The sequence below is a fragment of the Trichoderma breve genome, chromosome 6, assembly GCF_028502605.1.
Source record: "Trichoderma breve strain T069 chromosome 6, whole genome shotgun sequence".
In the NCBI taxonomy this organism is placed as follows: domain Eukaryota; kingdom Fungi; phylum Ascomycota; class Sordariomycetes; order Hypocreales; family Hypocreaceae; genus Trichoderma; species Trichoderma breve.
In genome coordinates this window covers 3,480,062-3,615,234 of record NC_079237.1, presented here as the reverse complement: position 1 = coordinate 3,615,234, position 135,173 = coordinate 3,480,062, and the positions used below count along the sequence as shown (strand labels likewise).

The 135,173-nt window shown below is 50.1% G+C and overlaps 40 protein-coding genes across 40 annotated transcripts; 19 read left to right on the top strand and 21 right to left on the bottom strand.

Annotated features, from left to right (window-relative positions):
• Positions 1-1,733: 1,733 nt before the first annotated feature.
• On the top strand, positions 1,734-4,112 carry T069G_10010 (melibiase domain-containing protein; the record flags this gene model as incomplete). Its single annotated transcript, XM_056177220.1, has 3 exons — positions 1,734-1,818; positions 1,896-2,505; positions 2,570-4,112. The coding sequence occupies 3 exons, from the start codon at positions 1,734-1,736 to the stop codon at positions 4,110-4,112; spliced, it is 2,238 nt and encodes a 745-aa protein (XP_056025698.1).
• Positions 4,113-6,553: 2,441 nt separating this feature from the next.
• Positions 6,554-9,089, top strand: T069G_10009 (f-box-like domain-containing protein; the record flags this gene model as incomplete). Its single annotated transcript, XM_056177219.1, has 4 exons — positions 6,554-7,276; positions 7,410-8,132; positions 8,187-8,298; positions 8,362-9,089. The coding sequence occupies 4 exons, from the start codon at positions 6,554-6,556 to the stop codon at positions 9,087-9,089; spliced, it is 2,286 nt and encodes a 761-aa protein (XP_056025697.1).
• A 1,150-nt stretch (positions 9,090-10,239) lies between these two features.
• On the bottom strand, positions 10,240-11,896 carry T069G_10008 (ammonium transporter family domain-containing protein; the record flags this gene model as incomplete). The annotated part of the gene is made up of 4 exons (XM_056177218.1): positions 10,240-10,600; positions 10,659-11,336; positions 11,400-11,716; positions 11,807-11,896. 4 exons carry the CDS (start codon positions 11,894-11,896, stop codon positions 10,240-10,242), a joined length of 1,446 nt encoding a protein of 481 aa, XP_056025696.1.
• Positions 11,897-14,366: 2,470 nt separating this feature from the next.
• On the bottom strand, positions 14,367-15,203 carry T069G_10007 (peptidyl-tRNA hydrolase domain-containing protein; the record flags this gene model as incomplete). Its single annotated transcript, XM_056177217.1, has 1 exon — positions 14,367-15,203. The coding sequence occupies one exon, from the start codon at positions 15,201-15,203 to the stop codon at positions 14,367-14,369; it is 837 nt and encodes a 278-aa protein (XP_056025695.1).
• Positions 15,204-15,395: 192 nt separating this feature from the next.
• Positions 15,396-16,416, top strand: T069G_10006 (BAR domain-containing protein; the record flags this gene model as incomplete). The annotated part of the gene is made up of 5 exons (XM_056177216.1): positions 15,396-15,408; positions 15,467-15,517; positions 15,574-15,619; positions 15,680-15,753; positions 15,815-16,416. 5 exons carry the CDS (start codon positions 15,396-15,398, stop codon positions 16,414-16,416), a joined length of 786 nt encoding a protein of 261 aa, XP_056025694.1.
• A 433-nt stretch (positions 16,417-16,849) lies between these two features.
• On the bottom strand, positions 16,850-17,506 carry T069G_10005 (dcp1-like decapping family domain-containing protein; the record flags this gene model as incomplete). Its single annotated transcript, XM_056177215.1, has 1 exon — positions 16,850-17,506. The coding sequence occupies one exon, from the start codon at positions 17,504-17,506 to the stop codon at positions 16,850-16,852; it is 657 nt and encodes a 218-aa protein (XP_056025693.1).
• An 833-nt stretch (positions 17,507-18,339) lies between these two features.
• On the top strand, positions 18,340-21,261 carry T069G_10004 (uncharacterized protein; the record flags this gene model as incomplete). The annotated part of the gene is made up of 1 exon (XM_056177214.1): positions 18,340-21,261. The coding sequence occupies one exon, from the start codon at positions 18,340-18,342 to the stop codon at positions 21,259-21,261; it is 2,922 nt and encodes a 973-aa protein (XP_056025692.1).
• A 1,459-nt stretch (positions 21,262-22,720) lies between these two features.
• On the top strand, positions 22,721-23,778 carry T069G_10003 (uncharacterized protein; the record flags this gene model as incomplete). Its single annotated transcript, XM_056177213.1, has 2 exons — positions 22,721-23,239; positions 23,302-23,778. 2 exons carry the CDS (start codon positions 22,721-22,723, stop codon positions 23,776-23,778), a joined length of 996 nt encoding a protein of 331 aa, XP_056025691.1.
• A 1,734-nt stretch (positions 23,779-25,512) lies between these two features.
• On the bottom strand, positions 25,513-29,139 carry T069G_10002 (uncharacterized protein; the record flags this gene model as incomplete). Its single annotated transcript, XM_056177212.1, has 7 exons — positions 25,513-25,676; positions 25,737-25,980; positions 26,041-26,357; positions 26,457-26,535; positions 26,603-27,121; positions 27,199-28,647; positions 29,092-29,139. The coding sequence occupies 7 exons, from the start codon at positions 29,137-29,139 to the stop codon at positions 25,513-25,515; spliced, it is 2,820 nt and encodes a 939-aa protein (XP_056025690.1).
• A 3,971-nt stretch (positions 29,140-33,110) lies between these two features.
• Positions 33,111-34,539, top strand: T069G_10001 (taurine catabolism dioxygenase tauD, tfdA family domain-containing protein; the record flags this gene model as incomplete). Its single annotated transcript, XM_056177211.1, has 5 exons — positions 33,111-33,315; positions 33,383-33,613; positions 33,673-33,746; positions 33,801-33,970; positions 34,044-34,539. The coding sequence occupies 5 exons, from the start codon at positions 33,111-33,113 to the stop codon at positions 34,537-34,539; spliced, it is 1,176 nt and encodes a 391-aa protein (XP_056025689.1).
• Positions 34,540-38,042: 3,503 nt separating this feature from the next.
• T069G_10000 (uncharacterized protein) lies at positions 38,043-38,924 on the bottom strand (the record flags this gene model as incomplete). Its single annotated transcript, XM_056177210.1, has 2 exons — positions 38,043-38,712; positions 38,845-38,924. 2 exons carry the CDS (start codon positions 38,922-38,924, stop codon positions 38,043-38,045), a joined length of 750 nt encoding a protein of 249 aa, XP_056025688.1.
• An 8,567-nt stretch (positions 38,925-47,491) lies between these two features.
• On the top strand, positions 47,492-49,632 carry T069G_09999 (fungal zn(2)-Cys(6) binuclear cluster domain-containing protein; the record flags this gene model as incomplete). The annotated part of the gene is made up of 3 exons (XM_056177209.1): positions 47,492-48,273; positions 48,333-49,130; positions 49,173-49,632. The coding sequence occupies 3 exons, from the start codon at positions 47,492-47,494 to the stop codon at positions 49,630-49,632; spliced, it is 2,040 nt and encodes a 679-aa protein (XP_056025687.1).
• A 1,376-nt stretch (positions 49,633-51,008) lies between these two features.
• T069G_09998 (glycosyl hydrolase family 47 domain-containing protein) lies at positions 51,009-52,781 on the bottom strand (the record flags this gene model as incomplete). The annotated part of the gene is made up of 1 exon (XM_056177208.1): positions 51,009-52,781. One exon carries the CDS (start codon positions 52,779-52,781, stop codon positions 51,009-51,011), a length of 1,773 nt encoding a protein of 590 aa, XP_056025686.1.
• Positions 52,782-54,495: 1,714 nt separating this feature from the next.
• Positions 54,496-55,518, top strand: T069G_09997 (uncharacterized protein; the record flags this gene model as incomplete). The annotated part of the gene is made up of 2 exons (XM_056177207.1): positions 54,496-54,916; positions 55,004-55,518. 2 exons carry the CDS (start codon positions 54,496-54,498, stop codon positions 55,516-55,518), a joined length of 936 nt encoding a protein of 311 aa, XP_056025685.1.
• Positions 55,519-58,881: 3,363 nt separating this feature from the next.
• Positions 58,882-60,729, top strand: T069G_09996 (uncharacterized protein; the record flags this gene model as incomplete). The annotated part of the gene is made up of 1 exon (XM_056177206.1): positions 58,882-60,729. One exon carries the CDS (start codon positions 58,882-58,884, stop codon positions 60,727-60,729), a length of 1,848 nt encoding a protein of 615 aa, XP_056025684.1.
• A 479-nt stretch (positions 60,730-61,208) lies between these two features.
• On the bottom strand, positions 61,209-62,669 carry T069G_09995 (beta-lactamase domain-containing protein; the record flags this gene model as incomplete). Its single annotated transcript, XM_056177205.1, has 1 exon — positions 61,209-62,669. The coding sequence occupies one exon, from the start codon at positions 62,667-62,669 to the stop codon at positions 61,209-61,211; it is 1,461 nt and encodes a 486-aa protein (XP_056025683.1).
• Positions 62,670-63,646: 977 nt separating this feature from the next.
• On the bottom strand, positions 63,647-64,132 carry T069G_09994 (uncharacterized protein; the record flags this gene model as incomplete). Its single annotated transcript, XM_056177204.1, has 1 exon — positions 63,647-64,132. One exon carries the CDS (start codon positions 64,130-64,132, stop codon positions 63,647-63,649), a length of 486 nt encoding a protein of 161 aa, XP_056025682.1.
• Positions 64,133-65,330: 1,198 nt separating this feature from the next.
• Positions 65,331-65,921, top strand: T069G_09993 (uncharacterized protein; the record flags this gene model as incomplete). Its single annotated transcript, XM_056177203.1, has 1 exon — positions 65,331-65,921. The coding sequence occupies one exon, from the start codon at positions 65,331-65,333 to the stop codon at positions 65,919-65,921; it is 591 nt and encodes a 196-aa protein (XP_056025681.1).
• A 141-nt stretch (positions 65,922-66,062) lies between these two features.
• T069G_09992 (glycosyl hydrolases family 2 domain-containing protein) lies at positions 66,063-69,138 on the bottom strand (the record flags this gene model as incomplete). The annotated part of the gene is made up of 6 exons (XM_056177202.1): positions 66,063-66,885; positions 66,931-68,371; positions 68,427-68,656; positions 68,722-68,802; positions 68,869-68,875; positions 68,937-69,138. 6 exons carry the CDS (start codon positions 69,136-69,138, stop codon positions 66,063-66,065), a joined length of 2,784 nt encoding a protein of 927 aa, XP_056025680.1.
• Positions 69,139-70,520: 1,382 nt separating this feature from the next.
• On the bottom strand, positions 70,521-71,237 carry T069G_09991 (uncharacterized protein; the record flags this gene model as incomplete). Its single annotated transcript, XM_056177201.1, has 1 exon — positions 70,521-71,237. One exon carries the CDS (start codon positions 71,235-71,237, stop codon positions 70,521-70,523), a length of 717 nt encoding a protein of 238 aa, XP_056025679.1.
• A 401-nt stretch (positions 71,238-71,638) lies between these two features.
• Positions 71,639-72,388, bottom strand: T069G_09990 (SMI1 / KNR4 family (SUKH-1) domain-containing protein; the record flags this gene model as incomplete). The annotated part of the gene is made up of 2 exons (XM_056177200.1): positions 71,639-71,732; positions 71,805-72,388. The coding sequence occupies 2 exons, from the start codon at positions 72,386-72,388 to the stop codon at positions 71,639-71,641; spliced, it is 678 nt and encodes a 225-aa protein (XP_056025678.1).
• Positions 72,389-72,946: 558 nt separating this feature from the next.
• T069G_09989 (pectate lyase superfamily protein domain-containing protein) lies at positions 72,947-75,291 on the bottom strand (the record flags this gene model as incomplete). The annotated part of the gene is made up of 2 exons (XM_056177199.1): positions 72,947-73,116; positions 73,182-75,291. The coding sequence occupies 2 exons, from the start codon at positions 75,289-75,291 to the stop codon at positions 72,947-72,949; spliced, it is 2,280 nt and encodes a 759-aa protein (XP_056025677.1).
• A 2,851-nt stretch (positions 75,292-78,142) lies between these two features.
• Positions 78,143-80,354, bottom strand: T069G_09988 (uncharacterized protein; the record flags this gene model as incomplete). The annotated part of the gene is made up of 3 exons (XM_056177198.1): positions 78,143-79,795; positions 79,867-80,210; positions 80,300-80,354. The coding sequence occupies 3 exons, from the start codon at positions 80,352-80,354 to the stop codon at positions 78,143-78,145; spliced, it is 2,052 nt and encodes a 683-aa protein (XP_056025676.1).
• Positions 80,355-81,156: 802 nt separating this feature from the next.
• On the bottom strand, positions 81,157-81,994 carry T069G_09987 (uncharacterized protein; the record flags this gene model as incomplete). The annotated part of the gene is made up of 2 exons (XM_056177197.1): positions 81,157-81,655; positions 81,936-81,994. 2 exons carry the CDS (start codon positions 81,992-81,994, stop codon positions 81,157-81,159), a joined length of 558 nt encoding a protein of 185 aa, XP_056025675.1.
• Positions 81,995-82,655: 661 nt separating this feature from the next.
• Positions 82,656-83,140, top strand: T069G_09986 (ethD domain-containing protein; the record flags this gene model as incomplete). The annotated part of the gene is made up of 2 exons (XM_056177196.1): positions 82,656-82,799; positions 82,856-83,140. 2 exons carry the CDS (start codon positions 82,656-82,658, stop codon positions 83,138-83,140), a joined length of 429 nt encoding a protein of 142 aa, XP_056025674.1.
• Positions 83,141-83,307: 167 nt separating this feature from the next.
• On the bottom strand, positions 83,308-84,983 carry T069G_09985 (major facilitator superfamily domain-containing protein; the record flags this gene model as incomplete). Its single annotated transcript, XM_056177195.1, has 2 exons — positions 83,308-84,639; positions 84,726-84,983. The coding sequence occupies 2 exons, from the start codon at positions 84,981-84,983 to the stop codon at positions 83,308-83,310; spliced, it is 1,590 nt and encodes a 529-aa protein (XP_056025673.1).
• Positions 84,984-85,669: 686 nt separating this feature from the next.
• Positions 85,670-86,752, top strand: T069G_09984 (adenosine/AMP deaminase domain-containing protein; the record flags this gene model as incomplete). The annotated part of the gene is made up of 1 exon (XM_056177194.1): positions 85,670-86,752. The coding sequence occupies one exon, from the start codon at positions 85,670-85,672 to the stop codon at positions 86,750-86,752; it is 1,083 nt and encodes a 360-aa protein (XP_056025672.1).
• A 1,478-nt stretch (positions 86,753-88,230) lies between these two features.
• T069G_09983 (uncharacterized protein) lies at positions 88,231-89,217 on the top strand (the record flags this gene model as incomplete). The annotated part of the gene is made up of 1 exon (XM_056177193.1): positions 88,231-89,217. The coding sequence occupies one exon, from the start codon at positions 88,231-88,233 to the stop codon at positions 89,215-89,217; it is 987 nt and encodes a 328-aa protein (XP_056025671.1).
• A 741-nt stretch (positions 89,218-89,958) lies between these two features.
• On the bottom strand, positions 89,959-90,771 carry T069G_09982 (glycosyl hydrolase catalytic core domain-containing protein; the record flags this gene model as incomplete). The annotated part of the gene is made up of 1 exon (XM_056177192.1): positions 89,959-90,771. One exon carries the CDS (start codon positions 90,769-90,771, stop codon positions 89,959-89,961), a length of 813 nt encoding a protein of 270 aa, XP_056025670.1.
• Positions 90,772-92,121: 1,350 nt separating this feature from the next.
• Positions 92,122-93,559, top strand: T069G_09981 (cellulase (glycosyl hydrolase family 5) domain-containing protein; the record flags this gene model as incomplete). The annotated part of the gene is made up of 4 exons (XM_056177191.1): positions 92,122-92,194; positions 92,250-92,701; positions 92,767-93,036; positions 93,128-93,559. 4 exons carry the CDS (start codon positions 92,122-92,124, stop codon positions 93,557-93,559), a joined length of 1,227 nt encoding a protein of 408 aa, XP_056025669.1.
• Positions 93,560-94,638: 1,079 nt separating this feature from the next.
• T069G_09980 (fungal specific transcription factor domain-containing protein) lies at positions 94,639-96,549 on the bottom strand (the record flags this gene model as incomplete). Its single annotated transcript, XM_056177190.1, has 4 exons — positions 94,639-95,547; positions 95,602-95,733; positions 95,789-96,382; positions 96,490-96,549. 4 exons carry the CDS (start codon positions 96,547-96,549, stop codon positions 94,639-94,641), a joined length of 1,695 nt encoding a protein of 564 aa, XP_056025668.1.
• Positions 96,550-99,527: 2,978 nt separating this feature from the next.
• Positions 99,528-101,632, top strand: T069G_09979 (splicing factor 1 helix-hairpin domain-containing protein; the record flags this gene model as incomplete). The annotated part of the gene is made up of 6 exons (XM_056177189.1): positions 99,528-99,874; positions 99,947-100,164; positions 100,374-100,597; positions 100,661-100,975; positions 101,033-101,441; positions 101,502-101,632. 6 exons carry the CDS (start codon positions 99,528-99,530, stop codon positions 101,630-101,632), a joined length of 1,644 nt encoding a protein of 547 aa, XP_056025667.1.
• A 4,893-nt stretch (positions 101,633-106,525) lies between these two features.
• Positions 106,526-108,772, top strand: T069G_09978 (lysophospholipase catalytic domain-containing protein; the record flags this gene model as incomplete). The annotated part of the gene is made up of 3 exons (XM_056177188.1): positions 106,526-106,589; positions 106,829-107,380; positions 107,445-108,772. The coding sequence occupies 3 exons, from the start codon at positions 106,526-106,528 to the stop codon at positions 108,770-108,772; spliced, it is 1,944 nt and encodes a 647-aa protein (XP_056025666.1).
• A 445-nt stretch (positions 108,773-109,217) lies between these two features.
• Positions 109,218-110,384, bottom strand: T069G_09977 (oxidoreductase family, NAD-binding rossmann fold domain-containing protein; the record flags this gene model as incomplete). Its single annotated transcript, XM_056177187.1, has 2 exons — positions 109,218-110,268; positions 110,344-110,384. 2 exons carry the CDS (start codon positions 110,382-110,384, stop codon positions 109,218-109,220), a joined length of 1,092 nt encoding a protein of 363 aa, XP_056025665.1.
• Positions 110,385-111,157: 773 nt separating this feature from the next.
• On the bottom strand, positions 111,158-111,992 carry T069G_09976 (uncharacterized protein; the record flags this gene model as incomplete). The annotated part of the gene is made up of 3 exons (XM_056177186.1): positions 111,158-111,243; positions 111,298-111,687; positions 111,752-111,992. The coding sequence occupies 3 exons, from the start codon at positions 111,990-111,992 to the stop codon at positions 111,158-111,160; spliced, it is 717 nt and encodes a 238-aa protein (XP_056025664.1).
• Positions 111,993-113,538: 1,546 nt separating this feature from the next.
• Positions 113,539-117,561, top strand: T069G_09975 (ankyrin repeats (3 copies) domain-containing protein; the record flags this gene model as incomplete). The annotated part of the gene is made up of 4 exons (XM_056177185.1): positions 113,539-115,401; positions 115,465-115,618; positions 115,664-116,470; positions 116,561-117,561. 4 exons carry the CDS (start codon positions 113,539-113,541, stop codon positions 117,559-117,561), a joined length of 3,825 nt encoding a protein of 1,274 aa, XP_056025663.1.
• Positions 117,562-118,803: 1,242 nt separating this feature from the next.
• T069G_09974 (GMC oxidoreductase domain-containing protein) lies at positions 118,804-120,601 on the top strand (the record flags this gene model as incomplete). The annotated part of the gene is made up of 2 exons (XM_056177184.1): positions 118,804-119,180; positions 119,263-120,601. The coding sequence occupies 2 exons, from the start codon at positions 118,804-118,806 to the stop codon at positions 120,599-120,601; spliced, it is 1,716 nt and encodes a 571-aa protein (XP_056025662.1).
• A 136-nt stretch (positions 120,602-120,737) lies between these two features.
• On the bottom strand, positions 120,738-121,363 carry T069G_09973 (uncharacterized protein; the record flags this gene model as incomplete). Its single annotated transcript, XM_056177183.1, has 2 exons — positions 120,738-121,060; positions 121,156-121,363. The coding sequence occupies 2 exons, from the start codon at positions 121,361-121,363 to the stop codon at positions 120,738-120,740; spliced, it is 531 nt and encodes a 176-aa protein (XP_056025661.1).
• A 607-nt stretch (positions 121,364-121,970) lies between these two features.
• T069G_09972 (cytochrome p450 domain-containing protein) lies at positions 121,971-124,081 on the bottom strand (the record flags this gene model as incomplete). Its single annotated transcript, XM_056177182.1, has 7 exons — positions 121,971-122,517; positions 122,595-122,624; positions 122,696-122,835; positions 122,902-123,098; positions 123,157-123,291; positions 123,368-123,559; positions 123,628-124,081. 7 exons carry the CDS (start codon positions 124,079-124,081, stop codon positions 121,971-121,973), a joined length of 1,695 nt encoding a protein of 564 aa, XP_056025660.1.
• Positions 124,082-132,577: 8,496 nt separating this feature from the next.
• Positions 132,578-133,227, top strand: T069G_09971 (CFEM domain-containing protein; the record flags this gene model as incomplete). Its single annotated transcript, XM_056177181.1, has 2 exons — positions 132,578-132,797; positions 132,860-133,227. The coding sequence occupies 2 exons, from the start codon at positions 132,578-132,580 to the stop codon at positions 133,225-133,227; spliced, it is 588 nt and encodes a 195-aa protein (XP_056025659.1).
• Positions 133,228-135,173: the final 1,946 nt, after the last annotated feature.

The window sequence follows — 135,173 nt, the reverse complement described above, 5'->3', positions numbered from 1 at the left end:
GGACACTAATGGAAACTGGCGGAATATTTCTTGTGTAAATTATAAAGGCTTTTGGTCTTATTTATGATCATTCTTTATCTCGTGTTACTAATGTGTCTGGATGATGGTAGAAGCGGAGAAAGTTTTGCTTGCATTCCAAGCCACTTATACTCCATATATACATTTGATGGTTCAAGCCTACACACGTTTTGATATGTCAATAAAGGCTGCCGTTTCCTTTTATCATCTATGAAAATAATAATTCGTGACATCATGCGGCTGACGCTTCCGACCACCTCATATTCCGTCGTCCTGATAATCTCCACATGCATGGAATTATGGGAGGATTTGTAGGCCTCCCAATTTATGGATGCGCTGATTGCCATATTGTGCAATAAAGATGTCTAGTAACCAATGGAAGTATTCAGCTGATCATTCGAGTAGATCATTTCTGCAAACAGCGTAGACCATGACCGCGAACCTCCCCATCTTGCGTTGCATTGCATCTTGTTTGCATGATTGTCAAGGTACGCAGTTGAAGCGATAGGTAGATTAATCATACGAGTCATACAAGGCAGATCATTATCAGATTGACTTTGTAGAAGTTAAAATACTCTTGTATAGAGCTCAAGTTCTATATCATTGTGAACCCAATGACTTGTGTCTGTCAATTCCACGATCATAGCTACATATATATACACGACGACAAGTCTAAATTGGCGTCTATCAAATTTGCTGGCATCCAATGTAGACCGTCGCAGAATTCAGAGAGGAAAAAAAAAAATGTAATTTCGGGCAGAAATTTCACGCCGACATCATTTCCTTTGAATTCTTCTTATTATGATGAGTGTATGGATGTTTTAACAGCTTTTGACCTCTCTAGCGACGTGCACAGAGCATCGCCGCTATCTGCTTGTAACCCCCGCAACCGCAACTGCACCTCACCAACCTCGAACCTTCAACACACCACAACTCCATTCTCGCAACCCTTGCCCAATTCCAATTCCATAAACAGAATTCAAAAAATCAACTGATCTTCACCACACCTTCCCGTCGGGTATTTATTCGGATTTCCCCATACAATCCTCCACCTTTGCCAATGCCAAAAACTGTCGATCGTCACCCAGATAGAGTCACATCGGCCCTCATTTTATGGGGAAGCACAACTGCAGTCCTGGAGCTCCGGCCAACGGCAGTCCCCGCATCTGCTCGGCCGCTCCAATGACCTCATATTCAATGGATGGGGCCAAGGGGCCTTGCGGGCTCCGGAGAAGCTGGGGACAATTAGATTGGTGCGCAAAAGGGAAGCCGGAGGCCCGTTTGGTTGGCGTGTGGAGAGACAAGCATGAAAGTAGGCATTTGAAGAAGCTTGGATGAGGGTCGAATTGCATGTGGTGGAACCGAGTTGCCGGCACTCCGCTGGTGTGAATGGCCCGAGTCTTAGTCCATGTATGTATGTATGAAGTATGACGAGGCACCAACATGAGGAGAAAGAGCGGGAGACACGAAAGCAGATCCATCGTGCCATTGACTGCGGAAGGAGTGTTGCTGATCAGTAACCGGGGGACTGGGCCGGATCTCTCTCAGTTCGACGGGGTGTCACGACAACGGGGGGACGAGTAGGTATAAATAAGATGGCCGTGCCTGACTCTCTTACTCTCCCCCCTTGAGTTGAGGATCCAAGGCGGTGACCTTGTTCCAGCACAGTGACAGTTTGGCCCTGAGCTCTGGGATTGGTTGGACTGGACTTGACGATGCTTGGCTCTCATTCTCCAAGCCGGCTGGCGGCCGTTCTCGCAGTGACTGCGGGATTGGTGGCATCAGTTGGCGCAGCAAGTCGTGAGTATATCTGTTCCTCGGTCTCTTTGACTTGACCCGATCAATGCCAGTCACTAACATGGATGGATAACATGTAGCCATTTCCGTCTCTGGTAAATCGTTTGCTCTCAACGGAGACAACGTCTCGTACCGCTTCCACGTCGACGAGGACTCCAACGACCTCATCGGCGACCATTTCGGCGGCCCAGCCACCGAGGACGGCGTCTTCCCTCCCATCATCGGCCCCATCCAGGGCTGGGTCGACCTCATCGGCCGGCAGCGCCGCGAGTTCCCCGACCTGGGCCGCGGCGACTTTCGCACTCCCGCGGTGCACATCAAGCAGGCGGCGGGCTACACGGTCAGCGAGTTCAAGTACCTGTCGCATAACGTTGTCAAGGGCAAGCCCGCGCTGCACGGCCTGCCCTCGACTTTTGGCGATGCTGGGGATGTGTCGACGCTGGTTGTGCACATGTACGATAACTACAGCTCCGTGGCGGCGGACTTGACATACTCCATCTTTCCCAAGTACGATGCCATTGTGCGCAGTGTCAATATTACCAACAAGGGCAAGGGGAACATTACTATTGAGAAGCTTGCCAGTTTGAGTGTCGACCTGCCGTACGAAGAGCTGGACATGCTGGAGCTGAAGGGAGACTGGGCTCGCGAGGGGATGCGAGTGCGTCGTAACGTCAACTACGGTACTCAGGGGTAAGACTCATATCTACTTGACGGTATACCTGATTTTACTGACATGATGCCTGCTCGTGTATAGCTTTGGGAGCACGACTGGCTACTCCTCCCATCTGCACAACCCATTCTTTTCGCTCATTACGCCCTCGACGACCGAGTCACAGGGCGAGGCTTGGGGCTTCTCTCTCGTTTACACTGGCTCATTCTCTGTCGAAGTTGAAAAGGCTTCTCAGGGTCTTACGCGTGCTGCTCTTGGTGTCAACCCCTACCAGCTATCTTGGCCACTTGCACCAGGCGAGACATTTTCCACCCCCGAAGCCGTTGCCGTATTTTCGAACACGGGTGTTGGTGGAATGTCAAGAAAGTTTCACAGTCTCTACCGCAAGCATCTCATCAAGAGCAAGTTTGCGACGCAGATGCACCCCGTCCTGCTCAACAGCTGGGAGGGCCTCGGGTTCGATTACAACGACACCACGATTCTGCACCTGGCTCAGGAGTCTGCTGATCTGGGCGTCAAGCTGTTTGTCCTCGACGACGGCTGGTTTGGCGTCAAGTACCCTCGCATAACTGACAATGCTGGTCTCGGAGACTGGGAGGCGAATCCTAAGAGGTTCCCCCAGGGGTTGCCAGACTTTATCGCCAACGTGACGAAGCTCAAGGTTGCTAATTCCTCCGATCATTTGCAGTTTGGCCTGTGGTTTGAGCCAGAAATGGTCAACCCCAACTCGAGTCTGTATCACGAGCATCCCGACTGGGCGATCCACGCCGGGTCGTACCCTCGCACCTTGACGAGAAACCAGCTGGTGCTCAACGTGGCTCTCCCCGAAGTGCAGGACTTTATCATCGAATCGCTGTCCAACATTCTCGGCAACGCCAGCATCTCCTACGTCAAGTGGGACAACAACCGCGGCATCCACGAGGCGCCTTACCCCGGGCTCGACTACGCTTACATGCTCGGCCTGTACCGCGTCTTTGATACGCTGTCGACGCGGTTCCCCAACGTGCGGTGGGAGGGATGCGCATCTGGAGGAGGCCGATTCGACCCTGGTGTGCTGCAGTATTTCCCACACATCTGGACGTCTGACGACACGGATGCCGTCGAGCGCATCTCTATCCAGTTTGGCACCTCGCTGGTGTATCCGCCATCAGCCATGGGCGCCCACGTCTCTGCTGTGCCCAACGGCCAGACTTCACGCACAACGTCCATCACCTTCCGCGCCCATGTTGCCATGATGGGAGGGTCGTTTGGCTTCGAGCTCAACCCGGCTAAGATGCCGGACGACGACAAGGCGCAGATCCCAGACATTATTGCGCTGGCAGAGAAAGTGAATCCCATTGTGGTCAAGGGCGACATGTGGCGACTGAGCCTGCCGGAGGAGTCCAACTGGCCGGCTGCATTGTTCATCTCGGAGGACGGCAGCCAGGCGGTCTTGTTTTACTTCCAGATCAAGGCCAATATCAATAACGCGTGGCCGGTGCTGCGGCTGCAGGGCTTGGATGCGGGAGCCAAGTACAAGATTGATGGGAATCAGACGTTTTCGGGGGCGACGTTGATGAATATTGGGTTGCAGTATCAGTTTAATGGGGACTTTGACAGCAAGGTGGTGTTTTTGGAGAAGCAATGAAAGTGAAGCTGTCTGGGACTTGAGACTCTAGTAGTATTATTATTTTACATTGTTCCTAGTATTAGCCCTTGCAACAGCAATAACTGCAGCAATAGCATCAATTAATAAAACCGAATAAATACGATTATGCATGCATTATCCCAGCAAGTGATGTTTTTGGAACAGCAGGGCTGAGGTGAGTTTGAAGTTGAAGCTCAAGTCTGCGTCTGTATACAACAAACCTTAATGTCTGGCACTCATGACTCTTGTTAATTCTCATTGTTCCTAGTATTAGTACTTGCAACAGCAATAACTGCGGTAATAGCATCAAGTAATAAAACAAAGTAAAATATCACGGCGCATGTATTGTCTAGATGGGGATCAATTCCACGCGGTGACTGATGGCGGCATTTGAGCTGTTACTGCTTTCAGCACCGAGTGAGTACGAGTACATGTACACGCTTTCGATAAGGCCTCGATGTAAGGGGTTGCATCTTGCGCTTGGGCAGCGACTGGGTCATGACTGAGGTGAATTATAAAGCATGTGACGACGAGGTACAGGTACCTCTACTTGCCAGAGGTGCCAACTGTGCTGTCATTCTAGTCTAAGACCGCAAGCATAATTATTGCCTACAGCCACGTCCCCGTTGACAAAAAAGAAGCCCGAATACAAAGGCAAATAAAGGGCAGAATAACAGCTCTCACTTCTCACAAATGCTCATGCATCATCATCACCGATTGAGCAAAAGCAGATCATGTGCAATGGGCCAATGTGCATCTTGTCCTAAGGGCCGATGGATCAGCTGCAGCTTGCAATGGCTGTCACAAATCGGGCATCACGTGCGGTGCGCGGCAGCGGGCGAACCGGTGACTTAGGATTTGTCGCTGCGTGCAGCTGGGCGGCAAGGTAGCGGGTACTTTGTATGAACATTTCCTTGGTTGTTGGAAGCGCGGGGACGGCCGCTAATAAGGGAGTGGAGGAGCGGGTGATTTGATTCGATTTGATGCGACTGTGCTTTGTAAAAGGTAGCGGTACTTAATGTGACTTTTGCTTTAAAACCTGCAGTGGGAGCAAAAGTCGCCGGGCCAGTTGTTTTCTTGCTATTGCTTTTTTTTTTTTTTCCTTTTTTCTTTTTCGGGGATTCGTATTTTAAATAAGCCCTACTGCTATACTTTGCGGGCTGAAACGAGGAAAGGAGGGGGAGAGGAAAAGTTGGCAGTGGAAGTTGGAAGCGTGAAGTGTGAAGTGAGGGGGAGCTGTGACTGTGACGGTGACATGAAGCGTGGAATTGATCGAAGTCTTGCAGCTGTGACATTAGTAGTAGTGCAGTACAGTACTTGGGCGCCTCCAATGTCTCGCTGTTCAAGTATTGACGCCCGTTGATTTGCAGCTACCTGTACTCATTAAGCTGTGCTGGTGTCTTAGTGAATGAAATGACCGTCTGACTTGCTTGCTGCATGATCGACTCATCACTGGGCAGTATTACAGGCACAAGCCCGTCATTATTACAGGTACAGGTACAGGTACGGCGCACGCTTACCGTCACTTCAATCAGTGAAAGTTTGTAAGGTTAACATGGACCCAACACGCCTTTGACAGCAAGCATAATCACCTGTAGCTCGTTTACGCAGCGCTAGCACAGCGCCTCTGGCTGCTAGCGGCATCAACTTACAGCGTCCAAAGCGCCCTTTAGCCCCCGATCTCAGGTGCCTCAAAGCCCCCACGCGGACCGTCCTGGCCTCCGCCTTGGGTTTCTGCCGCCTTCTCTGCTGACCAGGCCATCGCCAGCCTCAACCCGCAGACCAACCATCCATCTTGCAGCAACACACGCACTGCAGCCCCTTTCATTTCGGGCCCTTGCCGTCCGTCTGCTGCTCTTCTTCTTCCTTCTTCTGTCCTGCTTCTAGCCTCTGCCTCTGCTTTGTTTGTAGCAGCTCTTTTCATCACCACCCGCCATCGCCAGCCTCTCCCCCGCGACTCGTTTCAGCCCTGAGCTGAATACTGAATACCACAAACCGACGTCATCCAACTCCCACCGCTGAGCCTTTTCGGAACGCCCGCTGAGACATACAGACGCAGTCAGTATCCCTGGTCGTGTCTCTGGTGCCAGACCAAATACAGCCCGCAAGGCCTGAAAGCCTGGGCTCGACGGGACGGGACAGCCTCTCTGTCTCTCTTCTCCTTCTTCCCCCCCTTTAGAAGGCGTCCCTCTTTTCACCATCCGCTCACTTCTTCTTGGGCTCTCATCACGGCTGCCCTTTTCCTTCCGTTCTCGATTTCATTTTGTTCTTTTTCTTCCCATCACGGTCACGATCAAGAACCTCCCGAGCCGACGCCCGATCGATAGCACCGAGAAATCCAGCAACACCGTCATCACCACGACCACGACAAGCTCTCCCTTGCAGCTGTCCTTGAGCCCGACACGTAGCGGCCGTCTGCCCGCCCAGCCCAAAACATCACCATGGCTACAATAACGTCTGGTGCTGGAAGCTCTGGGCGAGAGGACTCTCGGTCCTCTTCATCCACAAACTCGCCCGCCCCAGCCGACAACGAAGAGTCCGACTTCTTCCTCGGTGCCAACGACTCCCAGTCCTCGCTCGGCGTCCCCAACTTCCAAGACATGCAAGTCGACGACTCGTGCTGGCCGCCCGTCAACCGGCTGCCCAACGAAATCCTCATCGGCGTCTTCTCCAAGCTGAGCTCCACCTCGGACCTGTACCACTGCATGCTCGTGTCCAAGCGATGGGCTAGAAACGCTGTTGACTTGCTGTGGCATCGGCCCGCATGCTCCAACTGGAAGAACCACCACAGCATTTGTCAGACGCTCGGTCTGGAGCATCCGTATTTCCACTACCGCGACTTCATCAAGCGCCTCAACCTCGCCGCTCTGGCCGACAAGGTCAACGATGGCAGCGTCATGCCCCTCTCCGTTTGCACCAGGGTCGAGCGCCTGACGTTGACCAACTGTCGAGGTCTGACTGACACTGGTCTCATTGCCCTCGTCGAGAACAGCTCGTCACTGCTGGCCCTCGACATTTCCAACGACAAGCACATTACCGAGCGCTCCATTAACGCCATTGCAACCCACTGCAAGCGTCTGCAGGGCCTCAACATCTCGGGCTGCGAGAACATCTCTAACGAAAGCATGCTTACCCTGGCCCAAAGCTGCAGATATATCAAGAGAGTGAGTGTTTTTTACTTTCTTCTTTGGCATGTATTGTGGACTTGACACAACTTTATATCTTAATCCCCGCCACCCGTCTCCATTCAATCCACTCTCTTTGACAAGCTGGCTAACTGTCACTCTTCTCTTTAAGCTTAAATTGAACGAATGTGTTCAGCTGCGTGACAACGCGGTGCTTGCCTTTGCGGAGCACTGCCCAAACATCCTGGAAATCGATCTTCACCAGTGCGTCCAGATTGGAAATGGCCCCATCACATCTCTCCTGTCCAAGGGAAACAGTCTCCGCGAGCTCAGATTGGCCAACTGCGAGCTGATTGACGACGACGCCTTCCTCTCCCTGCCGCCGACCCAAGTCTATGAGCACCTGCGGATCCTCGACTTGACGTCCTGCAGCCGCCTCACCGACGCCGCCGTTGGCAAGATTATCGACGCTGCCCCTCGCCTGCGAAACCTGCTTCTCTCCAAGTGCCGCAACATCACGGATGCTGCCATCCACTCCATTGCCAAGCTCGGCAAGAACCTCCACTATGTCCACCTCGGCCACTGTAGCCAGATTACCGATGAGGGCGTCATTCGCCTGGTGCGAAGCTGCAACCGTATCCGTTACATTGATTTGGGATGCTGCACGCTCCTCACTGATGCGTCCGTCAGATGCCTCGCCGGGCTGCCCAAGCTCAAGCGCATTGGCTTGGTCAAGTGTAGCAGCATTACAGACGAATCCGTCTTTGCGCTTGCTGAGGCGGCATATCGTCCGCGGGTCAGGAGAGACGCCAACGGAATGTTTTTGGGCGGCGAGTATTTCGCCCCAAGCTTGGAGCGAGTCCACCTCAGCTACTGCGTCAACCTGACTCTCAAGGTATGGTTTTCTTCCTCGGAGGGAGTACAGACAAGCGACTAACATGAAGTATAGAGCATCATGAGACTACTCAACTCGTGCCCCCGTCTTACCCATCTCAGCTTGACTGGAGTGGCGGCATTCCAACGAGACGAATTCCAGCCCTTTTGCAGAGCAGCACCGGCTGGTTAGTCTCGTCCTTCTTTTCTCTACCTCGTTTCCATTGACCAATGATCACATACTGACATAGCAACAGAGTTTACGCAACATCAGCGGGACGTCTTCTGTGTCTTTTCCGGAAACATGGTGTCCAAGTTCCGCGAGTACCTGAACACTGCACCGCAATTTGAAGACCTTCGAGACAGCTTCTATCAACGACATGCTGGCCGCATGATGAGAGCAGGGCAGCGCGCCCGAGCCGGCGGAATACCCCCAATCCAAACCACCGAAGGCGAGGGTTTTGACGATGACATGGCCTACGAAGATAATGACTTTGAGGGATTGGACGCAAGTGAAATGGTTGTAGACGTGCAGGCTCAGAATCTGCCTTTCCACCTGCAGCCTCAGCAAGCCCCTGGTGATGCCAATCAGGTGCCTCCCGTACCTCCTCCGATCGAGCCACCTACTATCAACTCGTCGTCCAACTTTCTCACCAACATGCTTACCCAGCAATACGGGCCGGCTGCAGCAGCAGAGCTCTTTGACGAGACCACAGGCACTATCAGAACTAGGTCGTTTCCCAACTTTGTCGTTCCCTTGAGCTCCGCCAACATGGTGGTTCCTAATGCTCAGAGTTTCCATGCCAGTATCGCGGGCCTATCGCAGCCCTCTGTCTCTCGACAGGGCAATTCAGCAACGGCAGGGCCCTCTACAGGTGCCAGCACGGTGACTATGCATCAGCCAACGAGCACGACGCCGGACCAGCAGGCGCAACAACAACAGCCGCCGCCGCCGCAGCCGCAAGGCGACGCCAACTGAAGATTTTGAATTATTGTCTGTACAGGCTTGCAGTATGCAATGTCTTGAAAGTCATTGGTTAACAGGCACATTCGATAGACGAGAAGATGGAATGGTGTGAAAAAGGGAGCCTCCGATAATGAGGGCAATACCATCACTCCGTCCTCCCAGGAATGAAAGCATATCTATTCACGGCACCCTTGTTTTCGCGATGCATGGGAATAGTGTTCTATATTTATAGCGCAGCCACGGAGTTTACATGTTTGGCGTGCACGGCAATGGTTACGTGGTACAAAACTGGTCATGATTCGGATTCTTTTATTATCAAGCTACGAGACGCTTCTAGATGAGCATGGTCTTAATAAACGAGTACGGATGACTTCTGTCAGCGGGGTTGAGGCAGCGGCATTGCATAACCAGCAAGCTGCATCACTTTGACAGGCACCTATTCGTTCTAAGACAGGGGGAAACAAACGGGTGGATTCTTTTTTTATTATAAGGGTTATTGTTATATGGGATGGTTGACACTGATACTGAACTCGGCTCTGCCGTATGAGAAGGGGAGAGAGACTGTGCGATTAAGTTTCGGCGGCATGAAACAAAAAAAGCTGTGAAGAGTGTCAGGAATGAGAAACGCTGTTCTATCATTGTTTAACTCGCTTCCTATTTTTTGTCTTTTGTGTCTTTTGGTTCGGGGGGAATTATTAGGGAACACTGTGTATGCCATGGTATGAAACTGTGAATACGAGTACAGGTTCGTTGGGCTAGGGACGATGGAAGGGTTTTTTATTAGACGGGCTTTGGGTTTGATATAGTTGGGTTGCATTAATTGATTTGAAGTCTTATTTTCGTGTTTGTGATGATCTTTGTCGTATATTTTTTGATGATTAGATGAATGCTAATATGAAACTACATATGTTGTATTGACTCGTAGATTTTGAAGCTCAACTTTCATTGTCGTGAGAAGAGATGTCGAAATATGAATATGAATACGTGAATATATGTATGTATATAGTATTGCATCAGACTAATACTAGAATGCTCTAACAAATGGTATCAATAAACATGCATCCCCCCCATCCCAGCAAAGCAAAAACATTATGTACTCCCTAAAATACTATTAATACCGCTTTTCCACAACAAAATTCACCTCAAGTCATCTCTTTTTATTTCAAACAGTCTCAACAGGCGTCTTCTCAGCAGAATGCTTCTCCGCCGTGGAACTGCTGCTGCTCATAACCGCCGGGGTAGACAGCGCCACACCATCAGTAACATGCCTCGTCAGCTCAACGTAGTCGTACGCAAACTCGCCGAGCTGGCAGTCGTCCACGCCGACCTCCTCGTCCTCGGCGCTGACGCGGAGGGACAGGCCCGGGATGAGGTTCATGAGGAAGAGGATGATGCAGGAGAGGGTAAAGGACCAGCCGAAGGCGGCGCAGATGCCGGCGAGCTGGTTGCCGAGCTGGACCCAGTGGTGCTGGATCCAGCCGATGGGGGGGTAGGAGCCGCCGTCGAGGGAGGCGATGGAGGAGCTGTGGAAAACAATGTTAGAGAGGTGATGATGGTTAGGATGATATGGTGATGACTTACGTTCCAAAGATACCCGTCATGATGTTGCCGGCCATACCGCCGATGCCGTGGACGGCAAAGATGTCGAGAGCATCGTCAACGCCAATGAGGAACTTGAGCTTGGTGGCAAAGTTGCAGCAAATGGCACCGACAACGCCGATGATGAAGCCTCCCCAAGGAGTGACGAAACCAGAAGCGGGCGTAATCGCAACAAGGCCGGCAATGGCGCCGGAGCAGAAGCCAATAGTGCTCCATTTCTTCTCCAGACGATAGTCGAGCAGGATCCAAGTGACACCACCGACGGAGGCAGCCAAGTTGGTGACGAAGCAGGCCATGACGGCGCGAATGTTCATGCCCAGGGCGGAACCACCGTTGAAGCCGAACCAGCCGACCCAGAGGAAAACAGTGCCGACGACGACGTTTGTGACGCTGTGGGGGCGGTAGGGCAGGCCGTTGTTCTTGTTGTAGCCGGTGCGCTTGCCGAGCATGATGCTGTAGGCGAGGGCGCAGGTGCCCGAGGCGATGTGGACGGGACCGCCTCCGGCGAAGTCGTACGAGGGGAGCTTGAAGAGCCAGCCGTTGCTGTTCCAGGTCCAGTAGGCGATGGGATCGTAGACGACGGTGGACCAGATGAACATGAAGACAATGGCGGGGAGCATGCGGCCACGGTCGGCGACGGCACCGATGGCGAGGGCGGGACTGTGAATCATGTTAGTTGGGGGATGAAAAACCGAGTGAGTGAGAATGAGATGAGAGACTCACGTAATGGCAGCAAACATGCCCTGGTAGAGACAGAAGAGGATATCAGGAAGGTTAGCTGAGCCGTTGGGCTGAGCCAGCGTCTTCATCAGACCAAACTGCGTCAGGTCGCCGAGGAAGGCATTTCCGGTTCGCGAAAAAGTGAGCGAGTAGCCCCAGAAGAACCACTGGAAGCTGATGACGCCGACTGAGACCATGGACAGGAGGATGAGCTGGAGGGCCGACTTGCGGCGCGCGAGACCACTGTAGAAGAAACCCACGCCGGGAATCATAAGCAGGACGAGGGCGGAGCTGACGAGGATCCAGGCCATTTGACCGGGCTGTTTACATGGCAGAATGTGTTAGTTGAGCTGGTTCGTTTTGTTTGCTTTGCCTCCCCCTATTCTATCAACAGAGAGTAATAGACGTACGTCGTAGAAGATGTTGAGGTCGCTGACGCCGGTCGAGTGACCGTCGTCTGCTTTCCCTGTGGTGCCATTGTAGGCAACGACCGACGACATGATGAATGATTCTTTTCCCGATTCTTTCGTATGTTCCCAAAAGGTCGTCTAATATCGCCTCGTTCCTTGGTGTCTTTGTTGTGTAGCTAAGGCTACTCCTCGAATTCGACGATAAACCACAAAGGTATATCGAGTAAAAACCACCAGACCGGCGAGAGAGGGGAGAGAGAGAATGGATCGGCAGGGAACAGGATGCGAGGGTGAGATTGGGAGGATGGGGATGATATATATCACTTCCCCCGAATGGGTATTACAGGCCAATGCCGATCAAAGTCAAAGCACTCAATCCCATCAGTTCCGCATAAACTTCCTGGACCCCCCCGACTTATCCCGCATAGTCTTTTCAGCTCGGATGAACTAAAGTTATAAACCACATCACTGGATGAATCGTATGAATGGGGCATGTGAGAAACAGACTCATCCCACGCCCGTAGCATAAAGTGCTGCCACTCGCTAGCCTCCATGAGGCCCAATAGTCAATAGTCTCGCATACCCAGGACAGGTACGATGTGAAATCGGGCTGCAGGTGCACCGCCTAGCACGCCTCTCAGATGAGCTTATCGCCCTCGAAATGGATGGCAACTTCATTGGTGCGGACACCAATACTGTAAGTGGCCAGGGATGAAGCCACAGAGATAAGTGATGCGCCTCCCACAGGCTCTCCAGGACGTCGGTGCCATGTTGGGTCGATGCTTATCTGGGAGGCTTATCTCGTGCATATCAAGAGCATGGCCGGGCTGAGCAACCAAGGGAATAAAGGAAAGCTAGCCGATGACAGGAGCCATTATTCATTTGCTTGTCTGTAATCAATGCTTCGGACATGGAGCAACATGAGGTGATTGTTTCTGTGAAGAGCAGCCCTTGAGTCGTCTTCGTCTTGTTGAACCGCTTCTCATATACGGTGTATGAGTGAGTCCTCGGAAAGGCGTTGTCTCTTGTCGTTATCTCTCTCTCTCGGACATCCCCCCTTCTCGGGCCGTCGCACCAGCCTCAATACGGCACCTGTGGATGCCTTTCGCCCTTGAGAGCGTCTTCCGTGGTATTGGAAATGCGCCACCTGCAGTGCCATGTTGCATCGTTCTCCCTGCCTCATTCAGCTCTGGGGCGATTCCGTCAAAGAACGTCGCCCCACCCGTATATCCATTTTGCGCCAGATCGTACTCCGTATTAAAGGGAGGCATCGCGCGTGTCTGGATATGCACTGGATCTGGGGCACACACCAACAAGCAGCGACGACCCTGCCTGCACGACTGCCCGATAGCAAAAGCGTCTGGCTTGTGTCTGTATCTGCATGGGGCGGACAATCTCATGGCCCTTACGCGAAGCCATTTGTGCTTATCCGCCGAGGCCTTACACACCACATGGCTCTTATCAGTGGCATCTGTCTCCAAGCCTCTCATCCTTGGGGCGACGGAACCTATTCCCTGTCTGGTGTAGACGCTCCCCTTGGCTCCCTTAGACGCATGGCACCCCGGGCGAGATAATGCCCAAACAGCCACAGTCCGGTGCCGCTGATTGGGCCGTCATTCCTTATCTCTGGAATGCCGCGCTTGTGGGGGGCTGGCCTTAGCGTCGTGAGGTTGTGCCTGATGGCTGTCCAGCTTGTGATGCCAAGGATGCCTCCTCCACGTCTTCCCCCGGATATCTCCAGCTCGCTCCCCGTACGTCCCGGGTAAGGCGAACGTGGTCTGAGACATCGATCATGAAAAGTCGATGTATACTTTCGTATGGTGTCAGCCACGGTGGATGAATAAGAGCTTGCAAAGACACGATTCGAGTAAATCTCACTTTCACATGCATATCAGATATCCACAGTATAAACAGAGTTTCGGGGTCCCGACCAAGCAATGCATTCAAACGAGTCCGATGCCGGTGGTTCACAGCAGTGCTTGGTGTAAGACACATGGCAAATTAACAAAGATTTGGAATAATAGGAGACCGTGTTGGTCTTGAGTCGAGCCTCCGATCGGACACATTCTTGCAACACTGGCTTGTGAGTTCATTCATCACACGGCTCTAACCGCTTCCCAGTTGTTGATGTAAGATGATATCTCAAGAGGTGACATGTCTGATTAAAACATGACCTCCGCTATTTTGCCTTTCTAGAATGCAGTGCAGCATGGTGAGGCTCTCGGGGAGATTTGGCTTTCTCCCGCACTTGCTGGAATCACACAGCGACAAGACAAGTCAAAGGGCAGAGCACTGTCTCTGGATTTGCTCCTAATCCCTGTCAAGATCCCGATTTGGTGGTGTATCTAGCTTGATGAATCGTTCCTCTACTGTAAGATGACATCGAATCCAAGTCGATATCAAGTGGCGGTCCGGTTCCTTGCGGACACGCTCATCCTCTAATTGCAACGGCCTGCTTCCAGATGATGCCCAATGATGTCGCTTAGAGATATGATTTGCCCATCGAAAAGACGTGAATCAAGCAGGGAGATGATGAAGAACAAGAAGAGCAAAACGCTAATCATGGCTCTGTGGTTCCTCCCGAACCGCCCTGGACGTCAATTCTCCACTGATTCTCCAGTTCCATGAGACACTTTGCGACATCCCAAGGCGTTTCTTCCTCTAACGTCGTTCGGTGCTCACGAGAGATTTTATTGAGCACATAACGGCTCACCGTAGCTGCATCTCGTTCCTCAGGACGCCCGATGCCGACGGCAACGCGGGCAAAGAGTGATTCCGGATACTTTTTCTGCGATAACGAGCCTCTCACGCTCTTGACGCCGTTGTGCCCACGCGGACTGCGGTCCCACGGCAGAAGCTTGACCACCCCAAAGTCCTTTTCCAGCTCATCGTGAACAACCACTAGCCCGAGTGATTCGGCACCGTATTTCCGGACGGTTTCCTGCCATGCATTCGCCACAAAGCCTCCAGAGGTGTTCATATACGTCGGAGACTGCACGAGAATGTACTTTGGGCCCTGAGATACCAAGCAAGACTGCCTGCCCAGCGTCACCTCGCGAAAGGCCGGCAGGTGAAGCGTCTTTGCGAGGCCATTGAGGACAAAGTGGCCGGCCGAATGTAGACTCTCGTATTTTGGCAGTGGATTCCCGAGGCTGACGATGAGGAATCGAGGGTTGAATTTTAACATGCTTTCCGCATCGAGCAGAAACTCAAAGAATCCCCGCCGATTCCGCTCCCGCTTGCAAATCATGAACCGGATTTGGACCTGGATGGAACAAGTAAAGAAAAGTTGATGGCTCTCACGTGAGACGCAGTGCACAGAGTAGCGGAAGATGGATTTTCCAGGTGTGGCTGAGCTGTCCATCGCTGACGTCGATGAGCCGATTGGGCGGAGCATCGTGGCTGGGCCCCAGCTCAGTCGTCACTTTGTCCAGCTCTTAAGCCTCTCAAACTCCTTACTCCGTCATCCCGTCGCAATCAATCGAACAAGCACCAGAACAAACCGGCAAAGAAATACCCTGCAGTCCTCGATACTTGCGATAGAGCAGAAGTATATCAGTCTTATTAACCAGCGAACAAGACAGTCAACATGTCGTGGGCGGGTACGGAGCTTGCGGATGCCCCGCTGAGAGAGAGGGAGAGGGGCTGACGGGCTTCTAGGATTCAAGAAGAATGTGAACCGCGCGACGACGCAGGTGATGATGAAGACGGGTGAGCAGCGCTGATAGCCATTCATTTGGGACAGTATTCTGATCTTGTGGTTGTAGGGCATGTGGAAAAGACAAACGATCGCGATTACGAGGTCGAAGAGAGGTTAGATATAGGGGAATCAAGCTGCTGGGCGAGGGATGGCACGTGCTGACCCAACTGCAGACGGTTCAAGACGATGGAAACAGCTGCACTGCGGCTGCAGAAAGAATCAAAGGGCTACCTGGACTCTTTGAGAGGTAGGTAGACGCCCGGCCGAACGTTCCGAGCGCCCGACTAACATGCCCGACCAAAACCCAGCCATGACAGCTTCACAGATGAGAATCGCCGAGACGATAGATGCGTTTTACGGCGACTCCGGTGCGAAGGATGGCGTTAGCAGGAGCTACAAGCAGGCCGTCGAAGACCTCGACGCCGAAACCATCAAAGCCCTCGACGGCCCTTACCGAATGACGGTGCTCGACCCCATTGCCCGGTTCTGCGCCTACTTCCCCGACGTCAACGAATGTATCAAGAAGCGCTCGCACAAGCTTCTCGACTACGACGCTCTGCGAGCCAAGGTGAAGAAGCTGGTCGAGAAGCCAGACAAGGATGCCACTAAGCTGCCGCGGACGGAGAAGGAGCTGGAAATGTCAAAGGCCGTGTACGAGCAGTTGAATGAGCAGCTCACCACCGAGTTGCCGCAGCTGATTGACCTGCGTGTGCCCTACCTGGATCCCAGCTTTGAAGCCCTGGTCAAGATTCAGCTGCGGTTCTGCGCAGAAGCCTACTCGCGTATGGCGCAAGTACAGCAATACCTGGATGCGGATACTCGAGATTTGTACGCAGAGGGTCATCTTGATGCAAGAGTGGAGCAGGTGCTGCAGGAGATTCGGGAGCTGAGTATTAGCGGAACGGTGTAATTGGACATGGGCCACAGTGTTTTAAAACAAGGATCAAAGAAGAGGCGACTAGGGAGCGAGGAGTTGCGAATTACAAAGCTAATCGGCGTATGGATTGTTTGTTTATTGTATCTAGATATTGGTTGCTCAGGACGAGTCTATGGATAGACTGGCACTTTGAACGCCGGAAGTGTGCCTGTGGTAGGGCAGTATGTTCCGGGTAATGAGATAACAATTCCTTTCTCACTATGGCTGAAGAAGGGATCTGGGCAAAATGGTTCTGACGACATCTTTTAGTCGCAGTCTCTTTGAACGAATGGGCCTTTTGTAGCCAGATCCCGCCAATCTCCCTCCCTCGTAGCGAATTCGATATTTGGATGTAACCCAGTCTCCTCTTCGTAATGATGCTCAAGTTCATGTCCAGTTAAAGCTCAACTCCGTGTAATTGCCTCGCTCAGCTTCCAGTAGCCTCCTTCTGTCTCCCAAACAGCTCGTTAAGCGTTAGCGGCCGTCCTATTGCCTGCATCGCTGGCCCAGCTTCTGGTCCCTCGTTTGACACCGTCCCAGCGGCTCGCGCAATCTTCCAGCTCTCCTCAATAATAGCCCCATTCGTTGCCCTTGTATTTTCTTCGTCATTGTGAATCCACACTCCAAGCACCTTCTCGTCCGCTTCCCAGTCGCCTTCAACTTTCAGAATCACCAGCTCCCCCATAAGTTCCACATGACCAACCCGCGCCAGATCGACAACCACGTTATCCAAGCCACGGCGGCTCAGCACAAAGACGCACGCTCTCGGCCGGTGGTCGGCGTCCTCGGGCAGCGGCGTCTGCGCACAGACGAACATGGTGCCCTCGATGCCGGACTTTTCCCAGCTCTGGGCGGCGGCGTCGAAGGTGTAGACGACGGCGTTTGCGGCGATGCTGAGGATCCTGCTGATGGAGGGGAGGTAGCGCTGCAGGACGGAGAGGTTGAGCTCGGTGTTTGTTCGTGGCGGGGGAGCCTCGTAGGCGGAGGTCATGACTGCGGCGTCGGATTCGTAGTCGGAGATGGCGGGGATGCGGTTTGAAGGATGGCGGTTGTGCCGCGACTTACGCGGCGTTGGACGACTCATGGTTGGGAGGGTGATTTGGGAGAGTGAGGATGGAGGAGTGGGAGGGGGCTGCTATGTATGCAGTGGTTGGCAGAGAGGAAGCAATAACAACAATGAGGCCGATGTATTTAATCAAGGACGGAGAGTGTGGTATGATGAAGTTGAGGCTGTCCTGAGGCAAGCAACAAGGTGAGAAGGAGGATCTGGTATAAGGTGAGAACGGCGACTGCTGTAGATATATGTAGAAGATGTGTTAGTGGTGAGTATGATGGCGGTGAGGATGCGTAGAGTCGTTGTTTGCAATCTGTGGATGCAGATGACAGTCCAAGGTTGGATATCCAAGTCGGAGCTGAGAGCTATTACAGTAGCCCGAGAGCTAGGCCTAAGAGGGGCAGATAGCAGCTGTAGTGCTCAATAGCGCAAGAGCTTATCGATAGGGACCTGAGCAGCCTATTCCCGGCATTGACGCGAGCTCTAATGAATGGCCTGAGTACGAGTACGGGGAAGCTCGTCGTTCTCCATCTCTACCTTACCCTGTCAACTACAAACTGCTACACTTCTTTGTCCATTCAACAAAGCTCTTCTACCATTATTGATGCTGATACTCCTTCATAGTCTCTGATTCATATCACGTCCATCAATTGCTGCAGTTTTACCGAGTACTGCGCATAGGTACCTTTAACCATTCATATATGCGGCCGCCTTACGCCTATCTGCGTCGCAATCGCAACCGCAACTGCAATCGCCGCATCATGATCTAGCAGCCAGGCAGCGGCAAGAAGATCCACGACCTTGAGAGGTAGCGACGTCGCATTCAACGATCTTCTTCTTCGTCGTCGCTGTCATACTACACAATGGCCGAGTCCATCAGAGAGCCGACCAGCCAGTCCATCGCCTCGGACCCCGTTGAAGTCGGTGTTCCCCAGTCTCTCGCCAGGGCTGTCCTGTCTCGCCGCTCCGAATACCTTCGTCCGAGCCAGATCCGAGTCAAAGTGGGCACTTGGAATGTAGCGGCATGCACCGGCACCGACAAGGATCTTGCTAGCTGGTTCACTGAAGATGCTGAAGTTGGCAATGGCCTCTCGGCCCTCGACATCTCCGGTGCTGCACCAACCTCCGAGCCAAGACGAGTAGGGGACAACGTCGGATTTGATCTCTATGTGCTGGGATTGCAAGAAGTGGTGGATCTCAACCAGACAAGAGAGTACATGAATCGGATCTACGCCGATAATGGGCCCATGGAGAAGTGGACGGCAGCGCTAGAGGCAGCAATACCCCAAGGATATCAGCTTGTTGTGTCTGAGCAGATGACGGGTCTGTTGCTCTTGATTTACGCCTCTCCCACGATCGCCCCTTCAATAAGCAATGTTTCTACGCAGCAGGTCGGAACAGGACTGCTCGGATACTTTGGAAACAAAGGCGCCGTGGCCACTCGCCTTGTACTGGGCGAAACTACAAAGCTCCTCTTCGTCAATTGCCATCTCGCTAGTGGCGCAGACTCGGCTTCTCTCAACAGACGGTGCTGGGATGTTGGGCAGATTGTGTCGAAAACCCAGTTCGATCCAATCGTGATTTCAGGCGTGTCTGATGATGATGGCGACAGGATTGGAGATGAGGACTTCGCATTTTGGTTTGGAGACATGAACTTCCGCCTCGATGGCCTACCGGGAGATGACATTCGAAGGCTCCTCACATTACATGCCCGAGGAGAGTACGATTTGAGCAACGATAAGCCTCCCCCTATCGAGGGCGGCGATGGCATCATAGTCATGAGGTCATCAGAAAGCGACGACGAGACGACTACAATGTCGTCAATGCATTCAAGAGACCATAGCTTTGACCAAAGCTTTGACTCGGAAAGCTCCCTGCCAGATCTGCCAGATCCAGACGATTTCCCTGAGGACCCCAGCCAGGATCCGGCTTCTCTACAGGCAACCATCGACTCGCTTCTACCGCATGACCAACTGAGGCGAGTGATTAAGCAACATAAACTGTTCCACGACGGCTGGAGAGAAGGTTCTATTTCATTCCTACCAACTTTCAAGTACGATGTCGGTACTTTTGGCTTATTTGATACGAGCGAGAAGCAGAGGGCGCCTAGCTGGTGCGATCGGGTCCTCTACAGGACACGCAAGGACAAGGAGGCGTACGAGAAGATAGTAGAGGAGTTGAAAGAGGCCAAACAAAAGGACGACGAGATGAGGGCGAGAGGGATCGAGGAAGATGACGATGTTCTCTTTAGCTATGATCCCGACACCGATGGAGAGGAACAGCCGCCAAAGGCAGCATCCAGTGAGGCATACGATGAATATGAAGAGTATGATATAAACGACACTGGAGCGGAAGCAGACGATGGCGATCAAGATCAAATCTCTCTCGAACTCTACACCTCGCATCAGCGGATCACGTCTTCGGATCATAAGCCAGTCACATCTATATTTACTCTACGTTATGACGCCGTTGATCCAGAAAAGAAGGCTAAAATCCACTCGGAAATTGCTTTCGAGCTGGATCGAGCCGAAAATGAGGGCAGGCCTGGCGTTACTCTTATCGTAGAAGGCGGCCACGGCCATACGGATGGTGTCGTTGATTTTGGCTATGTCGGCTTCTTTGAGACGCACTCGTGCTCGATAACCATTGCCAACACTAGTAGTGCAGCTGCTAGCTTTGAGTTCCTTCACGAGACACAGACGAGCGAAGATGATATGGGCTCTTCACAATGGTTAACGACGTCTTTCCACCGGCCTGATGAGGATGGCAGTAAGAGCAAGCTTGGGTCATCAGTGACGCTCGAACCGGGCGAGACGATACTGGCTATAGTCGAGGCGCGCGTCTGCGAGATTCCACATGTTCGCGCGCTCAACGATGCCAGTTGCAAGTTGGATGGGGTTTTGGTACTACGTGTCGAGGGTGGCAAGGACCATTTTGTTCCCGTACACGGGACCTGGCTCCCCAGCTGTTTCGGCCGGTCGATTGACGAGCTGATTCGAGTACCGGAATACGGAATCCGAAAATTTGTCAAGGAAAAGGGCATTCAAGGGACCATTACCTACGACTGGGATGTGCATTGCTCCGCACCACGAGAACTCTTTAAGCTTACAGAGGCCATTCAGACCGCAGCTGAGCGATGTATAGCCGACGAGGCGATGCTGGAGGACTTGACTGTGCCGCGAGATCCCGGCTGGCCATTGGATGCGTCGACATGGACTGTGGAAGCCGCAAAACTAGACGAACTAAAGGCAGCCCTCATCTCCGCACTGGACACGAATTCGCCCCTGGCGGATGCTCTACCAGTGGAACTCTTGTCAACGCAAAAGTTGGAGGTTTACTCATCCATCTTGCTGTTGTTCCTCGAATCCCTCATGGACGGGCTCATTCCACCGCATCTCTGGGCTAAGCTCTCAATCGAATTGCCCAACCTGACTACATTGCCGGTAGCATCGTGGCCGGATGTGAAGAACCACATCCTCGACTTGCTCTCAATGTCTCCGAGTCATAACATTGCATTCGTCTTTTTGACGGCTACACTCTCCCGCGTGGTCGGCGAGCTCAACCCCGCAACTCAGCCGTCGCCGGCACTCGGTGCATTGACTCGGCGGCTAAGTTTCCGCCCTGGAGAGACGGAGGCCGCTAGGAAGAGGAGGGTGAGGGAGAGGAGATATGCGGAGATTGTGAGCCCGCTGCTGTTCCGGACGAGTGATGACAAGGATAAGACGAAAAAGGACCGGGAGCGGGTCGTCTTGGAAATGTTTTTGAAGAAGGATGATCGGAGCTAGATGCTCGTCCGGGAGGCAAGGCGGGTCAGGCCGGGGTGGAGGAAGATGCGATGGCGTTGAGTTGCTTGACTGTGAGGGCAGGGGAGGGGGGTTAGAACATATATAAAGTTATTTCGAGGGTGTTTGGTGCTGTGATGCTGATTCATGCTATGGATACCATGCTGGAAGTACATATATAGAATGAGTTTATGAGTAGTTGTTCTTGTTACTGTGGGCTTTTCTTCTTGTTGTTACTGTGTGGGCTTTTCTTGTTCTCTCGAGACGCAGCGGCTTTGATATACTTTCTGTTCGTGTGTCATTATAGGGCTGTGGTGCCCTTACGTTCTTCTTTTCTCGAGCGGCTGTGTCATACTTTCTGTTCGTGTATCATGATAGGGCTGTGATGCCCTTACGGAGCTGTGATGCCTTTATGGAGCTCCGAGACTGTGAATATGGGGGTGTACTTGAGAGATATGGGGCGTGTACTTAAGAGAAAGCTTTGGACAGAGTTTAGGAGAGTGCTTGCATTTCTGTGACTCGCGTTTCATCGAGATGGTGAATGTACTGAGGCTGTTTTTCAGGAGACATCCTAAGGTTGTTACTGAACAATGCTTGTCACTATATGTTTCTGCTACTTACTATTCACTTCACATATTATCTCCCACAATATCGTTGAATGCCTTTATCCCATATAATGTCTGGCAAGGAGAGGAGGGCACGTGCCGTAGATTCCTCACCGGACGGTATCGACTACAAACGGGGCGCCCTTGTGGGTTTGCATAGACTCCAGATTCTCCAAATTTACTTTTCAACTTTATTTTTGCATCTATCGTCTTCTTTTCCCTTATCCTGCACATGACCACAGGGCAAGACAGCATTTGGGAATGGCACAGTGCAGAGAAATGCTGAGAGGCTGGGGAGGCGGTCTGGGGATTGGTTCGTCTGGCAGGCACTGCTCTGAGGGGAGGCGGATTCTTGACTTTACATGCCATCTTTAACCTTTTCTCTTTTTTTGTCTCTCTCTTTTGGTTTGCCTTGGCATCTGCCATCTCTCTCCCTTCTCTCCCTTCTCTCCCTCTCTTCCTCTCTAATTATCTTTCTCTCTTGAAGCGACTTCCGAGGAAACCTCATCATCAGAGGCACCAGCGCTATCTCTTGGGCTATTGTTTTTTTCCCTCCGATTCTAGACGCCCTTTTACTTACTTTCGCTCCAGGTACGCTTGCTCAGGAAGCATGGTTTGCTGATAGATCTGGCAGGTGGACACCTGGATGGTTTCTCTAGACTTGGTACCATCCACAAAGTCTTTTCGTCGCTGTCAGGTGTCAGTCCTACAGACTTAAAGTCCACTACTCCAGAGAGCGGAATTGGACGATTGATTTGCCATTGCATCTCGTCCTCGAAGTTATATGCTTGCCTATAGCGAGCCAGCGTTCCGTTCCTTGTCGAATATTGGTTATTTACGACAAGAGAGCGTATAAGATGGAAGAGCACCGGATACACGATGAGCCCATGGAAGAGGCACCACTGCAAGAGTCAGTGGTAGAGGAGACATCCAATTGGGATATGTCGGAGGAACCGCAGACGCCATTGCAGCAACTGCCCGTAGAAGGGCTGACGCCAGACGAGCAGTTGGAAGCGGAGATGCTGGCGTTCTTTATGTCAGAACAACCGACGCCAGAAACACCAATGGAAGTCGACTCAACCACCGAAGCGCCAACCCCAGAGACATCGACCATAGAGTTAATGCCTGGTATAGAGACGGAGAGACCGCTCTCTAGACGACCCCCCCGTTGGCTACAATCCACAGCCACCCAGAGCAGGCTTCACCGAGCTCTCCACGCGCACCGATTGGAAAGCGAAATTGCAGACTATTCGCTGAATCGCGAGGAGATTCAGGAGTATGGGCGACTCGAGATTCGGAGACTCCTGACGGGCATGGGACCCCCTCCACCAATGGATAGAGCAGCTCAGATAGAGCAGCATTTCAATGGCGACGCGGTAAGATGGTGTCAACATGATATATATCTATTGTGAATTACTCGACTAACACGTGAGAGCAGCCCGACTCTGCCAAGGTGAATGCCTTGCTTGTGCCGCAGAACCGTCTTCAAGTGGTCCGCTGGAATGAAGCCATCAGAATGAGAGACTTTTACGAGCATGCGTCACTCGAAGAATTGATTCAAGTTACGCTGCCAACAGAGTATGAGACGTGGAAAATGGAAAAGGAGTATGCGGATCTCAAGGAGGCCTTGGAAGTTGTACGCCAGACCCACGGCGAGGATGAGCGTGAAAGGGAACACCGTCAAAGGATGTGGGTTTGTAATCGGCCTAGCAATGGTAGCCGGATAAATCTCTACCGTTCTCGTGGCTATGGAACCAGCTTTAGAGAAGTCATTTCCGCCGACGAGGAGTGGCCTGAGGAGGGCTGGGCCAGTGCTGGATTTGTGCAGCCGGATGCGGACTTTGTCACGAGATTCGAGGTGAAGATGAGGATGCGGCCAGTTCTGGTGCGTGAGAATAGGCGTAGACCACGTTAGTGACTATGGTTGGCGTCTATGAGGAGCACAGTTGGGCGAGGACACTGGAGTCTTGATGGGGAGAGTCTTGAGAAGGGGAGATGGTGCGTTGGTCGAATTGGGATTGCAGTTTGGGTCTTTACTTCTTCTCATTTTCTTTTGATTAATTTGCTCCCTTTGGGACAATATGCGGGTTTCGGGGGCTTGCTTTGTATGTTGGGTGGGTTTGAACAATCTTGGTCTTTCTTTACAATCTCGATCCCCATTTGGGACTTTTCTTGCCTTCCTTTCTAGACAACCCTTTACGTCTTTACACCTTAGTGTCAGTGATCAAGGGATTAGCTAGACAAGACAGCGGGTAGTATAAGTCGAGAGCGCAATTGGAAAGTTCTTTAGTAAACCTTGAGCTTTGTACAGGCCTGATGTGTTCATTCGTATCATGAGCAACTCATCATGACTAACACCGCGCACTTGACACTTAAACGTGCAGCACATCTCCACCAAACTCGCACAACCATACGCAAGACCTAATGAGCGAGATACTGTCTCATTAAATAGCCTCTGCTACTGTTACGGTAGCTCTTGAGTGAAAATGCCGCTCGGCGTCACATCCCGTCCATCTTCCAACTACGCACCACCAAGCTTTTTATCGTCTTACATCGTCTACAAGCCATTCATTCCAAAGCACAATCCTCGATACGATATACCCTATACACCCCATTTCGTATGAAATAGCGATGGTATTTTCCATTTCCCATCCAACAGGCTAAGTAAAGGTCCAGTTCTTTATTCCCCTCAGTAGTCTCAACAACTAATGCACGTTCAGAAGCACTCGGACGGGACGAGCCGCCTGTCAAAAATTACTAACTAAACCAACTAACTAACGCAGGCGGCAAAAGGTGGGAACACCAAACAAAACCCCATACCAGCCTATACTTAAAAGAACTAGCCCATCATTAACACGATGAAAAAGGAAAAGACGCCGTTGAACCAACCTGTCACAAAAAAAAAAGGGGTAGAAGCGTTTATACTAGCATTTAGTGAGTTGTTGTTGGGACGCCCCCCCTGGACCAACAACATAAAACTACCTTCCCTTACTATGATCAACAGAGCTTAACCTGTACTGTATTCTCGTGGGTTTTTAATTACACCATTGCAGTTTGGGGTTGGTGGCGTTTATGCGCCGGCAAAACGCCTAAGCTCTCTCGCAACCCCGTCTGTTTGTCTGATGTACCGATACTTGGGCTACCTCTGTTGACATCTGGCAAAAGTACTGCATTGTCATTGTAACTGCTTGTTGGATTCGCTTGTGCTGACTTGCATGCAGGGATTGGCTGGCAGCAACAGGGTGTGGGTTGAGATGTGACAGATGTTGCCGACATGCCTCTGTTGGTGACCGAGCCTTTCTTTGCCAGTTCACTTTATACTTGTTCTTGCATGTGCTTGTTCAATGCTTTTCAAAGGCAAATGAATGTTTGCCAACTGGCCCCAATTGACCTTGTTCAATCTTAGCCCACAGAATATCCAACCCATATACCCAGAATAAATCCCACAGCTAATCGTGACGTGGACAATAAAAAATCAAGTATTAGTAGTCCAGTCAAAGAAGCAACCCAAATGAGCGATGATCCGTAAATATCCCTCCCGAATCTAATCCCTGAAAGCCCCGTAAAATAACCAATCATGGAACCTATGATGCAATGCAGCGAATCCTTTGCATGCACCACTCGTGCTGGCTCTCGTCATCGTGCTTCATTACCTGGCCAGCGGATCAACGGATTCTGCCCGGTATGTAGCATGAGGCTGCCAATTTTCCTCAAATAGCTGCGAAACCCAATAGAAGGGGTGATCCCAGTCGTAAAAGACCTGACGGCCCTCATACGGCCTCCCTCCAACATTGCTTGGAGCAGGTTGTTTTACTGAGTCCAATTGCGTCAGTATCTTCCACTCTAGTAGTTTGAAAAGGTATCGGCGCTCACTTTGGCCATTATCCGCTTTGTAATGTCTCCAAATATCCAGCTGTTGCTGCACTGCGGGATCGGTAAGCGCTTTCATCATAAGGTTATATTCTGCCGCTTCAATGTGGGCCAAATGAGTATTGAACCTATCAGCCGCTTCGTTGGGCTTGGGCCACGACTTGGCATTATAATAGTGCCAATGCTGAAGAAGATTGTTGCAGCTGTCATGTAGGCTCTCTACAAATTGCGGGATTGAATAACGAAGCTGCAAGAGTTAGAAAAGATAGATAAGGGGCTGGTGAGGAATATGTTGTAAATCACTTACACTTTGGCCGTGATTATTCCGCGCGTGACGGTAGCGGTCTGCGCTTGTCGAACTCGCCTCTCGCAAAAGGACAAACAGGCAGACATAAACCAAAAAGAAATATTCTGGCTGGTTCCGCGACATGAGAGACTCGAGCTCGGTGAGGACAAACTTTCCGTATTTGGTGAGAATTCGGGTGTAGTTGATACTGTCAAACTGCGCAAGGATCATGCGTGGTACTGAAACCCTCTTAAATAGCGGGTACGTTTCGTCCCTTATTTCGGGCTTCATTCCCAACAATTCCTTGCCCTGGATCCACGAAGACCCAGTCGAGTGGCCTACGCCGCTTGTTAGTTACGTTGATGAGGTGGCGACGGAAGAAAAGCATCCAGCAAGAGGAAAGGGGAGAATAAAAGGACGAAGTTTTCTTCACTTACGCATGGCAAACCAAAGGATGAACAAATTGCCCAAGAGATTGAGTTCTCTCTCCTCCTTGCCAGGAAGTGACGGTTTTCTCTGCCTCACTCTATTAGCATTCTTATACCCACCTTGAGTATCAAGGCGTAGATGGAAAGTCACATACTCGGAGAAGTTGGAAACGACGAATTGCATAAGCGTACGTCGACTCGAGAATGTCTCCAGGCCCGTCACTCCCACCTGCCTTCTCATTGAACATGACTTCCACTGCGTTCCTTTTAATGTACTCTTCAAAATACGATGCCGTTTTCTGAATGTTAGCCAGGCAATAGTGCGCCAAATCCTTCTTCTTTCGCACCCCCTGCTCACCATCCATCCAGAATCTCGCAGTCACGTCCCCAGACTGCGGCCTGAATTGGACTACTTCAATCTTGACCTCCTCTTTGCATATGCCCAGAGTAAAAAGAACGGTGCGGACGTCCCTGGGGTTGACTCGGTCACCCACGTCCTTCATCTCTGTGCCTTTCCAGCGTTTAGTAAGCTCGAGCCCTCCAGCACGGAACAGGACTGCATCTGTAATCTTTCCGCGATAGCACGGCATTCGGTGGATGGTCTTTTTCGACGTCTTTGAAAAGGTCTTGCATCCTACACAGTCTCCCGATGGGTCTGTCTCGTCAACTTGACACTGTCGCATGGTAGAGTTTATCAGTCATTGGAACACGTTGTAAAAGCATTGTTTTGGGCAACCAAGTTGGAACTCACCCGCATCTTTTGCATCCGGCATCGCGTACACGCCTTAATCTTTCTCGTCTCTGCAGTTTGCTTTCGATGAGTAGGGCTCAGTTGACCTCGCTTCGGTTTTGAAATCGAAGACGATGCAGCATCCTCCTCTTTCATAGATATAGATGGCGCCAGCTCCTGCGGTCTCTCACCTGTTCCCAGCGAGTCATCTTGTTCTTCGCTGTCATCATGCACATCGCATTGGATATCCATGGTATCAGAAATTCCAGAAGCATCAGAGTTGCCGTCACCAAATTCGCCAGTTTCATGAGTCTCGCCAGTGATGTAATCCATTGGGTTTTGCCATTCAGCGGCTTCGGTCATGTGCGTGTGATGCTCATACGAGACGTCGTCTTGGACGTGAACAACTTCGCTTGCCTCAGCTTCAGGCCCAGGATACATGGTGCTGTCCATTGTTCCTACAATGGAGTATTGACGACTAGGCTGCTGTAACGGGTAAGCCTGTTGATGATTCTCGGGCAATTGGGGTCTTTCAACCACTGATTGCACAGGCGTCAAAAGAGGAGGCCCAAGTTGTCTGGTATCCGCTGAGATGTGCGACGTATTATATTGCGGGCCTTGGTAAGGATATACTTGTGGCGCCTGGATGGGAAGTTGCCCAGTTGCTGGATGTGGTACGCACTGTTGATAATGATGGGGAGGAGGAGGAGGAGCAGGAGGGTATGGTTGATGATACTGGATATATTGGACCACAAAAGAATGATTCGGAAAGGCTGGCGGAAATGATTGCCCAGTTGGATAGTGCGCTGCGAGGTTGGTACCGATATCTTGGCTTAACTGGCCCGGTTGCTGCGGTGAGACTGGGTGCCCCCGATACACTGCGCCATTGGCTTGAGTCGATTGCAGTGGCACAGACTGGGGAGGCAAACTCAATGGTACTTGACGATTCTGAGACTGGCCGAGGGCATCGCCATGCTGGCCTTGAACAGGCCAATGGTTTTGCTGGAAATGTGGGTTAGAAGTCGCAGACGTGGTGGAGTAGTGACTGAATGCCGTAGGTTCAGTGGTATAAGCGATCGACATGGCATCGCTGTCCTGGCGAGAAATAGTCCCGGCATAGCAATCTTTGGCGACGGAAGAGTGGCCTGACAGACTGCTGGTATGCAGCTGAGAATCTGGATAGGCCTGGGGTTGAGGTTGCGGGATGGCTACGGGCTCGCCATGTACCAGTACTCGCCCGGGGCTTGATAGGCCCGCCACCACTCCAGGTTGTTGTGTTTTGGTGGCTGCACAAGCAGAGCCTGTTGATGATGGCGCATATTCCGCATCCGTGCGAGATGGACCTGCCAACCGAATGCCTCCTTTGGGCTCATTGAGTTTGGCTCGGCCTCGGGGCCGGGCAGCTGAGGTCGTACTATTGGAGGCCGTGTCGCCGTCGTCTGCCCACTTTCGCTTTGCTCTGGATGGGGCCTGTGAGGAAACCGGTCAAAAATCAACTTCTAATCTGGCTTGTCCCTCTGTGTCCGATATGGCATTGTCCGGTTGAGCACCCAACCCCGGCGCGGCAGGAAGAAGGGGGGCCGGGCATCTGCGGCGGTAATAAGATGAGACGAGGCGTCGCTCATCCTATTCGCCGCGTACAGACAGGACAGACAGGATAGATGTACGCAGCGGTCGGTACGAGTCAAACCTTGGGTATGATACATACAGCCGGGGGTGTTGGTAGGGTGTGTGCGAGGGCATTGAGAAGACGAAAAGGGCGAAGGGGACTCCGAGACAGCAGCAGCAGCAACGCACGCAACGACTCAGCAACTCAATGGATTGGCAACCCACCAGCCGGCCCCATAAGATACGCTCGCATCGTGTGCCACCCGTGGCCCGTAGGACCGGAGAGGGGGATAAGACGTCACTTACCCGTGCGGAAATGTCAGGAGAGCGTAAGCTCACAACGGCCGTCTCCATGGCTGCGGGCAGCGTACCGTACTCGTACATGCAACGCTGGGCTTGCACATGTAACGCAGGAGGGTGTGTTGCACACGTCAAGGCTCGAGGACCAGCCAAAGACAGACACAGACACGCTGGACGTGTTTCCACTGGATCAATGGATCAAAGGCCCCCAGGAGCGTCTCCGAGGGGGCAGAAGCGAAAGAGCGGGCACGGGGGTGAGAGTGACGAAGGAGCCTGCAAGTACAGACAGGCAGACTGGACTCAAGGCACAAGGGAAGAGGAACCAGTCCAGTCTGGTCCAGTCCAGTCCAATCCAGCCCTCTCAGGTCGAGCCCAAACAAGAGGAGCAGAAAGGTGGGAAGCCGGGATGACCAGCCGCAGGGGGCCCGCCGTACTTGTACAAGAGAGTACGATGATGAGCGTCGATGGCGGCGACGGCCGGGAGCCCAGAGTATCGGGACGCAGGCGGCGGCATCAGAGACGCCAGAGACGCTGTTGCAGCGATAGTCTGGTTCCTAGTACTATTATGAGTACTGTACATACAAATGGCGCCTCTCGCTGCCGTCCGTGTTCGCTAGTCGGCCGAGCTGAAGCGTCTGGAGCAGCGCTGCCTGTTCGAGGAGCGGCCAGATGCCAGGCTTGCCAGGATTGCGAAGCTGTTGAGCCCGCTGTGCCCACAAACCGCCGGTCCGCTGCCGATCCAAAAAGGCCTCAGACGCAAGGGGGCCCGACTGAGGCTGCAAGCCCGGCTGCGGTTGCAGTTCCTTTCGGGCTGTTGGCTGGGGAATTTCCCCATTCTAGGCTTTGGCGGACGTTTGACAAGGGCTGGACAAGGTTGTGCACAAACAAGGTCGTGACATGCACGCAGGCACTTGGGCGGGCAGCATATCGGAACGAATGCCGGCCCGGCCCAGAGCGGCATCGAGGGCAGGAGCCCATATCAGAATCACAATCCGAAATCAGAATCCGGAATAGCTTCACCTGTTTGTTGTCTTTCTCTCTCTTTCTCTCTGTACTCGTATCTCTTTAATTTCTTTTCTGGGACGAGTGCAGTGCAGTGGGAGCACAGCATCATCATCGTGATTGGATCTGATCTAATAAAAACACCATGTTGTGTGCCCCTCCCGTCCCCTCCTCTCGCTACTCGCTTCTCGCCTACTTACAGACACACTGACGAACGCGGCTTTGTTTCTCTCTCTCTGTCCATCCAGCCATCCATCCTCATCCTCCTCGCGCGCCCTTTTACAGGCTCTCGTCCTCACCGAAAGCCTTGGAAATGCAGCAACACACTCACCAAAAGCAACAAGCCTCGGCCCCCATGCGTCTCTTTTTCAAAGCCATCAGAACTCGAATGTGATGAAAGTGATAGAGCCCGCCTAGGCCGCACCCCGGCTAGCTGTTCCAGACGGTCTTGATGGAGCCCATCATGTGGAAAACACCTTGGCCTGGTCGCTCGTTTTCCAATGGTGGCTGCAAGCTCAACTCTGTTATCCACTTACTCTCCCGTCACGTCCCCCAGATCCAATCACAGCCTGCAGCGTTCCCGCCCGAAACCAGAGCCTTGCTGATGCTCGACTTGACAGGCCTCACCGGTTGACGTTCAGAGCCCCGTCCCTGTCACCACATGCAGCTGTGAGTGGCTGGGGCGGGCAGGGGGGGAGGGAACCAAGATACACACAACTGAGTACTCGTATCACTTGTACTTTGCGCTACGCCCGCTACGAGTTGGGGTACTGGAAGCTGAAAGCTAGAACGACATGTCGGATATTATTTTTCAACTCTCCCTTTCAGCTCCCTTCCCCTGTACTGTACCTGTACCGCCATGTATGCCACTCGCGGCTGTCATCTATGATACCCCGATGAAAGCATGACATGCTGCTGCTAGTAAGGCAACTATCTCTACCAACATGCTTCATTGCACGTGCTGCAAATGCCGTCCCGTAGCTCTGTTCAGCAACATGACTAGAACAACAGCGAGAGAAAAAAGAGAACAAAGCCAAAGGGATGTTCTCCCTTTTTCTTTCGCCTGAGATGTATATTTTCATCTCTTACAGCTATGTTGTGAATCACAGCAACATATGCGAGTTGTTGGGTTCTGAACAAATCAGCCCATTTGTCCCATTGAAAAACTGTCTGCTCTCGCACCCTTTGACACTGCAAATTTCACATGGGCCTTCATATATGTGTGTAATCCACGTCAACAGCGCATCTACAGAGTGCTCCTGCCTGTATTGCCTTGGGGAGAAGGGATGGTGATGGGGCGAGATATATATTTTTGTGGGCTGTGTATGGATATCCGCCGTGTGCGTGACAAGGATATCAGCAAACGGCTCATTGACATACAGGGGACAGGGACTCCCAGTTCAAGTCTAGAATTGCGGCACTTCACCAGACCAAGATGAACTTTCGAATCCCAACTTGCTCAATACGACGACCAGACCAAGATACAAAGAGCCACGGCACCACAGGGAGGGAGTGGTGGTGTCCAGCAGCACCGCTGGGATCCCCGTTATTTGCTCATACCGAGTGCTGCTATTATGGGAAGTGTGGTGTCGCCTCATGTGTGATCATCTGGCTCCGCATCACAACAGTGACGCTTTCAGTACGGCCCCCCATCTCCCACCACATCCACACTCTCAGTACTTGTACCATCAAACTCACCAGCACCAGTGCTACTAGCTCGACTGCGCGCGTGGATGGATAGTCCGGGATGTGAACAAGTCCTTCTCATCCCCATCACTGGCCAGGCGCCGGACGGGGTTGATCGGACAGCTCCACTGCTCAAACCGATTCAGTATGGCTCGATTCTTTGTTTGCTCTTGCATTCTCCCCCCGTTCATTAGCCCAAGTCATTGAGGGCAGTGAGGGCAGTAAGGGCTGAGGCTAAGCGAGTCACGCTCAAAGACTTTTTTTTTTTTTACTTCTTTGCATTGTCACGGTAGCTTACGTCTTATATTAGTGCCGGCAGCCTGGAATTCGATCACAGACCGGAGGAAACTTAGTTCCTTTTTGATATGGGGCTCGGATGGTTCTCTCTCCTCCCTCCTCTGCCAAACTAAACTCCCCTTGAACAGCCGCCCGGCCAAAGGTAAAAAAAAAAACAAGGCATCGTCTGCTAGTGAAGCAAACTCAGATTGTTTTGGTTTACCTTACCCAATCAAATCGCTCTCTTTTCGCCTATCCTCTGGTCTGTTGCGGAGTATCCTTGGTCCGTCGTCATGCCCAAAGCAAAGGAACTATGGCCATATGTGCTGTATAATATCCGTTGAGCCTTTACCCACTCTGGGCTGGTCGGACGTCCAGAGGCGTGTCGTAATTGGGTTGCTATCGCGGGAACTTGGTGTGGTTTGAGAGGCTCTCTCCCACCTCAAACGCAGTGCGACGACCCAGCGGCTCCTCTTTCTGCTTCTCTCAAACGAACCGCCAATAGCCCCCTCTAGACCTATTACCGCTGCCTACCACCGTCCATGGGCCGCTGCAGACGTGTCCCGAAGGGCATTCTTGCAGTTCCAAAGTACCCCCTTTGGCCGAACAGTGCGACTACGGGTCTCCGTCACCAGATTTTCACCACCAGCTCAGCAAGCAGAATGCACTTGCTTCGTGCAGCCCCCTTAGGCACTCTGTGTCTACATGGTTGATTCCTATACGCTCTCTTCAAGTCTGATAAGCGACGTGCGTCGTGTCGTGCGCGAACAGATCATCCGCCATGGCGCACAAACGACGAGATTCATTACGGAGACTGGTGGCCCACAGCACACCTCCACTTTCTCGGAAACATCAAAGCATCGCATTGTCCTGGCGCCGATACGCTGTCCGACGTCTCTCTGCATCTGGTGGCGAACCTCGAGCTCACTGTCTGGCCCGTTTTCAACCTCGTACCACTCTCGTACCTTTTCCATTATCTTTTTTTTGCATATAAGACAGCCCAGAGCCACGGGGGCCGAGGTTGGATTTGCAAAAGCATGCAGCATCCTCAACAAGAAATCATGATTCCGCCAAGCACGACTGGTCCCATAAATATCCTTGACGCAGCCACTGCTATACCCAAGGACATGATGGCAAAACTTCCAACAGCTATCAATGACCCCTTGGCCTGGTCAGGGGCTGACTTCGAGGATGAGGAAACGTACACCTGGCAGCTTCGCAGAGAGGATGTCGAAGAAGTCGATGCAGCCCTCCAAAGTTTCAAGTGTAAGAGACTCTATTGAATATACTCGTGTTGAGAGTAATATACGAAGCCAGCTGACTTGGACTACAGCTCTCGGCCTCGATGGAGACCAGGTTGACCGTGACAACTTTCCCCTCCCGAATCTTGCGGCACGGCTTTCTCAATCCGCCAGAGTTATTCATGAGCAACGCGGTTTCTTCGTTCTCAGGGGTCTTGAAGAGTCAAGATACTCAGTTGAAGACAGCACCACGATCTACCTAGGCATATCCAGCTATATCGCTGACAAGAGGGGATTGCAAGACCGTAAGGGGAACGTTCTCTGTAAGATACGTCTTTCCACTGGACTTGACCCAACATCACCTCTAACCTATATCAAAAAGCTCATATCACCAATTCAAAACTTTGGAAAGTCCCTGTGGAGATGCGCCATGGCATTCATTCGAATCAAGCTTTGGTAAATATCAATTTGTCGTCGTCCATGCCTATTGATTGATACTAATTCAAACAGCCCTATCACAACGATATGGGGTGCGATATCCTAGCGCTCCAAGTTCGGCACAGCGCGGAAAAGGGGGGATACACGTATCTCAGTTCCGTCAGCACTGCATTTAATGAGCTGCTTGCTGAAGACCCATCCGCTGCAAAGACTCTCTTAACTGCAGATTGGCCTGTGCAAATGTAAGAGCACTGCTGTTTTTACCCCCTACTATTTGACATTGGGCGTTGGCTGAAAACTGGTGTTACCTTGCAGCTCGGGGCGTGGAGCAAAATGCTACTTAGCGCCCGCCCTCGCAATTCACGATGGCAGGTTGATGGCTAGCATAGATCCGAATCGATTTGGGCCTCATCCATCCAGTGGACCAACCAATATCCCAGCTCTGACTGCCTCCCAGCAGTCTGCTCTGGAAAGAATATCAAAGGCCGCGTACCGCACGGAGCTCCGACTTCACTTAAAGACGGGAGACTTGCTATTTTTCAACAATTGGGCATTGCTCCATCGACGCGATTCGTACACAGACAGCGATGATACGTCCCGCCACATGGTTAGGCTTTGGCTTCGAAACTCGAAGCTAGGCTGGGCGGTCCCCGATTCTATGTTGCCACCTTGGTATGCTGCTTACGGGGACAATGGCGTCCGGACCAAGCTCTATCCTTTGATTCCCATGCCGGACTACAAAGTGCCGAAATATTCGGCAGGCTCGGCAGCATTCATGATTGAGGATAGCGATGCCTCTGATGACGAATGACACTTCATTGCGCGAAGCCCGTGAATTACATGGAGGACCTTGATACGTTTTTAGGGGGGTGGGGACGAGATGGGACTATCTCAACTGCTTCTTCTTCACTAGTTGAATTTCATATACTTGATTCACTTGCTACATTTTCAGCAACCATTTCCCCCACACGAAGCCTACAATTGAACGTGTCTCTCCTGACTCAACCACATGTTGACCATCTTTCCCCAGGTGGTCAAGTGAGCTAGACACTGAGGAATGTCGCGCCACAAAGTGAAACAATGTCTCACGGCCAGGTGGAAAGGGGTCCCTCCCTGGGCCCACACAGCGGCGCTCTACGCTTTGCTTGATTTCGCGCCGTTGCTTGTATCTAGTTACTATCCACAACTGCCGCCAGCGAGGCTTTAGCCTGGAATTGCGGCGGTTAAGACGAGCAACTCTTTCGAATAGGGAGCTCTCCCGGGCACGTTGTCCCCATTCTTCCGGTGATTCAAAACATGTTGGTAATCCAACCCAACCCAACCAGTTCAGCCCCCTCTTTGATTCTTTCATTCCTGCATTTCGCGCATCATAGACTCAGCCCAGATTTCGAGGCCGCACAATAAGCCATGTAGCTTCCCTAAACAGAATTTCTTGCAGGAAGGATTTGCAGATTTAGATGAAAGTGGTACGCCTCTTGTCAAATATCACATGCTGGATGCCTCCTCATCACAGGGAGGGAAAAAAAACCTGGACTCTGGCGGGTGACGTGGTTTCTGCTGCCCGCTTTTGCCATGGCAATCTCACCTGGCAGATGGCCCAGTCGAATCACTTTGCTGCGGAAAAGCAGAGTCCTTGATTTTTATTGGGCTCGACGAGGGCTTGGAATCGTATATGACTGGTAGTTGGCCGGAGCGGCAGTCAGCAGACGATTGCCACGTTGTTGTCCATGTCATGGACCTCGTGGGCCACCACTTGAGCCCGAAGTGCCCGCTTTGCTACATTTACATATTTCAGGGGGGAGGGGGAGGGAGCCCAAGGTCAATGTAATGTATAGGCACGAGTCAAACGAATTGCTCCGTTCCCGTGGGAGGGAGGAAAGGAAATTGCATAGACGAGTTTTGCTTTTTGCCAACGAGATCTCGAGAAACAGATTGATGTCGGGGGCATGTATGTATGACAGCAGCCCGCATGACCCTTCGTATGTAGTTGTCTCGGGCCTTTTGCAAAGGAATTGTGAGCCGATATCTGCATCCTGGAAGGGGTCGTAGATCGTCTTTTCCCATGGCGTAGGCGCTGATATATGCCACTTGGCAATATCCACTGTCCCACGAATCGGATTTGCCCTTGAGGCACATTAGAGTACATGGATATATATGAATAGTTCTTACCTCACAGGACGTTTTGTCTGTCGTCCTGCTGTGCGGTGGATGCAATGTAATGCTACGTTGTAAAGCAGACGGAATGACGCACAAAATGCGACTCCCACATCGTTTTGTTTGGTTCGCTCCCAACAAAATACGCGATTGCCGACGATGAAGCCGGGAGAATATTGCGTAGTTTGCGTCTATCTGCGCTTCTCTTGGCGATTCTGGATGGACAGAGTGCGAATGCAATCTGCATGTATGTGGTTGTGGGGGGAGACCGTTTCTCGAGACCATACTCTACGCCTCGATAGGTGGCTGTTGATGCCTACAAGTAGTAAAAAGGTCAGGATCCTCTTAAACTTGCGAGCGCCCGTACGGTGATGTGACGGGCTGGCGCTTCCAAGGTGACTAGGGGGGCTTAGAGGGAGGGACCCGGAGTTCCCCGAATCCACCACAGATTTAATTTCCTGCATGAAAGCTCTAGTTCCGGCACCTCATCCTTGAACCGTCTTTACAATTTTACGGATATCTAAAGAGGGGTTAGAGATACTAGAGGCGAGCGCGGAGTTTCGGGGGAGAATGGCCTGCCAGGGATGGTGATGTCGAACGTTGAAGCACGGCTCCTGGGGCGGTTGTAGCGTAAAGTTTGTGGGATTCGAAGCCATTGGCTGGTTAAGATGTTGCTCTTTTGACTCTTTGCGAGTGCTATGTAATGCTCCGTCATTTAATTCAACATACGGAAACCAAAGCCGAGCTGGAGAGACTCCCTGGGGTCATGGACAGGGTGATGGGAGCGAATCAGTTGCCTGGACTTTGCGCCGACCCATGTAGAACAGATGTACTCGCAATACCTGCAGAAGCTACTTGGTGGTCCATCAAGGTCGGGAATCATCCCAATGAGAACTGCTTGACGAGGACGGACATGCATTGCCACCTCGGCTTGCATCCGCCGCATGCAACGCAAAGAGGAGAGGAGATATACTGGGGCTATTCGTGCCCAAGATGGGGTGGATATCGACCTCCATTTCGTGTGCCTTTTCTCATGGCATGGTGTACAATTCTACGTACCTGTGCCATGGTGAACACCCCCATGCTCTGCGGGGAGATGATATCAACACGTGTGTATGTATATGGGGGCAAGAGATTGGCATAGCATAGGGGTCCATGTCCATGTCCACGCCACCTCAGACACGTTTGAACGACTCCACCGGCAAGATAGAGGAGAGACAGAAGCAGCAGCCCGCTTTTAACAGGCAATTGAGATGCTCCATACCGGTGATTCGGTTGTAATATACAGTTGTAAAACACAGTACGCACGATATACACGGTACCGAGGCCTGTTAGCTCACAAAGTAAGAAACAAGTTATACATTAATAATTCCCTAGACGAATAGCAAAAAAAGCAAAACACGGTCGCAAAAAAGATAGATGCTTCATCCCCGTCACTGACTGATATCCGGTGCAAGCTTGAACCCTTGCTTTCACGCACCATCCTCACATCACCCCAATCTTTCCAACCCCCCTTTCCGACGACTGCATTGTAACCTCACCCTTTTCCCAAACTTACCCCCAGTAAGAAAAGTCCGCAAACACGCCCCCCTTCTCTCGACTACAGGCGTAGAAAAAGAAAACGAGAAACAGCATCACAAGTTTAGCACATACAACCACGAGCTTTAGCACCCTACGAGTACATCAGAGCCGTTCGAACGGATCTCGACGCCCGATCCCCCTCCCCAGTTTCTTGCATGGCAAGGGCCGTGCCGGAGAATATTTGCCCTAGTTCCTCTTGTTTTCTCCAGAGCGGGACCTAGTTAACGATGGGAGGAAACTTCGTTTCTGTCGAGAGTCGAGATGGGAGGGGGGAGGCCGGGGAGTGTTCATTGGCTTTGCGATTTACCCGAGGCCACCACCTTTTTTGAACAAGCGAGAGAAAGAGAAAAAGAACTTCTGTCGACCCGGGAACAGGAGATAAGCTTGAAGTGAGGGGTGTGGGGGAGGGGGAGTAGGCAGACAAACCCCCTACTCTACTCTTCGCGTAAAATTTCTCTTTCCTTTTGATGCTATTGGAACGAACAGACGGACGAACGAGCGAACGAGCGAACGAGTGAAGGATCAATATCTTTTGACGGAGATGTGAGGGGGTTTGGTTGGAGGTAAGAGAGAAGAAGTTCACGCTAGGATGGCGAACAACGCGACTACGGCACCCATGGCGCGAGTGTCTGCTTTTCCGAGAGGAGGTGGTGCTGCTGCTCCTGTTACCACAGGTGGAGTTTCGGTCCCCTCGTCTGTTGCTGTTGTTGTTGATGATGCTGATGACGAAGTTGTTGATGTCGAGGCTGGGCTTGCGCGGCCTTCGGTTGAGATTGACGGCGGAGGATAGGCGGATACCTCGGGCGACCATGTTATTGTCGTCATGGCTCGAACGGACGACGAAGACGAAGACGAGCATTCATATCCGTATCCTGAAGGATTGCTAGACGCGGCTACACACGGAGCTGAGGTAGATGGATCCGACTCCGTCTCAGTTACGGTTCCTCCCTCGTCCGAGTTTTCGACGTCTGTTAGAGTCGAATAATACGTTTCGAGGATTACACTGGTGATTGTCGTCGATCGAGAGAGAACCCATGTGGTGGTTCTGATAGTTACAATGGCGGAATACTGGGGACGAGGCGTCGTCGAAGGCTCGATAGTGCTGGATGGCAGATACCACGTCTCTTCGAATGAATACGGGTCTGGGGAGGAGTATTCGTCTGGAGAGGCAGTGGGAGTCTCGTAGTCTGCGTCGTAGGAGAGGACGGCAGAACCTCGCCATGGTGGTGTTGGAGGAGTTAAGCTTGATCTAGAGTGATGGTTGAACGGTTAGCCGTGATGAGAGAGTGCCTTCTCTACTTTGCCTCCGTATCTTTGATGCTGTAGAGGATAGTCCCGTTGCAGCTTTTGGGTACTGGATATTCCGTCGTATGAGTTATACCTTTCCACCACCTCGTCGCTGAGGGCGTTGGCGAAGCACATCAGGGCAAGCCCGATAAGGATTCTTGTAATCGTCTCCATCTTACACATTGCCGTAGACTAGTATTCGCTTGTGAAAATATGAGTGAAGAATAATTGAAATAGTACGAGGGTACACGCATAGGCTTTGGCGCTATAGACCATCAGATCCGAGTTCAATCGCATGCTGGCATGCTCAGCTTCAAGTAGTCCAGAAGGCGTCACAGTATCACTGCCGCAAACGCAATTTGTTTTTCTTTTTGACTTTTCTGCCTTTCCTTTCGCTCTGCTTGCGTATTCGCGGGGCTCGGCTGTGCTCATGTCACGGCACAGTTTGTGTGATGCTGTTTATACATGGGTTTTCACACAAGGGTTGGCAGTTGTTTTTGCTTTTGCCAATGATTGTGGCAGTTTATGAGCATGCGTATTATTGGGCAAGACAGGTTGCGCAGATTGATGTGATTTGGGTTGTGATGAAGGGATATTTTGGTCGTGTGAGGTGTTGTTTGCGACGTGGAATGGCGTGATGCTGTGATGCTGTGATGATGTTTTGGTTTGTGATGGGATGGCTATGCGCAATGTTTCTGACGGATAAAGTGATGAGATGCTATCAGTATATGATATTGGTATTTAACTCAAGTTCTTTTGGTTCTTATAGCAATGTATCATAAATATTACTTTCTTCTCTTCTTCTGTTGCAATGCATAGTATTCTGAGTTCTGGGAGCATAGTCCCTACTCTCGGGCATATAAGCTCTCATTACCGTTCCATAGCTCCTCACCATGATAATCACTCTTGATTTACATATTTAACTAGCTACACATGTAAACCACAAGTGAACATGGCCAAAGATCTACGATTGTCAGTGAAGCTTGCGAAAGTTTTCAAGTATCACCACATCTCAAGATCAAAGTGATTTGCTTGAGTCAGCAATATATAACTAGCCTAAACACATTTTTCATTGTCTCTGCTATGCATATGAAAATGGCAGTGAGTCATTGGATTATCACAGATTGAGATATGATCATGGTACTGTGAGTTTGTGATGCTGAGAATGTGTGACGAAACATGATTCCTATCTCTTATTCACAAGAAGTCGCCATGTGAGCCTCTACTATCCTGAATTGCTAGCATATGATGTGACACAAATATTCCACATCAAAGTTAACCAGTTAACACACGAGTCATCTTGACGGATGTGAAGCACGAAGAGTGTCTCTTATGAACATCCACACGCGACTGTCACATCAAGAGCATCTCTTCGCCAGCCCCCGAATTGAGTCAGCCTCATACCCATCTTTTGCAGTCCAAACCTTCAAATACCACCTACATCTCAGCTAGGCTTCTATATGTCTCAAAGTCATTCCATATGGGGACTCCAACGCGAAATATCACTGCATTTCAGACACTCGCGTTTTCCCCATCATCGGCACCACTGGAATATTGCGTCCCTCATAAGCGAAATCAAGCATCATCTCAACAAGTAACGCTCAAAAAAAGTATCCTAACAAAAGTTCCCACACGAAATGCCCGTTTTGATGAAAAGAAGCTTTCTGCTGTGCTACCACTCCTGAGCTGGACTCCCCTCATCTCACATTCTTGTCTATATTTTGCCAACATCCCCGGTAAGCTACGACTGTGTTCCCTTGGATAGCGACACGGAATGTTTGCAGGAGAGACAAATAGTTGGTTCAACAGATATCTCGGTTGTTTCCTCCTATCAACGGCATTCTTCGGTTGAGCAAACCGGAATAGGCTTGTGGAACATCCGTCCGAGCAAGACGGACTTTGCCTCAGAGCTGAGATATTCGTTCTGCTGTGGTAGGTTACACGGATAAATCGAGCAGCTGCTGCCAATCGATTCTAAAAAAGGACTTGTTTCTGGGTTTTGATTCAAGAGGTGGGAATAGCGTCTCGTTGAGCCAGTTGTCACAGCGCACTGATGCAAGAGTATCGGCTATAGCTAAAATCTGTGAGGACAACACGTGAATGCTGGATAGTAGAGTAGCCAGGGAATCACTTACAGTCAGTCAATTACACTATGGTGATGCTAAGGAAGATAAAACATACGAAATGTGTTTCACACACGTAAATAGAATACTTTCTGAGAACACTTTCTATATCGAAAGCTGCCGAGTTGTTAATGGCCTTACTGCTATATGAACCATTTACCAAGGTAATTAACGGATTCTGAACATCAAATGAATAGATCGACTATAGAAAAGGCTAAGTATTATATAGATACTAGGATTTCCAAGATAGAATCAGTCTTGGATTGGAGTGTTTGAGAAGCCCTACCCTAGAAAGCTATGTGGGAAAATGGTCATGAGGAAACACTTCTGCATTAACTACGAGTTACACGATGAATAGGTTATACTACACATAGCTTGAATTCTGTGCGAATGTTACTTTGTTCGTGTAGACGCACTGGAATCTGCAGATTGTGAATATCCAGATGTGCAGCTTCACCTTCAATTAAATACTGTCGGCGACACATTCACAGCTGGCAAGAAGACCGTGTTTTTCCACGATCTCCAACATGGTAGAAAGACTTAAGAAAAGAGAAAAGGAAGAAGAAAAAGACAGCGTGATCCTTAATGTCATTATCACGGGGAGCCATGGAGTCCATCTCCAAGTTCCGGCGCGGACTCGACCCACTTACCCCGGACGTTGGTCCGAGACTATCGGGGAGGGGATCCGTTCCGAGAATGAAGGCGTTCCTGCGTGTTGCTAGAGCCAACAAGAAGAAAAACATATGCACGCATTGACCAGGCTGGAGGAGACCGGCGCTGGAATCGATTGCAAAAGGGGTTACCAGATACCTACGGGCGTGTCGTACATATTACACGTATCTCGGTATTTCCTTTGGAATAAGATCTCCCTTTTCCCTTCGGCTCTGTTTTTTCTCACTTTTTTAAGGCGGTAAACGGGAGATCTGATGCATGGATACTATGGATCATGTCCTCTACGTGTCTGTTGCGCAGTGGATCGTCGTGTCTGGCCTAGTCTCGGACCCGAGATTTCCTAGACATGACGCCCATCCTAGACTTTGAGAAATATCGAATTCTAGAGGCCAAGACCGGGTTATCCGGGCGAAGAAAAAAAATATATATTAATAGGAAATTGAAGCTGGCTTACGAGTACGAGCAAGTGTAGCAGCGTGGCTTCAGCTTGACGACGAGATAGATAGAAAGAGGGCGATGCCGGCATCTGAAACGTTGCCATGCAAAGGCCGGTCCCTGCCGCCCATCTCGTGATGCTATTTGCAGGCCCCCAGAAGGGGATCAGCGAGATGGCCCTGTCCAGCGATGCGCCGCCAGTAAGCACTTGTCGCTGGTCAAAACAGGCAAGCCGGGGGACTAAATCTGCTCTCCTAAATCGAGTAAAAAAGATGAGCAGAGGAGGTAAGAGTAATACTCCGTGGAAGCTAGCGTAGGTCAGACGGGAGAGCGTCGTGCGAATGCCGATGCGGGAAGCCGTGTAGGCTTCGTAGGTGCCGGAGGGAATTGTTGCGGTTTTTGGTATGGCATGACTGCATGAATCTGAGAATGTCTTGTCTAGGAAAAAAGGGATGGACGAGCAACTTCTGTTTTGGGGGCTACGGGTACAGTCATGTTTGATAGCAATGGTAGTGGTTGTTAGCACTAGAGAATCTGATACTAGTATGGGCATATGGGCATTCGGAATAGAGTACAGGAGAAGTTGTTGTTTGATACCGCTGGCAAGGGACATCATTCGTGGACGTTGCCAAGATCTGAGATGAGATTCCTTCAAATACATAAGCGAGATAAAGCCTTCAGCCGTTGTAGCCTGCCTGGACCTGGACCTGGACCTGTAAGTGCGTGCATGGGATTGAAGATTTAACCTCGTCGATAATCAACAGCAGCGGCCGCAGATGAAAGATGAAGATGAAGATGAAGCAGTAGGCGGGTGTTGCCGTGCCAGTGAACGGGATGCCACTTAGATCTCGAGCCCCCCCTGAGATGATTACCACGCTGCCATGTGCTGCTGCTGCTGCTGCTGCTACCTGGCCGTCGTCGTACGAGCGCCACAGTACAGTGCAAGACGAGGAATAGGAATAGGAACAAGAATAGGATCACTGGATCAGGGCTGCTTGGGTGGCATGAAGCACAAAGTGGCCCGAGTCCTCTGTTAGCGCAGGGAGAGCGAGCTGCTAGTGAGGCGTTAGTGCTTGTAAGTTGTGCGACGGGACTGAAGAATCCATTGAAGTCGGTGAAGCAGCATGACGCAGTTGTGAGCACAGACCAGGAGACAGACTGATGGTGTGTTCTGTTGGGCGTCGGAATCAGGCGAGACATGAGGCTTGAAAGCTAGGTGGTGACGCTGTTTTGAGACATCGAGAACCGGGGCAGAGTCAATTGCATCACGTGATGATGTACTGTTCAGTTGGCACGCAAATAGAAATAAACAAAAAAGAAAAAGATAAAGGACGAGGAATGCTTACAGATACTACATACAAAACATCAAAAGAGGGAAAAAAGGCTGACGGAGAGTGAGAATCCTGAGGCGAGTAGTATTACGCATTACGCATTACGCATCATTACGCATTACAGTGTGTCGAGGTGGTATCGCTACGACCTGTGCTTGCTGTGCTACCCGCCGTCTGCATCTATCTGCATCTGTAAATTGAATCCATGCACTGAAAGATGAAGAAAAAAAAATTGAAAAATAAAAAAACGCTCCTGCATTGGATCGCCATTGCATATGACAAAAGTAGGCGAAGTCGAAGCTCAGCGGCTTCCTGGTTGGTGCAACAAAGTGCGTGCGGCCCCCCTTTCTGTGCAGCGCCCCTTTATGCAACGTTGTCTCTGGCTCTCAGCCTTGCAGAAGAAGGAATGGCCTCTTCGGTCCGATAGACGACTTCTCCGCATCTGTACCGGTACCGCTAGCAGGGCGCAAAAAATAGAGAGTAGAGCTTGAGAGAGCACAGCAGAGAAGCTTTGTTGAGCTGAGAAGAGGAAGAGAGGCAGAGTTGAGAAATGAAAAGTGAGTGTTGATCATCTTGCTGCCGGGTGTGGGTGGGCAACGCAGAGCAAAGACCAGCCTCAAACACGATACTGTACGATCTTGGACCCGGATCCAAGGCCGGATAGTCGTGATTTTCCCTTTCCCTTTCCTCCCCGGAGGGCATGGAAGCAAATTCGAAGCCTGCTAGTCAATCGATCGGGGTGGGCTTGTCACCTGGTGGCATTGCCGAGGTTAGTGTTGCAGTGAGTCTCTTCATCCCCATGGGCTTGTCCGGTTCTGGACACAGTGGCCGGGTCCGGGGCTGGGCTGGACAATTGTGAAGCATGGCCCGAGATTAAACGGATCGCGGCTGTCAATATGAAAATCAAATCTCATCGTCACAGAAAGCAAAAGCTGAGCGATCGGGTCAAAGCCACGATGCCGTGGATGCCGAGCCCTTTCTTTACTGTACAGCCGCACAGATTGTAGATATCCGCTGCGTTCAAAGTATTACACGAAACCAGCGGCAACCCTTTTTTTTTCGCCCCGGTGTGCTCATGTCTGGAGCCGGTGCCCGCTTATTAGTTCGGGTCAGGGCTAGAAGAACTGAAAGACGAAGGACGAAGGCAGAGAGACAGACCAAGCAGAAAGCGAGCCGAGAGCGAGACACAGCGCCGGGGCTGGCAAAAAGAAAAGCGGGCTGCTTGCTGATGGGCGGGACGATGAAGAATCAAACGAGCCCGGATTTTTTTTTTCACCTCAATTCTGGGGGCCAGCTTGGCTAGCGCTGCAGGTGATTGGCGGAACCTGGACACCCTCTGCACGCTGGTCAAATCCGGGGTACGAGCAGGAGAAGCGGGTTGCGTGATGCTGTGATGGCGCTTTCGGCTCGTATGTTTGAATCGTCCGTCGTGGTTTTACTAGTTTCGTCTGGGTTTGGGGCGCTTCTTTGTCTTGCAAGTTGTTTGGCGTGAGTGACATGCTGCACTTTAGGCGGGCAATATGGCATTACTTGAGTCTGGGCCATTGATTGATCAATTCATGTTGCTTGTTCCTGTGCCTGTGTCTGCGACTGGGGGGAGAATGTGGCACTGTGTGTATATGTGTGGTGCCTTGGACTGTGTTTGTGCTGCCCATATACAGTATGAATATTGCCAAGTAGAAACTGTACTGTGCCTATTTCTGTACATAGTTTAGTAGCCATAGACAGACAGACAGACAGATGGACATGACTTGCTTCGTGTTCGTGTCGTGTCGTGTCGTTGGCGTGTCATGTCTCGCTCAGCTTTTTGTACTTATTGGCTATTTCCCACGGATGAATGTGTTGAGCGCTGGCTGGCATGCTCCATGTACCGCTACCATTACTCGACGGTTAAAAAGGGAGCTGACTGCATTCCTCGATACTACTGCGAGTTCTAATACTGCTACTAGCCATGGATAATAAAGTAGGTGACATGCCTCCCCGAGACTTGACCGGAGCAGCTGTACCGGAACGTCGGCTGTCGCTCCCCTTGCGAACAAGAGTCTGGCCATGTGCGCGCGATGGACATGGACTGACCAGCATGAGAGTTGATGGAATCTCAAGTTGAGCACCAGATTTCGACATGGGAAGCACGAGAGCAGACAGGTACAGGTACAGGTACACAGTGTCTCGAGATGTGTGTTGAACGTGCAAGACTTCCAATTGTTCGGCAACTTCCACACCTCGCCACAGACGTAAATGTGCTCATTCTAGCTTTGTTCATTGTCTCAAGCCAGCGCTTCCATTCGTAGCGCCTCGTCCGTGCTGGCAAAAGGTTAATCCAATACAATCCAGGCACGTCACGTTCTGGTACTCGTAACGGTACGGGTACGGGAACTGACTTGAGCTGAATGTCTCGTGATGCCCTCACCCTGCCTGCTGTCTGCCAGGGCAAAAGCGAAGGGCCTGCAGACTGGAGGTACCTGTACCCGTGCCCCGTGCTAGTGCTCGCGGAGACGCGGCATTGACTGGCCTGTACTCCGTACATGTACTCGTACTTGGCGCCGTCGTCGCACAGTTGCCTGGGGGGGAAGAAGAAGCTCCCCTCAGCGCACTCTTACGGCCCTGCTAAGCAATTGCGGCCTCTGCACTGTAAATCCTGTCCTGAGGCTTCCATGTCAGACACGCACGCACGGCTCTCGAAGCGGCAGGCCGCAGCAAAAACAGACAGTGAGTGGTAGTACCAGCATCACCGTAAGATGGTGAGCAGCGCTACTTGAGAGAACATGTACCGGTACTTGTCGTGCGACCTGCCCTTTCGTATCAATGCCGCTGGATTTCCCGCGCGGCGTGGCCGAGGGCTTTCGCTTTGCATTGCATCTCCTTCTCTCTTCTGGTGCGTTTTGCTTTAGCCTTTCCACGTTGTGTTAGCCCCGGCGCCGTTAAGAGGCGTGCGTGGAATTCAAAGTCTGCACTGTGTCAACACCGCGGATTTGGCTGGCGATGCCCTGTACGGCTCCGGCTCCACCGCTGCGCCGCACTAGCAGCCAAGCCTGGCTTCTGGCAAATTTCTGCCACCAACTTGCGCACTCCTCCCCGATGCCTGCTGAAGAAAGGCGCTGCCCCCCAGCAGCCAAGCACAGTGTGAGATGGGCACGCGCTGACGAGGCCAAGGGCTGCGAAGCCCACTGAAAACCCACTGGGAAAAAACGAAAAAGTCGCCACTGCACAGTGCCAACCCAACCGCCGACGCTAGCAAGACGCCCTCATCTCGTCTCGCTCGTTTCTACTTGTTCCTCCGCCTAAACTAACAAGTGGCCACACACACACACCACATTCACCCCCAGAACCCGCCAGTCCGTCTTAGGCTTTTGCTCCCCATCGTTTCTGCTGGTCTGGCGCCTCAGCCCTGGCTCCCAGCTAAGCCCAGCCCAGCCCAAGCCCAATTTCTGTGGCAGACCAGGATTACATGGGCCTTTCCCTGCCCTTCCCTGCGGTGTTCCCTGGCTGTGGACTCTCGCCCTCTGCTCATTCCAGCCAGGTTGTTTTTACGTACTTCGGGTCCGCCTCCCCCCATATTCTCGCTCTCTGCTGACTATCCAGGCCCATTTCTTTTCCTCCTCGTCTTCAAACCTCGTCTCGTTACCTGTTCCTGCGAGCAAACGATCATCACAACTCCAGATTCTCGCCTCCATCGCCGTATCCACGGCCTCACTCGTCGCCTGCCGTCCGTCTGTCGCTCTCGTGAGCCAGCCAAAAACCTTCTCCCCCCCGACTCCCTGGCATCGGCACCCCAGACTCCGCCTAATAAGCGACTCTCCCCGCGTTTTTTTTCTGGCCCGCATTCGAAAGGGCCGAATAACCTACATACGCCTACCATACTACTGTATACTCGATTTCTTGCGCCTGCACTATCCTGTCCTCAGCCAAAGCCAGACCAAGGACACACCAAAAGCCACCCCAACCGCGCACCAGTTGAATCTGTCTCTTGTCTATTCCCCCGCAAAACAAGGGAGCATTCAATCTAGTTGACAGCTCACCGAACAACCCGGGGCCCCAAACCTGCGGCAAATAAGTCTGAGCGCTCCCCAGATTGCGCCATCCGCTCACATCGTTCCTGTGTTCCTGTTCCCGCTCTTTGTTCTTGTTCACGGAATCGCCTCGCCTCGTCCTGGCGTCGCCTCTTCGTCTGTCGCCCACCATGACTCAGGCCGTCAAGAGAGCCTGCGACGCCTGTCACCGGCGAAAGGTCAAGTGCGACGGCATCAACCCGTGCCGAAACTGCTCTTCGGCCCAGCTGTCCTGTACCTACAATGCCATCCCTCAGAAGAAGGGCCCCAAGGGCTCTCGCGCAAAGGTCATTAGCGAGTTGAGAGAGACACAACGCCAGACCAGCCTAGCCGCCAAGATCCACGGTCGCATCAACGGCGGACCAAACGCTCCTCCGGCTTCGAACCTCGCTCCCACTCCCGGTATGCTGACCAGCGAACTCGTCAAGGAATGCTCCCAGTTCTTCTTCGACCACATGAACGCACAGGCCCCCATCCTGGACCGGAGGCAAGTCGAGCAGCAGATCCTCTACATGGAGCAGAACCGCGATGCCTACTGCCTCATGGCCTCCATGTGTGCCTTTGTCATGCTGCAGCCCGGCATGACGATTCCTTCTTCAGATCCTTACAACCTCGACGTGATCCCCGGCGCCAACATTGTCTCGTGTCAGCTTCTTTTGGAGGAGACGTTGAGGGTCCGCAAGGGCTACGAGTACCTCGAGCAGATCACCATCAACTCCCTGGCCACCAACTTCTTCCTCTTTGGATGCTACTATGGCCAGGAAATGCACGAAAAGGCCTGGTACTACCTCCGCGAGGCAACCACAATGATTCAGATGGTTGGCATGAACAAGGAGGAATACTACATGCAGCTCGACGTTGCCGAGGCTGCTCGTATGCGAAGAATCTACTGGCTGTTCTTTGTCATTGAGAGGTGTGTATCATCCACCGTCATTTTCGGACTTGCTTTTTATACTGACAACCTGGAAACAGAGCGTATGCTATCCAGCGCCAGCGCCCCCTTACTCTCCAGGCCACCATCAATCTCCCGACTCTCGGAGATGATCCCACTGACCCCCTCGCCCACCAGCTCAACGGCTTCATTCTCCTGGTGAACCTCTTCCGACCATTCGACGACGCCTTTACCAGCATGTGGAACAAGGCGCGGAGCCATCTCCCATCTCAGTCCATTGTCAGCCTGCAGAAGCTACTAAATGACACGGTCCAGCGCGCTCTCTGCCAGGACCCTTCGTGGAATGATGTTCACACGAACCAGCAGTGGCTAAAGAACATGGTCTGGCAGCTAAGCAACGGCGTCGTTGCTGGTGGCGAGGACTCCATCTCCTACCAGTTCCCTGGCACCATGTCTAGGGAGCTGCTCTTGAAGATGGCCTCGCACTTCCCCGGCCAGGGCATGGAGCTCCTGACCTCTGGGCTTCTCGAGAAACTCATCGAGTGTGCTTACTCAATGACAGAGTACCTGGCTATGCAGCCTGCTTCCCGAGACCCCTTTGCCCAAGGGCCTCATGAGCACCTTGCTCAGATCATCAACATTGTCAGCGCCTCAAGAAACGGCGACTACCGCTTCCTGCCACTCCTCATGAGCAAAGTCAGCGAGGTTCTTCCTCGTCTGGTTAACCCCATGCTCCAGAATGTCCCCGAGACGATTGCCATGGCCCAAGTTGACATCTTTGACGGATTTGGCAATGCCGGCATGGCTCAGCCTGCGCAGATCCAAATGATGGAGACCGACTACGACCGCAAGTTTTCTGTTGAAGAGTACGAAAAGAAGTACGTCATGGAGATGAATGGAGGCACTCCTGATTCCCATAGCAACTCGAACCAAGGCCAGACCCCGCCTGTACCGCGCCAGGCTTCGGAGATGCCCAGCTCCTTCGTTGGCTCTCCTCCAATGATGTCTCCTACTATGGAGTATCCTCACAACATCAACGGCTACGCTGTTACGCCAATGTCCGAGATGGTGATGAGTCCAATTGGAAACCACCCTCCTCCACCCCAACAGCATCAACATCAAGCCCAACACCAGCACCATCAGCATCAACATATCAATCAGCCACCGCCTAATCATATGCATGACCCGATGGGCCAGTCACACATGGGCATGGCAGCTCAGAACATGCAGCCGCTGCAGCCGGCGCATCACATGGGCAATATGATGGATATGCGGCAGCCGGGACAGCGACAGAACAGCTTCGCAATGCAAGGCCAGCCTCAGCATTTCCATAATATGAATGCGATGACGGGCGAGATAAATTTCAACACTTTGCGGTAGCATCCGACGATGACATGAACACACCACACCAGCATCATTGGACACCTTAAAACTCATCGCTACCCCCTTTGATCTTCGGCTTAGATCTGCCCCTTGTATTAATCCGTGTTCTTACACCTTACTTTCTCTTGGATCTTTTGGATTTCCTTTTTTGACAACTTTTATTCCCTTTGTCCCGAAGACTTGACTCCTGAGAAACGGATCAACATACGATGATGATTACTGAACAAAAATTTACTGGGTTTCATGTTTCTTTGCGCATGGTTTTTAGCGCAGACACGTACAAGTTTGGGGTCGGAAACAATGGCGTTTTACTATTTGCCTGTTTATTTATCATTTTTTTTTTGTTTTTGTCTGGGTGGCATGATTGGACATGGCTGGGAGTCTTGTCACTTTATTTTCTACGCTTTCGCTAGTATTATTTTTTGGGGGAAACATTGGCACTTTGGAGGCCTTTTATTTCGTCTTGCAGATATTTTTTAACTGAATGCTACTGCGGGTTGCAGAGCTCTCTACTTTATACTATGGGTAGATGAAATGAGAAATTACGGATTTTAAAATCTTTTGTTCTTTCGGTCTTGGTGTGAGTGATTTGTTTTGTGTATCTATTACATTAATGCTTCTGATGAGTCGCAGTGAGTACTCTGTACATCCAATGTCGTAACTATTCTGTTGGTATGTGCTTGTGAAGGGGCTTGCAGATCCCAACGTTGGCTTTGATGAGAAAATCTTGAACTATGCGCCTCAATGTCGATCTGTCAAATCTTGATAGATCAACTCCACACGATACGAGAAAGAGTAAAACTCTATTTGCAAAAAAAAATCAAATCAAGATATTCTTTAGTCAACCTTTGAGACCTAACTCGTGACGGGGAGGGGGTGGCGTTGAAATGGGCGTAGAGATATATGTAAAGCTTTTGCGTGTATTCAACCAACACAGCAGCTTTTTTGTATGTAAGGTATTCAACCAACACAACTACCTTGTTGTCCTAAAGGCAAAACTATGACAAGGATTTCCCTTTCTCCTGAATTTGTATGAACTCTGTTATGTGTTCGCCAGTTTCTTGAATACAGATGTTCAGTTTTTTTTTTTTTATGTATTCAACCAACACAGTTAACTACCTTGCTGTCCTAACGGCAAAACTGTGATAAGGCCTTCCCTTCTCTTGTATAGCTCTGTTATGTGCCACCCTATTTTCCCCCATATCCGAAAAAAAAAAAAAAAAACCTTTTCAAGTCAAACGATACCCAAAAGATGCCCTAGCTTTCAAGCCATATAGATACCTCCCTACATATGTATGCTCCAAGTACATGTATGAGAAGAAACAAGCATTCAGTAATACAAAAAGTAAAAAGTTCAGTTCAACTCAGTTGCTTCACCGTATAAGCCTCTTAAACGGATGCGCCTCTGTATTAAACACGTATTCATCCAAGTTAATCGTATTCGGCTCACTAAACACGAGGTAGAAGTACTTGAGCGTCTCGCCCAGCCAAAACGACTCCATCGAATCCGACCGGTCAGGCAGCTGGTCACTAGGAAGTGTAACATCCCAGACGGCGGAGTTTGCGAGCGCGGTGCTCGTCGTGGAGTTGACTGCGGTGAACATGTCCCACGCGGACTCGACGAGGTCGGGGCGGCCCGTGGCGCGGTAGAGCACGAAGACGCTCTCGATGGCCTCCGGGCGGAGGATGTAGCGGCGGTCGGGGATGGAGGTGAAGCCCGGAGGGAGGCGGTCTCGCTTGATGATGTCGTCGGCGGTGGAGGAGCCCGGGTCGCTGGCGCGGCGGAGGACTTCCTTCTTCCAGGCGGCCTCGTCCCACTGACAGGAGGCGGAGGCGGAGGGGCAGGGCAGCATGTGGAATGTTTCGGGCATGATGCCGTGCGGGAGGGCCTTGTATGTCCAGATGCAGCCGTCGACGAGCTTGGTGGCTGCGGATACGTCCTGGGGGCGGTTGAACATTTTGCCTCCGAGGGCCATCAGGCCGCCGAGGAAGCACACCAGGTGCTGGCCTTGGGGATCAAGACTGACGACGGTGCCCTTATCTGCCTTTACCGTGCCCGAGATGAGAATGTCGTCGTTCTTTGGCGTCATGGGTCGGAACAGGTTGTGCTTGGTCGCTGTTGTGGCTGCGAGCTCGTACATCTCCTGGTAGATGGGCAGCTGGCCCCCGATCAAGGCCGACATCTTGGGCAGATACTCGTAGACGCTGTCCGCCATGGCGCCCATGGTAAACGCATCGCCGACGTTGTAAATCTCGCTCTGCGCGCTGACGACAAGCGGCCAGAGCCCCGGCAGCGCCGTCGATTTCTGCTGGGCCGCCATGCCGTCCATGATGCGCTGCACGGCATCGAACCACTTGGGGTCGCGCGTGATGAGGGACAGGCGCGTGAATTCCATGGACAGGCTGCCGATTTCGGCTACCAGCACGCTGGGATGGGCCTCCTGCTTCTTGCCGTCCATGGCGGCGTGGATGTCCCACCTGGTGATGGGCATGCGGTTGGGCGTGTCGAAAGCCTTGTAGAGCATCTCGCCGACCTCGACGGCCTTGTCCAGCAGGCGGGAGTCGCCGCTGAGGTCGTATGCGGATAGGAAGCCGCCCAGGTAGCGAATGTTGGTTTCAAAGACGTTGACCTCGTCGAGGGCGGTTTTGGTAAAGTCAATGGCGTGGGCGGCAGTCACGGCGTCGTCAAACTCGGGCTTCATGCCCATGATCCAGAGGGTGTCGAGCGAATCCACCAGCGTAGCGGCCCAGCCGCCAAAGGGATTCTTCTTGCCCCCCGAGACGGGCGCCAACTCGTCCGCGGTCCATGCGTGCTCCTTGTACGAGGCCCAGCATTTGGAAAAGACGTCTTTCACGGCGAGCTGGCGAGCTTGGCGAGTCTTGCGCGCGGTTGGCGACTCCTTGGCGAATGACGTCTGGATCTTGGGATACTTGACCGGGGATGTGGTTGGCAGCGGGCGGATTGACTTTGGCGGATAGTGTACCGGGAGGGTCTTCCAGAAGTAGGAGTTGTATTTAGGAGTGCGCCAGTTTGGAACTGGGGGAGGCGATGGGGAGACAGACGAGGAGCTCCAGAAGTAGATGAGGAGGAGGGTGGCGATGAGAGCGACCCAGGCGTAGCCTCTGACTCGGACGATGGGCAGCATCGTTAATTATCGTGGGCGTTACGACATTTGATGGCGATGTTGATGATGATGACGGCGAATTGATGATTTGATTAATGAGAGTTGATTAAGTGATTGATTGATTAGTTAGCTAGTTGATGTTTGGACGGGATTCAAGGCGAGGGGCAGATGGTGGTGAAAGGGATTGTTGAATGAGACAAAGAATTGGAGGTTCCATGTGAAGCCCCCTTACAGACAAAGGACAAGCGTTGACGTCAATGTACATCAGCAGCCAGCCGCGCTCCTGGAATGATAGGATAGGCGCTTCATGTTAGTTAGTACAGTATGTCCATAGTATCCGTAAATAGCTGCCTGCTGGGCATTGTACAGTAGGATCATCAGTGCAGCCCTCTTTGTCACTGGACTCAATTGATTTCCAATGTTTCAATTTCAGTCTCAATTACCGCAGGGACGTGCAGCCTGATTAGTATTTCATTCTTTGTTTGCACTCGATGCACTGACCGCGAGTTGTCCCAGCATGCTGGAGTGGCGGTGTTTGTATGGAGTCCATATTACGGGTACTGTATGGAGTTTTCAGACGGCCCGGGATTTACTAGGAGTTGGGCGTTGGGCTCACTTACTTCCATGGTGCTAAAATCAATGTCCGGTTCCAGTCTATGATCCTCCAGGATCGGGCACATGGGACGGAGAGTCTAGAGACGGTCCTACGGATTTACGGAACCACGAAGTTAAACGCGAGCTGCGTCCATCCATGTACCCTCGTCTACTTCGTCTACCTGCAATCCGCTTTACTCGCTGCTAGTATTTAGCTCTGGTCTCCCCAGCCGCCTCTTGGCAGCTTCAATTGTCGCGGGTCTCGTAGTAGCTTCATCCCCCCTGCACTGGATTTGTATTCTACGAGTATCTCCGAGTACCGGCATGTCGTATTGCTGCTCCATTGATTGGTACGGAACAGAGCAGAGGGCTGAGCTCAGTCTGCATGTACAGCATGTTGGTACGGAGCGGATTGTGGGTGCCAGCAACAATCCCATCACGAGGTTGCGGTGCTTTAAATAGAGCCCTATGCGTTTAAGACGCCTTGTTAGGCAAAGGGCCGCACCAAGGCTCGCCATCCCTGACAACATTTTCAACCATAGCTATAAACTCGCCAATCCCATCAACTCAGCCTGTGGCCCTAGACACCCCTTGCAAACTTGCCATTGGCTGAGTCTGTGTTGTCTTGTAACATATCCCAACCCGCCTCTGGGCCAAGTCCACTTATAGTAAGACGAACCCATGCCGTCTAATTGCGTCCAGTGAGTGAGGCTCTTTCTTCAGGAGTGCGAGTGCCATGGACAGCAAATAGAATAGTCCATGTAGCATGTAGCATTGCTAGCAAGCCGACGGAGCATGGAGTAGACGAGATGGGGGATCCTCAGCTTATCGCATAGTGCTGCTGCTGTTTCCCATTCCGCTGCATCTCTCACTCGTATGACTGTCCATATTATGCAGTAGCTTCATCTCCCCGTCTTCTACTTCGCTTTCTCCTTCTTTTCCCTTCTGATCTTCTTCCTCTTCCTCTCTTTGGGCATAGTCGATTCCTTGTTGTTGCTGTTTGTTCCCACTCATCTTCCATTGTCTGGGCTGGGCTCAGCATGCTATTGGAGACACTCAATAGGAGGATTGTCATTTCATAACCACTTTGTTCATCTTTACAGTGTGGAAACACTGTCGTCTTCAGAAAAAAAGAAAGAAGATGCGCTCTCTAGCTCTGCTCATCATCTTGGCTGCCCGGGCCAACGCCCTCTGCTACTACCCCGACGGCACTCCTGCTCCTGGCGATGTCCCGTGTACCGATAGCACAGACAATTCCGTCTGCTGCGGTACTGGCTATGCGTGCTTGTCCAATGGCATCTGCCAGGCTACAGGAGACGAGCTTCAAAAGCCCGGTGCCAGCGAGTTTGTGCGTGGAAGTTGCACCGACAAGACCTTTAGGAGCTCTTCTTGCCCGTCGTTTTGCGGAACTCCCGACGTGGACAATGTTGGTGGTGGCGAGGGCATGGAGAAATGCACAAACACAAAGCAGGATGTGTACTGGTGCATCAACGCCCAAAATATCGACTTGTCGCAGAGTGAAGATCCCTGCAGTGACTCAAACGCTGTGGTATTCTTTCCAGGTATGAGATGATGCGATGCTCTTTACTCAAGCTTTTTGCCTTTAATCAAGATGAGTGAATCGTGTCATGACTGACAGCTATTGACAGGCACTCCGACGGCACTCACAACCATAGGTGTAGCTCAAAGGTCTACGTCTAGCACGAGCTCAACAACAGCACCCCCGACGACAATGTCGACGTCAACAACACCTTCCTCATCTCCCACAAACACTGGCTCTGGCACTGGAACAGGAACGGGAACATCCACTCCCACTTCTACTTCTACTTCACCACCAGCCGAAACAACTCCAGCATCAAGTGGCAGCAAATCGAACGGGGGCGTCATTGGTGGCGCCGTGGGTGGCTCTTTGGGTGGTGCAGCCGCCATCGGCATCTTGGCCTTCTTTTTCCTCCGCAGACGGAGAGGACGCAGGGACACGGGCATTCACGAGATGGACTACACTCCTGTTGAGCCAAAGACATCGGCAACTCCTCTGGTGCATCATCCCTCAACACCACACAGTCCAGACGATGTCCTACCCGTCCATGAAGTCCCTGGTTCGACCGAGTTCGAATCAGTAAAGAAACATACCCCGGATGATCCCATGGAACTGCCAGCTTGATTGCCGAATACAACCGGGGAAAAAAGAACAATTCGATATGGGCGATTGGAGAGGAGTTGGGGGGTTTATTATTACGATTTCTACGACTTTACAGTTTTTGTGTGCAGTTCGTGTTGGACACTGTGCTTGATACCATATCTTTAATAATTCATGTAGTTGCCCGTTCGTGATTCTTCTTTTTGTTCGTCTTGTTTGCGCTTTGTGGAGTACGGATACCGCTGGCTTGTCTTAATCCTTGCCAGTAAATAGAAAAATTCTGCACTGATGATGAGTGCTACTGTACTCGAAACGCCAGCAGCAACTCCACGTGGAATAGACCTGGAAACGGCCCGTAGTATCGACCCTGGCTGATTACATGGCTAGGGCAGTGCCCCCTGCATGCTGTACGCAGAAATTTGAGCTGTTGGTTGAAGACGATACTGGAAACAATAAGTAATCTGCCTCGCTGTTGAAATGGCCGTGGTCTCTGCTGATAAGGAGCCAGTGTTTGAGAGTTGAAAAACAGTCAGAGATTCGGCGCATCCTGGACTTTTGAACCTTCTGTTCGGTCGCTAAGTGTTTATTTTTTCTCTCTCTTCTAAACAAAGCCTCGATCCTATTTCCAAGCCGCGCTTGCTCCACCGCCGAACTATTTTGGTGGCCAAGACCAGGCCATGTGGGCTATAGACGAGTTACTGCATTTGTGTCCAATTTTAGCAGCATTCTATGTAGTAATACGGAGCCTGGGCAAAGCTGCATGACAAGACAAATTCTGTGTTGCTGTGGAATTGGTAGTCTTTCCGAAATTTTAGCAGGGTGACTGAAATAGTAAGATGCAGCAGGGCAGCTAATGTCAGTTTGATGCACCTTTTGCCTGTCTATTCAAAACTGATAGCTAGGCAATCGTGTCTCACAAGCTATCAGCCTAACAAGGCTGATGGCGCAATTACGAGTCCGATGCCTCCTATGATTGTCGACAATCCTTCGGTTGTCTTTTTGATCGTCTGATACTTTGCCTGTTACAGGATACCAAGAGAGGTCAGCACTTTTCAGTATTGGTCTAGTTTCGCTGCCCAGCTGTTTCAGATGTCATCGTGTATACCTTCATATATTCAATTTCGAAAGCGCACCTGCTTCCTATTTCGGAATCTCAATATTTCACGGTTAGACATAAGCATGGTGTAAAATGGATGCTTTGTGGAGTTGTAGAAATTACAGCTCGCATAGTGGAGATGTTTAAACTCTGGGCAAACATTGGAAGGGGTCTCATTCTCAGAGAGAAATCATCTGCCCATGGAGACATGGTTATCTTGTGCTAAATGATTATTATTTCGTCGATTTGGAATTTATTAACTTTGGCTCTATTGTTACAGTGCAGCGCCCGCTCATCTCACAAAGTGTTTGAGCGTTCTACCGGTCGTCTCAAGGCGGTTATTCGGCATACAATCACAGCACCTCTTATCATTTTAGAGTTTTGACATTTACTATGAATGAAACCGTTCCGGAAATGCCAGCACACCGGATTCTGGGGTCGAGTTTCATCTCTGGAGCTGTCTCATTGTTAGTGATGTTGACGACTGCTTAGCTCTGCTATTGGATCGATGGCGTTGTGGAGCGAAGGTGAGCTTAGCTGCGCCTCTTGTTTCACTATTTTACTCTTTTTGGCAAACTTGTTGCGATGGCAGCGGGCAAAAGTGGGAATCGCATCTGGCTATTGACTCGCGGATGAGATGCTAGTCTTTAGCATTGTTGCCGTAGTGTATGAGAGATTGGTGAGTTATCAAAGAAATTTGATTAGAGCGCAGCGTGGTTACGTGTGAGAGCTAAAAGGGCGTACATGGAATCTGACTTGCTTGTAAAAGACTTCAATTTTCCTGCTGACTACTTATTACTTGAAGTGACTATAAACGTGGAGATGTGTATCAGTTAGCGCGAGACTGCCAACCTAGCCTCGTATCGTGGATGCGAGTAAAAGCAGCTGAGAAGTGATCTATAAGACAGCAGATGGCGCTCCCGGCTGGATCGAGCTCGGCAACTCTAAAGGCCTAATACTACATCCCTTTTGATCTATTAGACACTTCTGTGAACCCATGGAATCCATTTTGTGCTCCCTTCCCTAAGGAGGGTTTACAGATAGTTTTGGGCTTACATGTATGTGGCTTGCCATTGCAGAGCCCCGACAACTTATATCGTGCAGTAGACAAAATAGCTCGACCGTTAGGATATTCTTTTCACATTTCCTGTGCAAAGACATCCGGGATAATTGAGATATATAGATAAATGAACACCAATAATGTAATATATGCTTCGCTGCAATGTATCCATAATTGGACGTGATTGTCAAGTTATTGTCAGTCAGCTGTTATTTTCTTTCTTTACAATCACTAGGATTCACAGATTGTAACTAGAAACAAGTCTCAATATGTTGTTAGAATACAACCAATCATTTTATACTCCCCTAATTATCTGTACACCCAAAATCCTTGAAAATTGGTCTTATGGGATGCGACGACGGCTGGGTTAGTGAACACATTTCTAGCGTGAACACTTAATACTAATACTTGCCTAAATATATGTAGGCCCACAAGTTTGCTATCCCAGGACATGAAAACTGAATAGCTATGGATCTTTCTCCGCTGTGCTGGTGGCCGGGAAGATGCCACTATTCCTCATCATGACTAGTATTGGGCTCAATTACGCCTCAACCAACGCCGAAGATGTACTTCAACGTTCCTATAGACTGCTGATACATACAATATATCTTTTAATTGCCATTCTTTATACGCCAATGCCGATCCAATGGCCCAATAGCCAGGAAGCTTTAAATCACCAACCGCATCACCTCGCCCCTCCAACCCCGCTGTTGCGGCAGACCTTGGCTCAGCGCTGCAGAGAAATTCACGACAGGGGTCTGCTGGACGAAATGATTGGTACACAGCCGCGGCTTCGCGTCCTGCAGAGCGAGTGCTCTACGTCTTCATCGGGAGATCGTCCGCTTGAAAAAGGCCAGCTGAAGAACGGTTCAAGGGAATTAGACTTCAAATTGTGGAGGAGATTCAGCTCTCAGCTTGGGTGAGCGTTAATTGTAAGCGTATCGTCCAACAAATAGAGGCTGAAGTCCATATTGAGTCGTCCCACTTGGTATGAGATAGTTTGTTTGAGCGCGGTCATCGAAAGGCGTTCAATACTATGCAACAGACGTAGGCTGACTGGCGCATTTCGTACGGAGAGTAAAATTGAACTATAAAATTGGCAATCAGGCCATGTCAGAGGCATCACAATTGCTGTTCCCTCCCTTCTCCTCATACCAATCTCTATTACAATTACTACATCAAACATCACGCTTAGAGTCAATTCTCCTTTTCCTTTTATTTCTACCAAATCATGGATAGCACATCAAGCAATCTCACCAACCTTGGCTGCGACTTTGTCGTGGCTACAACGCAGGCTAGCATAAATTCTAGCATGGTAAAATTTATAGATCAAGCACGCCAGGAAGTCAAGTATCTATGCTACCTGGTAAACCCGACAACCGGTGACCTGGAGGACCCAATCACCCTGGAAGAATTGATGAAGCAGACTGGCGGTATCAATCCGTTTGATATCCCCAAAGGCACCCCTTATGATGACCCAAGAATAACCGCCTGCACTAATGCCCTTTTCCAAGTTGGCATCAAGATGCGGATAGGGATACCGCGAAACGTTAACCCAAGAGACTTGTCCATTGTCAACTTTGGTCAAAAACTCCGCAGTGTCGATTTCAACATGTACTACTCAGATATTACTGTCATTGAAAACGATCCTGTGAAGTGGGGATATTCAGGCAGCTGGAATATTTGGGAGCAGCCCAGCGATAAACCTTGGGCAGCTTCGTGCACCGTCGATCTCGTCCTGAACGATCTCAGCAAACACCTCGACGACCTTTATTTCAACAGTCACCCAGACGCCAAGTTTCAACTTAGGCGTGCGCTGGAAAATCTGTCTGATACAATGTTCAGCCTTGAGCAGTTGTGTCTCCGCTGGGGGGCCACCAAACCGCGAAATGATGTCAATTTTCCAGGCATGGATATGAAAACAAAAGCTGGTGGTTGCCTAGTATCTTGTCTCTTCAAAGGGTATTTACAATTTGCCTCTAGACACAGCTTTCCGCCCCTCGTCGTCTCGGCTGTCACATATCCCAACCATGACCCGTCTCTGTACATGACAGCAATTTCGGGGAGAGCTGTGAATCCGCCCAGAGACAGCTCCGGTAACCCTCTATCATCTCCTTCCTCATCCGAACAAGCAATCGCCACGCTTAACTATATCTGCACTATCAATAACAATGGAGTGACGGATGTTTCAGACTTCAATTGGAATTGGGTGCGGCTCGAGGACGTCAATAATAAGAGTGGTGTCATTGCAATTCGCCGCAATGTAGTGGCTCAATTCTTCCTGGATGTCCTTAAGCGTCTAGCTCCTCGTTACATGTATGAACCGGTTGCTCGGAAAGAAGAAAACTACCGCCTACAATTGCTCAAGGGAGAGTGGCTTAGTGATGCGACAGCTAATCTTACAAATGACGACAGCAGCCGTGTGCTCCATATCCAGGCGGGAGTCCCTCCGAGTGAGCCTCTACCGTCCTGGGATGACCAGAGCAATGGGATGAAAGTTTATATCGGCCAAGGTATCAAGTATGCCAAGGTAGATATTCACCCCGGCTATTCTTGTGATGTCTATTTCGAAGGGCAAGAAGTCAGGATTGAGCAGCGCTTGTGGGTTACTGCCGCGGTTGCTGCCGAGTTCCCACACCAAAACCGGGATTATGCAGAGCACAAACCGTTCGACAAGTATTTGACAGAGAAATACTCGTTGTCTGTCCGTCAAGGCGGAGGGTTTTATTTGAGTAGAACGAGTTGCATGTCTGACGACAAATCTGAACGATGCTGGGAATATGGCGACAGTGACAGCTCCGATACCGAGACCGCGAAGAAAGGCTTCTTTTACAACCTCCGACAGATGATGGATGATCTGATGCCTGCCGAGATGAGCTTAATAGACATCTGTCAGCCAAACCGCTTCATATTTCCTGGAGCCCAACCATTTACATATCAAGACCCCTTCTTCTCCAAGCATCAAGACTTGATAGCCAGTATTCCCCGTCTCAACAATTACATGGTCAGTCCTAACCCGGATCCCCAAACGACCCCCAGTGTGTTTCTGATCGACTTTTCAACCCATTCTCAAAACTAGCACTGTTAGCAAGCTGACGACATCTACAGAATTAATGCAAAACTATGACTAAATAGAGATCATCTCGTCAAATGGCAAGTTTGAGGCACAGCAGAGTAACGATGGCCACTCACTCCTCTTTGCGGTTGACTCATCTAGCATTTTTCTCCTCAAGCTATTAGAGAGCAAAATCGGAATTTCACACACTGGCTGGCAGGTCCGCGTTGGTGGCCAATGAGGAGGAGCTTGATTCTCGAGTGATCGCTTTTCTCTTGATGGATGTTGCAAATGATGTAATTTGTTTGTTGTTGGGACAGGAACACTGGATGAGAAAAGGGTAAATATCACTTAAGAGTTGGCAATCAAACTCATGTTGATGCTCGAATCAATAATTAGCACAAATAGACAAATGCATCGGAATTAAATAAATTTGAATATATGCAAACAGGCGCGTTCGTATAATATGCCTCTACATTTACAAAAGTGTGCGTTAGACAAACTCATGCCCTAGTCAACTTGGTAGTTTGCTGACCCCTTCCCTTGACTATCTCGATTGTATCGTCTTCACAAAAGTATACCAGAACGTCTAGTCCGCTTACCATCAGGTTGGTAGCTTGTGTTTTGCCATCCCTAATCGTAGCCGACATTGCTGCTGGTACTAAAGGGAAGGGTGACAGTTGGCCATATTGAATAGTCGGGTTCCCACTTTCATTGGCTTCAATGCTCCAACCCGTCTCACCACATGTCCATCTACCCAACCAACGCTTCCACTGCGTGCCGATTTCGTCTCTGTGGGCTCTGAATGGTAGGACTCTTGTGTATCCTAGCGGCAAAGGGATCTCTGGCCATTTCTTCAGATACGCAATAGCCTGAAGGAGTTTCCATACAATTATGTCTCCCTCAACAGCATTCGTCATAATGGAGATGCCGCAGTTTTCTGGTATCTTTACCTTGGCTGCCCCTGGAAGATCGGCGTATCCAGCAACATAGGTTCTGAAGCCTGGCCAATTACTGCCACCGTGGCTAAAGACAGTCTTCAGGTCTCCAGGAATAAACCATGAGAGAGCGACATCTGACTTCACCAATGTCAGCATACTCTTGGCCGTTTCTTGTCGAAGAAAGCCAGTGTTGTCGGAACGTTGGAGAGACTGTTGTACAGCGCTGATAAGCTTCAAGAGATCACTTGGTGTAGTCCATAAACCCGCAGCAGCTTGTTCGGGATTGACTCGCTGAGCATCCTCACAGGGAGTATAGCCATTCCAGTGGCACTTGGCTGCATTCTTTTCTTGAATTGGTAACGGGTGGAAAGAAGATCTCGTCATTCCCAAAGGTCCTAGTAGAATATCATGCATCGCCGTGGCGAAATCTTTATTGGTGATGGTCTCAAAGACAAGCTGAAGTACTGCGAAACCGCCGCCTGAGTAAGAGTACGACTGGCCAGGGAATCCTTGCAAGTGCACGTCCAGTGTATTGACAGGATTCGCTCCCATTAAAACTTCGCGCAGTGTTGGAATTCGAGAGTCATCCAAGACGGAATAACCGGGAAAACCACCTTGAGAGAGGCCAGAAGTATGGCTTAGAAGCTGTGCAATGGTGATACCCTTGACCACAGAGCTCTCGCTAGCAGAGGCATCTTTTGTCAAGATATCTAACACATCTTGTGATAGGACATCGCCAATGCGGGTGTCGAGTGCAATTTTGCCCCCGTCAACAAGCTTTAGCAACGCAACTGCAAATGTTGGCTTCGATATACTGCAGGCTTGGAATATAGTCTCTGTATTTTCTTGTCCAGTTGAGAAGCAATGGGACGATATGACTCCGTCTTCCATAATAGCAACCGAAGCACAAGGCGTCCCAAGTTTGGCCAAAACAGACGCGGAGCTAGTGTTGCCGTCATTTTCGGAACGAATTAGTTCGTCGAGCTGACTGAAAAATGCGGATGTGGTTTGCTTGATGAGCATGGTGGAGTATCTCTAACTTATAGAGGAGTTTCTAATTATTAATGGTATTGGCTGCTTTGGAACAGCGAATGATGAGTATGCAGGATGTCAGAAATTTTAATATCTGGTTGAATTCAAAAGCATCCGATGGCTAATTGTTGAAGGATATACATGGTTCAAAAAATTGTATCTCGCAGTGAATAAATACTAGTTTCTAGTTTTATACTTGAAGTCTACGAAACTCAAACTCGTCCAGCTGCAGCCGGAGCCGAAGCCGAAGCCGGGGAGTTCGTATGCCACTTCGTAGGCCATTTCGTCAGCTCGATCCATCGTTGTAAGTCACTAAAAGTTAGTTGCAGTTAATTCCAGCATTGCTTGCGTGTAGGATTTCCAAGACCCATTTATCGTATTTAACCGCTGGCGGCGCTGACGTTTTGCTACTAATCGTACCCGTTGTATAGAGCGAGGTGTTGCGTGGCGTTTGTAGCATAAATCGCTTGTCAACAACCAATCATATTGAAAGAGAGGACTGCAAATGGCTAATGGAGTCGTTATGAACAATTACCCGGGTATGGTAGCAAGAATTGACCACGTAAATGGAAATATGCTTCATCTATCAGTCGCACACTCTCTAGAGTTATGCCAGCACGTCCTTACGACTACAGACGTTAAATTGTCAATACGACCAAAAGGGAAGAAACAGATGACGAGTACATATAATTGCTTAGAATTTGTATTAGTCAATTCATTAACTCAATAATCTATTTTTCCAGACTTTTTTATCCGAAACGACATAAAAGATACATTTCCTTAACCATCTGCAAGAAATAATCGCATATATGATATGACAGATACTTGCTGTTGTGGTAAACATCATTCACCAGAAGCCACCGCCTAGCCTTCATTAGCAAACTAGTTTTTGTTATATAACTTCCCTTGAGCTGCCAGATCATCCAGCTTGCAATCATGTACCGCTTTGCGGATTCTGCATATTCTCACTATGAGTGAGCTCCCTCATTTCGGCTCTGCCGTATTCCTGATTCATCATCGGTAGTGCGGGAGGTAGTAGAAACACTGGGGCTGGCAGAGTCAGCGGATGGGTTAGAGTTAGTAGATTCGGTATGATGTGGGAGTACAGAGCTCGTAGAACCGCCAGAGGGAATGGAAGAACTGGGATTAGGGTTGGAGGGGCCAGCACTATCGTCCGAATGGAAAAGAGTTCCAGAGCTCATGGAAATGCCAGAGTCGGTAGAGCTGAGTGAGGTAGTAGAATCACGTCGACCATGAGATGCAGGACCAGCGTTGTCTGGAGACGTAGCATATCCGGGAGGCTCAACGGCTTCGGGAGACCCAACAGCTAAGAAAGAGGCAGAAGACTGATAAGAGGTGTCGGAATGAAAAGAAATTGCAGAATGGAAAGACAAATCAGAGCTGACAGAGTCACCTCGAGGGCGAGGAGTAGGTTGAGGTTTCAATAGAGCCATGGTGGAAGGTAACTAGGGATGTGGTGTCCTGCGATCGATCTGGTTTGAAGAGTAGTCGAGAGACAAATATGCAGTTTACTTATGGCCTCTCTGCGGCGGTTCTCGCTTTTTAAGTCGATGGGATCGTAGGAATGGACGAACAGAAAAGGCGTTACTGCAACAATGGCTGAGCATAGTGCCTTTGAAACAGAGCTTTTCTTCTTTGATGACTTGATAACCATAAGTCACTGGGAGTCTGAACAAATACACGCATTCTACGGTCTACGGAACAAAGATTGTTCGCTAGTAGTTCCGTTCATCTTCAAAGAAAAGAATTGTAGTTTTAAAGGTAACAAAAGCACAGAAGCCTGTAAACATTGAAGTAATGTGCTATAAATTATGAATAACTAAAAGCCAGATAGAGTAGACAGAATTTATTCATAAGGCTGATAGCCTCTGAGCTGTCAGTACTATGAACTGTACAAGTGTGACAAAGACAGCGACAGTGCTAGTAGCTTGCCGTCAGCTCTGGAGACGCTTTTGGCTCATCTGATACAACTCTTCCATATTCACAAAAGGATTGTGAACGTCGACATTGTTACAGTATGCTTCACTCATCAAGCGTACTCTGTCTCTCCATAGCCGCAGCTCGCGCTCTTCTCGCTAGATCAATTCGGAAACTAGATCACTCCCGAGATACAAGAGGGTCTATTTGTGATTTCGGCACTTATACCGCCTATAAATCCCTGATACCAATCACAAATATAGTTCCAGGGTCTGACCGGCCCGTGCCAGCATCTCGCATCTATACTAATCGGATGAAGTTAAGCAAGTGGAGCTTTGGCCGTCTAGTTTTCAGCTTCTGTCTCAAAGCCTCCCCCAACCACACAAAGAAAACCCTTGTCGCCGCAGAAGAGCAGCCTCTCACGGCTCCACAAGAATAGACTCTTTGCTGGAAACATCTTCTAGTCATGGGGCCTCAATTGAGATTTCATCATTAGCATGTTAAAACTTCAGGTGTGGCTTTTTGATATCGCAATGTGACTGCTTGGGCAACTGAGACACGCAGCCAGAGACGGCGGCTGGATATATTGCAACTTACACGGTGACAATGCTGAAAACTATAAATGCAGTCAATCTGTCCTCATCAGATTCTCTCTTAATCGCAAAGCAAATTAAATCACAATCTCATCTATCTCATCTCATTATCACCATAGCCATGGAAACTACAAAACGCACCGCCGCCGTCTCTATCCGCAACAACACCTCCAAGCCCATCGTCGGCATCTCCCTCGTCCACAAATACAGCGACGTCTACAAGCACCGCAAAGAATGGGCCGCCATCCCCGCCGGCGACTCTTCTACTGAATCCCTCAAAGTTGAATACAACACCGGCTTCTTCACCACAGGCCGCGACTGGTGGTTCATCTCCTGGTATAGTCAAGACATGAAGACGCTCTACTACAGCAACCCGCAAAACTTTCGCGGCGCATTTGATGCCATTGAGAAGGGCGTTTCACCCGAGCTCATTTATCAGGCTGGGATGCTCTTGGCCCCGATTGCAGTGATCTCGGGTGGTCCTGTTTTAGCCGTGCCTGCTACCTTGGCGACGGTAGCTGTTGCGAAGGCGACGAGTAATAGGTTGTATGAGACGGAAGAAACAGCAGGATTTAAGCAGCACATCTTGAGAGAGGAGGATGAAGGTAAAGTTACGGAGATAATCATCAACGAAGATGAAACCATTACGTTTAAATCACAGTCGGGCGATTCTGAGACTGTATACACTTCAAAGAAAGCACCAGGGCAATAGATGTTTGAGCAGATGGAGCAGCGCAAAGTTTCTATAATACGATGTTTACTTTAATCACAGCCATTGCCATAACAAGTCACCTAATTTGCGTACAATGATGAAAGTCATATAATCTGTAACCTATACAATTATCTCGACTAATCATGGCGTGGTCAAATCCCACAAGCTCTCCACCGTCACCTGTTCAGTCCACTTCCCCCCTGTAGTATCTTGCTGAAGAGTAAATCCAACCTCCTTCTTCTCGCCAGGTCTCAAAACAAATGCATTATCGTCAAAGAAGCCCAAAACACCAGCTGGGTGCGTCAGCCAAGTATAGAGAGACACACCAGCCGTAGCTTCCACAGTAAACTTCTTTGTAGACTTGTTGTATGACAAGTGTAGCTTGGGATCTGACACCTTGGCTTGATTAGGCCACACAGGGAGGAAGTGGTTGTGGTGAGTAAAGGTTGTGGTCTTGCTGTTGGCTGCGTTGGGGAGTTTGCCGTGGGCTGTAAGTTCGATGACCAAAACAGCGTCACTGGTGTCTGGGATCTTGAGATCCGATTTCACGTTGGCTGAGATGATCTGTGTGGTGTTGATGGCGCCCACGTTAAACTTGGTCGATTTCGCCATGCCCGCGTTGTTTGCAATAGGCTTGCCTTTCAGATCAACCCAAGTCAATGATACCTCACCAGACACGGGCTCCCAGAGATCAGACGTCACCCAGATCTCCAACTCGTTCGCCGTGTAGTTCCAGAAAGCAGACGCAATGACGTGCTCATAAGTCCTGCGAGAAACATATGGTAATACTTTCCACCGTCCGTCGTACTCAAGACCAGCCCAGGTCGGGGCTTGCCAAATATCGTTGAGCTGCCAATACAAGGAGCCAAGTTGTCTCTCTGGCAGGCCGCTGCCACGTCTGTAGAATTGAATCTCAGATTTGTACATGTCTGCTTGGAACAGCTGGGTAGCGTGGCACCAGGAGCTAAAATTGGCCACGGGATCGGTCTTGTCGGGAGTCGGATAGTACCGCTCAACAGCCAATGTCATTTCGACTTGGCCCAAAGTGCTGTTGTGAATATTTCTGGTCAGTCCACCAGCTGGGTAGTGATGGTTTCGTAAAATGACCGTTGTGGAGTTGAAGGAGAGTTCGTCAGGATCAACGGCTTGTTGCCATGTCTGAATGCTGGGCATGCTGATAAAGCCAAATTCGTTGGCGAAGCGACCAACTGGATATGCAGAGGTATCAAAGGAAACTGATGTGTCGTAATTGTAAAAGTCTGTGTCGCCGTAGATGTGTCCGCTAGTAGTGTTGTAGTACCGCTCAACAATAGGCACGGGAAGATCAAGATCAATCTCCAGCCAGCCATTGTTTGCACTGCAAGGACTGTACGAGATGGAATGGCTGTTTGCAGCTAAAACATTGAATAGTGTAGTAATGAAGAGGTTCTCATACTGGCCTAGGACGTATGGGTAAGTTGCAGGATCGGCGCCCTGAGCTATGGGCAGCATCAAGTTCTCAAACTCATTGCCACCCATCCAGCACGCCAAAGAGGCATGGTGGTTCAACCGACGGACGTTGTAAGTAATCTCACCAACAACATTGGCCTTGAAATCCTCGCTGTCTGGATACAAGGTATCGCTGAACTGGAACTCGCTCCAAAGCAATACACCGCGCTCATCAGCAATGTCGTAGATCCAGTCGGGCAAGTATGTACCCGAGGACCACACGCGCAGCATGTTGAAATTCTGCGACTCAACTGAGTCGAATAGGCGATTCATTCTATCCGAGGTGACTCGTGGCCAAAAAGCATCAGGAGGGATAAGATTGGCACCCTTGGCATAAAACTCATGGCCGTTGATCTCAAAATGCCAGTTGTTTCCCGGGGTGATACCGCTGGCGATTTGCGCATCTGTAATATTTCCTGAGCTGAACAAGATAGTTCGGAAACCAACACGCCGCTGAGAGACAAGAATAGGTGTCTTAGACCCTGCGCTGCTGACAGAGACTTTTATGTTGTATAGCTGCTGATTGCCCATGTCTCGAGGCCACCACAGCTTGGGTTTGTGGGCATCTATTGTCACAGAACCAGTGACGGTCATGTCGGACTGTGTCACTCCCTCCAGTTTGCCCGAGTACAATACTGAGCGACTGTCACTGGCATCAGTAATGACGACCGACATGGAGGCATGCTTTGGCAGAGTTCCCAGGAAATCGAGACTCGCGTTTACCACCCACGGAGCTGTCTGGTCAGGAGCAAAGTTGTTGAACTGGCCTTTGCGGAAGATGTCAATGTCGGTGTTGAGAGAGTACAGCTCGCCACCTTTGCTAAGCTGGACGATGCGGCCCGGCTGCCAAGGTCCTACTGGAGAGAAAGCTGGGCCCCAATCCCATCCAAAGTCATTCTGTTCCTTGCGGACCCATTGACGGTTTGGATACTCGAATGGATAAACCACTGAAGCTGGCCAGTCTATATAGTCCAAGAGTTAACATAGATTTCTTGAGAGCCGTGATATATGACTTACGCTGGACTTCATCGCTTGCGTTGATGGCATTGATGATGCGAGGCACGCTGCCAAAGTTGATGCTGAGAACAGGGTCACTCTTGCAACTAGCAAGGGCTGACGAGACATCATAAAACCATTGTCGGAACTGGTTATCTGGTGTTCCAACAATGTGGTCACAAAACTTGACAGTTGCGTATGTATCCAGGCCATCAAACACTAGCCACGTAGCTATGTCCGAATGTTTACTCCTAGACTCACTGTTAGCATAACTGTTCTGGTCGATCCATTCTCTACTAAACTGAGGTAAACTCACAGTCCGCTAATTGGCTTGCTGGTATATGTCCAGTTCTGAGCCGCAATCCATCGCAGGTCGAAGTCATTCAGGCCATTGTTTCTAGTATCATCACATCAGTTTCGGTTCTTCAATTGGCCTCAAAAGCCATTCAGAAGGATATCTCACGGTTCATCTATGGGTTTCCCCGTTAGTATAATCCAAAGTGGGCAATCGTATGCTTTGACTCGACTCACCAATCACACCAGCTGCATGAAGATCCAGATGAGCTTGCGAAGGGAACTTGCCCGGCACGGTGATGTTGCCGTACTCATTCGTCACTGTCCATTTCTGTAGGGCAAGATCGTGAATTGATGCTTTGCTGGTACTTTCTGTGGTCGCCACTGCCGCGCCCGCAAAGATGCCGAGCGCGGTAAGGAGAGGCCTCATGGATCTCATGACTGAGATACGAGGTTTCCTCTTGTTTTTGACAATAGTTGAATACTTTTCTCTGATGGCAATTGGATCTTAAAAGTTACAGAGGCCATGAGCTAAGCTCCAGCAGAACCCTTGCAAGGCGTCTTCGAAAGGCCACCGAATGACAGGCGCAATCCTCCCTTCCTGCCGCCATTCCTTGCTGCTTTTATGTCTAAATTCTCAACCATGCTTGCCTCGTGTGAGACATCAATGAGGGGTCCGGAACAAAGCTCGGCCATTGTTACACGGCTCGCGTTCTGGTAAAAAGGCAAATGCAGTCATAATTGTGTCGATCACCCGATGCAGTAGTGATTTGTGTTGGTCATCGCAGGTTACCTCTGGGGGGATGCGAATGACTTCATTGGGTTGGAAACCATGGCATGACCCCCGGACTCTGAAATGCCGCTTCTCCCGGCAGAGGTTTCCCCACGATTTCTCGTGTCACCAATCGCGATCTTGCCTGGGCAAGGGATTTTTGAAACTTCATGCAGATGAGCCCCATCGCGGAAACTACCAGTTCCCCCGTACAGTTAGGTTGGAAATGAAGCGCTCCAACTGGAGATAACATCGGGAATGTTGAGCTCCATTATTTGGGTGTTTAGAATCTCAATTACCTGATATTCTCATCATGTCGCACTGGATTAAAAGACACAGGATGCAAGAAATCAGGAAATCGTACCTGCTCGTGTCTTGTGTGGTAGCGGGGATCATCCTCTCAAGTGTACGGTAACATTGAAGCTCCATAATTCTGGGACGATGCATACAGGGACTTATGTGTGCATGTTGCGTCATGAGAGTCCATAGACTATGGGAACTCTCACTTGTTAAACGGATAATTCAAGAGAAAGAGGGTCAATCTGCCGGTTAATTAATAATCTGGGGACGCGGCAAACGTTCAATGAAACAGTGCCATTGATCTTCTCCCATCCGTTGAAAGTAGATGTACGCAGGAAAAGAAGCTGAGCACACCTTTTGACGAGACGACAAAGATCAGCAGAAAGGTGTAGGCATGAACGTGCTCCATTTGTATTGCTCCTGTTTCACAAAGATGCAGGTACAAAACAAAACATCCAGTCAGCTCCAGGAGATCAACATGCACAATGGTAAGCTTAAATCCAGCGGGGAATCAATAATTCATAGAGCATTCCAGTAGTGCAGGCATAAGAATTCTTCGACGAAGCATCGAATTGAAACATGAACCTGATGGCATTTAATACAACTATGTACATATAAATCTTTTTGTATAACCCGTTAGAGAATATCATCTCTTATTCCCAAATAGAGCGCTCATCTCTCACCTGCAGACCGATATACATCCATATACATCGCATTATCGCATTACCAAACTAAAAGCACACCACTCATCAAGACTCCTTCGATTTTTCGAGATAATTATGTGACTTCCAGCGCTGATAATGCTGAGCAGGCGTATACTCTGGCCTCACAGCCCGCAATCCAAAAATGCGACCTGCCCAAGAAGCAAGCGACAACAATACATGAGATACAAACCAATCTGCCGACGGACCCGCCTTTGCGCGCGATCCTTTTCCGTTCCAGAACTTCGTCGTGCTTAGAATGACCGGGAAGTTGTCCAAAGAGTGAAACACGATAAAGAGGTTAAACGTGATCCAAAAGTCGATGATCAAGTCCTTTATCGTCGCAGGGAAGAAGGAGAACCCCGGCACATTCGTACTTATAACTCTCCCTGCATTCAGAATGATTCCATTGAGATTCCAGAAAAACAGGGCCTTTTCGCCATCCTCTGGGTCTGTCCTCTCAATAACGATGACTTCTTCTCCGTCTAGTTGCGCTCGCTGCCATTCGTGCCATTCGTATCGCTCAACCTTGATTTCAGGCTGGTTCGTTTTACTCGCGGTTATGATTTGCTCGGTGTCCCCTAGGCGGACTTTTATGCTGCCTTTGATGACCTTGAGGTATTCTGTGTGGGTTTCGTGCCAGTGAAGGCCGCTGGACCAGGTTGATCTTGATGGGAGCGTGACTGTAACTTGGTTTGGCGTTGTGAGATCGTAGACGACGGCGTTGGGAAGACCCCGCTCAATTATTCCGGATATTTGCTCCATTCTTGCCAGCCGCTGTTATTGTGAGAATCAGAATGCTATGCCAGTTAAGAGACCTGTTCATTAGCTCTTTTCTTTTCTAATTTTTTTAAAAGAGAATTCCCAGGCGATTTATTTAAATACAATTATTGAGAATTCAGTTATCTGGCATCAACTGCCGGAATGTGTCGGCTGACAAATTCACATGCCAAATCTAAGGCGCATCTGTCAGCAGCTTGCAGTCATGAGATGTGTTCAAACTCATGAGATTGTATCACTTGCTAGTTCAGCAACTCGGCGCTAGCTGTTCAAAGCTAGACAAGTGTAACAACTACAGAGATCTTTTGATACGAGCGATGGTTCATCATCAGTTGATAGCTGTTCAAGATATATTGTTGGGAATTTTTATCTGAGGCCTTGTTCAATCACGCCTTGATGGTCCTGACTCTGGTTCGCATATATCCTTCAAAGGTGGGATGCACTTTGGTGCTTGCCATCCAAGGTACAAACACGAATAAGCTGAGGGCAGCGAGTTAGCATCTTAGGGAATTAGGAAGATAGATGGCTTTGAGACAGTTGTCAGGAACTTACAGCCACTGGCCTGGCGCGTCTTTAACTTCAATCCCTCTCTTTCCGGCCAACCACAACCACGTCTTTCGTATATACTCGGGCTCTAGTAAAAAGACAATAGTATCCTCATCTTCATCGCTGATTCTCAATACTCGCTCCAGCGGAGGAGCTTCATCAAACTCGTCGCTGGTCAACGATATCGTCTCCTCAAGAGACGTCACACTAGGCGGGAAAGTCTCCACGCGCAGTGATTCAAATCCTACAGCATCCGCTTGCTCCCACTGCAGTTGTTCAACACCACACAACGACGGTATCCAGCCAATGCCAGTCCATCCTGTACCATTCGTGACCTGGAGGAATTGCTTGTAGTCATCTGGCAGTGTCGCTTGGAGTGTCGCTTCCTGCTGCTGAATGGCATCCTGTGATGCGGGCGCCTTGATGAAAGGATAGTCGTCAAAGACTCGTTGATCAAAGGACACGCCTTCTGCTTCTTCCTTCTTAATGCTTGCGTCGGCAGTTGCTCGTATTTGCCTTATAAGTTCCACCCAGCCGCGAAGATCATCATTCGTAATGTCGTCCAGAGACGAAGCCGAAGCAGTTACCATAGCTACAAGTGGCTAAAAGTGCTAATAAACTTGAAAAGTCTTGCTAAACCGGTGTAATGGATGAAGAATGGAATCTTTCGTTGGCTTACGCAGCGACGCCTGTCTTTATATTTACATGCGTCTCGTACAGCCACTAATCGCAAATAATGGGAGCTCCGCAGTATTATTTTCGTCCGGCTCGTATTAACTAAACGATACATTCAGCTGCTGACGCCTTACTCAAAAGGAAGAATGGTGGATGATTATATGCATTAGCAGGGAGAGAACCTTAATTTGACATGTGTAATATTTCACCTATCTGTCATTTCCATTTATATGGGCGTGCATGTAGTATGCAGATAATAGACTCCCACGTGAAATAACATGGAAATAACAACGAGCCACGTAGAGACACAACACAACACAGGCATGATGCCATCTGCACGCAATGAAGCTCTAAAAGAGCAATACATGGGATAATCCTGGTATATTGCTATGAAATTAATACTATATGCAAACCAACATTAACATATATACATCATGTCTCCTCTGTTAGAAGGTCCTTTCCTATGTCGATATCTAGGTGGTGTAGCGGCCAACATCGCTACCAGGGCTCCAGCCTCCAGTGAAGTCGGGCTGGGCATTGATGTTGGTACCATTGGCCAGGCGAAGAGCGACGCTGGTGTCCTTGGCGCACATGCCGTACATCTGGAGGTTGGTAGGAGCAGTCTTAATGACGTGCATGTAGTCTATCACAAATGTTAGCAAAATGTCCTCTTATAATGTCTATCCGGAGTAGTATATGTCAACTTACCCTGGCACTGGTAACCGCCAGAAGCGCAACCCTGGTATCCTGGACCGCTGAAGAAAGCCCAAGAGGCAGAGCCGAAGTAGTAGATGTTGGAGCCGCCCTGGACATAGTTGGCAAGACCCATGTGGCAACGGGCAGTGCTGTCACACCAGGAGAAATCGGGATCACCCCAGCCGTTGACATCGACCTTCCAGGGAGCAGGAGGAACCTGCTGAGTGTTGTCACCCTGGTCGTAGTTGGTCTCGCTCTGGAGGAGAGAGACAACAACGTTGCTGGCAGAGCGAAGGTTGAGCTGGTACAGCCACCAGTGCTCGCTGCCGAGACCATGCAGCCAGGTTCCCTTGGTCGACTCGACCAAGGCGCCTCCCTTGGCGGCAATGTTGGAGCCGCCGCTGAAGCCCTCGGTGATGTGGTCGGCAACCCAGTTCCAGGTGTTCTCGACGTAGGCTGACGAGGTCTTGGTGAAGTGGAGGCCGAGGAAAGCAGCCTGGCACTCAGCATTGGCCTTGCCGCAAGTGTTGGTCAGGCCATCGGCACCGCGAGTTCCACCAACGGTGATGAGCGAGTTGAACAGCGCAACATCGCCAGCATTGCTTCCAGCGGCGTTGAACTCGACGATGATGGCGCCGGGGAGCACATCGGAGACGGTGAAGCGGAAATCTTGCAGCTGGGCAACGCCGACGTCGCCGGCGTTACCGACCTGAACGACGGGCTTGGGGTTGGAGGCGTCCTTGAAGAAGCTGCCGCCACCGGAGATGGTTGCCCAAGCCTCGCCAACAAGCCGAGAGCCAACGGGAACCACGAGAGTGGACAGGACGCGGTAGTCGCCAAAGGGGAAGTAGGCAATCTTGTTGTTAGCAGCAGCAAACTGGAGCACCTTGTTGAGGGCGGCCGAATCATCGGTGCTGCCATCGCCCTTGACCGTTTGCCCGCCGTTCTGGCTGGGATCCTTGACGTTGACAAAGTCAGTGACTGGGTTTTGAGCGTAGTTGGGCACAACAACGGCGGGGATGCGGCCGCCGGGGGCAACGCCGGCTGGACGGGCAGTGGTGCCGGAGACGGCGCCGAAGATGGGGCTGCGGCCGACGGTGTTTCCGTAGCTGTAGTTGACAATCTTGCTGGACGACTTAAGAGCAGTTGTGCCGCGGAGGACGACGACATCGGAGCTGGTGTCCTTGGTCAGGTTGTCGATGACGATTGAAGGGTAGACGGTAGTGGTGAAGGTGACGCCCGAGTTGATCGACTTGGCATCGACAATACCGACAAAGGGGCTGCCGCCAGTGTTGGAAACACCAGTGCCGACAGTATCAAAGGTCGGGTTCAGCAGAGTGATGGTGTTGCCTCCGCTAATCAGCATGCCAATCGTGTTCTTGTAAAAGTAGATGCTCTTGTACAGAGCTTGCTGGTGACCATTGTGCCAGATACCGTTCTGGCCGTTCTCAATTCGCACATCGGCAAGACCAAGAGTAGATCCACGACCAAGCTGGATACCAGTGTGGCCCTTGCCGCCGCTGGAGGGCGCAAGAACAATCTTGACATTCTGCAGCTGAGCAGCCTGGGCAACACCCCAGTAAAGGGCAGAGATACTAGAGGTTCCGCTAACGGCCGTGGTGTCCAGGACCAAGTTCTTCAAACCAACTGCAAACGAGAGCTCGCCGGAGACGCCTGTGGAGGGATCCTGGCCGTTGACAAGGTAGTTGCCGCTGAAGCCAGACGCAGCCTTGATGATGGGAGGGTTAGTGGCATCGCCCATGAGGATGGTGTCGGTGCGCATGTTGAGCGTCTTTGAAAGTGTGTAAGTTCCCGGGGGAATATACACAACTCGGGGCTGAGATGCCAGCCATTCGTTCTGTCGGTTGCTGCTGCCGGCAGAGTCGATGGCACTCTGGAGAGAGCCAGCATCGCCAGCATTTACAGAAACGAAGACGTTGTAAGAGCTGGGACTCGGGGCGTGGGGAGCATAGCCTTTGTACTGGCCGGTGTGGTCCATGGCAGCATACCAGAAGGATGTGTTGGCTCGAGGCTGGAGTGATCGGTCCTCATGGCGGGCCAATGTTGGCGAGGCCGTGACGGCGCCCAGAAGGGTGGCCACAAAGGCCAGTGACTTCAACATGGCGAGAAATGAGTGACAGGAAACGAGAGTATCAAAAAGGATACTGCAAAAAGGAATGGATAACGAGACGCTGCCCGTATTAAAGAAGCAATCAATACCTTGGTGGCTGGTTACGACCACCTTGACCGCGTGATCAAGCCGTCAGAAGTGCTCACTAGAATAACATCGCCATCTATATAAAGAACTTTGCTCATCTTACCGCTCGATCCCTAGTCATCCCATTCAGCCCAAGCAGTTCATGCCCCCCATCGGGCCGATGGCCCTACTAGAAGCCCTAGCTGTCATTTCCAGACCGTCTCGTCCATCACGTCCTGCCTAGACGGGACATGCAAGAGGCATCTGCGCAGATCGTGACAGCACAACTCCGCCGATCTCTGACAGCCAGCTGGACGTTTGCCCGTAAAGGCCAGCCTCCGTGATGAACGGGGCCACAGCCGGCTTACTGTGGCCATTGCCCAGCGGTCCTGATCATCAAAGATGAACCAGATCAATTGGTCGGACAGATAGAAACAGCACCTCTCTCCCCACTGCGTTTGACACCGATCGGCAGTCGGAAGTCCACTTTGAGCAGCTATAGTTAGTGACAGCTAAGAACTAGTCTGCCGTGCTAATTTTATGACACAGGGGCAAAGCGGCGCTGTTCGGCGGCTTGGCCGACTGTCGTTTGGTAGCAGACATAGTGCTGGGAGACACTAGCAGTGATAATCCATGGGAATTACCCCTTGTGTGGATTTTGAATGCTGACACGGGGCCTAACATTGAGGCTGAGGTCTTGGTGCGGCTCCGCGCTCGTGCTCGTTCTCGTGATTACATGAGGGGCACGAATAGAGATTGGATGATAAAAGATGTATATAAATACTATACCTCGACATCTGATAAGAGCGAGGCGATGAGTGATCAGGCCAACGTTTGTGCTTTGTTTCTGTCAATCTGGCGGTTGAAGACATCTAGCGTGCCCCTAGTTACGCTGCGACGCTTTCGAACGGGTTAGCCATGGAAGTCATGCGGCTTGAAACAGACGGAGACGGAAAATTTAATACCATCAATGGGACACCAGAAAAATTGATTAGATGGGATGGCCAATACTCGTACAAGATGTAGGAATGCTTGCGCCATTGGCAGACCAGAGGATGGACAATAGTATAAGAACAAGAATAAAGATGGTGAGTGAATAGAAATATGAAGGAATAAAAATAAAAATAAAGATTGGTCCGTCGACAGGGTGGCATAAGCCCGACGGCTGAGTCTAATGATCCCCCGTTACTAACTCCGTAATATTTCCCGTCCTTTCTCAGATATGAATTAGTATTTCTGGGAGATGCGCCTTATCGGGAGGACAAACAGGGCTGAGGAATACTAATCTCCAGCTTTGTCTACGAGCATGCACGATGTAGTGGCACACCTATATTTAGTTTTTCAAGATGAGCTTACTCGTCCTACGGAGCCCCAGTGCCGGCGCCGGAACACACTCTTAAGTTTTGCTTCATTTACACGCGGAGCTGCTCCGAATCATAGCCCTGGACGAAAGCCTTGAATGACATTAGTTGAAGCGCTGCATACAGCAGTGCCATGCAGTATCATCTCGAATGTGGTAGGTTTTGTGATCTCACAACATCTCGACTGCACAATGGATATTCACGCGCAAAGTATCTATGTGGACATATGGCTGTATAGTTACCCCCTGGTATCTCCAAAAAATCCAGATTCCCTTCCCGGAGGCAATAAGATCAGTAATACAATGACTGTCGGCAACCGATATACAGGCTTCTTCAACTAAGCCCCCTTATGTAGCATACTCTATCATCCAACAGTAATATCCCATTGATTCCTTTTTTAATTCAGATTCGGAATAGCGAGGGGGGTTTTCCGGCGCTACAGATCATACCAGCACATACTCATTATTCGTCATATTTCGCATTCGTTTTCTTTGCCTTCCCCGGCAGACTTGGAGAAAGATGATTTGTTACCAGGTCTAATAACTCCCGAAAGTTTGGGTGGGGGTTTTACAAGAGGCTCTTGGGATCGGGAACTCACCAAAAGGCTCCTTTCGGCCATCCTTTACTACGGCGTGGGCTGATAACAGTGAGACGACCCTGTAAGATTGAATGCCAAGTAAAATCATCCGTTTTCAACTTCGCCGCGGAAGTTCTTTTTTCTTCCGGCTATAATTGATGCCGGGGAAGAGAGCCTCTTCTTTACGCACGCACACAGCTCAACGTGGGATGTCGCCTGCGGAATAAGGACACGGTTCCCCAGGAACCATTGGCATTGTATACATTCACGCTAATAGTGACGCTTTTGTATGTGAGTTCTCGCCTAGAATTTCCGAGATAGGTAGTTCGACACGAACTAAACGTCGTGGGATTTCAAGTAGATATCGAAGTTGCGAGCGGGTCTAACTAGTTCCTGAAGAGGCACTATTTGAATACGAATAGGCGAATCCCGACTCACTTCTAAGAGCCTTGAAACAGTGCCTACAGTCATGGGCGTTTCTCGGTTTCATCGTGTACCTTGGAAAGGCCCTAGGCAATGACGAATTCCATACGTGCAGAAAGCAAACAGTTGTGATCTTTATTTCTATTCTCCTGGGCATCTGCTTATTTCTCACATTACTTATGTAGTCATAGAAACAGCACTCTTTTGCTTGGCATGACTTCCAATGGCTGCATTGTTAAGTCCAGTGCGCCGACTAAAGATAATGTAGACGTAAGACAAAAAAAATGAAGAAAAAGAGAAAAGTGACTAGGGATTGAATGATGCACACACCCTCTAGACTTTGAGTCCTAGTGACCAAAGAGTTGTCCATATTGAGCTGAATCCTAGTCTTCCGCAGAATAATACCCAGGTATTGTTACATGTCTTCCACCAGCCACTGTTGCATCAGTTCGTCGACATCAGCCGTCGTGCTCGGCCCCATAAAGTCAATCGTCGTCATAAAGGTCGGCGAATAGTCCAGGTGGAACGCCGTCCCTTGAGACACAAATTGGTCGGCGTTCTCACCATCTCTGCTGGCCATTTGTTGGCCGTCGCCCTTGTCCCCAGTATAGCTCTTTCGCGCAATGGAAATAATTCCAAAGTAAGGTATCGTGAAGTGAAACTTGTCGCCTTGTAGTGTCTTTGGGTCCTTTTCAATTGCTTGGAGGAGCTTCAAAACGTCGCGCGCCTGCAGAGCGACTCTGTCGTCAAACTGTTCGACTGCTGCATCCAGAACCCCGATGACATCGGCGACCAAACCCCAGTCTCTCTCTGTACGGCCAGATAAAGCCTCTATCTCCACAGTCTGCGACCGTAGAAACATGTTGAAGATGAGAATCACGGCGGCGGTGAATGCTTGGAAATTAGTCATGCAGCACGAGAACATGCCAAACGTCGTTCGTAGCGGGAGGTAGACTTTAATGAGCTGTCGCGCGGCTTTGAGACACGCAATCCTGCCGTATTCAGTCTGTCGTTCCTCTGCTGCGTCCAGCATAAACGGCAAATGATTGGACATTTCGAGCTGGTGGTGCCACAATTGAATGTTGTATCGAGCATAGAGTATCTCCATTTCTTCTGGCTGTGTTTCTGAGAGTCTGTCAAAGGGATGCCACCATGATTGCGGTACAGACGTGGCCAGATTCAGAAGCGCATTGTCAATGGACTGCGTCAAAGACATCGCTAGTCTAGAAGAGCCCTGTTCTCTTTCGATTAACAGTGCGGCGATACGGTCGAGCTGTGCAAGATAGAGGGCATCCAGTTTGTGTTGATCCAAATGTTGCATGAGTTTGAGATTACTTGGAGCCAGAGGTTCATTTGTGTCCACTACTCCACACGGAAATCCAAGAATCTGGGAGAGATGTCGGTCGTAGTGGATGATGTGAGGCCACAGCTCTGCCATATTGGCCTCTTCGCTATCGTTGTTATCTTTAATATCTTGGCCATAACTCCTGTGGAGATTCATTAATTGTGCGATTGCCAATGCTCTTCGATTGTTGAGCCATGATCGACGAGGTCTACCCGAGTTAACAAAGTAGATGGAAAGAAGTAAAAGGCATTCAAGTCCCCCAGACGTGGCGATAATTTCGTCATCGGAGGTAACCCAAGAGATTATAATCGAAGCCAGAGATTCCATATATTCATTCCGAGGCGACGGCAGTCGGAGTTGCGTGATGTCAACATGCTGAGGCAGCTGCTGTAGGCACATCACAATGCACATCAAAGCTCTCGCTATGGCCGTAGGGTGGCTAAGGGTTGATGATTCTAGTGGCATCGTTTTGAGCAGCGAAAATTTGTTCGATTGCTTGAGAGATGGAAGAGGGCGAAGAAGTTGGCAGATCCAAGGCGAGCTTTGACTATCCAGAAATTCGATGGCGGCACGAGACGGCATCATCTCCAACAGTAGGCGGGAGACTCTCTTCAGTTTCGGCCACATTCTCGTGTCGTTGTCTATTGTTGATGGGCTAGTATCCAGAGCTGCGGTCGAAGCATCTGTCGAAGACGCCTCCTTTCCACCAATCTCTGACATAAACTGCAGGGCGAAAAACTAATTAGTAGACAGTTTCCATAGTAAGAATGAGATACAAAATGAGATTAACCTACAGATGCACTCTGGAAGACTGAAACCACGGCAGAGCTCGATGAGGGAGCCGAAATATTGGATGTCGTATTAACAACATCAATTCCAGTACCGTCATCAACTGTTGTCGGGCGTCCTGGTGACTCTTCATTATGACTCTGCCGGCTAACAGAGTCCAACTTTTCAAGGACTTGCTCCAGTAAGTTCTCAACACGCATCATCCTGCTCTCCATGCTCTGGGCGCGCGATGCATCGCCCGTCTCATCTTGGAACCGTTGACTAATGCACGTAGAACCGTGAGAGATGCACCAATTGCAGATGCTTGTGTTACCAGAAGGGAATGTGCATCTAATTTTTCGGCGTTTACCTGAAAAGTATCTCATGAATTAGAAGTCAGACAAGACAAATCGCACGGGTGCCGAGAATTCGGTTGGCGTTCCGTTTATTGTGACTTACATTCCCAGCAGCTGCGTGTCCCTTTACGGACCTTCCGGAGCTGAGGCGGTGACATTGCATCAGTCGGTTTTTGCTGTCTTGATGGCCGAATAATTGCTGAAGAGTGCCGTCCGTGTATGAATTGGTTCGGATAGGTTTTAGCTTTTGATGAGTTGATCAGGACAGCTAGGTGAACTTCTCCACGTTTCATTTGGTTGGGCTTTGAAGCGTTCAAACCACTACTTATCGCGTTAAAGCTAACCGTTGGCTTAGGCTAAGGCTCAGCTGGAAGTTTCTGTGTGAGGCTAGGGAGCATTGAACAATGGAACCGCCCCCACCACTATGAGTGAGATGTCTGGATCACTTATACGCAGCGCAATCAACGACCTAGGCGGCTGATATCACTCGTTGCAGGTAAGAATTACGAACTGGGTCCACATGTCTGTACTATTAGTAGGAAGAATGGACATATAATGGGAGAACCAGCATGTCAGAAAACAACCCTGAGAGCTGCGTCGAGTTTCCTTGCGGACAAGGAAGGCCCTGAAAGGTAAGATGGCCCGCGCCACAGTTTAAGTGTGCGGACACTGATACGGAGTATGTACAGGTATTTATTTTGTCGGTTGGCACAACTCCGAGCTCAATGGATGATTTCTCGTATTACACTTACTAATAGGTAGCTCCCATGTATTATCCCAAATCGGAGTCAACCAACTCGAACTGCGTGCAATTGAATAAGCTTAATCCTTTGTTGAAGTACATAAGGCAGACCTGCGCTACACTTGACTCGGGGTAATAGTATTCTATAGGATTAATATCGATGTACATGGCTCACTCCTACCATGGCACTCTGATCATGTTTGAAATGTGAAAATAGCCTATTGGGGCAGAAGCTTGATCAACTCTCGCTCAATAGCAGCTTCCAGACCTTCCGGCGGCATCATACCCAGCTTCTCATTCATAACCACGCCCTCATCGTCAAAGTTGCCTCCAGTATTATAGATGGTCTTGCTAAGTATATACCTCAATTTGCTCGTATCGCCCAGGGCCAGCGTATTCCGCGCCTCGACAACCTTTTCCTCTAGATCGACATTAATCTGCTTCCATTCAACCGTATCTAAGCCCCGTGCACTCTCGATACGCGCGGTAACCGAAATAAGAGACTTCAATATCTCGTCTTGGCTGGCATTGAACGATCTGACGCGCACGTATTGGTTCACAACAATGGGGGAGTTTTGCGCAAGCAAAACGCGGGCCACCGCCTCGCCAACCGTAGATAGATTCGACCAGCTAAAGCGGTGACTGTGATATCCGGGCTGGTGGAGTTCCGCCGTGCGGGCCGGAAGATTAAAAGAGAAGAATCCGTTTTCGAGACTCCTAGCCGAACAGTGTTATGGTAGTCAGATATAAATATTTTCCTCTCCACGCAGACGGGTGTTGAAAAGACTCCTTTGGGGGAAACAATCTGAAGTAGAAGCTATACAACGGAAGAACATACCAGTCAAAAAAGAACCCTGTAATAATTGCCGTCCAAGTAATCTTGTCCTGTATAGACCGGAGATACTGTATAATCTGCGGTTTCATACGAAGGAAAGTCATGATCTCGACTGCTTTTTCTTTTGATGTGTCAATCCCAAACTCGGCCGGAATAAATCACTTAACTCCTGCCTCGACGGCAGCGTCAATGATGTTCTTTTGCTCCTCGAAATCGGGCATCGTGATGGTGTTGACAACCGCATGCTAATCCTTGAATGCCGATACGAGTGAAGCCCTAGAGTAATCGGTGCGAAAGAGGTTGACCTCCGGGGGAGGCTTGGCGGTTGAAGAAGCGCGAACCAGAACAGAGACCGAAAACCCGTATTCCAGCAATGACGAGATTACGACAGGATTCAACCTCCCTCCAGCCTGCAAAGAGCTCTGTTAGAAGGTATTCGAGATATGGTTTGTTAGACTTGGTAGATACGAGGAAATCATACCCCAATGACCATGACATTTTTTATTTCGCTCATATTGACAAATTAGTGGATTATCCAATTATTATCCAATTGCACATATCTCTTATACGCCAATCAAATTTTCTTTGTTATCTCCCAGGCTCTTTTAATGCACAAGCTGCTGTTGTGTCGCATTCTCTGAGCGTTGGAATTCGGCCGAGCTCGGCGGAACAACGATCGCACTATGGAGACGCCTCATTTCGCAAACAATGAACATTCGGCCGAAGCCCGGTCGAGGATATGCTCTCATGACTATAAACCATGTAGAAGCACACATATATAGTTACGACTGCAGCAACGAGAAATACATTTAAATTAACCAAACATCATCTCGTATCCAACTTCTATAACGACCACAACTCTACGTTCCAACTTCAATCGCGATGAGTTCTACACTATATATGATTGCCTTCATTAAGCGTAGGCCTGATCTTACAGAAGAACAGTTCTACAATCATTGGCGGAATATCCATGCGCCCAAAATCGCGTACTGGGCCAAGAGGAATGGCATCATTGGCTACACGCAGGCAAGCCATCTCATCAAAGGGATCTCTAGTCAAATAGCCCGTCTGACATCATTTAGATTCACACCCCTAGTTCTCTGCGCCAGCCTTTGAAGGAGATGCCACTCCCCCTCACCATCATGGAACATGACGGTGCCGTGATCTGGGAGATCCCGAGCTTGGAACACTATATAAATGCTTTTAAAGATCCTTACTATGCTAGCGATATTGCGCCGGATGAGGATAACTTTCTTGATAAGAGCAAAGAAGTGGCAACGATAACATTGGGCAATTTTCACAACATTGTCGCAGGGGCTGAACCTCTTATCGATTACTCGGAGTCTGAACGATCGAAAACAGAGTAGAAGTAACACACTTAAACTACATTATAAGAGTTGAACGAGCGACAGGTAGACCAACTGTATATAGAGCACATTGAAGTAATATTTCCAACCCCTTTCTGTCTACTAATACATTGCAATTACATGGACAGTGAATTTCGCCGAATGGCAGCATAATATTGAGAAGAAAGCTACAGTCGATACCTGAAACCAACCGTCTTCCAGTCCGTCACATCCTCGTAATCTTCCGGCCTCAATTGGATCTCCGTCACTGCCTCAGCAACATCTTTGCCGTCCAATACATCAGACACTTTACCATCAGCCACTGCGCCAGCCGAGCCGGCGTTTCCAACAAAGCCTTCTTCCCTCGTACGCTTCGCATTCACCCACTGCAAATAGAACCTCAAAGTAATAGCCAAGGTAATAACGATGCAATAGCAGATCATGATTGTCTTGAAAGCAGTCTTATATGTCGGAGCTTCCGACGCGCGAAAGAATTGAGGGCCAGAGATGTTGCCGGCACAGTACGCTAGGAAGAGCATAGCCGTAACGGTCATCTTCTTGGTGACACCGCGGTAGTTGGACTGGACAAGGGCCATTGTGAGAGGCATAGCCGCGGGCCCGGGAGACAGAAGAAAGTAGGCAAACAGCTGAACACCATGAGGCACGCTATCACGGCGGTAGATGACAGCCGCACCGACAACACATGGAATGAGGATAATGACAATGAGTAAACAGTTTAGGGTTCGATAACGGCCTGCAAGCCATCCGGAGCCCGCAATGATGCCTGCTGTAAGCACAGAGTAAGGGATGTTGATGAGAGTGGACTGCAGTGAGGTGAAGTTGAAGGAACCGATGATGATGTTGGAGAAGCTTTGAGTGCCGCTATTGGGCATCTGGCCGACGATTGTAATGAGAAAAATTAGCCACGTCTTAGGGTCGATGAGACATTCGATAAACTGATCCCATCTCCACCGTGAATTCTCTGTAGCCCCCGTGCCGGCAATGACTGTGCGATCAGCTGCAATCTGGCGCTCCTCAGGCGTCAGGAATTTGGCCTTGGAGATGCTGTCCGGGAGAAAGAAGAACATGGGGATGGCCCAGAGGAATGTCGCAACGCCGAGGGTGATGTACATCCACCGCCACGGATGCACATTATCCTTGACATGTCCCAGGCCAAAGGCGATCAAGCTGGACACGATGCCACCGATGGAGTTGCCGGCAAACCAAATGCCCACGCGCGTCGGCATCTCATCTCGGGTATACCAAGTCGACGTCAGAAACATGAATGCCGGCGTGATGGTGGCCTCTGCCATTCCCAGCAGGAATCGCACGGCCATGAGACCACCAAAGTTGGTGCATGCTGCTGTCAGACCAACAACGGCGCCCCAGACGAGGGTGTTGAAGGTGAGATACTTGGCGGTAGGGAGACGGGCGATGAGGAGAGTGGTGGGATACTCCCAGATGAGATAGCCAAAGTAGAAGATGCTGCTGACCCAGCTGTACTGCTGTCCTACAAGATGCTGCAATGATAAACATCAACGTGTTAGTTATTCACCATCTGTCTACTATGTAGTTGTGGTGGATATCGTGACCATTGGTCTCTTACCGTATCATCGCGCAAGCCAAACACAGCGGCGCTCGACAAGATGACCTTGTCCATAAAGTTGAGCATATAAGTAACAAACAGCAGAGGAATAATGACTCGGTCAATCTTCTTCACCACGCGACGCGCAATGGCGGCATCCGCGCCCGTCTCCATGCGAGACGCTTCCTGAGCTGAAGAAGTCATCTCGGCATCAACGTCAATGGGGCTGCCCAGTAACGGCTCAGTTTCACGAGATGCGCAATCATATTGGCGGCTCATCGAATGCGCGTAACCTTTATGTATATATGTAGGTATATGCACCCCGTCGATCTGGAAGACGCCGTCCTCCTATCGCACCGCGTTTCCCCTCACGCTTATCTTGGAATGCGGCGAGATAGCACAAGATACGGTATGCAGGAGTTTTGTCTCCCGAGATCGGCCATTCGCCGAGATGAGGGGAGACTATGGCCGGTTAAAAGGCTAGACGCACCCACTTCTCGTGTCTCAATGGTCTCGTGCCAGCAACTTGAACGATCGGGGAAGGGAAACTAAACTGAGAGAAACGATGCTATGAGAATCTCTTAGCTCTGGTTGAAAATTCTAGGCCGATAGATAAAAAGGTGGCGGTTTGAAGGTCAAGCTTACGCCGTCGGATTCGCGATTTACACAGTAGCCTCAGTCCGCTTACTGCCCATGTGGAGCTCTGATTTCAAGTTATATGGAAACGCCCAATGAAGATCTCTCAACCGCTGGGAACTCTCGAGATATAGCCATGATATCCACGCCTTGACTTCTCCGGGGATAGTTTGGGACGAAATACTGAAAAGTTGGCCGATGAAGACGATAAGCATCATCCGGAGACTCACCGAGAACGCCAACAATTCGCAGCCGCATGTGCTCTCTAGGCATTTCTTGTCCTCTCTGTTCATGTGCGATTACAAGGTGTTGCTCCGAATTAATTTACCATGAACGGGCTTGCAATCTCTCCGTTCATTGCCTCTCTTCCCAAGGTTGAGCTTCACATCCACATCGAAGGCACACTTCAGCCAGCCCTGCGATGGAAACTGGCTCAGCGCAACAACATTCCGCTGCGCTTCAAATCCCAGGAATACCACACCTATGAAGAGCTCCTGGAGTCGTACAACGTCACCTATAACCATCGCCCGGAACTCGGTGGCCGCAAGGATGTACCAACATTTCTAGAGGCATATTTTGCAGGCTGTGAGGTTCTGCTCACAGAAGATGACTTTTATGATCTCGCCATGGATTATCTGGCGCGATGTCGCGAGATGAATGTTCGCTATGTCGAACCGTTTTTCGACATCCAAGCACATACACGCCGTGGCGTCCCTGCAGAACATGTGTTGAACGGCTATTTACGAGCACAACGCGACGGCGCATCTAGATACGGAGTGCGATCCAATTGGATTTTCTGCTTCTTGCGGGATGAGCCTGTCGAAGACGGTGAAGCCGCATATCAAACAGCCCTGCCGTGGGCCAAGTCTGGACACGGTCTATTCCATGCAGTTGGCCTTGCCAGCAACGCCTATGAACGGCCTCCGATACTGTTCAAGAAGGCATTTGAGCGAGCTCAAGCGGATGGCCTTCACATCACGACGCATTGCGACTTTGGACAAAAGGACACGCACGAACATATTCGCCAGGCCATTTTTGACGTGCAAATAGAGAGGATTGACCACGGCCTTGATGTGCTCGACCGAGATGAGCTGATCGCCGGTCTTGTCGACCGAAATGTCGGCTTGACTCTCTGTCCACACGCCTACCACCGACGCACCGCAACGGAGGTTCTCTTTCCAAAGCTACGAGAGCTGCTTGACAGAGGGGTCAAGTTCTGCATTAACAGTGACGATCCCGTGTACATGCACGATGTCTGGATCGACGGCAACATGGAAAAGGCGTATCACTATGGAGGGTTGACGAAGCAAGAGATGGTGCAGCTGGCGAGGAATGCGGTCGACATGTGCTGGGCGGATGAGGCTGTGAAAAAGGACATATATGATGAGTTGGATCAAGTAGATGTGAGATGAGAGACCGTCTAATGACTGTGTTAACAATTAAGATGTTGCCAATACGGCTTTACGTTGACGGATGTTAACGGAGCAATTGGTGTTATGGTGATGCAAAAGTGCTGTGTAAGCTAACCTAGAAGATAAATAATACATTGGTTCCTCGGATACGATGCTCAGGAACCTTTGAAGTTGCCCACGATTATGAATCGTTTAGAAAATGCCTAAACCATAGGGGAGCAATTTTGTCCAGCGTTCACAGATAGGCCCTTAGAGCGGTAAACCCGTGAAAACGGTCATTCTCGCGAATAAGCCAGCGTCAGCAATCAAGTCTTTGTGGTCAGAAACGGCCATAAGTGCTTCTAGCGTCAAATATCTAAGCATAACTCGACGCCTCGAAATGGTATAGCAGAAAGACATGGGAGTTATAGTCCGCGTAATAACATAACGGCATTCGGTCAGCCGAATGCCCGGGAACGAGTAGTAAGTCAAGCCGTGCATACCTAGTAGGGTACCCCTGAAACCCAAACATGTACATGTACAGCTTTCCTTTGCAACTAACATTTTGCCTTTGCAGTTGATTTCTACAGTTAATTTTTACAGTTTTCTTTTTTTCTGTTACAGCTGATTTTTGCAGCCGATTTTTGCAGCCGACTTCTTGCCGTTGCAGTCGGTCTTTGACTACCTTTTACACCGACTTTCCACCTTTACTGACAACCAGCTCTAATTTCATAATAGCTTCTACAGTCAATTCAATACTTTTTTCAACAGCTTTTACAACAGTCCTTACAGCAGCTTTTACAATCCATAGCTTTTACACCAGCCTTTATAGTATATAGCTATTATAACAGCTGCTACAGCAGCTTTTTGTAATTTATATAGGATCGTAGTTACAGGTATTTATAGGTATAAGAGGAAAGCTCTACATATACATGTTTGGGTTTCAGGGGTACCCTATGTACAGCTTAACCATACACTCCCCGGGAACTAACGGTGCTCTATTAACAGATTGGACTATTCTGTTCCTAGATATGTACGTAAGTATGCAAGCCAAGTTTCGTCAGATCAAATCTGCCGAACATTAATGTCCGAAGTCCGAGACGGACCAACTTATACAGCGACCATGAGGGAGTCAACGATCTAACTCCTCTTAATTGACTATCCTCATGCTGCAATGAATGCTTAGAAATCGTCTGCTTTCTGACTCAATTCTGATGCTACCCCTTTTAACGACGACGGAAGCTCATTACGCCGTCAACATGCAAGATCTCGGCACTTGTATCCGGTTAGAGCAGTATTGCGGGCAGCAGCAGGCATAAGGATTGGACAGGACATGATCCATCTCGAACCCGAGATATTTGCCGGGCTTCTATAGCTTCTTACAACTACCTACATATACATGTATATATATATCAAGTAACAATACAGGCAATCAATAGCATTTTTTTTTCTTGCTCTGTACCTCAACTCGGTATTCGCACTTGATTAATATCATCATCATGCACTCCAGCCTCTTTTTCACAATTTCAACATTGATTGCTTCAGTGGCGACTGGCGACGTCATAAACCCCAGAGGCGAAAGTCCTTTCACAACGGTTAAGGACAATCGCCTCGTGTATCAGTTCCCCAATGGGACAACGATCGAAAACATTGCCGTCCGCTCCAGTGGAAGTCTCCTCGTCACCTTGAGTAGCCAGCCTGAGCTATATGAAGTCGATCCATTCAACCCAGAGAGTCCAAAGCTGGTCCATCACTTCTCTGGGTACCTAGCTCTTGTAGGCATAACAGAAGTGTCTCCAGATGTTTTCACACTCATTGCAAGCAACTTCTCCGCGGGAACTGCTGTCTCTCCAGGGTCGTGGGCGGTCTGGCAGGTGGCTTTTGACGACGAGCAGACCGAAATCTCAAAGATTACCGACCTTCCTGGAGTTCAGTTTCCGAATGGCATGACTACCCTAGAAACCACCCCCAATACTGTCCTTATTGCCGATTCAGCTGCGGGTGTCGTCTACAGTGTAAACACGCACACTGGAGAACACCAGGTGGTGCTTGAGGACGAAACATTTAAGGCTGCGCCGGGATCTCCGCAACCTATCGGCGTCAACGGAATCCGATATCTCGACCCTTACGTCTATTACGAAAACTCCTTTGGTCCTCTCTTCGGACGCGTGCCCGTCAACGGATCTGGATGCGCCGTCGGAGACTACGAGACGATTCTTACAGGAATTATCGGTGACGACTTTGCAATTACGCCCCAAGCAGCATATATCGCTGGCAACCCAACGAACGTGGTCACCGAGGTGAAGCTAGACGGCGAAAGCAAAGTTATCGCTGGAAACATCAACTCAAGCCTCGTTGCGGGAGCTACTTCAGCCCACTTTGGCAGGACGGCTCAAGATAGTAATGTACTTTACGTTACCACCACCGGCACCGTCAATGCAACGTTTACTGAAGGTGGAAAGATTGTGGCTTTGGATATTGAATGAGGTAACTGCTGGCTTGAGCGGATGTTCAGTTCAAGGGATGTTGTAGATTTTTCTTTTCTTTTTTAGGGGGTCTTTATGTTGGTCATTTCACTGATTCGATAGCGACGGGGACAAGGGATTGACAAGATTCAATGGCCACGACGTCGGTAAAAGTGACTGGCTCATGATAGATCCCTGTTCAATAATATAGACTATACAAACAACTGAGATAAAATTGGAATGATCCTTACTTCGATTAAAAGATGAGACTGATAATCCCGCAATAGCTGCCAACCGTGCTGCAAAGGAGATCGAAAGGTTATCGTATTTCTAATGGCTTGCAACAACAACTACCTCTTTCTATACCGCGATGCCTTATGATATGAAACCTTCCATCAAAAACATCTCTCATAACAAAGAGAGGCGTATATGGAAACTTTTCTTCTGAGCAATACCATTTTATCTGGAACATCGTGTTCACGCTTTGTGTTGTTCTTCGCTATTTCTTCTTGCCCCACTACGCGTAGTAGACCGCATCGACCGCAAACATCGACCCTCGGGTGAAGTTAAAATTGCTGTGAATCATCATTGACCAATGTAAACTCTCCGAAATGGAAGATTATGATTCGTTGTAAAGAGTGGGACGATAATCCAGAGTTCATCGATATATTGTATAAACTTTATATACAATTTTATAGAATACTATCTACAGTAAATGTTTGCTTCTCTCAACGGCTCAACTATCAAGTCAACTCCAACTGTTTAGTGGTATCTGCTGATAGCATTCAGATACGCCTGGCCCGACTGGGACAGAGATCCATCACTCTTCACGGGAGGCCAAGCAGTTCCCAAGCCGAGACCATCAGTGTATGCGTACGCAAGAATATGCGGGTTGGCCTCAAACAAATCTACAATATCGCTGATCCACTGGTTGATCTGGTTCTGATCCGTGCAAGGCGTAAAGTTGTTTTGGTCAAAGACGCAGGCAAACTCCGTCACCCAGATCGGCTTCTGATATGTGTTCCAGTAGTAGTCAATGTCGGCTTGCACGCCCGCCATGTCTGGCTTGAAGATGTGAATAGAGGTAAAGTCCCAGCTTCTGGCGAGCGACTGCTGGTTGAACTGCTTGAGCCACGACTCGTCTTTCTGGCGACACATGGCTGGGCTGCCGAGCAGAGCTCCCTTCTGGCCCATAGGAGCAATCAAGCTATTCCACAGGCTGACTCCTCTGTTAACGTCGATGTCTGCGGAGATGTCGGCTCCAGAGCAGTCCGGCTCATTGAATCCCATAACGTAGGCTGGCGTGGTAGTGAGCTGTTGAAACTGCTGCAGTCTCTGGGCGTCGTGCGGCCCGTTGTTGCCACCACCCCAAAGCATAGAGACGGGAACAAGGCCCGCGCCTTTGGGGCTTGAGGGAGCTGGTGTCCAGTCGTGCCACCAACTTAAGTGATCTTTCCAGAAAGCCAGAGCAGTGTCACCCGCAGATCCAGCCTTTCGACCGTTGGGAGTCAAGGGATGCTGGGCCATGACGGCAGCGGAGGCCCCCAGCCAGAGAACGTAACTCTTCAGAGACATTGTGTGTTGTATGTCCTAATTGTAAACTGGAGTGTTTTGGTCAATATTGTCTCCCAAAAGTTTACAAGGTGCATATTGTTTCGACGAGACAAATGGCTTACTTATATAATAATATGCGATCACGAGTGCCGGACCTCGCGGCAGTAAGCTGACAACTACGTAAAAGTACGAGATGCAAGTAATGCTAGCATAGGCAGCAGTTCTCGATCCGGCAGTTGTATTCCCAATTGCATGGATTAAAGAAACTAATCACCTCGTAATTCGATGTTTGAACACACCCACTTTGCACTTGGCGACAGAGTGTAAAGGGGTAAGAGGTAAGAAACGAAAAAGCATAATTGAGAATACAATGTCAGCATTCTAAAAAGAGATACATCTCAACACCAACAAAAGCTTTTAGTGACTTAATCAGTGAGAACACTCTTAGCCTTATTGATGAAACATGATTCAGCATGATGTTATTCGCACATACCGGCAATTCGTATAAAGAAAACTGGAACCCCCGGTCTTCGCTCTCGTCCGATGAAGAGAGCCATTGGCCCACCTTCATCTGTATCTGACATGTTCATGTCAATAAGGACCTGAGAAGTGGAGAGTCGGCGTTTTTGTATAAACCCGGCGCCCATCATCTACAAGTTGAACCGGGGGGCTAAAGCCGACCGCCAGTTGACATGTTTCTCGATCAAAGCGCAATGTGGGAAACGTCAAGTGCCGTCGTTTTAGGAGCTAGAAATACAAGGCGGATGTGCTGTACAAACGCGTGTACGATCAACATGGAACTCAGGGGCCGTCAGCACGGGTCCATTTTCTTGGCGTTACCATAAAGAGAAGCTTGTTTTTAGAGATCGGCATTCGGTCCGAATGACTTGCTCATGTAAGAACAATACTAAGCGGACAAGCAGAGCGCAGTTGCGTGACGGTTTAAAGGTTCTGTATGCTTTAAGAGTCCCAAACAACTTCATCAACAGTGTCTTGACACAACTATGTGATCCCAGTACGCGTGAATAATGTCAGTGTTGGAGTATGAGCCAAATACAAGTCTCGCATGAAGATTTCTAGTACTTGTATCGAATAAACAATGCGATCGACAGTTCAAGCCTACACTCCGCGGCTGCTTCGGGCCTTTCCAGCATTGTCGTATATGCGAAAGCCGTTGATGAGTTTCTGTATTTACTAGAGCCCGTTTGAAGAAGATCGACAACTGTTGATCGACACTCAAGGAACCATCTTGGCAGCTTGTTAGTTGTCTCTCAAGTAGTATAAAAACATGTAAAAGTCAACAGTTTTGAGAAGCTCTTCAGGCCATCTCTTGTCTCTTTTAGACACTTGATACAATTGTCCTTCCTCAAGATGCTGTCCGCAATTGCTTTCTCGATGCTTTTGGCTTCTGCCAATGCTTGGACTCCCCAGTCCAATGCAAAGGGTTAGTAAACTCTCAACCAGCCACTGAACAACAGCTCACATAGCATCAAACACAGTCTTCAGCCGAGACACGAAAAACGTTATGAGATGGCTTCCCGGCAGCGACAAGATTCGCGGTGTCAACCTCGGTTCTCAGTTCATCATTGAACCATGGATGGCCTCTGATGAGTTCTCCAGCATGGGCTGCGGTGGTCTCAACGATGAGTGGTCTTGTGTCCAAAAGCTTGGCCAAGACGCCGCCGATGCCGCGTTCCAGAAACACTGGGACACTTGGATCACGCAGGATGACATTAGCCAGATCAAGAGTCTGGGTCTCAACACGGTCCGCATCCCCGTTGGCTTCTGGATCCGTGAAGATCTTGTCCAAGAAGGAGAGTTCTTTCCGCGTGGAGGCATCCAATACCTCGACCGTCTGGTTGGTTGGTGCAACGATGCCGGCATCTATGTCATTATGGATCTTCACGGAGGTCCAGGAGCGCAGTTTCCGAACCAGCAATATACCGGCCATGTAAGTAAAAAGTCCCAACCATTATGTCGGCTCTTGTCATCTCTAGCTAACAACGTTGTTACCAGGGAGTCTCTCAGCCAGGGTTCTACACCCAAGACAACTACGGACGAGCAGCCGACTTCCTGGAGTGGATGACCGAGCGTATCCATACCAACGCAACCTATGCTTCCGTCGGTATGCTTGAAGTCATCAACGAACCTGTTCACTCTGGCGACTACCCCAGCCAGGCGGCCGACATGGTTAATACCTACTATCCTCTTGCCTGGAACCGAATCCGTGACACTGAGAGCCGCCTGGGTGTTTCTGATGACAAGCGTCTCCACATCCAATTCATGGTTCGTAGCCCTTCTTCGTACCAGCAATCTCTTATCTTTGACTACCATCTTTCTACACAAAATTAAGAAACTGACATAAAATAACGAACAGGACGCCTCCTGGGGCTCCGGTGACCCAACCAGTGCCCTCCCCAGCACCGACTTTGCCGCCTTCGACGACCACCGTTACCTCAAATGGGACACCAGCGTCACTGCCACCAAAGACGGCTATATCAATGCCGCCTGCAGTGACCAACGCCAGGCTGATGCCATCATCGGCGAGTGGTCCATCTCCGTTGCCGATTCTGTCCAGGATAACTCCGAGCTCGGTATTCGTGACCGCACCGACCAGGCTGGCTGGTACCAGCAATTCTGGGCCGCCCAGGTACAGGCCTTTGAGAAATCTGCCGGCTGGGTCTTTTGGACATGGAAATGTAACTGGATAGCAGGTTATGATGACTGGAGGTGGTGTTATCAAAGCGCGGTTGCTGCTGGAGCTATTCCAAAGGATGCTGGCAGTGCGGCGAGTCTCAGCCCTTGCTAAGGGGGTTGAAGGATATGTTTGTCTTATATCTACTATATCTACTCTTAATGTAGGTTTAACTGTCATATAGCAACTTCCTGTGAGTAAACGTATATAAAAGAAAGTAAATAAATGGTTGAAGAATTTGTATTGGCCTGATATCTGTGTTGGTCTGAAAGCCTGAGCATACGTGACTTCACGAACCAAGAAGCGCAACCAATTCAACCAATCCCAATATCGAATGATCAAATTTGCATCAATTAAATGAAGTACTAATCTCCATTCTCGCAAATCCACCTATATCTATTCCAGTTTTCCGTCTTTCCATCATCGCAACCAATTCTCCTCCCTCACTCCGCAAGACAGGCGATGAGACTAGCCGAAGTCGTGAAGAGAGCAAAATAACAAGCCGTTCTCTCCGAGAACTGTTTTAGTTATGGTACTCTTCGCAGAATTGGCACCTGTCGTTATTTCCTTTTTCAACTACCCGTGGGCAGCCGCAGATACACGCGCAGACATGCATTTTGATACGTTGAAGGTTGAAAGAGTGAAAGTAGTGAAAGCGTTTTGTAACCACAAGGGGTATGAGCTTTGAGAGCTTTTGTTTTTGAAGGAGCACGTGCTGTTTTTGTCGTTGTAATTCTTGAGCTCCAATAATGGTTTCGTGAACACATATATATAGATCTAACACATATCTGAGTCAAGCCAAGTCGACCTTATTCTTGGCATACATTCAGCAACTAATAACAAATGTTTGTCAAAGTCATTGGATTGTTCTAGACTATCAACTACGTTATAAAAAAAAGGACAAAGGCCAACCATCCATGCGGCATTCCGCGACCTGGCCAGCCAGTGTCAGTGATTCGCTGCTCCTTGCCCAGTGCGTCTTTGCATAACTGCAATCTGAGAATCCAACTACATAACACTTTCATAATGATTAAAAGCATCCTACATTACGACGCGGAAATCTCACGTCAAAAGCCCACGTTGCGTAGCGCACATTCTGCAGCGCATCACAACAACGCCGCATTCCTAGCAGCATCTTGGCAAAACCAACCGTGCCGTTCCACAACGACAAACGTGTTTCTTTCCTCTTCCCCTCATGAACCTTCATTTCGCACAATACTCTCACTACCCAAAACCGCATACCAAAAGATATTTCGTTGTGCCTTGACCTCACTATCGCGTTTCGCTTTCTCGGAAAGCTGGGGTCCCTGAAGATCTTGGAGGAAGCGTCCAACAAAGCTACCGACGAACGGCTTGGCGTACAGATTGTAAATCATCTGGGACTCTAGACTCCTCTGCCCAGGCGGCTCAGTCGTCGCAAAGAAACGCAGCGCAAGGGCCATGGGGAAGAGGCCCGAAGCGCCCTGCATGGCACCCGCAGAAGGCCCGTACAAAAGGGGAACCGCGTGCGCGATTTTGCGAGCAAAAGTTCCTGGGTTAAGCATCCTTACCCGCGGGACTTCTTCGCACAGTCCCGGCGCACTGGATGTTTCTTCTGGAGAGGTGGTTGGGGTCGACACGGGAGCGGACGAAGCTGGCGAGGCGCTGAGAGACGGGACAGAGTCGGTTCCTGGGCTGGCAGACGCCGCGGCATAAGCCATGTTCATCATCCCAAGGGTGCTATACAGTATCAGGCGAGCACCCCAGTACACGCTCGAAAGATAAACGAGCGAGAATTCCGTGTCGTCCTTGGGCTCGGGCAGAGGAGAGCCGACAACGTTGTAATCGAACTGGTGAAGATCGGCCCCCATTTCCTGTTCCCAAATATCCAGGCTGTTTGAAATGTGTTCGCAGTTCAACATGGCAATCTGACGGAGCTCGTCGGCACGATCTGGGTCTTGGCAGGCGCGGAGGTTGTCGTAGCTGACCAGCATGAACGGGATGTCCTCCATGATGTCCATCAACTTGTCTTTGACAGACTTGGGAATGGTGCGCCATGGAACGGTGCGCCATTCGGGTGAATGGAGTGGTGATTGGGTTCGCCTTCCAATACACAACATGACCTGTTATAAGTTTAGCTGTGGCTCCTACTAAGAGAGAGGGGGTTGAGTTCATACCACGAGAACTCGTCCATCCACATAGAGCTGGTGCGCTTGTCCAGTAGTAAAGGATTCTGGTCCTCTAGCTAAGAAGAGAGATAATTGGCCTTCGATATGAGCACGCCAGTCAGGTGCGCTTCCGAAAAATAACTGTAGGCCATGTGGTTAGTTTTCACCATACTATCTCTTCATGTAGAATCCCTACCTCGTATGATTGCAATATCCTCGCAGCCACAAGGACGCCATCGTTTTTGGATCGCCTCGCATCTTTCAGCCCCTTGACCATTTCGTGGATAGCTCGGTTGTAAGCTTCGAGACCCTGGAGAGTGAGTTGGCTGTACTGGGCAACCTTGTTATTCCGATCCTGAACACCCATAAATCCCGCGCTCATCGCCAGAGCCGCATATCGGATAGCGGGTTCTCTGTTGTAATACTCGTCAACGGCTGCCACCCACCCATTGGTCGAGATAGCAGAGGCCTTGGGAGATAGTAAGTGGCCATAAGGAAGGGACATGGAGATGAGCATGCCGAAGAAGAGGTTCTCTCTGGCGGATCGAGCGAGCGAGTCGTGGAGTGCAACGGCGGTGCTGTTGCTGTTACTTTTGTTGGTCTTGGTGGTATAAATCACACTCCATGGCCTCTGTTGACCAGCAGCGGCCTTTCCCTGAGGCGGATGCGGCTTGACCTTGCCGTCATCTCCGTCTGGCGTGGTGTTGACCCAGACGAGGTCCCGCCCATAGCCTTCGCATGTCAAGCCAGACCGTATACATTGGTGGCACGAGGGAACGTTTTTGTCGCACTGTTTCGCCGGTCAGCAATGCGGATCAAACAAGATCACGTAACATGAAAGGGATCTCTCTCCGTGAGAAAGACCGTGTTGATTGTGGAAGCTTCTTGGTGACTTACACCCTTCTTTCGCCGTCGACAAGTGACGCAGCCCTTAGATCTGCCAGGGACTCCCACCATCTTGTCACTTTCTGGTTCTGTTGATAATACCGCTTAGAAAATGACAAGTCACGATAAGTACTCCGTAAATTATGTCTCAAGCTCAAGCGGCTCGGTACGCTCCACCTCCTTGATCGATGCTTAAGCGCGCGGGGTCGTTGTCAGATAAAGTTTGTTGTAAGTCGTCGCTTATTGCTGAATAGTCTCGAGTCTTTGGTGAGAAGCTTGAATGAGTCTTCTTCTTAGTTGTCGCGACACAGTCGAGATGCGCTCTACAATAGCTTATGAATGCAAGTCCAGGGAGCAACTCGACAGACTGTGCGATCTCCCGCCACTAGTTAAACGGCGTTGGTATGTGATAAAACACCGGCCGTCTCCTGCGCCACCACGCACAAATTTAGAGTTGCGTATCCGTTCAAGGTTCCCAGCCGTTGCCGCAGGAAAAAGCCCTGGATGGTGATCGTGTATGTAGAGGCAACGTGGACATGAATGCTCAATTGTTTCCCCCACAGTAAGCCAGCCCCTCATCAAATCGCCTCTCTCTCGATCGCCGGCGATCAAAACCGATCGAGGATCTCGGATAATCTTTTGGGTTTGTCCCTTCCGGGGCTTGTGTGTTTCAAAGACGATGTCTAGCCGGGTCGCTCCGCTTACTCGGGTCAGAATATCCAGTCAGGAACAGCAGTTGTGTCGTTTTGGTTACGATTTGTTACGGGCGCCGAAGGTTTTCGCTGATGGAGACAAATGAGTCCCCCAACATGTTCTCCGAAACCCTGCTGGAGATGGTCCAGATAGATATACAGTAACTGATACTACATGGTCGAGCTCCTGTGGACCCCAAGCTTTAGACTACGACAGAGCAGGGTTATGCCGGGTCATGCTAGCACATAAGCATGAGGACAGACAAATGGCTTGCGAAATGTGTCAGTCGCCAGGTCGGGGGGGGCCAATCAGTGTTACGTCCCATATCGTCCGCCTCCGATGCCACGCCGCCGAAACAGGGATCTGGAGTACCGGCACGGTTATTTCAAGGCCCCCAATCCCAGAAGATTGAGGCCTTTGCACACCTGGACCACTACCGTGTGTGCATTAGTGGGCTCGGTCTCTGCAAGCCACGCATCAGAATCGCAGGTCCAGGTTCGTTCCATGAACGCGGGGATGCTACCGTACCGTCCAGTAGAGTTCCATCATGTTAGGTACAGTATAATAGATTGTCCACGGATGCCAGGCTTTCGGCCAAGTCTCGACTGAACTGGGCTGCTCTCGGAATCCCACAAAGATGTCATCCTTCCTTGCCAACCCTCCAATACGAGGACGAGGAGCTTAGCCATGCGACGGGCTCCTCTGCGTGTATTCATCCGAGGCTCGAGAGGGGTCAGCGGAAGGATCTCAGACAACACAACTGGGTTGCGGATTTAGATGGCGCCACAGGCCATCTGGGCTAGTTATCCCCATTCGTCGTTTGCAAGGATACACTGCGTCAACGGCGTGCTTTTGGCCGACGGCTTGCTTCAACGCTGCTGACGCGCCACATCTTGGGACTTGGACTGCCGACTTGGAGATGGCATCACTGGGGAGCTAAGGTAGCAAGACAAGACGCTTGATCGCGGAGTGGCCCTGTCCACCTTGGGTAGTGCCGAAACCGCCACATTTTAACGTACGATTCTGGCAGTCCGTTTGTTTACCTTGACTCGGACGGGTCGCTTGGGCTACCTTAGTTACTCCTGTCCCATGAACCATGAGGCCTTGCTACTCCATGGACTATTTTACCGGGAGGCTAGGCAGAACGTCCTGCAGGTGGACGAAACAGGCTGCGCGCCTTTCCAATCTCGATGAGGCCTTGCAGAACCCGCCGGTTTAGTCTTTGAGATTTAAATGACGGATATCGGGAGTGAGAATCGAGGCCGAGTCAGTGGCGCTGTAAGCGATCCACAACCAACGTGTAGGTACCTGTTGGGAGCAGCTAACACTGAACCTGTGCAAGCTCAAGCTCGGCGACGATAGTTGGACCGCGTGGTGGCAGAGCTTTTGCTTTGCTTTTTTGCCTTGTTGGTGGTTGAACCAGACTATTGGCTTGATTTCTAATTTCTAACCTTGGCCGATGGAGAGGAGGCGGAGATCTGCGCAATTCGCAAGTCCGCTTACCAGGTCCATCCATACCTTGGCAACTTGGGTCTTTCACAGGCTCAGTTCGGAGTAAGCAGTAGAGCGTCCCACACCGAGAGGTGCCATGAGGAGACTACCAGTTTGTACTACTTTAGTTCGCCGGTCAAGTCAAGGAAATAGTAGCAGTAGTAGATTGTGACATCCGGGCCGTTTAATTGCGAAAAGGGTTCATTCAAGATGCTAGCATACTCAAATATTCTTCAGCACGTGAATGTACCAAATATAGATAGTTGCAATTACAGTTGCTCCGGAGAGCCGGCAAAGTCTATCTCCAACGCACGTCATGGTGTTGAGTATTTCGCAAGAGTAGCCTCATCTTAGTGGGAGCCAAGCCGGAACATATTGCCAACCGAACTGGCAGATTCCTCATCCCATCCGTTCAACCGTTCATCCATCCATCTCCGCAGTTGAAGAAAAAGAAGGTTATCGCCACTTTCGAGTTACATGTACCCAGTCCTATTAAGGTCCTACTCGGTACGAAATATACTGCAGGGTAACAATAAGTCAGTTATCGAGGCATCAATCACGGACAAAGACTTCCGATCTCCTAAATCGGAGTACCAGCTACCTGTCTCTCGGCTCCGCCTCTATGGGACCAGAGGTAGTGGTTCAAATTAGGGGCCAGTCACTGGTATTAGTGCCAGGCCTGTTCTAGAAGCCGCTGAACCACCATAATGAGATTGCACCCCGGAACAACTCTTTTCCGATATCAAGCAAAGCTCGAAACTTCAGAGGCGATGCAGCGCAATTTGGCCACAGCGATCACTTCATCAGGCCAAGTCTACCTTTGCGCTTTTCTGTCGCAAAATTAACCATCGCTATCAGCCGCCAACATGTCCTGGAGGAGTCAAGGCATCACGGGCTCGAACAACATCCCGCTGGGGAAATCGCGGCGCTTCGGCGGCGAAGAGGAAGAGGATGGCTTTGTCGAGGAACGCGATCTCAAACGGGGCCGCGATCCTGAACCACGAAGCGAAGCCGATGGCCCTCGCCGCCGCAAGAAGCGCAATCGTTGGGGCGACGCGTCCGAGAACAAGGCTGCCGGTCTTATGGGGCTCCCGACCGCCATTCTCTCGTCCATGACGAGCGAGCAGCTCGAGGCATACACTCTGCATCTTCGTATCGAGGAAATCAGCCAGAAGCTTCGCATCGACGACGTCGTCCCCGCAGATGGTGACCGGTATGTTCCCTCTAATTCACCACAGCCTCTCTTCAAGCACACAGACAAGGCACTAACGCTGTTACACCACAGATCCCCTTCGCCACCACCCCAGTACGACAACCATGGTCGACGTATCAACACCCGAGAATATCGCTATCGCAAGCGCCTCGAGGACGAGCGCCACAAGCTGGTCGAAAAGGCCATGAAGACCATTCCCAACTACCACCCGCCCCAGGATTACCGCAGGCCGACAAAGACCCAGGAGAAAGTCTACGTGCCTGTTAACGACTACCCGGAGATTAACTTCAGTATGATTGCTAACCCTTTAACCCTAACCACTAACTCCCCCTTTCTTTCCTTCAACTTGGACTATGATCAGACCCTCGCTACTATGCCGATATGTGGTGTTGTAGGGGGCTCTGGTTTCTTCCGTCGATTGATTGTGCCTGTCTAATCCTAAAGTCTTTCCGATGTTTCTTTCTAAATTCAGTTACTAACACATAGCTCTCCCCCAAAGTTGGTTTACTTATCGGACCCCGTGGTAATACACTAAAGAAGATGGAGAATGACTCTGGAGCCAAGATTGCCATTCGTGGCAAGGGCTCCGTCAAGGAGGGCAAGGGTCGCTCTGATGCAGCTCACTCCAGTAACCAGGAGGAAGATCTTCACTGTTTGATCATGGCAGATACCGAAGAAAAGGTCAACAAGGCGAAGCAGCTCATCCACAACGTTATCGAAACCGTGAGTCTCTCCCCCTCCACGTCGATCATGTCAATGCCCTTTGATGTTAATACCCCGCTGCAGGCAGCTTCCATTCCTGAAGGCCAAAACGAACTCAAGCGTAACCAGCTTCGAGAACTTGCGGCCCTCAACGGAACTCTTCGAGATGACGAGAACCAAGCCTGTCAGAACTGTGGTAAGATTGGACATCGCAAATACGATTGTCCCGAGCGACAGAACTACACCGCCAGCATCATCTGCCGAGTCTGTGGCAATGCCGGCCATATGGCTAGAGATTGTCCGGACCGCCAGAGAGGTGCCAATTGGCGCAACGATGCGGGTGGTGCTCGACCTGCAGGTAGGATCGGAGGTGGCGATGCTGTTGATCGTGAAATGGAGGTATGTAGATATCCATTTCCCCCGGAATGTCATTCAGTTATTAACGCCGCTTTTCAGCAACTCATGCAAGAACTTGGCGGCGGCTCTGGAGCTGCCCCAGCGCAGATCGAGGCCGGCCCAAGCAGCAACAACTACAATGGAAACAGCGAAGCGAAGCCATGGCAACGAGGACCTACTGGTGGACCCGCGCCCTGGAGATCCCGCAACCAAGACTCTAATGACGGAGGCAACGGCGGAAGCTCTGCGGCTCCTTGGGCACGCGATCGCAATCGCGGCCACGAGAATAGCAACGGCAACGGTCACGGCGGCGAAAACAACTACTATGGACAACAGAACTATGGCTCTTCATCTGGAGGAGCGGCTCCGTGGCACCAACAGGCTCACCAAGCACCGCAGCACCAGGCTCCTGGAATGGGTGGGTATCCCAACTACGCCGCTGCGTACGGTGCCTATGGCGCTGCACCTGGTATGGGTGCGCCTCCTGGTCTCCCCCAAGCGGGTGCTGCCGGTCTATCTGCTCCCCCAGGTCTTGGTCCTCTCAACGCTCTCATCCAGCAGTACTCAGGATCAGCACCGCCGCCTCCTCCTCCTTCTGGAGATGCTCCTCCTCCTCCTCCGAGCGATCAGCCCCCTCCGCCTCCTCCCCCTGGCGCGTAATCATTGGTCACGTAACTTGGGCCAGCTGCCCTTACTCAAACATACTCAGCAGACTGTAATAGGGAACAAGTAACATGAAGTCTTACTTACAGGATTTATTCGACGGATAGTGTTCAGTTCGGGGTTCAAAAACGAGAAAGAAAGCCCAAATTACGTTGGTCCGGATTTTGGGATTTTCACACTACCTCATTTCTAGGCTGTTATCATGGCTTCGTAGTAGGCTTCTTTTCATGTTTGTCCGTTTGGGGAAGCAGACTAATCGCACAGGCTCTTTATCTTCTTTTTTGAAACTTAACTCTATAAATGTAACAAGTGTAGCTGTATCCAATAATGTCCTGTTTTAGAACTTGATAGGACCCGTTAAGTCTTGTGTAACGCGTTGAACCCAAGTAAAAAATGACTAGTATCATGTAGTAGACGTGGGCATGATGTGGCGGCCATGGCATATCCTTGACTGGACTTGGAACTGCGCGTATCTTTAAGACAACGTGGTATATTCATCTCGTTTCAAGCCTAGAGGGACTCTTCCAGAGGAGTGTCTATAGCAGCTCAAGGTTACGTCCCTATTCTATACCTGGAATAATACATCTTCTCACATCTCTACAATTTGAATTATTTGGATGCCAGAGGTGTCATTGAAGAGGGGTTCTGCCCTCTAAACGGCCCCGGACAAACCTTAAGTTGAAACAGCAATACGAGATTTACATTGAATAAGGTTGTACGGAAACGCCACTGCCGGTCTCACATTGGAGAAGAGGGAGTCTCTAGATGGTTATATGAAAGAAATCATGGGACACAAGTAGCGTGGAGATTCAGGGGATACTGACGAGAGTAAGACAGGAAGACAGGAGTATCTAGTCGCGGGTCAAAATATGATACAGGCATAGCATTATTACTGGCTATATGATTGCAAAGTGATGCAACGGATGATCGAGATACTAGTCATGGCCAACATCATATGCTTAGGTGGACAGAGGCGGGCAGTATTTCGATCGTACAAGCAAGTTCGAATTCGGAGCGGACACTAGCTGCTGGATACACCCGGAAGCGTGTAGAAGGAGAAATTGCAGTTGCTGCTAGGAGGAGTTCCTTCAGACAAACTTTCAACCTTCCTCTGTTTGCGTGGCGATGTAGTAAATCATTGGTATAGATAGTAGATAATGCTATTCGAGACGAGAGACATATGGTGGAATAGGGGATTGGATTAAGTCATGCTCATTCGGATGTACTGTCAAAAAAGGGGGAGACGTTAACAAGAGCAAGAAGTGGATTTCGAGAAACCGAAGGAGACCTACGAACAACCTAACAATGAAGAAGTTATCAACATCTGCTATTTGTGTATCAGTAGTTGGATTTTGCTTGATCCGCGTCAGGAGACAGCAGGAGCACTCTTCTTGATTTAGACAGTCTATACATCTGGAGAGCTTCTTGGAGAGCAACATGGCTTGAACATTTGTTGTGAGCTAGACCTGAGCTATGCGTGGGAGGCCTCGCCTTGGCTGGCCTAGCCACAACAGTATCATGGACACGATATCTGTGGCCTTTGAATAATCATGTAAAGAGGTATGGGGAATTTAGATTGGGCTTTGTTCGGAGAACTTGGAAGCGGTTGTATTTTGCGAGGATACAATGACTCGATGGCAGATATCAGGAGAAATTGCTGCGTTAGGTTATGGCAACACAGCCCACCCACTACAAGAAGTCCTCTGCATCTCGCTATGATGCTGAATCCCACAGCCACAGACAAGCCTACTGGAGAGCCAAGACAGAGTGCTGGGCAGCAACTCCATACCCAGTAGTTCAAAGTGCCCCTAAAGAGACCAATGGACATATTCCCCCCTTCTCCTTGAAAGGAAATATCTCCTTACATGGCGTGAGCGTCTACGAAGTTGTATTTGCTAATATCTTGCCTAATGAACTGGAAAATAGTGCAGTCGTGTTTCACTCCTTGCCCCGACGAAGAAGTAATTACAAGTGATGCCAGGGATTCTGTTCGTCTATTCATGAGCCACTCTGTAGAGTTACTTTGCCCTGCATGTGGTTCTCCTCGGAGGCCTCAAGCAACACAGCCAGCACCTACCAACGGCGGGAAATTAGACAAAGGCCATCTGCGTCTGCAGGAGGGCTGGGCGTTTCTTTGTACAACCCCCGGCTGCGTGTGGTTGGCACCTTTGCGCGGACTCCGTGCATTCGAAAGACGACGTTTTGTCTCTCCACAACATCACACCCACAACAGCGAATTATATCAGATAATCAACTGGTATTACGCAATGCTACGATCCTTTTGTTCTTCTTCCAGCAAAGCCTCTACTACGAGCATCTTCCCGTGCATTACCTAAAGCCAAGAGCCCATTGCCGCCTCGGCAAGACTCCGATATGCCCGACCTAGGGCTACAGCAACATTCCGAGACCGTTTGACGTCGAGCTTCTGGTTGGTCGGCGACAAAGGGACTAGGGGGCTTGGCTGGGCTGGGCTCGGCAAGCTCGGCAGGGCGCCAGGCCGACTGGCATTAGCTTGGGGGGGCTTGTTAGCGCTGCGACTCAATATTAGTAGAGAACCTCGATGGCGGGATCCGGGATTCAGAAGAGCGGTTCTGACGTTAGTTTTGCGGACTTGGACGACGATCCATCGTGATTTGGCCTGAGCTGAGCGCCTCGGTTCCCGGAGCATCCGCGGGATTTTGGAGGAAAGGGCATAGCAAAAGATCGGAAGAGATCGATCAGAGTTGCTATGTCATGAACAGATAACAGAATTTTTGCCCAGGCGTGTGCTGCGTGCGACTCGTATGAACGGAGCAGCCAAGCAGTGCAGTAATACTCAAACGGAGTACGGATACAGTAGCGCAGAAAAGCTTGGGAAGAAGCACAGCCATGTGGTCAGCCGAGCCTTGGTCGGGCGGTGTGGTGTCTGTCCTTATTTCTCATTTGCCAGCTCAGCCTCGGGTGGGCATGCGGTTGGTGGGATTTGCATCTTGGCTGACGGAGGATTTGATTATGATTAGAGAGAAAAAGAAAGAAAGGGGAATTATGTCTCGTGTGCTGTGTTGGGAGGGACAAAGTGGAAGGTCGCGAGGTTTCAGGGAGGGAGAAACAGATGTGAGAGAGGCCTCTTGTTTTTTCTGCGCTCCGGTAATCTACTACCTATACGGGATCCTATCTAGAACCCTAGCTAGGAACTGACATATCTTTTTGCCTCGATTCATTGCAAAACCCGGACACTTGGCGGAATCAATTTCCGGGCTGTCGATGCTCGATTTGTCAAAATCTCGAATCCGCCCATGTCATGTTCGGACCCTCGAATCGGCGACCCGTCTTGGGCAGCAAACGGGCGACAGCTTTCTGGGGCCAAAAGGTGGCGCCTCCTCCGCCCACGCGATAGATTCCACACGCCTGTGCGGTGCCTGCAGGGATTTTGCTGCCCTTTCAGGCAATGGGCACGGGCAGATGGGGAGTGAAACGCCAATCTGCTCACAGGGTTTCATCCTGGGCGTTTCTGTCCTGTCTGCTGCTGACCCGCGGATCTGTGCGTACGAGCACTGCAACTGCACTGCACAGTGCAGCGTTGCGCTGGCCATGGTCCAACAGCAGCAGCTTTTTGCTGTTTCTCTTTCGTGCAGATCCGTCACATCGTGGCTTCAGAGTGCCGAGTGGTTGGCTGCTGAGACACAATCAACCCCGTCCTTGAACTTGTCCTTCTAACAGAGTTCAGGCACACACGCCCAAGGGGCGCCGGAGTTGGACGCTAAACCGGCGGCCAGATAGCTAAAATCTACGGGTTCTACGGGCTCCGTACCCAGGCTGCTTGCTGTGAGGAATTATCCAAGATGGGCAAAAACCGCGGCAAAGAGATCGCAGAATGATGCTCTAGCTCCGGCTCAGTGGCTCCCCTCGACCGTTGCCTTGTGCTCCCTTGTGCTCCCATGGCACCGCCTCGCTCCTTCAACGGGGACCACATGCCATCTCCCTCACCGGGTCTCAGTTTTGTCACAGCGTCACAGCGTCACAGTGCAAAAGCCCGCCAAGGAACGATGTGAAGCGGCTGGTCCCTTGGCAAGCCCTTGGTATGGCGGTTCCATTGGCGGCTGGAGGCGACTCAAATTTCACATGTGTGCCATTGGCGGCGGCCGCCCGCAACCCTAATTTCCCCTTGCCAGAGCTGTGTTTGTGTGTTGTGTAGTGTTGGCCATGGGCAATGGACTGGGACTGGACAAGGACGGACAATGACATGATGGCGCCGGAGAGGCACGGGAAGCCAAATAAGCGCCATCCGGACTATTTGACGCTCATGGTCGATAACGCTTGCAAGCCACCAGGCAGGGCAGGGCAGTGCGAGCACATTCGCGCAAACCTACCGCCTCTCTTGGCCTGACGCAGAGCGATGGAGCCCTGGCGCGGATCGACTTGTTACTCTGTTCGGATCCGCATGATGCACGGAGGGTGCTGCCAAAAGTGAGATGATCTAGCGGAGAGCGACTAGCACGTTGTGGAGGGCCACAAACATCGACTAAGCCACCGCAATGGGTTCCTCGAAAGGGCTGGTAAGAAAAGGTGCCGTGCTAATAATACTTTTTGGTACCTTGGGTCGATTCACAGAAGGAATAAATCTCCGCAGGGTCCCTCTTTGATCCCGTCATCGGGTGTTGTTTTGTTCTCGGCGTTCATGCCACTAGAAGGTCTAAGCTGACATTTTTCATCTTGGCCATAATTTTGCTTCGTTCTTCTGTTTGCTCACTCTCCCGTCTTCGCCCGAGCTAGCCGTTTGCTGTTCTTTGTCCTCTCTTCCTGTTGCTTTGAGCTTATCTGAGGAAATTCCTTCCGCATATTACTCCTACTATTTAAGACTCTGCTAGATTACATCTTTGGATATCCAAAACACCACTTTCAACTTTAATCATGAGCCGTTTGGCGGTTCTGCTCGCTGCGGCGGCTGTCCTGGCGCCGGCCGGGGCTTCTGCAGGTACGAATCTAGTCATTAGATGCTATTGAATCCAGGAGGGAAAAAAAAATAAGAGAACGGATCTACGGGCTCTGCTTTTGAATAAATCTCAGCTGTAATGAGTGTCCATTGCTGGGAATTTAGTCAATGGATACTCGCCGTCTTCTCATTCCATCCGCCCGGCTTGAGAACAAATCAAGATACACGAATCACACATGGAATATGAAGGACATGAAGCTAACATACATTTTCCCTCTCAGTACCTCCTGACAACATCCGCTATCGCGATTTCCAAGAGTTCCCCCGGTCTCTCGAGGGCCGAGCTACCGATCAGTCACCCAAGGGCTATGCACCCTCCCCAGTCGATTGCCCCAGCACTCGTCCCCAGATTCGCATCGGCTCCGAGCTGAGTCCCCAGGAGAGGGAATGGCTTCCTCGGAGACGCAATGCGACCATTGCGCCCATCCGTGCCTTCCTGAATCGAGTCTCCATCCCTGGCTTCAACAGCGACAGGTATCTGGCCAATGTTGAAAAGGACAGCAGGGCGTTGCCCAACATCGGCCTGGCCGTTTCTGGAGGTGGCTACCGAGCCATGTTGAACGGAGCCGGAGCCATTGCCGCCTGGGATTCTCGGTCACCTGGTAGTAACGACACAGGTGCTCTGGGCGGTTTGCTACAGAGTGCAACCTATCTCTCCGGCCTGTCTGGAGGTGGCTGGCTGGTTGGCAGCATCTACACCAACAACTTCACCACTATTCAGGATGCTCTCAACTCGGATACCATCTGGCAGACACAAAACAACATTCTGAAAGGTAGGTCGAGTTAAAGAGAACTTTGAACAAAAGCCGAATCACATAGACTAACATGAAACTCCAGGACCTGAGCAGTATAGCTTGGTAGGCTACTACAATGAAATCTTTGACGACGTTGATGCCAAGGACGATGCTGGCTACGACCGTTCCATCACCGATTACTGGGGTCGCATGTTGTCGTATCAGCTTGTCGATGCCACGAATGGCGGCCCTGGCTTCACATTCTCTTCCATTGCCGATGACCCCGACTTTAAGAACGCCCAAACGCCTCTCCCTTTCCTTGTTGCAGATGGTCGTGCACCGGGCCAGGTCATCATCTCCAACAACTCTACCGTCTTCGACATTAACCCTTGGGAGATGGGCTCATCTGACCCAACCCTTAATGGTTACGTGCCACTCAAGTACGCCGGCTCCAAATTCGCCAATGGCTCCTTACCCAGGAACGAGAGCTGCATGGTTGGCTTTGACAACGTCGGCTACATAATGGGCACTTCTAGTACTCTCTTCAACCAGATTATCCTCTATCTCCAGGACGGCAATAGCACTCTTGTTCCCAAGGGAATTCCCAATTTTGTCATCAAGATCGTCAGTGGTATCTTGACTGTGCTTGGCAACGATAACAACGACATTGCGGACTGGACACCCAACCCCTTCAAGGGCTGGAACCCAGAGAACAACCCCGGCGCTGGCAGCACCCGACTGACGTTGGTTGATGGTGGTGAGGATCTGCAGAATATCCCCTACCACCCTCACCTCCTGCAGGAGCGCAAGGTCGACGTCGTCTTCTCCGTCGACTCATCGGCCGATACCGACAACGCCTGGCCTAATGGTGCCTCTCCCATTGCCACGTACGAGCGTGCCATTGACAAGATCTCCAACGGCACCGGATTCCCCTACGTCCCTGGCCATAACACGTTCCTCAACCTTGGCTTCAACACCAAGCCCGTCTTCTTTGGCTGCAACTCCACCAACGTGACGAGCGAATCGCCCTTGATCGTCTACATACCCAACTACCCCTACCAATTCAACTCCAACATTTCCACCTTCACGATGTCGTACGAGCTGGACGAGCGTAACGCCGTTGTCACCAACGGCTGGGACGTCGTCACCCAAGGCAACTCGACGCGCGACTCCAACTGGCCCGTGTGCGTCGGCTGCGCCATGCTGTCCCGCAGCTTCGAGCGCACCAGAACCCCCGTGCCAGATGCCTGCAACAAGTGCTTCCAGCAGTACTGCTGGAACGGCACGCTCGCGGAGCAGGAACCGGCGGAGTACAACCCGTCCTTGTTCGGTACGCCTATTAAGATTGAGAGCATGGGCACGAGATCGGCTGGCAGTGCGACGATGATGACGGCGTTGGCGGCGGTGGTGTGTGCAGTTTTGCTCATGTAAAGCTGGGCTTCTACATTTTTTAAGGATAATTCTCTTTTTCTCTTCTGGGTGATATGGATAGGGATAGGATATAACTCGCCATAGCGACAGCGTGTATAGAATCATGACCATTTCTTTTTTTTTAATCTTCACGATTTTTCATCTCACGTATTTTCTTGGTTGCAATATTTGTTTGCAAACATGTGAACTATTCCCTTGCCATACTACCTTGCAAACTCTTAAATTTCGTCTTGAGGCGGCTGTCAAGACCCAATCTAATGCAATGCTTCCACTTTCATGATCACCATGCTTCATACAATAGAAATGGATCTCTCTAATACTTTTTGACGTAAACTTCATTGACATTTTTGCTGGCCTTATGCGTACAGCTGGTATATACAAATTTCATCCATACAATCTTATGCACTCAAAATTTCCATTTTTCTTTCGCACCCAATCTCCCCACTTAAGCAAGAATAACGTCCTTGCCAGTCTTTGCGCTCTCCAAAACACCCTCAATAATCCTCAGCACATCCCGCGACTGCTCAGCCTTGACAGGGATATCTTCAGCCTTGCCGCTCTGCAGGGCCTTGGCAAACTCGCTAAAGAAAGTACGGTACGTCTCGGGAGCGAGCTCGGGGACAGGCACCTGGCTAGACTTGCCGGTAGCCTCGTCGACGGCAGTCAATGTGCTGCGGTCGGTGCTCTCAATGCCGTAGCCGGAGTCGGTGGGCTTGCCGCCGGCGCGCAGGTAGTCCTCCTGGGGGTCGAGGTGGAACTTTCGGAAGCTGCCCTTTGTGCCGCGGACCCAGTAGCGCAGCTGGTCGACCTCTGCGCTGAGGGCGCTGATGTTGACGTTGACGAGCAGGCCGTCCGGGTATGTCAGCTGAGCGACGACGGCGTCCGGGGTCTCGAACTCGGGGCGGCCCTCGCGCTGGTTGAGCAGGCGGCCGTGGACGGACTGGGGAAGGCCGAAGAGCACGTAGGCCTGGTCGATGAGGTGGGTTCCCAGGTCGAACAGCGCGCTGCCGCCCTTGGAGATGCCCAGCTGGCCCTTCCAGTTGGTCGGGGCGTCGGCGCGGTAGCGGTCGAAGTGGGTGTTGAACTCAAGGACACGACCGAGGGCGCCCGTCTGGATGAGGTGCTTGGCCAGCAGGAAATCAGCGTCCCAGCGGCGGTTCTGGTACACGCAGATGAGCTTGCCAGCGGACTTTGCAATGTCGGCGAGCTTCTGGGCCTCGGCGGAGGTGGGGACGAAGGGCTTCTCGGTCAGGACGTGCTTGCCGGACTCGAGGGCCTTCTTGGTGAGGTCGAAGTGGTTGTCGGGCGGGGTGGTGACGACAATGACATCGACGTCGGCGTCGGCGATGAGGTCGTCGGAGGAAGTGTAGTGCTTGAGGTCAGGGTAGTCGGCGGGGGCGGAGTCGTTGGCCTTGGGGGAGCGCTGGACGATGGAGTGCAGCTTGAGGCCGGGGGTTGTGGTGATGAAGGGGATGTGGAAGACTTTGGCGGAGAGGCTGGAGGAGGAGAGCTTGTTAGTTTGATTATTTGGTTGATGGTTGGTTGTCAATTGGAGTTGCTGTGTAACTTACCCGTAGCCGACGACACCGACGTTGAAGGTCTTGCTAGCCATTGTGTTGGTTGTGGTGATGATGGTGTTGTTGTTGTTAAGAAGAATGAAAAATACGAGAAGAGATGGGTATAGATTGAATTGGAGCTTGGAAAAGAAGCGAAGCTCCAAAGGGATATTTATACTCTGTCAATTTGCATCTATACGTAACTCATCCACCCAATTGCGAATCATTATTAATGCAGATGTCCCAAATTCGCCATCCAGCAATTACCTATTAACTCTATCGTGACTACCTAAACAATCATCATGCCATAAGCTGTAATGCAAAACAGAAACGGCAAGAAGCAACGGTGAGCCCATTTACCAAAATATGGCAACTCTTGCCGCACTGAGGCTTTTGGCTCAGCGCAGGCAAGTCCATCCGTGACCCCTCTGAACCCCTCCTTCCCCACCTCCTGCCCACTTTGCATGAGTCGCCAGCAGATGACGTCGGTTTATTTGGGCAAAAAATCGGGGATTGTTCCATGGTGGGCTTAGCGGGGGCTCTGCGCAATAAGCATAGTGCAGAGGTTATTGGGCAAGTTTTCATCTGGGAAATGGAGAATTAAAAGGGGATTCATCGGAGTAATTATATTTAGCAGAGGCGAAAGAGCTGGGCGGTGGCACTTGAGCGGAAACTAGTTGACTAGATATTTTGGTAGTGGAGAATGATGGTGTGGCAGAGGCAATGGAACTTCTAACGCCCTTCTAGTTGGCTACACTTGGGACTACTGTATCAAGCCATCATCAACTTACAAATTACAGATATTTGCCTTGTAATTTATTATTAGTACTTATGATGTTGTTCCCACAAAGACTACCAAAACTGCGGCATATGTCGCTGTAGATACCATTGTGTCCGTGTTAGATGCCCTCAGAACTAGTGACAGAACCACCGCAAACAGCAACACTGCAACTGACACCGTAACCAAACTCTTTGTTAATGTGACCTCAGGCAATCTCATAATCAACATCGGTACCACAAGCGCCGCACCGCCAATAAACGCAACGATAAACCGTGCCAACTTGTCCACAAACCCCGAGACTTCAACAGGCGGCTGGCCCTCAAGGAACTCTGGTGTCCGTCGCTGTATCTCTCTCTTGGTATATGTCAGAGACTTTGGTAGGACAGCTTTGAGAATATCGCGAAGTGGGTCGCTGGCTAGCATCGAGGTGTCCGGCAGTCGACGGTAAGTTCCTGGGTCTTCGGATAGGTTTCCCACTTCGGCAAATGCTTGCTCAATGTCGAGGCGCTGGTTTCGGGCTTGAGATCCGGTGATGGGGATTAGTGTGTTGAGGTACTCGTAGTCGCGGATGGCGTTGGCTGCCGTATAGTTTAATCTTGGTAGTTCAATTAATGATACAACTAAGGAACGTGAACATCTTACTATAGTCGTGAAGAAGTTTCGTCAATTCTTCACTCTTAGTTTTTGACAACTGCTTGGTTTCCGAGGATAGCTTCTTTATTTTTGCGAGTTCAATTTGTAACTGGATGATGTTGAGTCTTTGCAGACCTCGGAACATTATAAAGTGAGGCTCTTCTGCCCCTGTGCTCAATGTGTATTGGAAGAGACGCTGCTCATAGTTCATATCTCCGGTGATTACCCCGTCAGCTTTAGGAGCCGCCATCGCGCGAATGTGGCAAGATGGACTCAACAACACTTCTAGAGTTCAAAATCGGACACAAGAACGTAGAAACGTATTCAACAACTCTACGAAAGGCTAAATAGACCAATCGCTAGTCTTTTGCGACTATATGCCAGTGATCAGGCCCACAACACCATTCGAGCACGGTGCTGCAATGCAGGATTGATTGCCGGGCCTCAGCCTCATCTGAAGTGAGGCTATGCGATCCGTAGGCTTACTGAGAAATCGTCTTTGTTTTTGCTTGCAAGGGTGCCCAAATTGACGCCTAAGGCTTATATATACCGCATAGCCGATAGTATTACAGCTGGTTCATTCTAATGCAACACAGGACGTCAGCAGCTAAACCGAATAGTCGCATAACAAGCATTCAAGTGCCTGTAACTAATACTTTCAGAGTACAGGCGGCAGTTGGCGCTAATATTCAGTTCAACGGCTGACCGAATACGTGTATTCTTAAACTTGACAAATCTCTAGCACCATTCAACCACGGTTCCTTAACTGCCACTCTCAATGCCTCCACAGCGCAAAACGCTTCATGTGAGCGGATCTACAGAGTCCATCGGCGCCTTGGATATCCTGGCGCAGATCAAAGTCGACTTCTACGAGAGCAAATCCATTCTCCAAGAAACCTCCCGATCGAGAGGGTCTTTCTTTTCAGCGTTCACCGCAAGCCGCTCCAAGTCTGGCGACGGCGCTAAAAACTTAGAGAAGACGATTTCTGATATAATAGTCAAGTTGAACAATTTAACTGCCAGGACAGATATTCCTCTGAATCGTCTGCCCAATGGTTAGTGTGCCATATTGTGTCACTAAACTGTGCGCTACATGCTGATAAGAGGGGAAAATTAAAGCAATCATTTCTATGCGTCAGATTGAGAAAAAGCTTCGCGACAACATCATTGCGGAATTAAAGGCCGGGATGATTAATAAGAAGTATATAGTAGACTACGGGGAGCTTTCTAAGCAAGCGTTGTCAATCTGCGCCGAAGCTACAGATATTTATGAAACTGCGTGAGGAAGAACTGAGTATGTAGGCAGTTCAATAGTTATCTTGCCCCTATATATCCAAGCTGCTGCGAAAGAGCTATTGATTGGCGTTATTAAACTAATTATCATAGCATGACGTTTTAACTGCCTCAAGAAAACTGCCTACAATCTCATTATGTATGCTGGGTTGTTGAGAATAAATGGTGGCTTATACGGAGAAATCCTTATCGCTTTGCCCTGCCTCGTAGGCTGACCAGCGAATACTCCAATGAACACGCGCGAGTGGCAGATTGACTGAGGTTGCCTTAAATAAGCAGTTATTGGACAAATGCGGCTTATCACGTCGCGGTACTTCAGTATTTACAAGTCACGTCCGACTGCTCCTCATTGGGCGAGGGCCAATTCAGGCTGTGTTGTCCCAGAGCCTCGTTCTTACAACGTTATTGATGCCTAAGTAAATCTCAACAATATAAACGCGTTTCATCACGAATTTACTACTTCTCACCATTCTGTATTGGCACCTTGTTAACAGATCTAGCTAATGCCCAATACTCACACCCCGCCGAGCAGTCGGTATGAGTTCAAGATCGCCGTTCTTTGTGCTTTGCCGCTGGAGGCAAGCATCCTCCAAGGACTATTTGATGCTCAATGGGACGCTGAAAAGTATGGCAAAGACCCAGCAGACACAAACGCTTACTCGCTGGGTGTGCTTGGACCTCACAACGTTGTTCTTGTGCACATGCCCAACATAGGAAAGGTTGCCGCTGCCGTTGCAGCCGCCAATCTTCACACCAGCTTTCGTGGGATTCAGCTTGCACTTGTGGTCGGGATTTGTGGTGGTGCGCCTTTTGGGCCGGCGGGTGAACTCATACTGGGTGATGTTGTCATCAGTGAAGGGCTAGTTCAATACGATCTCGGGAGGCGATTGCCTTATACCTTTGTGCGAAAAGACACACCTGTGGAAAACCTACCGAGGCCTAGACCTGAAGTTCGTGCGGCTTTAGCCAAGCTACAAACAGGCCAGGGTCGAGACCAGTTGCAGAATAAAATGTTGGGGCATCTTCGATTATTGCGTCAGCGATCTGATCTTGCGATACCGTATCCTGGACCAGAAAAGGATCAATTATTCAGCCCGAATCATCTCCACATGCATCAACCTCCATCGCCATGTGTGATATGTACTAATAATCGAGATTATTTGTGTTCGTCGGCTACGAGAGCGAGTTGTGATGAGCTTGGATGCAGCGAACTAGATCCAAGGCCTCGCTCCAGGCTGCTACATTCATCAAACGAATCCCAGCCCGTTGTTAACTTTGGGCTTGTGGCCACGGGAGATACCGTGATGAGATCTGGAGAAGATCGAGATAGGATTTCTGCTCGCGATGAAGTGATCGCTTTTGAAATGGAGGGCGCGGGAGTATGGGAGACGTTTCCTGCCGCTCTGGTCATCAAAGGCGTGTGTGACTACGCGGACAGTCACAAGAACAAAACATGGCAAGCTTATGCAGCTGCCACGGCGGCGGCGGCTGCCAAAGCCTTCTTAGAATATTGGCACATAGGCGAGTGCTACACTTCAAATCCGATCACGACCATTCATAGATCGGCGGTAGCTATTTCCTTACCAACAAGCTTGCCTCAGCATTCACAGGATAACTCTGAGTATCGAAAGACGAGACAGTTTGGAACGAGAGAGTTGGAGATAATGAAAAAACTCAATACCTCACCCTACCGAGATCGGAAAGACCGAAACCCAGACAGAGTAGTCGGAACATGCGAATGGTTTATTCAGCACCAACTCTTCCAAGATTGGAGAGATAGCCCTGCTTCGAGACTCCTTTGGGTCTCTGCTGACCCAGGATGCGGCAAGTCAGTCCTGGTGAAATACTTAGTCGACAGCATCGTTTTGACTACGCCAAAAACAACGGTGTGCTATTTCTTTTTTAAAGATGATTTTGAAGATCAGAAAAGCATTACCAGTGCTCTCTGTTGCATTATATACCAGCTGTTTCAGCAGAATCCTGCCTTGTTCACTGAAGCCATCGTCAATCAAGTTGAAGCTGGCGGGGAGCGGTTCCTTAGTTCATTCAGCGATCTATGGCATATCCTTCTCCTCGCAGCCGAAGATGTACACGCTGGGGAAATCATTTGTATTCTTGACGCAATTGATGAGTGTGATGACCACGGACGGTCTCAGCTTGCTAAAGCACTGTGCAAGCTATATGGCCCTGATAGCCGCTTGAATCTCAAGTTGAAATTTCTAGTAACAAGCAGGCCGTTCGGCAACATACGACAGGGCTTCCAACCGCTACAAGTCTCTGGAATGCCCATTATCCATCTAAGCGGAGAGAGTGAAGAAGAAATGAAAAAGATCGCCGCAGAGATTGACATATATATCAGGGCCAGGGTAGAGGATATTGGCGAGCGATTGAAATTAGACCAAAATGAACGACATACATTGTTGGAACAGCTTATGAGAGTACCCAACAGGACTTATCTTTGGGTTCATCTCACTCTGGATCTTATCGAGAACGATATAAACATTGACAAAGCCGGGATACTTCGAGCTACTACCCATATTCCAAAGACAGTCGATGAAGCCTATAACAGGATACTTTCCAAAAGCTACGATCCTAGAGAGGCTATAAGGATTTTGCATATCATTGTAGCGGCTGAAAGAGCTCTATCGTTAGAAGAACTCGGATTTGCTCTGTCTATCCAGAGGCACCATCGGTCTTGTAATGATATTGACATCAAACATGAAGATCGTTTGAGAGAGAATATACGGGATACCTGCGGACTTTTTGTGACAGTTATTCAATCGAGGGTCTACCTCCTTCACCAGACTGCGAGGGAATTCTTAGTCCGGGATACCCAATTACTTTCAACTGATTACATCAATCCGGATCTTGAATGGAAGCATATTATTTTGCCGCATAAGTCCCACAAGACTTTGGCGAAGATCTGCATTTCTTGCCTTCTCCTGTCGGATCGTGGTGCTAAGCACGTCGTGAGGTATCATCAGTCCGAATCTACGAACGGCTGCATTCTTTTCAATTATTCCGCCAACTATTGGACTAAACATCTCCGAGAATCGCATACCAAGATAAGTGAGCACATGGAGCAGTCGATTTGGAAGTTATGTAATGTCAATTCAAGGCTTTGTGAGCGTTGGCTTTCGGTCTTTTGGAAAAAGACGTCAAGTACAGCCTTCCCTGAGCAATTCACAACGCTCATGGTTGTATCGTACTTTGGACTTGACGCGATGGTAAAGATTATACTATCTACCATAGCCGATGATGACGAACTGAATGCTCGAGATGGGACTTATGGGCGATCAGCCCTCTCTTGGGCTGCTGGAAACGGCTTTGACGATGTTGTCAAGTTATTGGCTCGAGGTGGTCGCAGCTGGCGCAGAAAATTATCCTTACTACTGTTTGGCAATCTTTCTGAAATCGACTCCATGGATGCCTCCGGTCGGACGCCGCTATTACATGCTATTTGGAACGGAAATGTGGCTGTAGTTAAGACACTTCTCCATGCTGGAGCTAGTCTCGATGTGACAGATAACATTGGTGGTACGCCGCTATTTTATGCTATGACTTACAGACGAGAGGCTATCGCCAAACTACTGCTCGAGCATGGAGCGACTCCCATATCAGAGGATAAGATGGCCACCAAACTATTCTTCTCCGCTGTGGAAAAGGACGATGTACGAGTTGTTCAATTATTCCTTGAATCAGGCTTCGATATCGAATTAAGAGATCGCAATAATCAGACGCCACTGCTATCAGCCTTTAAATTGAAACACCGGGATACTTTTCAAGTTCTCTTAGACCGAGGAGCTAATATTGATATTCGAGATGGAAAGGGACTTACACCACTTCATTATGCAGCCCAATCTGGAGATATGGATCTTGTTCAGCTCCTCCTTGACAAAGGCGCTTCTATTGACTTGGTCGATAACAAAAAACGCACGCCTCTTCATTATGCAATTAAATCTGAAGATATTCATTTTATTCAGTTCTTTCTCGACAACGGCGCTAATATCGACTCGGTCGATATAAACAGCCATACACCGCTTCATTATGCAGTTAAATCTAGGGTTATCAATCGCGGTATCAATCGCAATAATAATCGTGGTATTAATCGCGGTATTAGTCTCGGTGTTAAACTCGATATTGATCGCGTCAATGTCCCTCTCTACACTGGTGCTGTTATCGAATCCCCCGGTTTAAACAAACGCACGCCGCTTGATCATGCAACCGAACCTAAAAATATTGTTATCGTCCGGCTCCTTCTCAACTACAACGCTAACATCAACTCAGTCGATTTAAGCAAACGCACGCCACTCTCTTACGCCATCGAGTCTAGGGATATCAAGCTCATTCAGCTTTTGGTCGAAAGAGGTGCCGACGCAAAGTTACTGCATGAAGAAGAGCAAGCATTGATATATGTGCACCAGCGTCGACTGCTGTACGTAGATATTGAAAATGCTGCCCGTCCACGTGTTTGGGGGAAGCCACCTCGCAACGAAGGGTATCACCAGAGCAATCATTCCCTATGAACCCCCAAAACAACGGGAAGCTGTATGTACAGGTAGTCTAATATGTAAATTCTCATTGCAATTGGCTTTGTTGCACATAATAGTAGTAGCCGTCCGAATAGAAGCAACATTCTTATGCAGCCATTTATTTCCTTATGGTGCTTCTCTTCAAGCGGTAGGTCTACTTATTAAATTATTGCCATCATCCTCCAAAATGGAATATAAATTCTTGTATTGATCTAGATATGAGTAAATATAAGATACAATACAGGTGCTACTATTTATTAATGCACTATTCATAGCGCTCTCAAATGTATCCCCACTTATCCATAAAGGACTTGACGCTTCAATATCATAACGCAAGAAAACCGGATTAAACACTGTCCTCTATTCCATTACAGTATCTTTGAGACCTTTGCTATCGACTTGATCATATGACACTATATCTTGAACCAGAAAAGAACTAATAATACAACCCGAACTATGTTCCTAAATACAGGCTGTCATATTTTCGGGACAGCCCGAAGAAGGCAAGAAAGGTATTCAAGTTGTAACCAAGCATTAGAATATGGATCTTAGCAGATGCCGGGAGATTACATGTAATAACTGAACAGTTGTCCTATCCGCATGAGACATCAGCTTTCTCCATCTCGATACGGAGATATGATTTTGGCCGACTGGCATGTATATGACCTCTTTGGCTTCCGTTATTTCCATTGATGAGACTTTGAACAAGCCTGGGTGTAGGTAGGCAGGGTTCGGGGTTTTGGTAAATGTGCTAAATTAGGCAAGAGTTCCGGATCGGCCGGTGTATGCTTCGTGAAGAATCAGTCCGATGCTTGTTTCATATCTCACATGTAGTTAACCACCATTTTATTTGTAAGCCCTTTAACGAAAATATGCGGGAAATTCAGTCTCTGGCGGAAAAAGCAACTGCCGGATTATAAGCATAATTTAGTAAGCCGAAGATCTGCAGCTTGGCATCAGCGAACTGAGTCTATATAAGTTGTCGGTTGTAAGTTGTAACGCATCACAACAATCTCAAAGTTGCCTTTCCTCTTCAAGAGGCTTAATTGTTCAGTCTTTGATAAGTAGCTGAAACTAAAGATGGTTTCCTCTCAACGTTTTGGGAATTTATCCCAGTTTCTATTGTTCTTCAATTCTCTCGTTGCTGCTGTACCTGCATCTTCTACGGCTAACCATCATGGCAAAACAAATGAATACGACTACATTGTCATAGGCAGTGGTCCTGGAGGTGGTACAATGGCTTCCAATTTGGCCCTAGGAGGATACTCTGTGCTACTACTTGAAGCCGGCGACGACAGCACTTACCAGGGAGCTGACGTACCAATCGTTGGAAGTGGGTATCCTCTGGGGCTAACTTGGGATTTCTTCTGCAAACATTATCCAGAGGGTGATCCGCGTAACTTGGAGTTCAATCACCTTACCTGGATGACGCCTGAGGGTCGTTATTGGGTTGGGAAGACAGATCCTCCCGAGGGCTCTGAGCTTCTTGGTATTTATTATCCTCGGGGTGCCACACTCGGTGGATCATCTATGATCAATGGATTAAACGTCCATCTTCCTCCTGATAAGCTTTGGGATAGCTATGCAGAGCTTCTGGGTGACGACAGTTGGAAGTAAGTCCATACGTTGGACCCACCCCCTTTTCTTTTTCGTTCTTTCTATGCTTTGACTAATCATTGTATGTGTCAATTACAGTTCCAAGAACTTCCGCTCGATATTTGAGAAAATCGAGCACAACAACTATCTAAGCCCGAAAACTCCCGGCCATGGCTTCAAAGGCTACTTCCAAGCGTCCATGCCCAACCGCGTGGGCAAGCCCCAGCCAGTGACAAATCCTTACATGAAGGCTCTTGCCGAGGATATTGGCGAAAAGCAGCCGCTCACGGACCTAGTGAGAAGAGACCCCAATGTGCTTGACCCCCGTCGTGATACTCAAGAAGCAATCTACGGTCTGGCCCTACATACATACGCCAACGGTACCCGGTATAGCTCTCGCTATTTAGTACAAGAAACCGCGGCGTCACACCATCCGCTGACCATCTCACTCAACTCTCTTGCTACTCGCGTTCTGTTCGACAAACCCAAGCATGGTAAACCACGAGCGGTGGGTGTGGAATACCTGCAGGGCAAAGCACTCTATCGCGGTGATATTCGCCATAACGATGATGATTCTGGTGTACTACGCAATGCCACAGCTCGTCGCGAGGTTATCGTCTCCGGTGGCGCCTTCAACTCACCGCAGATTCTTATGCTTAGTGGCATTGGGCCAAAGGACCACCTGGAATCCCTTGGAATAGACGTTGTAGTCGACAGCCCCGGCGTGGGCCAGAACTTGATGGACAATGAGGAATTGCCAATTGTCGCACAAGGCGCAGCATACATCAACGCTTCACTGGTTCTCGGCTACCCTCTGCTTAAGACAAATGCTTCTCTTGACGGAGATAACGACATCTGGTTGCTGCAAGCCGGCGTTCCTTTCCGTGGGTTCTGGCCAAGCAACCAAACGAATGAGAATCTGCCAAAAGATCCCCCAGGTACATGGGGTGTCGGCTTGGTGAAAGGCAACCCACAAAACACAGCTGGATACGTCCGCCTCCGTACCAAGGATCCGCGCGACCGACCCGAGATTAACTTCAATCTCTTCGCTAGTGACGGAGATAAAGTTGATCAGAGTGCCATGAGGGAGACAATGAACCGCATCCGTCGCAACTTTGTACGCAGCGGCGCTGAAGTTGTTGAACCCGCATGCCCAACTGGATTAAAGGCGGATGGTAGCTGCTCTGATCCTGATGTCGATGCAACTTGGCTCGAGGGACAGACTTTTGGCCACCATCCAACCTGTACGTGCCGCATGGGTCCGGATGGTGATGCCAATGCCGTTCTGGACAACAAGCTTCGTGTGCGAGGAGTTGATGGGCTTCGAGTCGTCGATGCAAGCTCGTTCCCCAAGGTCCCGGGGTGGTTTCCAGCTTTGCCGACCTTTATGATTGCCCAGAAGGTGTCGGAAGAAATGGTGAAAGAGCTGAAGTATTGAGACGATTTTTAGATTGAATAGGCAGATTGAGTGTCTTGTGCAAAACTAGAAGTGCCTGGCACTTAGCCGTCTTATCGCCATCTCGCAAAGCGCAAAGTCTAGTGATACAATGCTAAAACCAAGAATACAGTTAAATCTAGTACTTCTGTCGTTTATTGGGCCCTAAATTTTGGCTCGCATCTCCGTTTCCTCTTTTATTCTCGTAGTCTTTCTCGTCGCTTTCTTCTTCGTCCTCTGGATGTTCGTCTCTTTTGTCATTATCATCATCTAGCACCAAATTGTCTGGGTCTGCTTGATGTCTGCCGCGCTGACAACCTTTTGCTTCTCCAGTTTCATTGCAGCAGCTCCATTTAAACCCTTCTGGAAACTCCTCGCGCATCTCATCAGTATCAATGATTCCATGACAATCCTCATCATGGTCTGCCCAAAAGTCATCATCATCGTAGACTTCTAGCTCGCCTATGAGGGCTTAGTGGCTATATAGGCGCTACAGGAGGTGCAAATATATGCCGGATGCCAATTGACGAAATTGAATACTAATGGCGCATACATACCATCGTGGTAGAAGCAATTCTTAGCGTCATTTGGATCGAATGTTGAGTTACATTGCACGCATATTGCCCTGAGGCTAGTCTGCGTTCTCATGGCCTTTGCGTACTTGCTCACTTTGTCTGCGACTGAACGATTGTGAGACAAGTAAATGAGAATTGCACGGGCTTGCTCAGCCGTGAGGCTATTGATGAGTTCTGTGTCGCTGGCCATTGTGACGTTGCTGTAGTATAAAGTGAGACGCGTTTGAAGTGTAAGGCTAGGTTTCGTGGGTTAAAATGGTTGTCGACTGGGGTTATCACAGTGGGGTATCAATACAAACGCGGTTTCAGCAACCCTGCAACGTGTTTTTAGAAAGATCAGACATATGATACAAAGCCTCTCTATTCAGTTTTTTAACTCCTACAGGAATTACATATACAGCCGTAGTTAAATTGTTCTTATCGAGGGTGCTGAGGCCAACTCAATTCACTCATTTGAACGGACAACACTCTCTTACACCGTTGAGGCTAAAGATTGTAGGATTGTTCATCATCTTTATAGTGGTGCTAAACCTTTATTAGTCAATGAAAGTCCGCATCAATAACTGCGTGATTGAAAGATGAAACTCAGCTGGGAACCCATGCGACGGTAAAGAGCCATACCCTGAATAAACTTCGATACATTAATAGCACATGTAAGATGATCACGCAGTAAAATTACTTGGGATTCTTGGCTTTGGCTTACATGTTATGGAATCCCGACTTGTAAATTGGCGGCAATGGCAGTAAGAAGAGTAGATAAGTAGATAGCTTCTTCATTCATTCATAAGTCGTAACCGTTATCTAGGAGTAAATGAGAGATACAATGCAGGCGCAACCATTGCCACATTATCAATAGTATCCTCCTCAAACGTATCCCCTCCCATCCCCAAAGGAAGCGTAACATCATACTGCAAAAAGATCCGGCTAAGCACCATCCTACACTCCATCATAGCAAGACCCCTCCCAGGACACGACCACGTCCCCCGGCTGAACGCAATCCAGGGAACGCTATCAGTCGAGCAGTTCTCCCACCTTTCCGGTCGGAAAGCGAGCGGCTCATCCCAGTATCGCGGATCTCGCTGTATCGTGTAAGGGGGAACCGAGGCGATTGTTCCTCCGGGGATGAATTCGCCATCAAGCATAATGCCTTGCGGGGGTAGGTCTCGGGGCATTCCTGCTGCGGCTGTGGGCCTCAATCGCAGCGATTCGTAAACAATCCAGTCGAGATACGGAATTGCCTTTGCCTTTTCATATGTCCAGTCGCTGATTCCTCCGGGGAACTGCTTCTGAACTTCGGCTAGGAGGCGCTCGTAGGTGCGAGGGTTGGTTAACAAGAGATGGAACCTGATAAGAAAATCCCAATGTTAGTCACAAGAAACGGGTGAGCCAAATAGAGAGGAAACTATTTAGACAAGACTTACGCGCTTGTTAATATTCCAGAAGTTGTGTCACTATAAATTATCAGCATTTCTCACCCGTATATAAGGTAGATATAGATGAAGGGATAGTTATTATGACATACCTGCCGGCTATAATCAAAAGACGAGAATCTTCTTGAACGGCCCGTTCCGAAGGTGGTGCCGCAGGGTCCTTGTTATCCATGGCCTTTAGCAACCATGACATGACGTCTTGTGGCTCCTTTTCCTTCTCGCTAGCGAGGACCTAAACCCAGACAGTGACTATCATTAGTATCAAAATCTATCAAGAAAGATGAAGAAATGGACTCACATTTCGCTTCTCGTTGAGTTGTTCATGGCACCATATAGAGAAACGACTTAGGCTATTCAATCCTGGTGTCGAGCCGACCATGTATAGCATCCATGGTATGGTAGTCAGGAGCCCGATAAACCACATGGTGTCATGAACGCCCTTGATGGCAGGATGGATGTTTGTCGACTCAAGCATATTGAAATTTTTGGAGAATCCTGTGAGTAATCTGTTAGTTTATCGTAATGTGCGGAACATATCAGACCAACCACTTACCAACATCTGCCATGACATCAAAGCTAAAATACATAAAGTACTTTGTCATATCGACCGGAGTGCCATTAGTCTCTTCAATTTTAGACAATAAAAGTTCAACTTTTGACTGCACTCGTGATTCATACACATCCAACGCTTTCCAAAGCATGTCAGTATAGTAATCAAATAGCTTATAAGATGGGAGATGACAGTTTCTCTTCTGTCTTCGTACCTCTAGACCCCAAAGCCTTTTCCCAAATCTTCTTTCGTAGCTTATGTGCTGCCGAATCCCGTGTGTTGATCAGCGAGGACTTGGATGGGTGTCTCGACGTCTGCGAATACCACGGCGGTCTCGACGTTTGTGCGTGGGCTCCATAAAGAGAACGAATGGCAGAGGGACGGTTGATGGATAATTCTCGCGGCCCTTTGTCAATCATTGTTTAGTATAGGTACATGTACTTTGCTTTAGTAGAGGTATGTCGTGCTACCCACCAACTCGTACGATATCTCCGTACTTTTGATGGAGCTTCTGTATATCTTCGTAACCCTTTCGGCTCTGAATCATTCGGCCCATAGCATAAAACCGAGAGACTCTCGCCCAAAATGGACCGGGAAACTTTTGCAAAGGGTGAAAGAACGCTCTATACACAAAGATGCTAGTAAAAACTCCAACGGTATATGTTGTTGCAACCAAGGCGGTCTGTAGCACCGCCGCCACAATCTGATAGCCTCCGATTCGGATATAACCTCCAGCAATAGCAGCTAGTGCCGTGATGTAGATGAATAGTAATCGCCACAAGAGAGTGTCGATTTCAACCGGCCGAAAGACAGCTTGGTGCGAGACAACGCCAGCAATCATCGAAAGACCGACCGTAACTTGCCATGACGAAGGCACAGGAGGGAACAGTGCACCGCCAAGGCCTTCCAGCTCCAACGGTTGAGACATTCTTCTTTAGAAGGGAACACAAAGAGTGTTCAACAAGCAAAACAAGCTCACACCGATCCCAGCCTTGGGCAGAAGAGGGGGTGTCTTCCGCCGTGATCCGTACTTTATGCTTCATTCTTTAAATAGCGCTGCTGTTACTCCGCACCTAGGTGTGGTTACACAGATACGTTTGCTAACATGCTTACTGCTATACAGCGCATAATGCAATCTCGATCTTGTTTTCCGGGCCCGGATCGCCTCGGATTGGACTGAATCCGGCATGCAAGACCGAAACATACGATCGTTTTACGGGCGACTTGCTGCGGACTTATGCATCTAATCGTTCACCGCTGCTGGTGGAATCCGCCGCTGGAGAATTCTATGGGGTGGGAAAAAAACCTGCCTCGGCAACTCGTTTTGTTATGCTCTCACCTAACAGCAAATCGCCAAATATGGATTGCAACATACTTGATCTCTATTACAGCACTATTGTCTCTTGTTCGGGGTTGGGATTGGGCCGGCGCAGGTTTAACCCACACAAATACGACCCTGGAGGGCGATTTCACCGATTTCATGACGATCTTTCCGCTTATTGGACGTCTGCCGACCGATGCACCCAAATATGCGGAAGCGAGTCCTTTTAGAATTGTCCGATAAGCGATCAGATCGATCAAGCATCTTAAGCCATCCAGTGCCCGAGTCATGTTTGCGCCATCACCTACCAAGTCTAGTGATTTCGCGAATTGGCAATAGTTTGAAGCACATCGGCTGCAATGCAAGTCAATCTATATTGTGGCTTATTTATATTAACCAGCACATTGCACATACGCCGGGATAAGTGCGCGTTAGTATTTAACGAGCGGGCGCAAAAAAGCCTCGACCGTAATATGAATTGATGGGATAGAGGAGCCAATGTATCCCAGCTTAATACCACCATTGCCAATGAAATCAGTAGTAGATGAAATGTAGGTGTGTCCAGACTTATAGACATTCATCTACCATATAAAATCGAAGATAGGTAGTTGCTGACTAGATACCGACTATGATTCATTTGCTACATCTTTGGGTAAGCAGCTGAATGGAGCTACAACGTATCAAGCGAATGTCCGTCGGCATCCTCTAAGAATCCTTCAACATAGTTTAGATACAGCAAGCAGATGAAATTGACGGTAAATATGTGCTTAGTACTTAAATGTGATACATTCGCTCCATCTTTGAGTGCACTGCTGAATGGAGCCATAGTGTATCAAGTGATTGTGCGTCAACACCCTCGAACAATGGGAGTCCTTCAACGTAGTCCATTCACATCTAGTAAATGAACCTGATTCTTTTACATCTATTAGATGAAATTGAAGGCAAATGCTAGGTAGTTCTTAAAATGTGATATATTTACTACGTCTGTGAGCACGAAAGCTGCATGAAGCGATTCCTGATCAACGATATTCTTTAACGACATAAATCCTCCCAGGCAGTTGAAGAGAATCAAAATCTAACAATCCATGAATTTGACAGGCTAGGTCAATACTTTCTCAATGATTCAAGTTTAGTCCGGTGTATCAATAAGCGCATCGTCAAAAGTCCGCAGCCACCCCAAAGTCGAAAACCCCGCCAAAACTTGCGTAGGGCGCCTTCTCCCATCTTCTACCCTATATATCCCTAAGAGGAAGATAATTCGCAAAACATAAATGCATCAGAGCCAATTCTCCATATAAAATAAAAAGTCTTCAGCTCTTTGTTCATACACACATGATTTAGAATCCTTCAGAATGCCGATCTTCGCGGTCAAATGGTCCTCCCGAGTCTTTGTTTTCATCTCGGTAGTTCATATCTCCAAATTGCCTCGCAACTAGTCTTTTCATATTCATCAAATTATTATAAGCGTCTCTTCAACAGGGATACTGTAACAATTTGAACGGCCTTCAGTCCATCATCTTCTCAGGTGTGTTGAGTGTCAAGTCAATAACTCTAGAGAGTACGCGTTGACGCATCTGTTGAACTCCTAAGAATGTCACATATGGGCGAACAAGTCGAGGCTCGATAGAACTTTAAGGAGTCGCAGCTCTCGGACACTATACTATAGACAGATACATTGACTCCATCGTTGAATGCAGGACCTTATCTGTATCGTATCCATCCGTTGAATTCTCGACGCCGAGATAAAGTAGTGTATCAGCAGACATGGAGATCAATACTGAACCTCATCAATCTGAGTATTCCCCAGATAACGATGGTTTAATACAACAGGAAGAGCACGAGAGCAGTCACAATCGATGCATGAAGTCTACTAATACACCTCCAAGCACTCCCTTCTACTGGCGATGATACTCCTCCCAGCCACCAGCAACTTACCGCAACATCCTCCCAATCAATCCCTTTTCAAGACAACATCTCTACATATACGAAGCACATGCATACAACTTACGTGGCCATCAAACCATCAAACCATCAACTCATCACGCACCAGAAGCAAAAAACACTAGCTAAAAGCACAAATATACTCTGTGCTCTGCATAGCCTACGCCTTACATCCCGCATGTACCACTCACCTTCCCAACGCCAACAAAATCCTTCCAAGTCATGTCTCAGACGCACGTCCCAACCTCTCTCGCATCGCCACCACAAAAATAGAACTTGCATCCCCCAATCCCCATCCAGAGCCTCGGATTCACCAAGGGGGCGTGTGGCTATAGCGTTTCAGCGCTGCATCAATGGTGCTTACGTATGGCTCTCAGGACACGGCTGGGAAAAAAGGGAGGGCAAATGAAATCTTCGGGCCATCGGCAAGGGCTCATCGTATTAGCCATCGATGAAGTATTTCGTACATTAGGTGAACTCGCACATCGATCTGCAGACCAATGATGCGTACGAGATTATCCTCGTGAACTCTCCAAGGGCTTGGTCCGAGACAAAGGGAGTCGAATTAGAGGCGCCATATATGGGTCAAGGCGTTTCGCATGTTGAGACAGCATGCCGCGTTCTCGGAGTAATGAGGCGATAAAAGTGACACTCCCGCTCCGATTGTACCACCTGGACATGTCACGGAAGCCCATCGGTGAGCCAGCTGCAGTGTTGGGGCATCTTTGCAAGACATACGCACACCTGCTGTCTCGGTTCTCGAGATCACACACACAACACAGCCTGGCAGTAGTGTCGGTTGTCGCAGCGAATCCTATGAAGGAGGTGCAGATGGCCAAAGCCAAAGGGAAGCAATGGGAGCGGCCGCCTATGTGAGTATTCTCAGCTGTGGCTTGCCCGCCACCTGCAGCATGATGGAGTCCAGCAAGACGAGCCGTGTCGCCCATCCAGGGGAACACGGGATCGACCAACTCATCAGCGCCATTCATCTGTAAGGGGGGGAAGCATATTGTGACTGTTGCCACAGCCGCCGGACACCAGTTCATCGCCGGACTGAACCCCTGATTTTCATGGGAGCAGGGAGATCTAGATGCTCGCGGCCTCGTGCAAAATGCATGGAGTCCTCTGCAGTAATAAACGTTCCTCGGCAAAGCAAAAGTTCATCTCGTACTCTTCATTTGCCTTCGTCGCAAAAAGGGCGTAGTCAGTCCGGAAGGAGCTTTGACTCGTATTTTTTCGCTACCGTGCTGCATGTAGAGCCCGTCCGGGCGCTTCGACCTTGAAAGTCATTCCTGTTGCTCGTATGCAGATTGTTAACTTTGGCTTCGCACGGACAATAAACGGGAAAAAACGGCTCAGGAACGCGATCTGAATCGAGATCCTTGTTGATTGACAGTCAGAGTAGACGCCTCGAGAAGGAAGAAAGAGAGAGAGAACAGAATAGAGTTTGAGCCGTGCAGCTGAAGCTTCCGATCCCATCTGCTCTGGTCAACACCAAAAGATGGACGGTCGTCTCAGAAGTCATCCCCCTGCAAGGTATAACACTGTATGTAACACATGGTAATGTCGGCCTTGTGCAAGTCGTACAGACTATAAACGAGGCACAGCACTATTAGTGCACTCCACACTGAATTTCCGTCCACAAGCAGCATTGGGGCCGTACCATGCCCACCAGTCCGGCAAGGATATTGGCTTCTCGGGCCAATTTTTGTAGCGTCCAATTGAAACCGTGACAGCAACGGGCTGCATCAGGTAAAGCATGTTCAATCTCCGAGAGTCAAATGATTTCTCTGTAATGGTTGCCGGCAGTGCAAATTGACGATCAAGTCCTATGTTAAGAATAGCAACATGAAGAGCATTTGCCACGAGGACAGTAGCATCGCATCTTTGTCCCTCACGGCTCAAGATGCAGATCCTGCGAGAACGGACCCAAACGAGGACAAGCTCAAGCCGCCAGCCAACGTGTAGCGCGAAGCACTTTTGCTCCTCGTACCCAGTAAGATTGCTGTTGGTGAGAGCAGAGAGCAATACCACCTACTGTATGTACGAGTAATACCTACCAGTCGCTGCTTGGACAGGCCCGGAAATGATGCCGCGCCGTGGATTTGCCCGCTAAAAAAAATCCAAACCCTGCAGCTTCCAAGCTTGAATCGTCTCTGGATCTGGAGTCAAGAGTCAGTTGGCTGATTCGGAGCATTACCCGACTCCGGCTGCACGCGGGTGGCCTGACTCTGACCAACACTGAGACTCAACGGGACAGGGAGGCATTACACGAAGTAGCATCTCGGCAAGATGGATGGAGAGAGGGGCATTGGGCACAGCGGCATCTCTGAAGCAAAACGTGAGAACAAGCTCTCATCGGCTGTTTTTCTGATCTGCGGCACTCGCCAATTCGATGGATGGCATGGTATAGCAAGGATCAAAGCAAGTCACGACTACCCACACACGGGTCCTGTGTCATGGCCTCATGCCAGACTGGGGCTTTGCTCCGTGGCACGCCAGAAGGAAGAGAGGGCCAATTCTCTTCGACGGAAGTCCTCCGTGACTGTACGATACTCCGTACCACCAGATCTGGCTACCTGAATGTATGTACTGAGTACCAGTGGACTCTCGCTGGACAGGGCCCGCATAGAAGTCATCTCTGGTTCTGGGTCGGTATGCACGCGGTAGGAGAGCATAATTTTGATCAGATTGCGATCGGTGTCCGACCATCCCTTACAGTCTACCGCCAAACGGCGTAGAGATTGGTGGCGTTCGTGCCGCCCCTATTAACGGAAAGTCAATAATTCGAAGATCAAATGCTCTGCAGAGCGCGTCCTGCTCTGCCCCCAATATCACATGGTGAAAAGGGATTTACATGCGCACGCTATTGGCCTCGGCACGGCGCGCTCGAGAGAGGTGAAGCTGTACCAACTGGGCTAGTGGAACGAGAGGGGGGAGTGTGTGCAAAGTCTGTGAGGAGGAGGAGGAGCGAAGCATGGCGGACCAGACCAGACCAGGGGCAGAGGGAGCAGAAGCAACGAGAAGGACAAAAAAACTTGGTTGGCGCTGGCTGCATGCTGGCCCGCATATTATTGACATGTTGGAGATTGGCTGGTAGCCAAGTTGCAAAAAAGCCAGGGCTAGAGCAAACTAGCCGATGGGCCGTGGACCATATGGAGATCCCATCGGATCAGGCGCCTGGGATAAGCAACTGGCGTCAGGGGGTGAAGCTGCGGGGGAAATTGCGTCGAGGAGACGATGGATGGGAGAGCGATTCAGGCCCTATCTCCTGTCTCCCAAGCGCTCGCTGACCCTCCCTGTTCCCCGGACTTTTCGAGCCCGATTCGCTCTCTGCTCGACTTAGCGAGGTCATGGTCATGGTTGACCAGGACCGGGGATGGGATAGGCCGGGGACTTGTGTAGAGGAGCTTTTGGCGAAGCGAACAGTTGAGTTGATTCTTTGAGAGCCGGGTTGTGGGTTTGGAAGAGGAATGGCGGCGAGCTTGGCCAACTTTTTTCCAACCGTTGACGAGTCTGGTCTGGGTAAAGGAGCAGCGGCAGGGCTAGCAGACTATTGCTGATGGGCTCAGCTCATGCGCGCTTTCGAGTCCTGTTCCTGCATCAGGCGGTTTCTGCTTTCCCGTTTCTCTTTTGTCATAGACCACAGTCACAAAGTTCTTTTGCCCATTTCCCGTCCGTGTCTGAGCCAAGCGTCACTTGGTGGAGCCGCCACCCCATTCCAAGCCGTCAAGCCTATTGTTCGCCTCGTTTCGAAGCCTCCCCTTTGCCAGAGCTAGCTTCTCGAACCTTGGCGGAAAGTCGGGCTTGTGGATGGAATGGGCAGCGCGAGGTCCGACGATCGCTGAATTTTTCCCAGGAGGGCGCGCCGCATCAGTTTCTCCGCCAGTTCGTAGCGCTCTTTTGCAAGTTGGGGAGACAAAACAGGCTGAAGACCGGCGTGTGTGTGCCTGCAGAATCGAGCAAAGCGCAGGCTGGGGTGACTCAAGGCGGCATAGCCCGGCGCAAGTATTGTGCTGGTAGCCTGATGACGCCGCCGAGCATATTTCCGGCACGTCGTGGTGACATGATGCTGACGAAAAGATGAATGATTTGGATCGGCCAAGAGGGTTGAGATCCGCATTCTGCGCATAAGGTACCTGCCCTGTACATGGGCGGTGGGGGCCGCTGGGTGGGCTTACAGGGCCCGGTGGTCGCTGTAACGGTTTGCCACAGGCCGTCGAGGGGCGCTGTGGCCACTGAAGGGGGACGCCTTGGATGAACCTGAAGGAATTACAGCGCCGTAGCAGCTGTTGGTAGCTGGGGGAGTAACCTGAAGTCATCAATGGCCAATAAATTCGGCCGAACCTAAACCGAAGTTGGATGGTCCTTTGCACCTCGTTTTTCTCAAGAAGCTGTGCTGAGACTGAGATGAATTCTTGATGTCGGCCAGTCCAACAAACAATGGCAGCACTGGCCGCTGGGAGGTCAATTGTCACAAAATACTCGCATTGACTGTGATGCCATCAATGACATAGCCTGTGAAATAGAGTCGCAGCCCCAGCCACAGCGCGAATGCAAGGTTACGTGCGCTTTTGCAACAGTGACTGCCATTGCCCACTCACACACACACCACACACACGATGCGGAGGCAAAAAGACGGCCGCTGCAGTTGCAGCTGGCCAACCACGGTTGCACATGAAAACCCCAGATCTGGGACTGTAAACGTCGAGAGGCAGGGCTGCTGGGCTTTTGGGGGCTGGGCCAATGGCAGTGATGTGTGCCGACGAAGAAGAACAATTGGATCTGGTGAAGCTGGAGCTCTTTCGATTTGATCAACTGGCAATTTCCGCCACGAGGCCAATGGGAGAAGCGATGCTGGGCAAACTGGGCCCGTCGGGTCGTTGTGCGGCATCCCCGTTGCTCGTTTATTACAGTAGGTAGCTGGAGAGACTCTTCTTCGCATTGACGGGGGAGCATGAAGCCCCGATCCGCGGCTGGATGTGGGTGAGCATTCACATGTTTTCCTGGGGCATGTATGCAACCTCACCTGGGCCAACTCTTGAAACTGGCCTCGTAAAAGTCGGCACAATTGATGCTGCAGTCCTGTACAGTAGCAGTAACAGTGACCTGGCGTCGACAGCAGCAAGTCGTAGCATCCAGCAGTACCCGTTACAGCGCTTGTCCGAGCCAGCTGCAGTCATCCCCCATACAAAAGCCAAGGCCGTCGATCGCTGGGTTGCCCGGCTCGGCCGTGTGTAGCAGATGAGGTTAGGCCACAGCCCATCCCAGCCAGCCCCCCCTGTTTCCGGACGAGGTTGGCTTGCCACGCTCCAATCTTCACTAACACGTCTGCCTGCTGCTGGAGTAAGTAAGTCTCAGTGACTCAATACCATTCATAAAGTTCACCAACAACTAAGTCACCAACACTTGGCAAGCCCCTGTAATGAATGGCCCGTGTGGCACAGCAACCCACTCCACCAGCCTCTTCCTCTCCATGCTCTGCGTGGCTGCCCAGAGAAGAAGTCGCGCTCCGTAGTGTCTACCTGTACCTCCGTAGTGTGTATGTTTTGTCCAAGCTGGCGCACCAGGTACTTGTACCGCTGGTAGACGCAGCGTCGAGCCACGGCGGCGAGCGCACCGCCACGAACTGGCCGCCAGGTACTTATCATTGCGGTACTGCTCGGTCCATCGCGGTACATTCTGTACTGTACTTTGCAGAGCCAACCAACTCCATCAACAGCATCAACACTGGACGTGAATTGAAGCTAAACCTTGACGGCCCTTGTCGCTCTTTCGGCCCTGCTAGGCCGTGCTGTGCTAGCCTTGTCCTTCATTTTGCACCCCCGGCCCGACGATCGAAGGGGAGGGGCGTGCGGCCCCAGCTGAGACCAGGAGCCACACACGGCTTGCACTCGGGCTAAGGCAAGGGAAGCTCAAGCCAAGGTTGGTTGACTCGACCTTGACGGGACAAGGACAAGAAAGAAGGACGGACTCTCACAACAGTACATAAAGAGGCTTCCCTCCATCTCCGAAGTCTTTTCTTTTCTCCTTTCTTCTTCTTCTCCATCCACTCGCTCGCTTTCACAGTCCAGCTACATTCGTTGTCTGAACACTAAACCAAAAAACTCACAAAAAAACAACTTAATACACCCACCCCCAAAACACTTTAATACCGACAAGATGAAGGCCGCTTTCGTTGCTGTTGCTCTCGCCGCTCTGGCCCAGGCTCAGACCCGCGCTGATATCCCATCCTGCGCTCTGCCCTGCCTCGACGACGCCGTCAAGGCCAACACCAAGTGCTCTACCACCGACTACGCCTGTATCTGCAAGGACTTCAACGCTGTCCAGGGCGCTGCCACCGGCTGTGTCGTTGAGAAGTGCGGTACCGACGTTGCCATCAGTATGTTTCCTCTGATCGATCTGGGATGAGATGAGCTTTGTTTATTAACCAATTCCCTACAGACAAGGTCCTGCCCGCCACTCAGGCTCTCTGCGCCGCCAACTCTGGCTCTGGATCCGGCTCTGGCTCTTCTGCTGCCAACACCACTCCCGCCCAGCAGACCACCTCTGCCGCTCAGTCTTCTTCTGCTGCCCAGTCTTCCTCTGCTGCTCAGTCCTCTGTCGCCAGCGCTCCCCCCAGCTCTGCTCCCGCCCAGACCACCTCTGCTGCCCAGACCACCCCCGTCGTCCCCGTCGGCACTGGCACTGGTGTTCCTCCTCCCGCTGGCAACAAGACCACCACTGGTGCTCCCACTGCCCCCACCAACGGCGCTTCCACCATCCTGCCCGGCCTCGCCTTCATCGCCGCTCTCTGCGCCTTTGCCCTGTAAGGGGTTTGACAATGAACGACGAGATGGGAGAGGTGACGATGTTTGGAGGATTTCGGATTACTGGAACGGTTTGGTGAGACGGAAGGATTACGGTGTGATGAACATATGAGCTGGACCCCCAGACGACTTCTTGTTGGCTTTGGATCGTGCGCCCTTTCGAGGGAGTGTAATACACAAAATATACCAGATTACTGGCTTTAATGCTAATGTCTTCGGACGACCTTTTTTACGATTATAAACAAGCTTTTCGCGCGTTTTCGATTGTGATCTGCAATGTGATGTTTTACGACTGTTTTCTATTTAATTACCACAGAACTTGACGTGTTGTAGATATCAATGGCTTTGAATATGCATGTTTTGACAGCAGAGTTGGAGCTGCCCGGGTGCTTACCGCTCTCATGTAGAGTGCGGGCTGTCGCTGGGGACACCTTCGGACTGTACCAAGATGTACTGAACCCCGGTACCTCTACTTCCACTGAAGGAATCAAGCAAGACCTGCTGAGACCCGCTGTATCCGAGCTTCCGCGAGCGACTTGCAGTTCCAGGCCAAGTTGTGCGGCCATGGTTTTGTTCTCGTTGACTAAGAGAAAATGGCCCTGGTCCTGGCTAAGCGTACCAGTGAGGATGCCATTCAGGTGAAGGTACGGAGTACAAGGACAAGTTACGGAGTCCAAGTACCTCCGAGCTTAGTAGTACCGACCGCGGCACCTTTTTCCAGCAGAAATCCGGAGTACAGTACAGTGTACTCATACATACTAGTACAAGCCGACGGGAGGACGTTACAGAAGGAGCTGGCGTGGGTTCCGGTGGCTCCGCTGGCTTGGGCTTCATGGCTGAGGGGCGTATACTTGTTATGAGTACATGGTACATTGTACTCGTACGTCTTGTGTTTTACGTTTTTATTGTGCTTGTTTTTTTTTTTTTTTTGGTCGTCTTCCTTGCTTTGGTGGAGTTGTTTTTACATTGGATGTTTGTTTTGGTTTTTTTTTTCTTGCTTGACCCCCTTGTCTCTTTTTAGACGGGGACTGGGAGGTAGGTGGTTCCCTTCCATTTTATTTGTGGGGATGTAGGGAGGAGTTGGGAAGGTGGAGAAGACTTTTTCTGTAGGTGGAAGGGAAGGAAAAAAACAAATCGACATGGGCAGAGAGGAAAGAAGAGGAGAATGATGCTGGGCTTTTGGAGTCTTTTTGCGTGGCCAATGGCTGGACGAATACAGTAATTTTCTGCGGGTGGATGCAGTACGCGTAGATGGAGAGTTGGTATGTAGGAGGTACCGTATAGATGGAAAGAGAAGAAAAAGAGTTGGGAATAGGGTTTTGACGTGGCACTATGTTGTTGAGCTAGATGGTTTTGTATTTTGTACATTGGGATGTAGTAGATGATGATAATGAACAAGAAGAACAGGAAGAACAGCGAAGAGAGAGAGGAGAGGGACGCGCAAGATGAGACAGATGGGAATAATGGCTGGCTGCAGGTCGGTGGTTGGCAAGCACCAGCACCACCCTTTGCAGATGACGATGGATCATGACCTGGAGCTGCATCGTTGCAGGGCGCTAAGACGGCATTTGGAGGGACAAAGTTGGGTTACAGCAAGAGAAAGGATGGATGCGATGCGGTACTGTATGTACGAGTACTCGCACAGCAGCTGTTGGACGTAATGTCAAGACAAACTGAATCATCCCACCTCGGCTTACATGTTACAGACATTATTCTTACTCTCTGGATTCCCTCGAGAGTTACCCAATTCGGGCATTTGCAAGAGTAATACGGCCAGCATCTCGTCATCTATCAAATTCCTGCCCTCGTACATGCTGTAATACAACCCCCCCCATTTCCCTCCCCATCCATCCATCACAGATCACCTTTTGAAAATCCGGGGAGGTCATGCAGTAGGGGTTGCGCAAACAAAGACAAACAAAATCCTCGAAGGCGCATAGATGTTGCAC